General features: G+C 41.2%; 4 protein-coding genes across 5 annotated transcripts in view; 3 read left to right on the top strand and 1 right to left on the bottom strand.

Moving 5' to 3' along the window:
• The first annotated feature begins 16,753 nt into the window (after positions 1–16,753).
• On the top strand, positions 16,754–61,532 carry LOC307265827 (uncharacterized protein). 2 transcript variants are annotated; one of them, XM_080047639.1, is made up of 24 exons: positions 16,754–16,935; positions 17,218–17,292; positions 18,541–18,664; positions 20,167–20,269; positions 26,799–26,912; positions 26,999–27,115; positions 30,514–30,674; positions 36,141–36,287; positions 36,724–36,826; positions 37,526–37,654; positions 38,879–39,061; positions 39,493–39,734; positions 42,198–42,905; positions 43,181–43,426; positions 43,556–43,652; positions 45,043–45,150; positions 48,544–50,016; positions 52,320–52,442; positions 52,555–52,683; positions 57,144–57,336; positions 57,425–57,549; positions 58,379–58,569; positions 59,296–59,429; positions 59,570–61,532. In XM_080047639.1, the coding sequence occupies exons 1-24, from the start codon at positions 16,917–16,919 to the stop codon at positions 59,797–59,799; spliced, it is 5,274 nt and encodes a 1,757-aa protein (XP_079903765.1). In that variant the 5' UTR covers positions 16,754–16,916; the 3' UTR covers positions 59,800–61,532. The 2 variants fall into 2 exon arrangements, with proteins under 2 accessions (XP_079903765.1, XP_079903766.1); XM_080047640.1 differs by lacking the exons at positions 16,754–16,935; positions 17,218–17,292; positions 18,541–18,664; positions 20,167–20,269 and having other exon boundaries at positions 26,891–26,912; positions 36,143–36,287.
• A 2,092-nt stretch (positions 61,533–63,624) lies between these two features.
• Positions 63,625–97,066, top strand: cfap206 (cilia and flagella associated protein 206; the record flags this gene model as incomplete). The annotated part of the gene is made up of 12 exons (XM_080048416.1): positions 63,625–63,732; positions 71,008–71,091; positions 72,534–72,624; positions 72,823–73,011; positions 75,741–75,908; positions 86,149–86,363; positions 89,934–90,053; positions 90,613–90,811; positions 91,108–91,248; positions 94,609–94,802; positions 94,936–95,076; positions 96,845–97,066. The coding sequence occupies 12 exons, from the start codon at positions 63,625–63,627 to the stop codon at positions 97,064–97,066; spliced, it is 1,872 nt and encodes a 623-aa protein (XP_079904542.1).
• Positions 97,067–122,633: 25,567 nt separating this feature from the next.
• Positions 122,634–124,010, top strand: LOC307266246 (SCAN domain-containing protein 3-like; the record flags this gene model as incomplete). The annotated part of the gene is made up of 1 exon (XM_080048222.1): positions 122,634–124,010. The coding sequence occupies one exon, from the start codon at positions 122,634–122,636 to the stop codon at positions 124,008–124,010; it is 1,377 nt and encodes a 458-aa protein (XP_079904348.1).
• Positions 124,011–133,789: 9,779 nt separating this feature from the next.
• The window catches only part of olfcb1 (olfactory receptor C family, b1), an 11,118-nt gene continuing 728 nt past the window's right edge, over positions 133,790–144,179 (bottom strand). The window contains exons 2-6 of the mRNA XM_080048365.1: positions 143,225–143,513; positions 140,607–141,449; positions 140,217–140,432; positions 136,578–136,695; positions 133,790–135,070 (exon numbers count right to left, since the gene is read on the bottom strand). Of these exons, the coding sequence (XP_079904491.1) occupies positions 133,917–135,070; positions 136,578–136,695; positions 140,217–140,432; positions 140,607–141,449; positions 143,225–143,513 (2,620 nt within the window). The 3' untranslated portion in view covers positions 133,790–133,916. The remainder of the gene's footprint in view (positions 135,071–136,577; positions 136,696–140,216; positions 140,433–140,606; positions 141,450–143,224; positions 143,514–144,179) is intronic.

The following is a 144,179-nucleotide window of genomic DNA, read 5'->3' on the forward strand; positions in this document are numbered from 1 at the left end:
AGGCTGGTAAGAGTGTTTGACCCAAGGCAGGCTCCAGCAATGGAAAAGCCAATTGAAGTCTACACCACCACACTGAATCCCATGGCAAGTCCATCATCAGAGCTAAGTGAAGAGTGGGTTGCCTTCCATCACTGTGTATCCAGGGAGCCCTTGCCAGCTGACATGGAGCTGGCTGCTTACTGGAGGGGCATCAGGTCAAGATTCCCAAGAGTTGCAGAAGTGGCACTGCCCTACATCTACTTCCCAGTCAGCTCAGTTGACTGTGAGAGGAGTTTCAGCAAGTACAAGACTCTGCTCACAGACAAGAGAGAGGCCCTCTCTGAGCTCAACACAAAGAGGCTGACAATCATGTACTTCAATGGAGATGTCTGTGACAGATGGAAGACTTAGGAGTTGAGCTCAAAGGGACAGTACTGTTCAATGGTGTTGATTTTCCTAATTCAGGTTTTATTGCAGGTTAAGGTTTCATTTAATGCTGCATTGTTTGTCCCCTGGTTTGATGTATTATTCAAACAGTGCTTTGGTAATTGTTACAAAATGTTTTTATTCACAGTTATGATTTGTTAAAAAAGTACAGCTTATAAGCACTTTTTATTGTTACAAAAACCTCAAGTCCTCAGTTATGCATGTTTTACACTTTAAGGACACTGTGAAAGGACACTGTGAAAAGCACTTTATTATTGATGTAAAAAAAACTGAAATGGTTAACTTGAAGCACAAAATGTCTTATACAAATCTGACTGTTTTTTTCTTTGTTTTACAGTCATGTTATTATTTGAAGCACTAAAAACAGTGCAATGTTTTGATGTTTTAATAAATTCAGTCTTCTATCTGATAAAATTGTAAGAATTGTATTTGTTTGCACTTACTTGACACTTGTTGTGATGATTTAATCAGCTTAAAGTGTAAAAAACGGAATTCATGAAATTAAAACGGAAAAAACGGAATTTGGGGAAAAAATAAAACGGAATTTGGAAAAAAATAAAACGGATTTCATAGGGCCCTAGATAATGGGTTCCTGTAGCTTCACATTTGATTCTTCTCAAATCTTTGGCAGTTAATTTGCGTTTTTTCTTGCGACCCTGTTTTTTCCTGCGACCCTATTGGCTATTTGCAACAAAACGTTTGATGGTCCTGTGGTCACGCCCCAATATCTTAGCAATTTCAAGAGTGCTGCATCCCTCTGAAAGACTTTATCACAAGTTTTGACTTTTCAGAGTCTGTTAAATCTCTTTTTTTGCCCATTTTGCCCGAGGAAGAGAAGCTGCCTAATAATTATGCATACCTTGATATAGAGTATTGATCTCCTTAGGCCACACCCTCACTCATTACGCAAATACACATCACCTGGTATTCTTGAATCCAATAAGCACTCAAGTTTATACAGCTTGAAGTTGGAAAATATGCATAAAAATTATGATATGGCCAAAATACTCACTTGCCTAATAATTGTGCACACAGTGTAATTGCTCCTCACATAATTGTTTAGATTTTGTAATGAATAAGGATTGGAAGGAAGGAATAAGAGATATGAATATTTGGTCAGTGTGATTGACTTTAAAACCTACAGTATTTCAACAAACACACAGTAGGCCTATAGAGGGGATGCTGGTCCCAAATATAGCCTACATTTGATTTGATTATATTTTCATAACATGTGTCTTTTATTTATTTCCTTTCAGCACAAATGACATATTAATGAAAAAGCAGCTTTCTCTTTTTTCACTTGTGAATACTGACTTGTGAAAAAGCTCTAGTATCACTGTATGGGGGGGAGAGGCGAATATAATTCCTGAGAGGCACCTGTTATACCCCTGGCAGGTAAGCCAGGCAGTTTTTCAGGTTAGAAAAGAAAAGACAAGAAAAAAAGAAAGGAAGATAAAAGTTAAGAAGATGGAGCAACACGTTGCTGTTTTGTTATTTTTTATTTTATTTTATGCCATCTCTGAAAAAACGCAATGAATCTTGGGATACGTTGGGCCGCGAAGGATACATCTGTTGGACCCATAGATGTATATAGAACACTAGATACGTCATGGCAATTCTAGGTCATTGATTTTAGAAAACATGCTTCCCCTCACAATGTCACAACAATAAAAACACAACCAGTGCAATATGTGGATTCATATAAATACCTTGGAACAATAATTGATTTTAAACTGAATTTTGAAGAAAATTGTATTGCTAAGTGTAAAAAGGGACTCCAGCGTCTTCACTGTCTGAGGAAACTGTTCTTCTTCCAGGTGGATAAAACCATAATGAATGACCTTGTTTTATCGTGCTTTTATCGAATCAATTGTATCCTTTTCTTTGGTTTCATGGTTTGGAAGTCTCTCTGTCAAGAACAGGAACTCACTTAATCAGGTGGTGAAATGGTCCAGTAAGCTAATTGGAGAAGCTCAGCTGAACCCGGCCTCCCTGTACACTAGACAGGTACAGCGGATAACCAAGTACATTTTAAATGACCGTTTGCACCCTTTGCACAATGAGTTTCAGCTGCTCCCCTCTGGAAGAAGGTTTTTAGTTCCAAGGTTTAAAAACAAGCGTTTTAAAAACAGCTTTGTTCCAGCTGCAATCACGCTGATGAACAAGCTGTAGAAACTGCTAAATTTGCACAACATTAATTTTGTATGTGTTATTTATTTATTTGTTGATTTTTAGATCAATTTATCAGGGTTTTATTATATTTCAATTATGTTGGTCGGTTTTAAGTGTCCAAATTTCGATTAGCACTGGAGCACTTTAATTGTTTTACCTACTGTATGTAACTGTCCCATTTGTGTTTGTGTGTATGTGATGTCCTAACTGTGTAACGGAAGCTCACTTTTAAACTGCGACACAAGTTTACCTACGGGTACAAATAAAGTAACCTGAACCTGAACCTGAACTTATAGAGTACCTGACATATAAACTTCAGGAACAACTTTGATTAGAATCATTTTCTGGAGTTTCACATTGCTGGGGTCAAATTGACCCCAAGGACCACCGGTGTGACCTAAATCTGAGGGTTACAGGAGGCTTAAGAAAAAACTTGCCTCAACTATATCCAGATATATGAATTTAAAAAATTATGCAGTTTTATATCATATTTGATATCACTCTCGAGGATAACTATTCAACAAATTAAATCCTCAACATAATGTGCCACCAACATTTCTTTAGAAAAAGCAAAATACCTGCTAGTCATAGCTTCCTTTTATAAGCATGTTTCCAAAGGCCCTGACAACTGCTATCATAAAGCCTTATTACAAAACAGTCCACAAACAACTTGAAAACCTTTTATACTCTAGTAGCATTATTGACCAATTTAAATCACGTTTTTGGCCTTTTCAGTCCTCAAGTGGGACCCAGTTTCAAAATCATGCCTAAATACCTATTATATTGCTTTTGAATATTGTGTTTACGCTGTGCATATTTGGCAAATTGGGGTGTTACTGAAATACATGTTGAGCAAAATACGTTTGGGGATGTGTATGTGGGGTACCTTACTATAGGCCCACATTTAATTTATGAAACATGGTCCCCTAGTGGCTCAATCTCTACCTGGCTATTATGTTTTTATTCATATTTATGGCATATTGTTCATTTATATTGTGCCATGTTAAGCGAGGAGAAATGCTTGGAAGACTTCATCTCCCATAATGCCTATAGAGTGGCTTGGGAGTGATGCTACACCCTGCCTCCGCTGTGAACCTGACCCAGTTCCACAGGCTTAACAAAGGATGACTCTCTGTTTCTGTGCCAAATGAAACGTGCCAAAAATGTGTCAAACAAATAGAATGCCATTCACAAGGGCAAAGCAGGGCACCTTTTTATTTACAGAGCAATTCAAGTGCTTTACATAGGCAAGGAAACAATTATGACTTACCAAAACAATACACAATAAAAGCTTACATAAAATTAAGAATAAAGTTTAAATACATTTTTGGTGAAATGACAAGACCATAAATAAAAGACATGGAGATTTTTTTTTTAACATACAGTCATGCCCAAAATTATTAAAATTTTGACTTATAGGTTACTTTTATTCAACCAGCAAGTGTTTTCTTGATCGGAAATGACACAGGCTTCTCCCAAAAGATAACTACACTGTGTGCACAATTATTAGGCAAGTGAGGATTTTGGCCATATCATAATTTTTATGCATATTTTCCAACTTCAAGCTGTATAAACCTAAGTGCTTATTGGATTTAAGCATACCAGGTGATGTGTATTTGTGTAATGATGAGTTAAGGTGTGGCCTAAGGAGATCAACACTATCAAGGTCTGCATAATTATTAGGCAGTTTCTCTTTCTCAGGCAAAATGGGCCAAAAAAGAGATTTAACGGACAAAAAATTCAAAAATTGTAAAAAGTCTTTCAGAGGGATACAGCACTCTTGAAATTGCTAAGATATTGGGGCGTGACCACAGAACCATCAAACGTTTTGTTGCAAATAGCCAACAAGGTCGCAAGAAACGTATTGAGAAAAAAAGACGCAAATTAACTGCCAAAGATTTGAGAAGAATCAAACGTGAAGCTACCAGGAACACCATTATCCTCCAGTGCAACCATATTCCAGAACTGCAACCTACCTGGAGTGCTCAGAAGTACAAGATGTTCAGTGCTTAGAGACATGGCCAAGGTAAGGAAGGCTGAAACCTGACCACCACTGAACAAAACACACAAGTTGAAACGTCAAGACTGGGCCAAGAAATATCTGAAGACAGATTTTTCAAAGGTTTTATGGACTGATGAGATGAGAGTGACTCTTGATGGACCAGATGGATGGGCCCGTGGCTGGATCAGCAACGGACACAGAGCTCCACTTCGACTCAGATGCCAGCAAGGTGGAGGTGGGATACTGGTATGGGCTGGTATTATCAAAGATGAGCTAGTTGGACCTTTTCGGGTTGAAGATGGCCTCAAAATCAACTCCCAAACCTACTGCCAGTTTCTAGAAGATGCTTTCTTCAAGCAGTGGTACAGGAAAAAGTCTGCATCTTTCAAGAAGACCATGATTTTTATGCAGGACAATGCTCCATCACATGCATCTAAGTACTCGATTGCATGGCTAGCCAGTAAAGGCCTTAAGGATGAAAAAATAATGACATGACCCCCTTCCTCACCTGACCTAAACCCTATTGAGGACCTGTGGGCCCTGCTTAAACGGGATATTTACAGTGAAGGAAATCAGTACACCTCTCGGAACAGTGTCTGGGAGGCTGTGGTTGCTGCTGCACAAAAAGTTGATCGTCAACAGATCATGAAACTGACAGACTCCATGAATGGAAGGCTTGTGACAGTTATTGAAAAAAAGGGTGGCTATATTGGTCACTGATTTTTTTTTTTGACATGTCGTAATTTTTTTTTTGTAAATTTTGAGTTGTTTTATTATTCTCACTTTAACAGATGAAAATAAACAAGTGAGATGGGATTTTTTTTTTTTTTTTTATTTAGTTCCATAATAATTCTGCATACTAATAGTTGCCTAATAATAGCAAAACATATATATATTCTCGTAAGAAAGACAAAACCTCACTTTTAAACATTCAGGTTTAGGTTCATTAACATTTTGGATTGACCGAGAGCACTGTAGTTGTTCAATAATAAAATGAATCCTCAAAAATACAACTTGCCTAATAATTGTGCACACAGTGTAGACCAGGGGTGGCCAACCAGTCAGAGACAAAGAGCCACATTTTTTACTGTGTTACTGCAAAGAGCCACATCGTACACACGGGTACACACAGTGGCGATTCCAGGAAATTTTGACTGGGGGTGGCCAAGGTGGGCCACAGAGCTAGAGTGGGGTGGCCATCGCACCCCTGAATGAATAGCATGTGATATGCTGTACAACCAATTCAAAGATCATTTATAATCCCAAATGCCCAAATCATGTTAGTATCCATTGTAATGTTTGTCAGAAAACTAAACCCATGAAGGGGGGTCTGGGGGCACCCCCCCCAGAAGATTTTTTTGTGTTTTTAACATGTAATCTAAGCATTCTGGTGCATTCTGGCGAAGATAATAAAGGAAAAAGTCAATATTTATTTCAGCTCAGATGAATAGTAAAATTAGCAAGACAACATAACTTGCTAGCAGCCAGATGCCTAACAACTGCACAGAGGGACGGATGACCACTAGCTTTTGACCAAATATCTTGCTAAAAAAATAAACCTTTATTTATGAAAGTCTGCCCTTGCTAAGAACATGTTACACTCGCTAACTGCAAACTTTAATTTTTTTATTCAGATTTCAAAAATCTGCTGGGACATGTGCCTATACACATGCATGGGTGGCACGCATGTCACAAGCACACTTATGCTGTTTTCAAGACCTTTGCTGACCAGAGACCAGTTCTAGTGGCCACAGTCCTACCATTAATTTAGTAGTTGAAAATTGCAAACTGATCTCATATCAGTGGATTGGAGTGTTTGTGTGATGAACTTGGCAACTACCTATCAAAAAAAGTTAAGAAAGAAAAAAAAATACATATCATCTCTCAGGCATGCAAACTCATAAGCCATGAAAAAGGTGAGAAGTCCGAAAACAAACACCGGTAGGGGGGTCTGGATGTTAATCTGCAGTGACAATCCGCCAACCGCGGCCGTTAACCAGCATGCGCATAAATCAATGCAAATGGCTGTAAAACAACGGTTGGCAAACTCTGTGAATGTATTTAAAAAGTGATTCACATAAACCGAGTAGGCACTAGGGTTGCCACCTTGGATTTAGGAAAAAAAGGGACACTTGATGTTTGGGGCGGAGGGCTCGGCCATTATTAGGCTACCAGTTCAGACTGACCAGTGTAATGACCTATAATAACCATAAACACCTACAGTGCTTTTTACAGTAGGATATATAAGGAGACTGAGGTGGGAACCCTGTACCTTGTAGGGGGGTCCGGGGGAATGCTCCCCCGGAAGAAAAAAATGCAACCTTTTAAAGTAAAATTCATCAATCTGGTGTACTTTGAGAAGAAAATTGCTGGGCCCATTATCTCATAATCCGTATATGAACCAAATGGTTTCCACAATCTTTTTTTCTATTTTCGCAGGGAGCATGCACAAGCATTATTTATTAAAAAAAAAAAAAAAAAAAAAAAAAAAAAGTGGGGGCCCCACACTGGGTCTTGAAACGGGCCCCGAGATCGTTGAGACCGCCCCTGCCCGCTGCACTTTCTCTCTGCCCGGCCCCGCTCGCCCCTCCATTGAGAATGCATTAGTTGGCGCAACAAACGCCTCGGCCCGTGTGAAACGGCCTTAACTAGGCTACTGAACGAAGGAAACAGCTGGTGAAAAAAAGAGAACAATTCTGGGAAAAACGGGACGGGTGGCAACACTAGTAGGCACATTAACACGGTAAAATAATAATACTGCGGCTGCTTGAACGCTCCGATGACTCGGAGAGAATTTTTTTTTAACTTCCCTACAGACGCTCTGACTGACTGATGTCACCGCCCCTCAATGACAAACACTGTTCCTGATTGGCCAAATGACCGTCAAAGCTCATATGATAGGAGTTAACATCCGTCAATCATAGTTTGTCACTATGGTCACTCCATGTCCATGCTCCGCTCCACACACACACAGTGCTGGCCATCAGACCCCCCCCCCCCCCCTCCCCTCCAAAAAATATTTTCTCAACGGATCTCCACGAATCACATAGATGGCCAATTTCGATTCCAAAACGGCGAATTTCGCCGAAAGGTGACGAGTTTGCATGCCTGATCTCTGAACTAGGATACATATCAGGAAAAAAATGTAATTAAAAAAATAAAATTAAAATAAAAAATAACATTTGAACTGGGGGGGGGGGGGGGGGCACTGGGGTGGCCAGTAAGATTTCAGGGGGGGGGGGCGTTTTTATTTTCGCGGGGAGCTTGCACATGCATGCACAAGCATTATTTATTAAAAAAAAAAAAAAAAAAAAAAAAAAATGGGGCCCCACACTAGGACTTGAAACGGGCCCCCAGATCGTTAAGGCCGCCCCTGTGATAATGACAGGACTGGACTCCTACAGTACTAAAGACGACAGGGCAGTCATTTTCAACAATGAACATTGTGTGCACTGCCTCACACACAAACTCTCAGTTCAACCAAGTCCACAAACAAAAATATAACAATTTAAAATAGCGTTTTTCTCTTATATGCATGTTGCTTTGTGGGACTTTTAGCATGGAGAGAGCTAAAGTGGCGCCGAAGTTTTGAAGCCTTGAAATGCGCAAATGACACCTGGCATATAAAGCAGAATGGCCTGCCATAACGCTCAACAAAAAATATGAACTCTCCCACTCTGTTTCGGAGCGAACTCGACACAAATAGTTTACTCACGGAAAACCTCCCTCCAAGCTGAGCGGGCAGTTTTATGTTGCGTCCGCACCAAACGTTTGCGAACGTTATGTTGCGTCCTCAATTAAACATTTGCGAACAGGCATACACATAGGGCCTACACATTAATAAAATAAAAAATGAAATAATAGACAACATGTAAAACGAACGTAAGAGCCGCATGAAACGTTTGCGAACATGCACACACATAGGCCCACACAAAAAAAAAGTATATAAAAAAAAAAAATTATAATCACATAATTTGATATGAACTGAAGAGCCGCACGAAGCTGGGCAAAGAGCCGCATGCGGCTCGCGAGCCGCGGGTTGGCCACCCCTGGTGTAGACGATGTACAAGAGGCATCATTGTGGGGAAAAATATTCAGCTTTTATTTACACTTGAACAAAAAGTGGCATGTCCAAAATTATCAATAGAAAAGCCCTTATTGGCTATTACAGCAATCAAACGCTTCCTATAATTGCTGGCCCGCTTTTTGCATCTCTCCACTGGTATTTTTGCCCTTTCATCTTAAGCAATGAACTCCAACTCTTTCAGTTTGGAGGGTCTCACTGCCATCACCCTGATCTTTAGCTCCCTCCACGGATTCTCAATTGGATTCATGTCAGGACTCTGGCTGGGCCACTGTAAAACGTTAATGTGTTTGTCCGCTAACCATTTCTTCACCATTCTTGCTTTTAAGAAAATGTACACATAGGCCTACAGTAGGTATTACTTGTCACTAGTCATGGGGGAGAAAGAAAGGCAGACATGTAATTAAGAATTAAGAAAAAAATTGGTGCCCAGCATACAATAATGGCCAATATTTAAAAGTAATAGGCCTACATTTTGTTCAAAAATGTCTTAGTCCTGGGGCGCTCCGGTGGCGTAGTGGATAGAGCGCGTACCATATTGGGTCCGGCCTTCGTTGCAGTGGTCGCGGGTTTAAATCCAATACGTGGACCTTTATTGCAGGTCATCCCCCCTCTCTCTCTGTCTCCCCATTTCAACTATGTACTATCTAATAAAACTTGAAAATGCCAAAAAATTATCTTAAAAAAAAAAAAAAATCTTAGTCCAAATCGAACCGGATACATGGAATGACTTACTGACATCTCAACAACATTGTAACTCTAATATGGTGTACACATTGGAATTTTTTTGTAGCAGCATGCTCCCATGATTTATTTATTTCATGTTGATGTAGGCCTACAGTGTACATTACACTAACAATATATATATTTTTTTACCACGGGGCTCTACCCCTGACCCCAGGCCCGCTATCACTCTCCCTGTTTGGGCCACTCTTCCTCCAGGCAGAGCCCCCTGCCTTCTACAACAAATTGCCTTCTAAGTGGGCTCCCGTTAGCTTAAACGCTAGCATTAGCCTCCTTGAGGCTCGGGCTCGAGCGGCACTCGCGCTGCGTTTCAATTGTCGTTCAACATGCCCTCGTTCACTTGCCCTCGGCACTTGCCCTCGGGGGAATCCCCGCCGCTATCTTAAGTGTCGTTCCAATTGTCTGGAAACCAGACATGGGGGACTCGAGTCACATGACTTGACTCGAGTCAGACTCGAGTCGCAAATTTGAGGACTTGAGACTTGCTTGACTAACACTGATTAAAGACTTGACTTGACTTTGACTTGGTCTTCATGACTTGAGACTTGACTTAGACTTGAGACGGATGACTCGAAATGACTTGAATTTTTAAAAGTTAGATTACGTTAGAAATTATGTTTTATTTTGAAACATGATCGGGTGATTTTACAGTGCAATGCACGCAGCGCGCTGCACGGACAAACAGCGTCAGCAGGTCAACACAGGAGCAGCAGTCATGGAGGCGGCTAGACCTTTCTTTATATGTCCATGGGCTAGACCAAGAGTAATTCACGTGAGCCTCCCACACGCTTATCACAGTAAATATGTAGCGCCTTCTTCCCTTCCCTTTTCACGTTGTAACGGCCCCGGGAAGTCTTGTAAAAGAAAACGAAAATAACGAGCGTTTCCTGCAGCGCTGCTGCCTTGATAACGCACGCTTCCTTATCGAGCGCCCTACCTCCATGGACTGTAGGCTTTATATAAGCATCTCTGTGAGACAAAACAGCGGTTATTAATATGATGCAGTTCAACCTTCCACGTTCACCGGCTCCTTCCGACAGCTCACAGCCGCCGCACCCGCACCGACAGCACAGCAAACTGCCCGTTATGACAGTTCGCCCCCCAGTATGAAAAATTAATTAATCGGGATAAATCAAAATGTGATCCTGCCATAAAATAAAAGGTGATATGATATTTTTGCCATAGCGCAGATCCTTGCCCTGTTTTATTCTAAATGCATTATGGGGATTAAAGGTGCAGTGTGTAATATGACATCATCAAGAAAGTTCTAGAAAGTTCTAGAATGCAACGCTCCCTGGGTAACCCCAACCCTTTCGAATAATAACAGAAGCTACAGTGGCCTTCAAGGACAAGAACAATTCTAAATTTTAAACAATGCACCTGATGACATTCCAACTATGACACTTTCAAGATGGCGGCACTAGGCCTTGGTCCAAAATATGCAGAAATATGGACATATATGAGACCCTTTCTAAGAGAAAAATGAATAATTCAAAACATTTTTTTCAGCTATTATGCACTAAATTAAATGTACTTATGGATATTATAATTACTTTCTACAAAATCTGCTAGGAAATAAAACCCAAAATTCTACACACTGCAGGTTTAAGTGTCTGTTTTGTGTAGCCTAAGTAGTAGGCTATCTGTTACTATTTGCCTTTCTTGTTTTCCATGTTAAAAGTAAGCTACTTGAAAATTGAAAGTAGCCTAAATGTGGTTGAAAGAAAAGGAAATGTGCGGTGTTGATCATATGTGATAGATAAGGGGTCGCTATTGGATGCAGACATTATGAGATTCGGACCTTTGCTGTAAGAAAATGTTGTCAACTGGACCCATTTCAATTTTAGTTGAAGACCCCTCGGTCAGACCAAGAATAATTCAATTGTAGTTCAAGGATGATGTTGTCGATGACGGTATGAAGAAGAGAACTGTGAAATGCAGGTCTTTTAAATGTAGAAACTGGGTTAGATAATATGATTTTTGTATGACTTGACTTGTGACTTGCTTGACCTGAGCAATGACTTGACTTGTGACTTGCTTGATTCTCACCACAGTGACTTGGACTTGCTTGAGACTTGCACATTAGTGACTTACCCCCATCTCTGCTGGAAACTGAAGTGAACTTTGTGAGATAGACCCTCGGAGGGCTGAGTGATCGAGTGAACATGGTCACTCCGAGGTGGATATCACCCACAGTGCATTGCAGATCTTCTGCTTCTTCTTCTTCTTTTATTTTTGCGGCCACCCACAGGACATACGCTATATATTTTCCAAAACACCTCAATAAGCCTATCCTATTTCCATAGGAACAATTCAGTGAATGCATTGCAGTTTACACATTGCCGCTATAACGCCGACCAGCTGGCAGTTAGTAGGGCTATTTAAAACAGATGTTTTTGGTTGAAACTAACAGAAACTAAGAAAATATGTCCGATCAAACAATTTACAAGTGTAAGTGACACTATATTGATAATCTGAGTAGGCCTAATCATGTCGAATTTCAATGTTTGTCATGCTGGAAATGGCGTTATGCAATATACTTTAGCAGAATGTTATAATTTTCTATGTAACTGACGGTCCATTGCGACTACCAGGGCAAGTGGGTTCCATTTAAATCCCCCGCTCCTCCCCCGCCCACTCTCCCTCCGCGCTCCAAGTTCCCTCCGTGCGACGTATGCTGTTACGTCATAACAAGGGTTTAGGGTAAGTGAACGAGGGGAAGTGGAACTACTAATGAAACCATGGACATATAAAGAAATGGACACCGAATTGAAACATGGCGCCCATTCATTCCTATGAAAGCTGCTCATTGGCGCAGAGAAGCAACAAGGAAGTGGCTTTGAGGAAGTAGCATGCAATCTTAAAACATGTTTGCTCTATGATTCATAGGACTGCAAAATTCACTTTCAATGGTAACAATATATCTTTTTAGTCTCTTTATGAATGAACACAGTATTGATTGAAGCATTGATTATTCCTTTTGAGCAAATACATGTAGGATTGTCTGTTTCTTTAAGTCTTCTAACTGATTCTGAGTGATATCTTGCATTAGGTCAAAGAAATTTGAATAATGACTTGAGTGAAACAAAGGTTTGGTTTGTGAAGTATAGTCTTATGAGGTTGACAGACAGGTCAGACCAGTCTGTGTATTAACAGAAAACCAGGACTTGGCTGATCAAACAGGAAATGCTTGCAGGCGTAAAATGGCCTGACCAGACTGAAAACTGAAATAGGAATGTTTAAAGGTGTAGCCTATACTACACATATTATCGCTCTCCCATGAGGTTGGGGGACTTGTGAGAGACAGATTAGAAAATACTATAGTAATAATAGGCCTAGTTCCCAAGGCAAGATTATATAAACATGAACTGTTTTGTAGTGATCCTGGTGGAGTGAACCATGGCTGATCAACAGTTCATTAAGTATGCCCTTTTACACACCAGTCCATTTAAAGGAGAAGACAATCGGGCATCGGACATGGTCGGAGAGTCTGGAGGGGGCGGGGACACGAATCTGTTTGGTGCGTTCTGTGAGGTCGGCCGCCGTAGATGTCTTCGGCTTTCTTTACACCCGATTCAATATGTGTAATCTGCGTCGGCTAGTCTTTCAGCCGGAGCAATCTGATTGGTGGAGGGCTAACCCGTCTCTGCTCTGCCACGGCAGCGGAGCAGATATTAGTTTCACTTTTGTCAAACATGATTTAGGAAGCTATCGATAGAATCGGAGAATGTTCGGATTTTCATGTAAGCTAAACAAAATCAGCACACAGCATTAGATTGTCCGTGCATGACGTTTTCACATGTTTTCAGAAATAGTCGAGGTAGTTTGGGAAAGGAGTGGCCACAGGTGTGTGTCTGTGTGTGTCTGCAGCATGCATTCTCTCAGTTATAATGACAGCCTACATTATGACAACACCTGACCATACTTAATGTCATCCCGCGCAGAGCGTACTGCAAGTCTAGTCGGCCCGGTGTGTTCTTTGCACTTTTTAGACCGTGTCGGGGGAGAATGGAGTGGACTGAAATAATTATTACACACTTTTACAAACTCAGTACGAGTTGTGTGAACTGAGAAGCCTACAGACATGTCCCTTTGGTGCTTCCGTGGGCTAAATAGCCCTCCTTGTTAATAAATAGCCTAGTCTACGCGGAAAAACATTGCTTCAATAAATATTTGACCATATCAATAAAATAAAATATTAATGACCCACTTCATGGGCCACTTATGATCCCAATATATATTTTTCTACGGCCCTAGACGGTTGAACCCACAGGTTGAATAATAGGGTAGTCAATGTATTTCCATAGCTTTTAAATGTTCATTTTCGGACAGTGTTTGGAATGTTTTCTGGGGTGATTCAATGTTGAGAAAAATTATGTCTCCATTTTTTCTGACTAAGTTCATATTTAGTACCTAATTAGCACTTTGAAATTTGGATCACTATTTTTTTTAAATAAAGTTCCCAGAATTTCCTCTTTTCAGGTGTGTTTATGTTTATTAGTATTTTACTGATGTAGTACCTCTTTTTATATATTTTCTTCTTACAAACTGTTGAAAATGGACCATAATAGTCATGTCTTGTCTGTGCATGGCAGAAGGTCACTGGTCAGTCACTGTGAAGAAGGCATGTAAACCCGTGCTGGCCTATTGCTTCTTTAAGGTTGATCTCCGGACATGATCGAGCTACGATCAGCATACCAGCAAACAGAGACCTGTCATCTTTCCATTCCTGCTCTGCCAGCTTGTGCTTCAAAACGTGACAAAGGCATTAAAGAAAAACTATATAAAAATAACATTCTTTGCACTGATGGTCTCGTTTGCTGATGAAAAATAAGACTGTTTCAGAAATATTATAATAAATAATACAAGTAGCAACTTTAAACACACCAAATTAAGCTCCAATTGCACTGCAAGAAATAATTGATGTGCTTCAATTGAAACATCTCAGTTAGATGAATGTCCAGGTAGAATAAAAATCAATGTTTTAGCATGCTAGTTCTCAACACCTGTCCATAGGAAGCTATTTGATGATTTTATGGTCAGATTGGATTAGAATCTCGGAGTAGTAGCCTGACATCAAGGCAGTTCTTCAAAACACTTTTGGTGCATGTTCAGTCATTTATTACAATAGGCCTACTTCAAAATACCAGCATCAAATGCATCAAATGCATTTGGGACTTTCTGGTTCAAATACTTTGTAATAGCCTATATCTGTGCTTTTTGGCAAAGATATAGCCATACTACTAGCAGAAATCGTAAGGCAGGATTTGTGACTAATGCTGGGCTTACACTACACAGCTTTTCACGCGATTTGACAGTCGCAGACAATTTTCCAATGACGGACTGAAATCACAGAAGTCGTGCTGGAGTTGTGGCGCGCGCCCGTAATCTCAGTCGTTTGGTGTGAGGTGGTCATACGACCCGATTTCAGCCAGTCTTCTTCCCGTCTTGACGTTCCGACATTATCAAACATGTTTGATATTATCGTTAGTCTTAAGGGACGACGCAGGAGGAGCGGCATTAGTCGCGACCTGTGTCCGCCTGTGCAGGCACTTATTTCGGACACTTTTTCCTTGAAGCCTCGGCGGGAGAACCAGGCTGACAGCCGCGCAAGCTTAACACTTCACCGTCAAATACAGGGTTAGGAGTTAGTTTTTGGGGGACGAGATCAGCAAATAAAGATGGTCAAATAACTAAAGGAAGTCCCCCGCTTAGAATATTGAATTAACCTTTTTTTAATTAAATAATCACTATTGCGTTTGCGGAAATAATATTAATCTCAAAAGGAATCTAGTTGTAGTCTTGTAATATGAGACCCCCTGTCTTTTCAAAATCTCACTGAAAACTAATGACTAGTTGTCTTCAGGTGTGAGTTGATTGTCTTTAGATGTAAGAGGGTGTCAGTCTTCAGTCTTTTCAAAGTCTTTTAAAAGTCCTCTACTGTAAGCCCAGCATTAAACACATACATAGCATAGGCTAGCTGAATTTGACCTATGATTAATTTCACAAAATCCCCCGGAAAAACATGGAGACAGCTTTATTGGACTTCCCAAGAACCACAAGAATATAACAATATTCAATAAGTAGGGTGAATACAGGCATCATGATACCATTCTAAACAGCTTGAGATCTCCACTATACAACAGAGAAGAAAAAAGAAAGAAAAATGTAACACAGGATGAATGACTCTTCATCAAAAACACATTTACCGAAAAACATTTTTTCAAGGCATTACTGTCATCTTGGGACACCTGTTGGCATCTTGGGACAATTAAAACACATCAAATTGAGGTACAAATAGTCTACATGGCAATTATAATAAAAATCACTTTTAATCTCAAAATAAGGGTGCAATTTAATATCTAAATCTTTGTTGCGCTATAATGCCCATGAAAATCAAAACAAATGAACTCAACAAATATTCACTAAAACTAGGCTACCATTGAGCTAGCTGGCAGTGCTAATGATAATTGTGATGCTAATTGCTAGCTAGCCAGTAAACCGAAACAAATAAAAATAGAACTGCAAGCAGTCGTGAACGGGGGCCAAGCCTCCCACGCAACTCGAGAACAGGTGTTGTCGTCCGCGGTGCCGGCCCCTCGCTTCACAGAATCCGGGGATGTAAAGTTTTTGAATGTGGGATGTTCGGTTTGGGAGTTATAGACCAAAAGGCAAAAACATCGCAGAGAAAGATGCTCGGTTTGGGAGTTATAGGCCAAAAGGCAAAAACATTGCAGAGAAAGATGCTCAAGTGGATAAGGAGATGTATAGGCCTACATGTTGTATTTTTGGTGCCCCTTTTTCGAGCAATTTAACAAAACTGTAGAACCAACCTGAGAACCATAGGACAAACACATGTGTGAAGTTTGGTGTTAATAGGATGAATCGTTTTGGATTTAGGAGCCGTTAGGTGCAAGGTAAAAACACACTAAAAACATCCATAGCCTACATTTGGTGTCATTTGACTTTTCATCTAATTCACTGCAATACTGTTGAATATGGCTAGACCACGCCCCCAGAAGTAAAGTCATGACCACATAACCAATATTTTTTCATTCCAAATTCATAAAATTGTATTCATGAAAAGGAAAACAGGATGAAGCTTAACTGTAGTTTAAGATTGTATTCCCCCTAACAATCGAAATTGACGGATACATTGGATTGGATTGGATTGGCTCCTCTAATAGATGCGGCTCAGACCAGGGCCGGCCAGGTCGTGGTGTACGGTTTGTGTCCGTCCCCCTCCGTGTTTTCTCCGCCCTCTCCATAGTTTATAAATGAGCCGAACAAACACCAGCCGGGTTAGCTCAGCCAAGCCAGCCGCTCAATGGACGCAATATGTCGGAGAGAGGCAGCGAGCCGCCGCGGTCCTCCTCCCTGTCCACTTTTCTAGCACCGCAGCAGAAGTGTTCTGTGTTTGGCCAAAGGGTTCACAGGCGAGGATACAGTTTGCTTTGACACTTCGTAAAGAAGAGAAACGGCTTGGAAATGAGCCGACACGCAACAGGTAAGTGAGGAGGAGACCGAGGGACAAGTGCATGCGACCAGCATTTACCCGCACGAGCTAATGTGTGTGAGCCATTTATCAACTTTGAACAGGTTTAGGCGACAAAGTGGGGCGCACCGTCTTCATTAGCATAGGCTGCTTCTCATCATCAGAAGACATTTTCTCAAGCCGGCGAGGAATGTGCTGGACCGGTTCCTCCAGTGGTCACACAGCAAGGAGTGTTAGAGATTCCTCTCGGGCGTGTTTTCCAATAATAATAATCATTTCCCACGAACCTTTCAGACGTCCAGGAGTCGGCCCCCTCCCCGCCGCTGCCTGCGGATCATGTGCTCGGGTCAGGAGCGGTGCTGTTCCCTGGTAGGCTATGCATCCACTCTGCCTCTTCCACATGGGTTACATGCTCAGTGACACTACAATAGACTCCACTCAGGGGCAAACCTGGCTAGGAATAGAAGGTGCTAATTATATTTCCTTGATTGCAGGATTGTAGGCAACATTTTTATTAAAGTTTCTTTATAATTTTTAGTTTGTACAAAGTATCTTTCAAAGGTCTTAATTGTCTATTGAAGGTGGAGTCAGCGATTCTAGAGAAAGCGTCTTGTGAAAATCAATTTTACAAAATCAGTGAATATCTCATCACGATCCGCTACCTGATGTAGGCTACTATGGGCGATGAAAGAAGTGTTGATACACTTAGGCTCTGTAAACGGGCATGTTACTAGCTATGTTGGCCCCCTTTTTGTTTACACTGTAGGCCTACCTGTTTACAGTGCCTAGGCTGTGTATTAACCCAGAAAAATAAGCAGTGCACAGACATTATGCGGATCGTGAAGAGATATTCAATGATTTTGGCGAAGTGATTTTGACAAAAAGCGTTCCCCATAACTGCTGACTTCACCTTTAGTGTGTTAATATGTAGGCTACAAGGATCCACAGTAAAACTCCAGATAATAAGTTTAGAAAACAGAATTTAGGGGGGGAAGACTTGCATAAAGAATTTTTTTAACAATGTTAAGTTTTCCATTTTGACAAATGAAGAAAAGAACAAAAAACAAGCAGACTTAATAATAATAATAATAAGATTAAGATTAAGAATAGAAATAAAATAAAATACATGTATAAAAACATAAATGTATGTGTGTGTGTATGTATATATGTATGTATATACACATGCATACCGACACATAGAAAATAATAAGAACAAGTATGTAAATGTCCACATTCCCAACACAACCACTCATTACTACCGATGATAATCTTGTTGCAATTTATAAATTTATAAAAACATATCCAGCATCCTTTAACAAACTAATTAAATAAACTATATAGATGAATACGCACACATACATACGCACACATCTACACAAAGTAATAATAATTATATCTGCAAAATTAAGTAAATAAAATTAAAGTAAAAAATAACAAAAGAATACTTTGAGAGTCTTTGTGTCGACCTATACACAGGATGATTTTTTGAATGAAATATTTCCAATTATCACTTCATTTTCAGTTGCAATAAAATACCAGTGCATGTGTAGCAGATAGGATAGTTTGCTGGCACGCCTAGAACTCTTGACAACGTTTGTCTTATCTGTCTGTCCACAGGTGCTTTTGATCAACATGGCTGCCCTTTGATCATGTTCCCAGTGGACGGGCAAGACAAACTCTCCTCAGAGCTCAGCAAAGCACAAGTGGTGGACTTCATGAATTACTTTCTGCGCCTGCACAAGTATGTAGTACGTCACATGGACTCACACACACAGACACATACAGTGCTCTCCAAAAGTATTGGAACAGTGAGGCCGATTCCTTTATTTTTGCTGTAGACTGGAAACATTTGGGTTTAACACCAAAATATGAATATGAGACAATAGATCAACATCCGCTTTCATTTCCAGGTATTTACATTTGGATCTGATACACAACTGAGAAGATAGCATTATTTGTAAAGGAACACCACTTTTTTAGGTGAGCAAAAGTATTGGATGGACTTAATATGAATTAAAGTGAATAAGACTTAATATTTTGTTGCAAATACTTTGCTTGCAATAACTGCATCAAGCCTGTGACCCATTGACATTACCAAACCTTTGCATTCTTCTTTCATGATGCTTTTCCAGGCTTTCACCGCAGCCTCTTTCAGTTGCTGTTTGTTTTGGGGGGGTTACTCTCTTCAGTCTCCTCTTTAGCAGGTAAAATGCATGCTCTATAGGGTTTAAGTCTGGAGATTGACTTGGCCAGTCTAAAACCTTCCACTTCTTGCCCCTGATGATTTGTTGTTTTTGCAGTGTGTTTTGTGTCATTATCTTGCTGCACGATGAAGGATCTTCCAATCAGTTTGGTTGCATCTTTCTTTAAATTGGCAGACAAAATGTTTATGTAGACTTCTGAGTTCATTTTGCTAGTGCCATCATTAATGCCCAATGCCCATCCGAGAAGAAGCCATGCAAGCCCAAGCCATGACATTGCCTCCACCGTGTTTCACAGATGAGCTTGTATGTTTGGGATCATGAGCAGATCCTTTCTTTCTCCAAACTTTAGCCTTTCCATCACTTTGATAAAGGTTCATCTTGACAACAACACAGTAACACATGATGGCAGTAGCAACATTAATTTAGAAGTCTACAGAAACATTGTGTCTGCCAATTTAAAGAAAGATGCAACCAAACTGATTGGAAGATCCTTCCTCATGCAGCAAGATAATGACAAAACACACTGCAAAAACAACAAAGGAGTTAATCGGGGGCAAGAAATGGAAGGTTTTCGACTGGCCAAGTCTATCTCCAGACTTAAACCCTATAGAGAGGCTGAGGTCAAAGCCTGGAAAAGCATCACAAAAGAAGAATGCAAAAGCTGTGATGTCAATGGGTCACAGGCTTGATGCAGTTATTGCAAGTGAAGGATTTGCAACAAAATATTAAGTCTTATTTACTTTAATATTTTAAGTGTATCCGTTCCAATATTTATGCTCACCTAAATGTGGTGTTCGTTTTCAAATAATGCTTTCTTCTCAATTGTGTATCAGATCCAGATGTTAATACCTGGAAATGAAAGCTGTTGATCTATTGTCTCATATTCATCTTTTGGTGTCAAACCCAAATGTTTCCAGTCTTCATCAAAAAATAAAGGAAGTGGCCTCACTGTTCCAATACTTCTGGAGGGCACTGAATGTGAGGGAGAATAGCCTACAACATGCACTGATGGTTGGACTGCTCTGCTCTCTGTCCACAGTAAGAAGCAGGCCAAAGAGAGTCTGCTGTCAGTGGTGGCTGATCTGAGACAAGCGTCACCTGCTACAACCAGGTTCATCGCCGACACTCTTCTTCTGCTCGAGGTATTGTGGTTGAGTTTCAATTATTTGTTTTAACTCTAAACCTCTCATATCCTTCCTTTTTACTATTCTACACACTACAGCTGATAATAGAAAATATCTTGTTTGCACATGCAGTAGGCATATAATTAGGACATACTTTAACGTATTTACTTCATCATAACATCGCGCCTTGAACTGGCCTTTGGCTTGCATATCCGTCACATTGCTTGTTGTTTTCATACGGAGGCTTCGTCGATGTCACTCCTCGTGCGCAGTGGATTGTGTGTCAGGATCACCAAAAAAAAGCATACTGGTCTCTCACTAAAAATCACAGTCAGATGTAGTAGGGGAGAACGGGGTAAGTAGGCACACTTTTTACTCTACTGAGAATTGCTCATCACCTAAACATCTTTCGATAGTCATTCCTACATTACATTGAAGCTTAAAGTGTTGGCTTGAAATGTGTACCCCTCACTTTTTCTATCTTATTGTAATAAAGACGAAATTAATCATCAAAGACACCCTTACACATTGTGACAATCAACCCCATCAAGGGGTCGGTTGTCACACACTATGGGGTTGTTTGTCACAATGTTATCTTAATGGGAATAATCTTGAAAAGAAGGAAAGAAAGTAGAACTAAATTTGAAAATGCAATTGCATTGTCAAGTTGACAAATAGGCCTATATAACTTACTGTAGCCTTGGCAGCTTGTCTAGTTTGGGATGCACTGGGTTGTTTTGATTTTGTTGCCCTTTTTTCCTTTGCATGCTAGCTGCCTTTTCCTGCTCTATTCTATCCTTCTCTGGGGTGTCAGTGAGGATACAGCTTGACAATTTATTTCGTTATTGGGTTCCTTTTCTGGTTGTAGCCTTTGGATAACTTGTGACAACCAACCCCCCCAAAAATGTTACGACCAACCCCAACTTGAATTTTTTGCTAGCATCAAGGCCAACAACCATTTGACAACTAATTAGCTTGCTAACCACAATCTAAACTATAGTTTACCCTTCACACTTTTTATGGGTAACAAGTGTTTTGTTATAAACCCATTCTGTAAAAGCCTAGAAGAAAAATACTGAGGAGCTAAATATTTTCAATTTGACATGAAAAACACAAACAGTCCTCTCACCTCAAATTCAGCAGTCTAACTCCAAGGAAGACTATGTGGGTGACCTCTGATCCCAATTCTGGATATTTACATACCAAAATTTCACAGACAGCGCCTTCTGGTTCCGAGATATAATTATTGTGACAACCAACCCGTGTGACAAATTACCCCGTTCTCCCCTAGGGCATCCACGTACTTGTTGTATCCGACCAAATGTATTGGGATTTGGGACATCCTACATTTTTTTTTCTACCATACTAAATAGCAGGGAAGTAAGTTTTTTTTTTTGGAAAGCAGCCTAGGTTTCCACTGCATGCACAAGGTGACAAATAGAGTTTGGCGGTGATGTCTCATACAATGGCTGCTGCTTCTTGTTGTTTCTAGCTTGACGGTAGATGTATTGGGAGAAACTGGATACTATAGGAAATAGTAGCCAGGTTAATTCTGTGCGAGTATCCAGATTTCCTAATGCATAAACATGAAATTGAGTGATCCTAAGCCCTCTGTGAACCTCTGTAATTTTGCTTTCAGTGTGCACAGAGATATTCACTAATGTTGACAAAGTGATTTTTACAACACGCATTCTCTAGAATGGCTGACTCCTCTCCAATGGTTATTAGGTGCACTGCACCAACGAAGCAGGCAAGGAAAAACAAGACAGCTACTGTGGGAAGTACACATGGATGTAAACAATGCCGGATTTTGAAACGTTTTTGGCAAAATGTATCGAGTACATTTCATAAGAGGGCCCCTTAAACAGTTAACATTGATACTTGTAGAACATGAGAACACAGTAGTTCCTCTGTCTGTGGAGATACAAAACGATGCATCCCCTTGAGGCTTTTTAGAAGTAAAAGAACTAATGAAATATCCCATCCTGAAGAGGGCCATTCTCTCTGCTGCAGACAAAAACAAGACCATTGTTTATATTTAATAATATTTCATATATGCAAGTGAAAGTATTGTACAATTTAGTTCAGAAACATGTAGGCACAGAGCTTTTGTGTAAAGTGAAAGGTCTGAATAATGCATGAGCTAGTCTTGGAGTTGGTCCTCTGTATACACCACGCTGTGACGTACTTCACTTGTGATTGCCCTCTCCACTAGCAAAGGGGAGTCTTGAGGCATAAAGTTACACAGCGTTTGTTTTATTGCGTCAAAGAAGTGGAGTCTTCAAGCTTGATCTTCAAGCTATAATACCAAGTGCTACATGTCTGCGCTGATCTCTCTCTGTGTGTGTGTGTGTGTGTGTGTGTGTGTGTGTGTGTGTGTGTGTGTGTGTGTGTGTGTGTGTGTGTGTGTGTGTGTGTGTGTGTGTGTGTGTGTGTGTGTGTGTGTGTGTGTGTGTGTGTGTGTGTGTGTGTGTGTGTGTGTGTGTGTGTGTGTGTGTGTGTGTGTGTGTGTGTGTGTGTGTGTGTGTGTGTGTGTGTGTGTGTGTGTGTGTGTGTGTGTGTGTGTGTGTGTGTGTGTGTGTGTGTGTGTGTGTTAGTAGAGAGGCCATGGTCACATGCATGGCTGGTCACATGCTTGGGTTATTTCATAGAGAAGCCTCAGTAAAATGAGCTCCACTTTGTACTTGGGGATGCTACATTTTTGTCTCCAGATCAACTGATCTCCACTCAAGAAGATTGTATTGTTTCTGTGCTCTTTGCTGCTGGCCTGAGGTCAACATGCATACCGACATGTTTCACATTTTATTTTGTAATTACAATCGGCTGGGATAGGGAAAAACCTAATGCATAATTGTCATACTGTCCACATTTCTGTATGTGCTGTTCCATGCACACTCTTTGCTTCTTAACACTGCTGGCTTTATTTAAAAAATAAAATAAAGTCATTAATTAACAATGATTGATAACAGATCCAAAGCCCTTACAATATTTATCTGGATCATACCCAAGAACAGTGCTGGGCTGTGAATGTGATGCAGAGCGGGCCCCTGACCCTAATTGGCCCCAAAAGTCTCTAAGTGTTGGTGGGTTGTGGTAATTTGATTGACTGCGACTCTGTTAAGGAACTTAAAACACACAGCTCCTGTTATGAGCTACTCAGCCCATTGTAAAAATGTAGATTAAAACCAAGACTGGTTTCTCCAAGGTCAGTTCCAACCACACACATTTATTTGGAGTGACTCACTCAGCATCCCCGTTCTCACCCCTCAATAATAATAAAAAATTGTTTATCAGAATTTGATCCATGAGCTTCCATTCATCGGCAGGGATATCAGCCTAGCGTTCTGACTAGGGTTGCTGAAAACTCCGGAAATGGAGCTTTTCTAAATCCCGGGATTAAAGAGCCACATCCTGGGAATTCCTGTTAAGACCGGAAGTGCCTTTTAATACTTTCCCTGCGTTCCAAATCGCATACTCTTTATTTTTTCTATTCTACATACTAAATCTGACCATAAAAAGAATCTAGTTAGGATGCAGTTGGCATCTATTGTGACATAGTTTTACTTATTTATTTCATCATAACATTGCGCCTTGATCTTGCTTCAGCTTTTATATCCGTTGTTTCCCCGTTAGTTTTCATATGGAGGCTCCGTCGATGTGACGTCACTTCCGGTGAGCACTGGATTGTGGGTCAGAATTGCCCAAATAGGATGCTGTTTTCAACATCTAAAATCTCATCTGGATGTAGTAGACATCCAGATATTTCTAACGGCCTACTTAATGTGGCCACAAGAATCGGGACATCCTAAATCTTTTTTCTACCATACTAAATATTAGATAGTATGGGGACTGGAACGCAGGGATCATTTTGCACCAATGTATTCGTCCAGTGGTTTATTGGGCACATTATAGCCTCATATGCGCAGGGCAGAATGTATGTAAGCACTAGAAGAACTAAGGGCATTAAAAGAAAAGTCATCTCTTGGCCTTTTCAGACGGGAGGAGACGTTCTGTCTCTGTGACCCGGTGGAGATAGGAGGCTCCGCGAGGAAACGCCGTCTGGTAACCATGGAAGCAACTTTTGTTTCCAACCGTATCCCTGCCGGTGTGTGTGTATATAGCTAGTACTGCTCATTTTCAGGCCTACAAGAGAAAGCAGCAAAGGCTGTTCATCAAATCTTGACTTCAAGACAGGAGCATGGTTAATATCACTAGTCATGGAGGAGAGATAAGTAAAAAACCCTTTTCAGCGCTGTGTGTGTGTGTTTCACGGGAGTGCGCCCGCTTGTCACTCCGCCTGTAGAACCCCCGAGCCTCTCGCTCTCTCCAATTGCATGTCATTAAAAATGTATTACCAGACACGCCAATGGCCTGCCGTCTGAACAGGCCATATGGTATATTTTATTAGTAAAGACCACTATGAATGAAAAATACTGGGGGATGACATATTTCCCGGGATTCCCTAAATCCCAGGTCCCGTTCAACAACCCTAGTTCTGACCTACCGTTCATCTGTTGGTGGAAAGCAGCCGTCGTCAGTCTAGCCTGAGACCATCCGTCAACGACTACATACAGGGCCGTTGCTAGGAATTCTGGGCCCCCTGAAAGAATATCGGTGTGGGCCCCTCTACCCCATTCATTGCCACCTTAAATTTTCTAGTTTTTTCAGTGTTCTTGACGGTGCCTGGTACACCCAATTTGTTTATTTTTTTTACAATTAACGACTTAACAAGTCAGAGTATTATTATGTAAATTATGTATTATTAGTAGTCTTATTCTAGGAGTGATAAGTGATTTGCAACTGTTTAAACAGCCACTATGCGGGCACTGCAACGGGTATCAGACATGTGGTGAAGGGAGCAGCAGTGTTTTCTGCTAGTGCCTCCAATGTGCAGCTGGGTTAAAAATAGTGCAGAGATCGTGACCCTCCTAGGAGGATTCGGGGGTATGCCCCCCCGGGAGATTTTTTTTACCTTTTTAAAGTGAAATGCATGAATCTGGTGCACTTTGAGAGGAAAATTATGAGGCAAAATCTGAGGAATTTTGTGTGAACAACTTTTTTCTGTGTACTAGGCCTACTTATTTTCGGAATAATTTGGAGACACTGAGTCAGATGAATGAAATGAAGCTATTGAAGAAAGACACATCTATTTACCATAAAAATATTAATATAAAATAGAATATTAAGCAAATAAACATCTTTCTATATTATTTTCTAAAGAAACCACTTAACTTTACATGAAGAACTCTGTTGTCCAGCTTTCTTTTTGCTCACAGCTGAGGGTGAAATAGGCTATAGAACATACACAGTGCATGGGCAACTGAGGGCATTTTTTCCAAATGTTTTTAAATAAGCTCAATAATGTCCAACTAGATTAAATCATAGTCTGTTTCTTACATCAGAATACTGAGGAAAGTAAAAAAAAAAAAATGAAAAACATGGTTCAGTGACAGTAGGCCTACTTCTCCTCTCTGTCTGTATGTCACTGCTATAGGGAGGAGGAGAGGGGCTGCTACACTAGTCTCAGTCAGCAGCGCTCTATGCATTATTTTATTTTCATTTAACTTTTATTTATCCTCGAGAGACCAATTGAGGGGTGACCCTCATTTTCAATGGTGTCGAGTTATGATTCGTGGCAAACTAAACTGAACGATTAGAAGACAGACAGCTTAATTTGTTTAGCTAGTTAACTGCTGAGTTAGCGTGCTGTGCTTCGCTGGACCGACAGAAAAGATTAAAATATCGCGTGTTCACGCGGAATGCAGGTGGACAGGTGAAGCCTACTCATGGGACAATGTTGGGCTTTATAACTTATGTTTTATTTAACTTACTTGCAGTAACAACCAGCGTCATTCACGTCTATTCTGGTCCGAAAATTATTAGCATATTTAACTGAAACGCTCGTCCGCCGTGAGTGATGCACCGCGGGTACATGCTTGTGTTTGTGTATTTGTGCACCGGCGCTGAGACACACAGACAGACAGCGCAGCGAGGAGCTGCCAGATTCTTCAGAGACGCGAGGGTGGGGGCGGGTGGACCAAACCATTATTTAAGAAGGGGCTAAGGGGGTATTTGAAATTATTGAAATTAGAATATTGTATGACTTGTGGCTTTGTTTTGATTTGGATTCATTCGTATGAATATATAATAGTTCACTGTATGCATAATCATTTTGTCATAGAGGCTACTAGGGGGTTTGTGTGGGCCCTTATAATTGTCATAACTTACCCCCCCTATACGACGGCGCTGACTACATATACCAATCGGGGGCTGTCCACCACAAATGGACGGAAAGTAGGGAGGGTCTGGTCTGACTGGAGACTAGATTGACAACTACATAAACCAATCATGGGCCACCATCCACATACAGATGGAAGTTATGTCTGAGCACACATTAGCCTAGTCACTTTTTGACCAGGCCTCCTCCCCACAGAGATTATAGAAAGGCCAAACTGATCTGCGGGAGAAAAACAAATGTGAAGCAACATACTAAGTTGATCAGTCTCAGTTCATGTTAAATCACAGTTTGGTGCCTTCTCTTTTCCAGCTGCACAAGCGCACAGTCCACAGTGTGTATGTAATCCAGCCCAAGAAGAAGGACATGGTCAAACTGTTGCTGAAACACCTGGTTCCTCCAAAGCCTCACACTGCCTCCTTCAAGGTGAACAACACCACACCTTCTTTTATATGGGGTTGCTTTAGGTCTGACTCCTGTTGCTAACACTGATTAATCTCCTGTTTTTGCAGAAAGTTCTTCTGAAAGAAATCTCTGAGCTCTCCAACCATATCGACCGGAGCCAGCTACCAGCAGAGTTGGGCGGCTACCTCATATACTGTCACCAGAGTTGGGTTGCCTTCATTAAGGTAATGGACATTGTTGATAATTGCAATGACGATATCACTTGTGATAGTTAAATAAATACATAAAGATACTGTGTTTCTGCTTTGGGTTTACTGCCAACAAAGACCCAAGACAATAAGTAGCCCTTGAATATTATTACAAAGCAGATCAGAGAGTTTGGTGGCCTTTACTATATTGGCATCGTTGTCTGTGATGATTCAAAATAGCAGATATTCATGTAAATCCCAGCTGACACTCAATCCAAGAGCTGCTGTATATTTTCACATCCATGCTCTTTACCACCGCAGCCACTATCGTTAACATGGTGGAGGGGGCGGGCATTAGAGGAGTAGGGCTTCATCTCATTGGCCAGATATATTGACTTGCAGAGCGTGAATGCATGGCATATGTGATAGGCTACCAATTGTTGCAGTAACGATATTTAGACCGATAGTCTATATATAATACCGATATCACGGTTTTATTATAATTTTTTTGCATTTCATAAAATACAAAAATGTAATAATGACAAATGAGAGAAAATTGAACTTAAATGAACTATTTTTAAATTAATGTAAAATTAAATAACGTTAAAGCAGCAAGCAGCGATGACCGGGCCCTCGCACTGCCGCGCTGGATGCCGTCCCAGCCGGCCTCGGCCCTCTGAACGACCATGGGAAGACACGCCAAAGAAACGTGCCGCAGTGTTTGGAGAGCACGCCGCTGTAATTCCTGTCACCAGCAGGCGGTGCTGTGACTACGTTTAATATGTGTTAATCTGTGCGTGGATGTCCTCGGGCCTGGGCTCACATCATGCGGGTGAAGTTTGGAGCAGATCGGACTATGCAGAGTGACGTTACAGCGACCTCCTGTTTCGTGGCGAATGACGCCAAGCTACGACAAAGGCGTTTGAGCCAATCGAACGAGCTTCCTGTGTTATCATGGTGGCTGTCTTTAGATCTCCCTGAGCAGCTTTGATGTTGATTTGATCAAGTGTGTAGGACTTGTAGGTAAATAACTAACATGCAATATTTACTTGACCCAGCAGGTGGCGATCTCACTATTTCTGAATATTAGTGTGTGGGTTTCCTCAGGCCTTGAGTTTCATTAAAGAGCACCTATTATGCTTTTTCATCTTTTCTGACCTATGAATGCTGTTATAATGTAATACAGTCATGCTAAATAATACCAAAGTGTCAGATAATGACGTACATGCATTTAGATGTATTCTCTGCTTACTGTCTGGGGTGGCTGTGCACAGCCTCAAAACTAGGATGCCGTTCGCGGCTCCCTAGTGCCTTATATCCTGGTTTGCGTGACGTCTACAACACAGATTTACCATGTATGGTAATGCTGCTCCTCGCTCAGGACCGTCCCTGTCCTGCCCTCCCCTGTCTGCTTTTTGGGCAAATAATGCGCCGCCATTTCGACACCGTTGGTTCAAATCAAACGAGATCCGGGGGATTTAATCTTCCATGTACTAGGACTTTCCCTATCATTTTGCAAATATCATCCTACTAGGAGGTATTCATATTTAAAAATGATTGACTATCTTTCTCTACTATCAACATTTGCGATAATAGCGAGCGAATTATTTTCAATATTTTGTGACGCTTTAGTCAAAATGTACCTGTTGTTGTGAATTCCAAACTGAATACTTAAACTATATGGTATACATTATGTATTAAAGCTGAATGTGCAGAACTTAAAAACATACAAATGACTAAGCACAGACAATAGCCAATGGCAACTGGCGTTCAACAACTACTACATAGAGTACAATGGACCTCTTACAAGTAACCAATATTATGAACAGATTTGTTCCTTATTGGCACTACCAGCCTGTGAACTGGTCACATTCACACATTTCTCATGAGAGAAGTAGTACTTTGGTGGGCATAGTTTAAAATGTTGTTAACCAAGCAGTTTTAATAAGGGTTGTGCAGTTCAGAGGGTTTGCCTAATCTAACCTGGGGAAACTCACTCATACAAGCAAACCTGACAGAACAATATCAATATGACAAGAAGATACAAAATGTTTTTGCATAAGGCCCACCATACATAAAGATCAAAGGGAAATCTGCATCTGTTAATTCGACATTCACCCTTGCAATACTTGACAATAATCATATTCTGAGCACAGGGAGCATATTCATATTAATCAAATGTATGCAGTAAGTGAGCAGCTAACACATCTGAGTGTCCTGTGATCATTCCGAGGGCTTAACACAAAGTAACATTATAACTCAAAAAGGTTAAATTAGTCTAACTTAAATGAACTTGTATGTTCCTGTAAACAGACTAGTGTCTATAACATCAGCTGACACAATGCGCTTCACAGCAACAGCTGACGCTTCTGAAGAAGACTGCAGGAAGTAGTCCAAACATGTCAAGGTACAAACAAATGAATACTAGTCTGTTTACATGAACATACAAGTTAGTTAACAAAGTAACATTGTCCTGCTTGCCTCAGCACACAAATACAAACTTTGTCCTTTTGCTTATGTACGCAAATAAACTAGTACATTAATCTAATGTAAAAGTACACAATGGTGCTATATATAGTTTTACATACAAGAGCCTTAGTATATTTATTCCATGTAAATCTTGCCTCTTTGTCATGGAGAGCGTGCCAGGTTCACTCAGTCAGGAGATAGTCATTTGTTGGATTGATGAGATCCCTTCCCAGCAGCCTGGCTCTGTCTATTGTTGGTTACCTTGGTGAAGCTTGTGCAAATGACTGGCCCCAATCAGCTGACCTTATTAGCAAGTGAAAGGAAGCCCCTCTTCCCATCACATTATATATTCAGTCATGTTCAACTGGGGCATTTGGCCAAAATGATGCTATTCATTAACTATGGCAGCTCTAGAATACAATAGTATTTTTTGTCAAGGGTACATGCACATCGAAATTCAATCTGATTACAAATTGATTTGTTAAGAATTGCATTAGACTATAGAAAAATATATTGAGGCAAGACCTTGCAGGTGAAAAGGGTAACATTTTTAACTTATCCTAATACAACTTGTATTGCCAGTTGATTATTACATTAAAACAATATTTTTTTTATATTACAACTTTTTCTTAAATGTTTGAATAAATATGCAAGTTTTGCAGAGTTAAAATCTACTTCTCTACTTCATTTTAACAACATTAGTGTCCAAAGTTTTTACAGAACAGATTTTGGATACAGGCTTTTCTCATTTTATAAATGAAATTGTTCAGGTCTTGCATTTCTGGGTGTGTTTTTTATGAAGAAAATGTATCATAAATCAGGCAGTTAACAACATGAACAAATCCTTCTGTAATTACCTTCAGAATAGTGTTAAGGGTGATTATGGAAAGTCTAGTTGATGTAAGTGCTAAACTTGAACCATGGTGGTGGTGTTATTGTGATGGTGGTGTTTTTCTTCCTTGCAGGAGATTGATGCGTTTGTCCAGGAGTTCCTGTGTGTGGTGCAGAGGCTGCCTGAGTGTATCTCCACACTGCGTGCTCTGTCCAGGCTGCCCATGCCCTCAGCCTTCACTGAGCTCCAACACTTCTGCTCCAATAACCAAGCCACCTTCCAGCAGCTCAGGAGGTCAGGCTCACTAACTCCTGCTTATAGGCCACCACTGCTTCCTTACATAGCCTGATATCATTTACTGCTTTGTGAAAATCTCGGAATAAAAAAATCAAGGGAGACCAAGCTTATTCAACCTTGTTAGAAGGGATACAGTGTAATTGTTGCCAAATAATCTATTTTGATCATCACCTAGGATTACTAACATAACGTCTTTGTAAAAAGGTAAAAAACTACAAATGACTAATATTTTGCATAGTAAGGTCTGGGACACAAATCCTGCGTCTACTGTAGCCCCTTTTACACAGCCAGTGAAAGCCGGGAATATGCCGGCCTTTCGGCCCTCCGCCCTGCTGTTTAAATGCGACAGTTGCGGAACGAGGGAAGAAAGGTGCGAGAGATTGTTCCGGGAATCTTACTACCCCCCGAGGTAGTAAAATTCGTGAAGGACGTGTGTTTAACATTAATCACGGCGGCCTGATGTCCCGTAAAAATCACCAAATAAAAGGAACGGCGTATAATCCATCTGATCATGAGGTCCGTTGCTCAATCCAAACCCCCACGCTTCATTTTGCAGAGTGTATGAGTCTATTTCTGCCCAGGAGAAGTTGTACAATGGGAAAGCTAGGCTAGGCTAAGTAAGGGATAAAGTATAGCGAACGGGTCACTTGCTAGAAATAAAGACCGACAAGCTGAAGCAGGAGCACGACGCGCAGCGGAGGGCTCTTGTTCAGCTTGACCTAGTAACGGGGGAATAGTCTGCTCGCCCCGCTAGACTGTCTGCTTCAGCTGACTGAAGGCTTCGGCTCAGCTGTTAGCCACAGAGCTACTGTTTTGCTAACACAACTCAAGACGTGAAGAGGTGAAGCGGATTGATTTTGTCAGTTTGGTTAACAGTCCCAGTGATGTTGGACTCAGCGCGTAGCGAGATCAGCTGGCACATCGTGGGGACAGTAAAATACGGCCCTCTTACTGCAAGCTCCAGCACTTCTGCTCTCAATTCACCAGTATAGCCAGTGTTGTTGTTGTAAAGCAGCTGACCGGCGCGGCGCTAAATGTTTACGTCACACCTTACGCTGTTTACAAGCACCTCTTTCATTCCGGAGCGCTGTGTAAAAGGAGCTACTGATGCGCCAGCAGGCCGGCGTTGCTTGGTTCTGTGTAAATAACACAGAAGCAAGCAAAGCCGGCATTTTGGAGTGATGTTGTTCCGTCAATATGCCGCAATCTCTGTGTAAAAGGGGCTTGTGGGTCTGACTTTTTTTCCGGCGACTGTGTTAAAACACAGCGGCCACACAAACGCGCTGCCAACGCACGTTGGAGGAGTCTGCAGTGACGCACCACTTCACCTCAGGAGGCAGAGCCTATTTTTTCGGAGAGACGCGCGTCTCTCTCTCTCTCTCTGCTTTAACTGATTGAGAAAAACTCTGTTGGCAGTCACATTGATTTCATACTAGCAGCTTTCGCTGTAGTTTCACCATTTCCTTGTGTGTCCCTTTTTAAAATAAAACTTCCCACAAGCAACAATGTGGAGTTAAAAACAGGCAATGAGGCACAAACTCGATATTAATCATATGTGGGAATTATCTAAGAAAACTATATGTGGGAATTATCTAAGAAAACTATATGTAGAAAGACAGCATTGTTGGTGTGATTAGCAGCAGCAGCAGAGACATTGCATGTGTGGCCGAAAACAGCGAGAGAGACGGAGCACTAACAGACCACTCCAGAGGTAGACGCAGGATGTGTGTGCCGGGCCTAACTTTTCTAAGGGCAGTTGATGACGCCGGGGCATACAGGCTTTTAAATGCAGCGAACCCTTTCAGCCGTGAGCTCCGCTCGGCCCCGCCCTCATCTGATAGTTAACTTTCAGCTGGTTCAGAGAGTAGGAGGCTGTGTATTTTGAAAAACTTTGGAGGACGGTAATTCAGCCTTTGGTCGAGAGGAAAGGTAAAACTAATTGTGTTTTCTGAAAATACTTCAGACTCACAAGACTAAAATAATGTGCAAGATATGTCACACGGGGACACTCGAGTCACATGACATACAGTACGCGAACAAAAAAACACAGGAGTTTAAAGCTCCTTGACTCCTTGACATAAATAAATGATGCCCTCACATCCCTGTTAGCAAAATACGTGCCCTATCAACACCATTTGCAACGGGTTATTTTTAATTTGACATATTTGTTTTATTAAATTATTAAAAACTAGTGCAGTGCCCGTAGGAAGCAGGTAAACAAAGAAAGATATTAGACAGTACATTTGGCTGCCATCATTGATGGCTAATTTTACACTGTTGAAGGTTATTATCAGTAACTTACTTTGTAGAATTTGGCTATAGAGTAGGGCAACATTCATTAGTGTATTGTGTAAAGATAACCACAAACTAATTCCATGTGTTTTGTTAAGTGAAATGAAACACAAAAAGTGTTAATTAAGTGTTGAAGCCTAAAGAAGAATCAAGCTGTACAGGTGTTACCTATACAATCTGATATTATGGTACCCTGCAAACTGCCATCCATACTGCACAATGCACTCAAACTTACAATCAGTTGCCTATATAGTAAATGGCTGCACTGTGTATAAAAGGAGGCTATGCTGCACGCCATGACAACATTGTCAACCCCTACTTACTTACTTGTGTGCGCGCGCGGGCGTCCACATCCGAGACCGTGCTGTCAATGAACGTTAACGTGTCAGTAGCAGGCAGCTGTGTGTGGGTGGGGGGTGGGGGGAGACTTGTGTGCGCGCTCGGGCTTCTACAAACTTCACAATGAAGGATGAAGGATGCACACCTTCGTGCTGTGCGCAAGCAATACCCGGAAGCTCATGCCGATCTGACTAAAACTCTGAGAGATATGCGAGACACAGACAGACGTTTCTTGCTTTATAGATAGAAGAAGATAGATAGATGGATGCTTTATAGATAGAAGATAGATAGATATGTTTCACTTATTTAGCCTATTTCTATTTTCCTTGTTTTCAGTTCAATTAGGCCTTTGTTTGAAGTCCAAAGTCATGGTGTAAATAGAAACAACCTTGTTAAAAGTTAAATAAATGCATGATGTTCTTAAATCAATGATTAACTGTCTTTAATAATCGTGATTACACAATGTCAATCAAAATAATCATGATTATGATTTTTTCATAATCGAGCAGCCCTACTTCTTGCAATTTCCATGGTTTAGATCAATTAGAAACAGTCATTATTAGTATTTTGACTTCTTATCTACAGATTCTTTATTGTGATGTTATCAGTCAGTAAGCTCCATGGTAACACAGTGATTGACAGGCTAACCTAAATGCTCTGTAGCTGGACATAAACTGCCCTCTCCCAACCCCACACCCCTCTTAAAATATAACGTTTTGCCTTTACTGTTGCACATAGTCGCAAACCCAAAAAAAGTTGGTCCGCGTACTGTCCCCCCAAAGGCCCATTCAGAGCCAGGAAAAACGCTGCGGATATGTTGAGTAAACCAAAGTTTTACTTTTAGAATTGTACAGTATGTGTCCGCAGCAATTCGAAACTGCTGGATGCTAACTTGCATATGTTGGGCAATTCGCATAATAAGCATAATCGCCTAAATAGACAATATTTCAGCAACTGCTTGGCCGATTTGGACAGTGTTGAAGTGCCTTTGGGGGTTATTAACTAATTAAGTACAGACTCTCAATGTATTGAGGGCCTGTAATTATTGCTATCCCCCATACTTATTAAGTACGGGTCTTCAAGTATTGAGGGGCCGTAACTTATTGTTATCCACCATACTTCTTCTTACTTCTTATTTCTTCCGCCACATTTTCTACCTCTATCTCCTCCCACACCGTTGCACGTAGAAACGCAAAAATTTCACAGAACGTCCGTCTCCATTCTACGGGGTGTGCTATTATTCATTTTTTTGATTTTCCACAAGGTGGCGCTGTAATTAAGCCCCAACTGAAGAAACTTTGAGAGGCCAGGCCCCTCACACCGTAAGTCCGATTGACTTGAAATTTCTCACACAGGTGTACTTTATTGTGCTCTACAAAAAAGCCTCTGGGACCATATAAATCCGCCCGGGAATATTTTCCGCTAATTAGCATAAACTGAAAAACAACTTCCTCAAATTACACTGTATTGACACTAAATGTCTCACGAAACCTCGGTGGACTATGACACATGTCACCGAAAAATATTAGTATGATAGCTTGGAAAAACATGGCCGCCATTGACCAAAACGTTTACGCAGGGGCGGGGCTTTTCAGTAAATTGGCCATAACTCATTGACCATAGGTCCTATCATCATAAAAAGTGCTGGATATGTGCAGAAGACATGTGGTAGCATGTCCCTCTAAACTTGTTGAGATTAACCCATAGGGGGCGCCACAAATGAGAACCATAATTAAAAAATGCAATGTTTGACAGGCCACGCCCCTCGCCCCCTGACTCTGATTGACTTGAAATTTCTTACACACATACAGCTCATAGTGCTCTACAATAAAGCCTCTTGGACCATAGGGTTTGTCTTTTCATCCCAAATTTGCAAAATCTGAAAACACATGACATTTCCTTTATGGATTTCCAACCCATCATCACCAAATTGTCTACACAGCCTTAGGGGACCAACATACACGTGTGAATAGTTTTAGCGAGATGGCCGCCGTTCACTAAAACGTATTGGCAAGAGCGGCCTTTTTTCCGCAGATTTGCCACGGCTGCAACCTTCAATTGGCCACAACTTGGGACTCGAGTTTGGAAAGCGCGCAGCGGCGGTTGTAGAAGCGTTTGATCCGGGCCAACGGGTGGGGCGCCACCGCAGGATTTTCTAGTTAATTAATTATACTGCAAATCTCCAGATGTAATGTTTGGGTTGGCTTTTACCTGATAATCACTTTTCTTTTGACGCTTGTAGATACTTTTGAAGGAAGTCCACTTCTAGGCAGATGTTCAGTCACTCTTAAAGTTCTCCATTTGTAGATGATTTGCCTCATGGGTGGCCGATGGAGCTCAAACTTTTTTATTTATTTATTGATAGCTGTCCCCAGACAAATGTGCAGCATCACAACTCTATTCCTGAGATCCTGAGATTTTCTTTCCTCTTTGCATGTCTGACCTGTATGGGTTCACTTTGATGGGCCTAAACTGACCTGGTTTGATCTGTTTTATCTAGTGCCGCCCAATTTCTTCCCTAAAGGTCTCTCATTACATTGGTCCATTTCATCACTCAATTTGGCCAACCTGATTGTGTTTACCTGCTCGATTTAAGCACATACAAAAGTTGGCAAATAATTTTTTTTTTTTTTTTTTAACAATTGATTTCCGGAAAAGAAAAATGTGCAATTGAAAAACATTGAGAAAAAGGGGTTCACATACTTTCAAACAGCACTGTAGCTTTAGAAAGGGCTTTTACTCTTATACGACTGTCTGCTGGACTATATTGATGTGTAATATTTTCTTAAACCCACTAGCCCTTCTTGAAACTAAACATGTGGTGTTATTTAGAGAGCTGGGTCTGGATGAGCTGCTGAGGCACTGTGAGTGTGTGCTGGAGAAGCTGCGTTCCCCTGAGACAGAGCCCTGCTACCTGGATATGGCCGGCACAGCCCTCTACACCCGCACCTCCCACGACATGATGCACAACCACAGCAGGTACTGCAGCCTCCCAGGGTGGAGGGGGGCGGGGGCTACATTACAGAAAACACAGCTGTTCTCAAAGGGCTTTGTCTGAATCCTCTGAGAACACTTCTACACATACCATACTACAAGGTTGCAATGGGGGTGTGTTGAACAACAGCTAATGCACAGTGACAGCATCATACTAGTAAGGTTGTTGTAGGCTGAACATGTTTTGTTACTTTTAGTTTTTTACTAGTTTGATTTTCACTTACTCTTATCTTTTGAACAAGTTAACTCTGGGATGCATCTTTGCAATTAATAAAGGCCAGTCCGAGTAAACTTGAGTCCCCTCATTTTGGTATTTGAAAGTATTTGGGATAAAGCAACCATTTTATGGCTCACAATATGTTAATAATAAATTGACGATACCAGCTATTAAAGGTCTCTTTTGTTTCTTGTTTTCTCACAGGATAACCTCTGCTGTGGAGAAAGTGGAGCTGCTGTGGCAGCAGGCCTTTTCTACGGCCCATCTCCAGCTGCAGGTGCTTCAGCTGAGAGAGGATGCACTGCAGGTTAGTCACAATGAGGTGGGGGGGTTTGTTCATATAGGGGCTTGTGGGAAATCTACAAATCAGCCTAAATAACAGGATGAAGACCACATGCCATTATGCTAAAAGTACTATTTTCTTCTTCAGTTTCCATGTGTTTGTCATTATTACATTTTGAGTTGCAGTCTTGACTAGCAATACTCACAATTGGTTATTTATTAATGAGCCCCTAACAAAATGTGTTTATCTTAATGTTATGTCAGTCACCAGAATTAGATTTCCCCACATGGCTCCACTGAATCGGTAACCTGTCACACTTTGTTTAAAGCTATCTTGAACACAACTAAAAGGGAGCAGTGTGAGATATGGCTGGTCTCACCAGGCTAGATTGACGACTACATGAAGCAGTCACAAACTGCCTTGAACTATAAGGGACTGATGTTAGGTTAGAACGTGGGTCCTGGTTGACCCTGTCAGGTTTTGACCGGTTCCTCCCCGTGGAGATTGGTGAAAGTGAGAGAGAAACAAATTAGAAGCCAGCAGGTTTGGGCTGGTCTTGCCAGGCTATTCTCATTGTTAGTGTGATTAATTATTGTGCTTTTCATTGGATTTTCAAGGATTTTAACACTTCAGTTCTTCCCTTTTTTAAATAATGGTGATGACTACCATGATGAGTAGCTGTGGTTAACATGTCAACAAAGTGAATGTGTTCCTTGTGCTTAGATCACAGAGCAGATCAAAACTCTGTTTCAAGAGAAACTGGAGCCTTACCAAATGGAGATCGCCAAGGATGATGCCAAGGCAGTGATGCTGGAGTCAGAGTTTGAGGCGTCCATATACACTCCTGCAATGGTAATGATTTAGTTGATGTGTTTTTGTTTCTTTAATTTAACACACATTTCAGTTGAACCTAATATTAGTTACATGTCAGCTCCATACTTGCTTCCTATCAGCAGTAGTTATCAGTGGTTAAACATGAATTCCCTTTACCCTCGTTTCCACCCAGTGGTGTGGTTGACCACGCATTTATTTATGTTTCCACTGTCAAAAGTTTGGAAGGGTACCAAAATAAGCGAGCCCTTTCGCTGGGGTACCAAACCGTCCCAAAAGGGTCCCAAAAGGGTGGAGCTACACACTGCAGTCTGTTGATTGGTCGACAGAATCATCATTTCCCTGTGAGAGATAAACAGCTGCGTGGAGTCACATCTAGAAGAGTGAAGACTCTTATTGTCAACGAAACTTTGTTTCATTATATATATTATAACATTTTGATGAAGGTAACACATTACATACTGTCTTGCTATGAACTTTGTCCTACTAAACTTATGGCTCTACTACAATGTAAGAGATGTATGTGTCTTCAATGGTTAAAAGTTCAGCTTTGGGAGAACTCCCTGAATCTACCGGTGCTTTTAATTGCACTGTATGAGTTATTACATCCTGGAGAGAGGAGTATACACTCCTCCACATTCTTTCCTGGACATTGTATGAAATTGTAACATCTGCTGATGGTTAACATTGGACACACACACCTAGTGTGTTTTCGCACACACCATCTTCACTGCATATAATCCCTGTACACTGTTCAGTTCTTTGTCTCAATCATCTGTGCCACACTTGTGACGTATGTTGAATTGGACCCTTGTAGCTGTTTGCAAGTAAAAACTTCACCTGCTTTGAAGATGCTTGACTCAGATATCTTTATTAAAAACACTTGGGTTTTTTGATAAAATAATTCCTTTAACAATTATGTTCAGAGAAAAATGTTGGTGTGCAGCTCTTTGTTATTGTGTGGTGTTTTTCCTCTTCATTGAGTTAATCAGCGGACTACACTGTGTCCTCTGCTATGATGTCACCAAAGTTATGTAACCGCTCAGACCCATAGACTGTATTTACTCTGACCGTTCGGCATAAACCCCAACTACCAAGTAGGGGTGCTATTGGCAGTGGAAACGCAATCCAGATCAAGGGTTACCGTGCCCAGCCGAACCGAACTTCGTTGCTCAGTGGAAACGGGGCAAAGCTTGAGTTGTATCTTCAACTAACTGCTGGTCCTCCTGCCCTGTCCCTCACCAGGCCCTGGTTCGCAGTGCTGAAGATGTGATCCACACGTCAGCGGAGATGCTTCCCTATGACGCTCACACCGGGGAACACTGGGCACTGGATCTAGAGAGGTTGAAAGACAAACTCCATTCAGCTGTTCACTTCATTCTCCAAACCCTAGGAGCAGTGTCCAACTACCACCATTTCTACAACAAGGCAAGTTCTCAGAATACCAGGATATTTGGGTCATGCTCGGTGTCTGAGGTGAAAAGATTGGTTTATTATAGAAAATGAATGGACAGTTTCTTAAATTTATTGATCACTTGTTTTAAATCTGTGAAGGGACACTGAACAAAATAAATGAATAAAATGTTCCTAATAGGAGAACATTGATCGTGTCTATATACAGTATAAGTATTTTCTTCTGGCATCAGGGCTGACAGTCAAAGAGTTATATTGGTTGGTATAAGAGATTGAATTAATATGTATCCCCTCCTTTAAATATAAGCTAATACAAAGTCAAATTCCCATTCTAGGCCAATAAAGCAGATTCTGATCCTTCCACTATACTGTAAACTATTTATTTCCAAGAATGTAGAAAGTGTGTGTGACCCCAGTACAGTACTTGTTTACTGTTTCACTTTCAGGCCAGTGGCTGGTACACTCTGGCCCTCTTTGAGAACTTCCTCCAGGAGCTTCTGTCTGGTCTGAATGCAGAGTCCACACAGAGGAGGAGCGGAGGGGCCGCCCCTGCATGGAAGCACAAGATCTCCACTTTCCTGAAGAAGAACCCCCCTCCAGATACAGAGGAGCTGGTTCATCTGGTCAATCTGTCCAGTGCTATCCCAGTGGAAGAGGTCCAGCAGGCGGGCACACAGATGGCTCAACGGTGAGTGATGGTGGAGCATCATGGCACAAAGAGGTTATGAATTGACCTAATGCTGTATTTGTATTTGTCCTCCACGGAGTCCGCCATGTTGCACTGCCATGTCTCTACCTTACAGAACGGACAAACTTAAAGGGATAGTTCAGGGTGTACAGCGGCAAACTAAAGCTGTGGAAAAAAATCTCAGTTTAGTGTAAAATGGAACGGTAATTTAGGTTTTTAGTCAGCATTTATTATGTGGAGAACATGTTTTTCCTTCTGGCCCCCACTGCAACAGTACAACGCTGACTTCTGCTACAGCAGCATCTCCCCCAAACTCCTTAAAGTGACTGTGCTGACTACCAGCTCCGTAAGGTAACACACTTACTATGCATAAGTAACTCATACAACCCCACTTCAAAAATACTGAACTATCCCTTTAATGGCCTTACAAATTTGTATATACAGTATCTCACAAAAGTGAGTACACCCCTCACATTTCTTCACATTTTTCTTTATATCTTTCCATGGGACAACACTGAATAAATGACACTTTAATACAATGTAAAGTAGTCAGTGCACAGCTTGTATAACAGTGTAAATGTACTGTCCCCTCAAAATAACTCGACACACAGCCATTAATGTCTAAACTGCTGGCAACAAAAGTGAGTACACCCCTTAGAACATTTTTACAAATTGGGCCCAAAGTGTAAATATTTTGTGTGGCCACCATTATTTTCCAACACTGCCTTAACCCTCTTGGGCATGTAGTTCACTAGAGCTTCACAGGTTGCAACTGGAACCCTCTTCCACCCATGTATGACAGCATCACAGAGCTGGTGGATATTAAAGACCTTGCGCTCCTCCACCTTCCGTTTGAGGATGCCCCAAAGATGCTCAATAGGGTTTAAGACTGGAGACATGCTTGGCCAGGCCATAACCTTTACCCTCAGCTTTTTTAGCAAGCCACTGGTCGTCTTGGAGGTGTGTTTGGGGTCGTTATCATGTTGCAATACCACCCTGCGGCCCAGTTTACGAAGGTTGAGTGCACATGGTCAGCGTCGTACACAGAGGTTGGCTTTGGAAAATAGACGTATGAGTGCTGCCAGCATTGCTGAAGGGCTTGAAGGGGTGGGGGGTCAACCTGTCAGTGCTCAGACCATACGCCGCACTCTGCATCATACTGGTCTGCATGGCTGTCATCCCAGAAGGAAGCCTATTCTGAAGATGATGCACAAGAAACCCCACAAAAAGTTTGCTGAAGACAAACAGACTACGGACATGGATTACTGCAACCATGTCCTGTGGTCTGATGAGACCAAAATACATTTATTTGGTTCAGATGGTGTTAAGAGTGTGGAGCGGCAACCAGGTGAGGAGTACAAAGACAAGTGTGTCTTGCCTAGAGTCAAGCATGGTGGTTGGAGTGTCATGGTCTGGGGCTGCATGAGTGCTGCCAGCACTGGGGATCTACAGTTCATTGAATTCTAACATGTACTGTGACATACTGAAGCAGAGCATGATCCCCTCCCTTCATAAACTGGGCTGCAGGGCAGTACTGCAACATGATAACGACCCCAAACACCCCTCCGAACGACCACTGGCTTGCTAAAGAAGCTGAGGGTAAAGGTTATGGACTGGCCAAGCATGTCTCCAGTCTTAAACCCTATTGAGCATCTTTGGGGCATCCTAAAACGGGAGATGGAGGAGCGCAAGGACTCTAATATCCACCAGCTCCTTGATGTCGTCATGAATGGGTAGAAGAGGGTTCCAGTTGCAACCTGTGAAGCTCTAGTGAACTACATGCCCAAGAGGGTTAAGGCAGTGCTAGAAAATAATGATGGCAAAACAAAATATTGACACTTTGGGCCCAATTTGGACATTTTTTCTTAGGTGTGTACTCACTTTTGTTGCCAGCAGTTTAGACATTAATGGCTGTGTGTCGAGTTATTTTGAGGGGACAGTAAATTTACACTGTTATACAAGCTGTACACTGACTACTTGACATTGTATCAAAGTGTCATTTATTCAGTGTTGTCGCATGGAAAGATATAATGAAATATTTGAAGAAATGTTAGGGGTGTACTCACTTTTGTGAGATACTGTATAGTGTCTCCTGGGGAAATGCACCTGTGAGAAGACGAAGTATTACTATAAAAAATAAATGACTAAATACATCTTCTCCTCATCACTTGATATTTTCAAAAGACTTGAGGCAGTGGTGGATGATGCCATCTTTAGTAGCTAGCTTCTTGTCTTGTGCTTAATACTCTGATATTACACATTGTACTTTTTATTTTATTTGATTAAAATCTCCAGACAGTGTACTAAATCATAATATTTAAGGATATTGTGAGACAAAAAAAAACCCATGCCTACAATTTAATATGCATCAACCACTCATCTGTCATCATTGTTCTAACATTGGTAGACACAGAATCCTGCGGTTACTGATGCACTAATCTTTTTCCTTTTCTAATCCATCAGGTGTATGACCTTGAGGAAACTCCTGGTTTCTTCTGGCCCTGTGGCTGTGGCTGAGCTGCAGCTGGCCTTACAGTGGCAATACCAGTTTTTCCGGAGCAGCAATGGAAACGCTTCCCCCGCTGGCAGTGCTACCAACACAAAAGCTGAGGATGTTCCAGAACATTCCTCTAAACATAAAAGTAGGAAGCAGGACGCAGCCCATCCTCGCCCAACATCTACCACTGCTGCTTGTGGCATGCTGTCAGCTGAGGGGAAACCCATCTCCCTAAGCTCATTTGACTCTGGCTTTGATGGAGCAGGTACCAGTCCGCTAGAGGCCTGGGCAGGTAGGGACAAAGTGGATGGACTGTCTAGATTAGCTGAGAATAAAGACTCCATGGGCCCTGACTTGAGCCAGCCCCAGACACACAAAGACAATATCTCCACTCTTTTTGATTGTGAAGATCACAGAGAAGAGTTTGGCTTTTTGGGGGGCTCGTCCAGGGCTAGCGTCCACACGCTCCCCAAACCAACAGCCCAGCCCATCGGCTTTGATGTTCAAGTGAAGCGCTCGGCAGCACTGCCCACTAATCCATGGCTCAGCTTGCCCGTGGACGATTTGGAAAACTCCTACAAGGTTACCGTTACCCAGAACCCAACGCTGCAAAAGAGAGACCCACAATTCCACGATCCCTTAGACCCCTACGCTAATGCTGAGCAGTTCGACAGGTAATACAAATAATGATAATAACTATTTGTTTAGCACCTTCTAAGAAAAACAATAGTTAACTTAGTGCCTTGACAGAGGAAACACATGCGCGCTTAGTAAACAACATTTTGATGGTGAAAAAAGGGAAGCTATAAAGGAGAAATGCAATAAAAAATTAAAATAAATTAAAATGTGCTAGGGTAAAAAGATAGCATCACATACAAGAAAGTCTAGAAAAATTTGTTTTTAAGAAGAAGGCACTGATATCTCAAGCCTTATCTCTGTGGTCCCCCAGGTGTGGAGATGAGCCCAGGCAGACGTCGGTGTTGAGCAGTCCACAGGCCAGAGAGCTGCAGACCAGGGACTGGCTCCTACATTCACACTGCACTCTGGAGGATTCTGAACTGAGTCCCACTGACAACATGCTGTCCAGCACATTGACAGATGGAAGAGACAAGTCTGTCTGCGCCACAGAGGACGACCCCACTCTGCTCTGGGATTCTTATGACCTCCGAGACCACAATCAGGATCCTGTCCATAGGTAATATCTTTCAGAATATAACTTCAGTTTGTAGCCTCCAAACACACATTTAGAATTCCAGAATTCACAAGTAGGATGGTTTTGCTGAAAGAAATGAACAAATTGCACTCTTAATACTCTTAATTTCAGCCTGATTGATATCTCAATGGAGGACTGGGATTTGAAGGAGCAGGAGGGGTTGAGGGAGGTGGAGAAGGTCCTGGAAAGGGCTGATGAAATACTGGAGGTAAGAAAGGCACCATTTGAGTAAAGTCATGTAGGGCTTCAACTGCTGATAATTTTTATTGTCAAATACAATTTTACGGGTGCGCTCATGGTGTAGTGGTTAGAGCGTCCCCCTACAGGCAGGGCTGTACAGTGCGACAGTTTTGATCGTATTTGCTACTGAAATTGATCCCGTGCAATGATGAATACAAGTCCATTCGCACTAGTGCTAGTTGATAATGAGGAGAGGCTGTCTTTGAAACACAGAGGAGAGATGCACAACACTGCTTAGAGGGCTCTACATTAACACTCCAAATGGGGGTAAATGTAGTCTTAGGCAAGTAAGTTATTGAGTCCACCCTTCACTTTGGCTGGTGAAAGATACGTGTCCTCGGGATCTGTGCTCGTGCAGCGATTCTACCGTATAAAAACTTCACCAACGGTAATAACCGGAAGGAGATTACCGCAGTTAAGTTAGCGCGTGTGCAAACAGAACATTTCCTGTGCGCCTTCACGTTAAAAGCCTGTTACTAGCCAAACGTGAGTTGAATTTTATTTTGAAGCCGGTAAGAACAGGAAGTTAGCGCTTCACAACCCTGCAGTGCTCTAGCTAGAAAGGCAACTCATTCAGCTGCAGAGAAAAGTTAACAGTAGTCTAAAAACAAAGTTTGAAATAAGCCACTGAAGAACAACTTCCAACACATTCACAACAACCTATTTAATTGATCCTAAATTGTACCAATATGTATACTTAGTTATTTAATAGGCTATGTTTAATGTTTTAAAGTTTGGTTTTAATTAACAGAAGGACATTTTCTAAAAATGTTTATTATTATTAATACAATAATTATATGTATATACAAAACATATATAGATATAGATATTATTTTTATGGGGAAAAATTATTCTGACTCAGCAAAAAATTGCAATTGGCAGGTTAGATTATTTTGTCTAAATTGCAATCAGTGCACCCCTATTCATTCTTCTACAATTATTACTGCACACACTAGGATATAATATTAATTGAGAATCTCAAAGGAGACCAAGATGACAGGCTCAAAGGTAATTACAGTGAAATGCAAGGGTTAATGCAAATTTCGATCATACTTTGTGTGCTACCAAATTAATTTGTGCTACTGAATTTTTTTGCTTGCTAGCACCAGTGCTACCACCTAAAAAAATAAGCGTACAGCCCTGCCCTACAGGCTCAGTCCTCATTGCAGCAGACACGGTTCGAATCTGACCTGTGGTCAGTGCTCTTCATGTCCTCCCCTCTTTGCCCCATTCCATATCTCTCCAAATCTGTCTTGATAAAGCAAAAAAACGCGAAAAAGATAATCTTAAATAAAGAAAATGTTACGAGTTTAAGGAGCCCAATGCTGTAGCTTTGTTTGTAACTTCCTCCTCTCCAGAAAGAAGAAGATGTAGTGGCCCAGGAGGCAGTGCTGGAGGCCCTGCTTTGCTCTGAGGACAGGCTGCATCAGTGGCCACAGTGGGACAGCGAGCAGCAGCATACTGGGGTATGTTAACTCATCACTCATCTTATGTTACAGATTGGGAAGAGGAAAAAGCTGAACCAAATTAATAAAATCAATTTGCATTCTCCAGGATGTTTGCACTCCTTTTTATAAAGTCAAACATTGCTTAGTGAAGGGGTTTTTTCTCTTGAATTTCGCATTTCTCAAGGTATTGGAGGTCCTGGGAAAGTTTTGTATGCGCTTCATTTAGCAGCGAATGTCTCAACTGTTATAGACTAATATGACCCCAGTGAACAACGTGGGATGTGTGACAAAATCTCTATCCGGGACGAAAGTCCTGAAAATGACCACAACAGGTTACACTAGTATCACTATACGTGGTGAATGGGACTTTTTTTTTCCTTTATAGATATCCTCATACTTTTTTACCAGATTAATCTTCATATTATGAGAAATACTTTTTGTATTACACTTAGTCTAAAACATTTAATAAAATATGCAAATTAGGCAATATCTCATTCAATATGCGTACATACAGTACGTAATAAGTTGACTGTTTTTTAGCCATTTTCATTATAGATCAAATCAGAATATTTACACTCTTCTATGACCTTATAATCATTGTCATTGTGAACATTGTGATCCCCTCAGTAAATCTGTAACTTCAAGGGTTTATATGTACACATATTTAATGAGATATTGTCTAATTTGCATATTTTATTAAATTTTCTTGTTTTTTGTCTAGTTTTCTGACTTTTGTTGCAAGTCTTCCATAATGTGTAAGCATTCTGAGTCTTTAATGTGTACAGTTGCAATGGCTGTAATACAAAAGACTGAATAATGTTAATGTTTTGCTGCCACTTGTTACATTTTCACAGAGATTGTAAAAACATTTAGTTCATGAATGTGTTCCTTATTCCTTCTAAGGACTGGAAATGTTAGCTAACATTACTGGTTGAACCAGTCAAACAGGGAAATGATTTTCCAATAAGGACATTTAAGACTTTTCAAATGACTTTGCTGTTGACTAAGTTGAGGGTTGGGTAGTCTGCTCAGCCAGCGTTTATAGAAACCAACATGACTCTCCATGGAAAAATGTATTTCATTTGAGAACCTGTGCAACTTGTTTTGTCAGCTGCTGTGAGTAGGAAACAAATGGTTACCTTAATTGAACTGCAGTTCATGCACTGAGGCCATGTCCACAGGTACACAGGTATTTTGATAACTGTAGCTTTTTCTTTGCGATTTGGTCTCTTGTCCATATGCAAACATTTCAACCAGACACTAAAACAGGAGCTTTTTGGAAACGTCCCCCGAAAGTGAAGATTTTGGAAAACTCCTGTCAGTGTTTCCCGCAGGATTTTTTTCAGCAGCGGTGGCGTGGTCCCCGAACCTCGTAGGGGGGTCCGGGGGCATGCCCCCCCGGCCAATTTCTTTTGTACCCTTTACATTTGAATGCATTGATCTAGTGCACTTTGAGAGGAGAATATGCACTAATTACTATTCAGATAGATAGGATTATTGGTGTTGCAACTTTGCCTGTTGTGTCTTTATTTACAGATTTTGACATTTTTGTATAGAAATGAATATTTAAACACAAAATGCCACAACGCAGAATTGCACAATTTATTTAAAGTTCTTGCTTAATGCTTAAACCAAACCTGCAAACTCATAAGAGGTGAAAAAGGTGACAAAAACCCGACCCCTCTAGACGACACGGTAAATTGGGGGCGGGGAGGGGTTTCCTTTATTTGATTTTTTGGGGACATGGAACTAGACAGGGACATTGGGTGCTGTAAATGGGAAGAGGTTCAGTAATGTCCAACACAGTAGTAGGCCTACTGGTTATTATGAGCAATTGATAAGCAGGACCTAAGACTTTAATTTAAAATAATGTGATAAAAATTACAAAGTATCCTTATACAAAGGCCTATAGATACAAATAAAACAAAACAATTCATGAATTTCAAGGGTGTAGATTGTGATTAAACCTTGGTTTGGGACACATTTTAATGTGGGGGTCTGGGGGTGTCCCCCCATAAATTTGAGCATTCAACACTTCATTTCCTGCATTCTGGTGAATTTCTATGCACCAAATGTATGTAAAGTAGGCTAATTGACAACATTTAGGTTCCTGGTGACAAAAATAGATTTAAACTGTAAAAAAAAAAAAAAAAGGTAATTATTCATTGAGAATGTAGTGGCTGGTGGCATTTTACTTGCATGCAATCTTCTAATATTTAAAAATAATAAAGTGCAAAATGAGATATATAATCCTCCTTCTGCTTCCTTAAAACTAGTGGTAGTGACTAAGTGTGCGGTGGAGAGAGAAATATAGGCCCTATACAGACAGATAGAGGGAGGAAGAGATAGCTTTATTTTATAATTTAGCTTTTTGATTTGTGAGAGTGATCATCGCTGACTTTAGACTGAGTCGGGCTGTCTGCTCCGTGAGGCTCGAGCCCATCAGCTGAGCCAACAGCTGTCCGACACGAGATGAAAAACTAAACTGAAACTTAACTATCCTGTCCTGCCTGGACTGGTGGAGCAGCCAAATATAAATTAATACATATTGTACTAAACTGTAACACAGGTAATGAGTTGTGGAATTTGCACCAGTAGCCTACAGTAGACCACATTATTCGTTCAGCCACTAACTGTTTCGTTAGTGAATGTTCCGCGATCTGTTTGTATGTCTCGAGCCCGGATACACAGAGCCCTAACGGAAAACTGACAGCGCGACTCTACAGTGAGCCGCTCCCCTCCGTTAGTTTCTGTTTTCCGCCGAGTAAGTTACATTCACCTCCGACGCATGGACAGCGTTTATGTTAGGCATTGCCCCGTTTCTAAAATGAGCTACGTACCAAAAAAAAAAAAAATAAAAAAAGTAGAATAATGAGGAGGAGGAGGACTTTAATAGCAGCGGCGGAGAAAATATAGCAGCGGTGGCGCGCCGCTGCTGTGTGAACGTGGGGGAAACACTGCCTGTTTTGCCCGTATTCGTAGGGACAGGGAAACTTGAGGTTTGGGAAACGCTAGCTTCATGACTTCAATTCATGCATGGCAATTGTTGTTTCCATCTACTGAGCATGCTCCAAGCTGAGGTTATCGGTTTGTTTTCCTCCATTAGGCTTGATTGCACCTAGTTTTTGGTTTTGGATTTTGCTATTTTCAATTTGGTTTTTATTTTGAACATGCTCAATGTGCATGCTCACTTTATTCATTTATGGTGTTTGACTTGACACACATTGGCTTGGCATGAGTTGCATCAGCATTTTCAATCGTTTTTTTTGCGTTGTCATGTGTACAGACTAAATCACTGTCGTGTGTGTATGGGCTATGTTCTGCTAACGGAGGGAGAAAAATGCAATTTGTAAAATATCCTTGTGCCTGTATTTAAACCTGAGATTTATGTGCTTTATGTTCATTTTCCAGATGTCATCTAGTGAGCTGGCCGAAGCTGGTGTCCTTGGCCTGGACGATAACCTCATCCCCGCAGAATCTGACGACCTAAGTGAACCCAGGTCGACTGGATCTCCAATTGAAACTGAGTTTTGGGAATGGCACAATCCCTCTACTGAAGCTACTCCAGAAGCAGAAGATGCAGTATCCTTTCCCAGCAGGCCGGGCCTTGTGACGGAGCTGAGAGAAGTCCAAGTCCTGGACCAGCTGATCATGGAGGAAAACCTAAAGATCCACGAGCTCAGACGCTGTGTAGAAGAAGGCCCCAACGAAGATCATCTCTCCAGGGGGAAAGCTCTGGATCCAAACGGGCTGTTGAAGATGAGCAAAGAGAGGGAGGCTTTTCGGGTACAACTGGAAAAGGAGAAAAGGGAGGTGAAGAAGCTTGAAAAGAGTTTGGACAAAGAGCATGACAAAAAGCATAAGAACAGGGCCAGAAAGGTTGTCAAATGTTCTATAATGGAAAAGACTTCAACTAAGAATGAGGAGGTCTCAGCACAATGTGTTGCGATTGTATCAGGTAGCTGTAACGAATCACAGACGACAAATTCTTATGCTGAAGGTATCTGTGAAACTAAACACATTCAAGCAGTATGGGGTCCCAATGTTGCCCAAGAGGCTACAATACAACAAGACTTGATTCAACTTCCAGATTCCCAATGTCTACAAGATCATTGCTCCGAAGCTAGGCCAACAGTTTTTAATAGAACTACCTTAATAAGTGCCTCGGATTTTACGGAGGCTCTTAAGGAGAAGGTAACGGAACCTCAGGGATATATCTATGGGAGAGAATTGGACGGTTCTGGTGGCGAAAAAAATGCTACTATTTGCAAACCGGAAGCTTCTTTGAGCCCTGAAACGAGGCCGGACGATGGGGCGTTTGACCCAGGTGGCGAGTCCCTCCAAGTTCCTCCTCAGCCTAAGCCAAGAAAGGCCTTATTTCTTGTGAATAAAATTGTCAGCAAACAGGAAACCCCTCATTCGGAACAGCAGAATCCGGCCCTGTCTCCGCTACCCACTTTCGTGCAATTCGATTTACAAAATGAACCTTCTAGTGAACTGCCAGAAAATCTGACTCCAGCCATCAGCACTAACTTGGATCTCAATCCAAATGCAAATGAACACAGCACCAACAACAATAATAACTATGCCCTCTCAGAGTTGTCATTGTCTGAATCCAGTTCTACAGATGAAGAGGATACATGGGTGGCACCTGCATTTTTGCGACAGGCCCATTCCCCACCACCAGAGGAAATCCAGGCTGATATGAGGGCCAATGAGGGCCAAGATCCCCTGCCAGCACCCGAATTGCCTCCTGAGTTTGGAAGAGATGAGCAGAATGAAGAAGACTGGTCTGATGGTGGTGTTCACAGCTCTCTGGCCATGAGGAGATCAGGCTCTGGGGCACCTGGGCCTCAGGCTCAGCTCAATAACAACACAAGAGAGGTACACACTGGCTGTGAAACTGGTTACTGTGAATTTAGCCTTAATTTTTAGGTATTTTCAGTGTATGGCACATGCAAAAAATGAGGCTCAAAGGCTCAATACCTTTTCAGCTCTGTTTAGGAAAAGTAGGGGAGAACGGAGTTGGTAGGCACACTTTTTTTCTCTAGTGTGAATTGCTCCTCACTAAAACATCTTTCAATAGTCATTCCTACATTAAATTGAAGCTTAAGGTGTTGGCTTGAAATCTGTATCCCTCTCTTTTTCCAACTTTTTGTAAAAAATAAGTAATTAACCATCAAAGATAGGTTGGTTGACAACAATGTCACATTGTGACAACAATGTCACATTGTGACAACTAACCCCATCACGGGGATGGTTGTCACACTATGGGGTTGTCACAATGTTATTTCAATGGGAAACATCTTAAAAAGAAGGCAACAAGGCATAACTAAATTTCGAAGTTCAATTGCATTGTCAAGCTGACAAATAGGCCTACATAACTTCATGCATCTTAACACAAAATTAGCAAGGAAGACGAACAGGAAACCAATATTTAGACCGGCCTATGTAACAACATAAAGAACAAAGCAAATAGGTCTAACTATAATAGCCTACTCAACTAGGCTACACACATTCACTATCTGAGTTACAGTGATGGAAAATGTTGGGTCTGCTGCTCACTCTAACTAAGCAGAGCTTGTGTGCCCAATGGTTGCACCTCAAACACTTCTCCCATACCTCCCCTGAACGGGTGCTGGAGACCGTTTCCATAAAAACAAAAACTTATCATCTTCATCTGATGAAGATTCCTCCTCTTCTCTCTTTCTCTTCTGTTTCCTTTTCCCCAGCTGGGGTGGAGTGCACTGGGGTGCCGTAGCCTTGGCAGCTAGATCGGGATTCACTGGGACGTTTTGATTTTGTTGCCCTTTTTTTCTTTTTCATGCTAGCTGCCTTTTCCTGCTTAATTCTCTCCTTCTCTGGGGTGTCAGTGAGGATACAGCTTGAATTTTTTTTTTCATTATTGGGTTCCTTTCCTGGCTGCAGCCTTTGGATAACATGTGACCACCAACCCCAACAGGAATTTCTAGCATTAAGGCTTACAACCATCTTACAGCTAGTTAGCTAGCTAAGAACAATCTAAACTATAGCTTTCCCTTCACATTTGAGTAGCTAAATATTTACAATTTGACATGAAAAACACAAAGTCCTCTCACCTCAAATTCAGGTGTCTTACTCCAAAGAGGACTATGTAGTACCCCTTTCACACCAAAAGGAACCAAGAGCCAGCTCCGGGCTGGTGCTGGGGCCAGTTCAAAACTGGTTACAGCCTTATACCAGTTATGAACCGGTTGGTTTCACACCGACCAGAGCCAGCCATGGAGCCGGCAGGAGAGCAACGTCATGATGTCACTGTAAACGTGTTTACGTTGCCCGACGTCGCTGCTCTCGTGGCTAAAGCTAGCGCTAGCTTTAAGCACATCAGTGGATAATAAGTCTTATTTTTACACGTTTTGCCTCTCGCTTTGCTTTGTTAACCAAACAGGACCCATACAGCGTATTTTCGCCGGTCAATTTGATCGCTACGTTCGGTAATTATGTTGTGTTTACGTCTCGTAGTAGCGGTGTTTTTAAATATGGCGGGCATGAGGTTTGAGTTGGTCTGGTTGGTCAGGATAATCCCTCCCCCGGCCGCCGGTGCAGGCAGTTCTCATCTCTAGCCCAACTCAATCCTGGGTTTTGGATTGAACCGGTTTTTACAGCCCGGAGCCGGCTCTCTGGCGGTGTGAAACCAAAAAACTGGTTCTAGCTCCGAACTAGCTTGGAACTAGCAACGATTTTTCGGCTTTGTGAAAGGGGCATAGGTGACCTCTGATCCCAATTCTGGACATTTCCATTCCAAAATTTCAGAGTCAGCGCCTTCTGGTGGCGAGATATAACGAATGTGACAACCAACCCGTGTGACAACTAACCCCGTTCTCCCCTACTTGAAGTTTTTTCTGAGAGATAATTAAACCCTTTTTAAATACGCTTTTTAACTTTTTCTGAGAATCAGATGTGAAAATGAATATCAATCTCAGGTCTTTGTGAAGGACATGTCCAGTCATAGCTGTTATCCCCGGCTACCTTTTTTTAATGCTAAGCTAGGCTAACCACATCCTGACACATTTATGAGTATGTCCTGCAATGTTCTGATTATAACTACAGTGTAGGTCCAGTATACTATACACTACTAACTTGAAGTGTAATATGACTATTATATTAATTTCAATGCTTAGTCTATACGAAATCTGGTTTTATTGCAGGTGACTGATTTTAAGACCCCAATAGTGCTGGATACAGGATCTGGTTTGATGAAAGCAGGATTTGCAGATCAAGACCTTCCAAACATTATATACCCAACAATTATTGGGATGCCAAAATATGAGGTAAGGGTGTGTACTTAATGTAGTACTAGTTGTTCTTTTCAAGAAGGAAAGACACTCTTATAATACTCTGGCTTTATTTCTGACTGGAAACTTTTTGTATTGTTGTCTGCAGGAAGTAATGAACGGGAGCTTTGAGAGGGAGACCTACATTGGACATGAGGCTCAACACATGAGAGGCGTCTTGGCTCTGAAGCGGCCCATAAAGAACGGGATCATTCGCAACTGGGATGAAATGGAAAAGGTGAATTAGGAATGCATATGCCAATTTAAGATGTGATGTCACTGGGTGCCTAAAACTCTCATACTATACCAGTATAAACCAAAGCAGGGGGGTAGCATTTTGATACATTTTGATTATCTGGGAATTCTTTAAATAAGACAATGATGCTTGTCAATTAGGGATGAGTCCGAATATGTATTCGGATAAGCACGGATAATGAGTTAGATACGGATACGGATAATTTCCGAATAGTCCCGTTATTATTCGGGGATTTTTTTTTTATATATTATGCGCCTAATTGACGCAGCGTGTTCCGCCTCAATGACACAACAGGTAGAATGACACTAACAGCTGTTCTGCGGTGGACATGAGAGGACCGGGCGCGTCCCGTGACCCGCGGTCTCTCTCTTTTTATCCACTGATAAACGCAGCGCGTTCGCCCTTTCCCTTGAATAGAGGGTTCTACCTGTCGCATTCGCTGCCGTTTTTATGTGAGTTTCCTCGTAACCCGGCCGCTGCCGTGGCGGAGAAGAGACGAACCGATGGAATATGCTGCACCTCGAGTCACCGTCAGCCCTTCCCCAATGTATTTACATTCACTAGGCCTACTGCTTAAACTCTTTCTAACACCACAACGTTTCCATCAAACTGATGCTTAGGACCTGTACTTTTTCAGCTGTCAATCAATGCGTATACGGCTAGGCCTACTTCAGGACCTATACAATAAAATCGGAAACTGCAAACTTGACACATTAAAATCACATGTGGCTTTGTGGAAAGGCTAACATATTATTTAGGGTTTATGAGATTGGTACGTTGATACATATATTGTTCCTAAATCTTAGTTTAGTAAAACAAAAGTAAAAAAAGAGGGAGGGGGAGAGATAGAGATAAAAAATAATCATGAAATACAGCTGTATTTCCCCCAGTTAAAGGGATACCTTAATTAAGTTAAAAGTAAAACACGGGCCCTCATTTACTAACAGTGAGTAGCCTATGCACAGATTTGGGCTGTTATTTATCAATATTTTCGTTCCCTGAATTTCTTCGTAGTCTGAGAACAAAGAAGAGAGAGAGAGAGATGAAAAGGTAGAAATATATCTGACTTTTTGACTTATATGTCAACATTACATCAATGTGATGCTTTGAAGGGACAACAATTGCATTGACAATGAATATTAGTTTAGAAAATCAATTTAGGTGTGACTTCCTTTAATGTAGGCTAATGTAAAATAAACTTCCGGTATAAGCCACGCCCACTTCTTGTTGTGTATCCGGATACAGACACAGATAATTTTGTTGGTTGAACAGATACAGATAATTTTGTTGGTTCAACAGATACAGATACAGATAATGACGTCTCCGCACACCCCTATGGTCAATGTAGGTATAGTCCATTAATGGTTCAAAGTACCTATGTTTCCCATGGAGGTACAAGATGACCATAAAAGTATTAACTTTAGCTATGACCAAAAACAATTACTTTTGTATACTACATAGGTTTTGAGTATGTCATGTGTTCAGACAGGAAGAATGACCCATATACAGTGCTGCTTGAAAGTATGTGAACTAGGGCTGGCCCGAATGCCATTTTTCAGGCTTCGACTATTCGTTGGTTTTTCCGAGCGAATATTCGGATATTCGTTCCAGAAAAACACACCATCAAACTAGCATTAATAATGCCAATGTACTCACTGAAACCGAGTGTGTGAGCCGAGACAGCAAGCTCCGTAGTTTGTTGATGCTTTAATAACTTTAGAACGTAGTAAAGTCGTAGTCCTTACTTTTTCCCCTTGGAGGCGAACAGCTGTTTTTCCGTTCCAAATCAGCTGTCCTCTGCGCCATCGTAACCCATACAGGAGCTTATCAATTCATCCAGGAACGTGCATCTTTTCGGCGATTTTATGAATCCCTACAAAGATCCAATATTGATAGTCTTTTGTGTCCATATTATATCCATTACTGACCGCCTATTCCCATGATGCAAGCAAGTCACGGACCGGTTGATGATGGCTGAATAGCAGCGCTGAATGTAAACAAACACCTGAGCTAAGCTAACGTTACTATTACGCCAAGCATTACATTTCCTTCCGGAATCGCGCTAATGTTGTGGTAGCCTATAGAGTTATTAGGAACACAATCTATTCTTCCTCCATCTCTCTCTCCCTCCTGCGCTTGGTGTCGCTTTTAGTTTGCCTCACTCTGGTAACATCACGTTGCCTACTACAGCTGATATCACCGGTTGCGCTTTGAAAGGGCAGCGGTTCAAATAATTCGATAATATATTTTAAATTAATGTCTAATTTGTATTTTACAATTGTTTTATAACTTGTGTATCCAAATATTATTTGCTGACAAAATATACTGCAGTTTGAGTTACCTTTGCAAAAAAAAGTTAAAAAATGTAAAGAAAAAAAATATTCCGATTACTGAATTGAGCTCTCAATACTAATTTAACAAACGAATACTCGGATATTCGATTAATTCGGGCCAGCCTTAATGTGAACCCCTTGAGCCTTTTGGAATTTGAATTTAATTTTAACCATTACCCATAAGAACCCGGACCCAGTTCTACTTATAGGATAAATATGAGGGATGGAACATAGGAAAAATATGAGGGATGGAACACAGACTAAGTAGACCACATAGAACACATTTCTGATGTTTTCTCAATTTCTTTTTTTTCTTCTTCTTTTTTTTTTTGAAATTTAAATTTTTTTTAAATCCAAAATATTATCCAAACTTTTTTTAACCCTAATATTAGAATGTGTTAATGCGTTAAACTGACAGCACTATTTTTAACTCACCTTTAGTAACAAAAAACAAGCTTTTGAAATTTACTAATTTCTCCAATTGTGTGCAGCTGTCACACTGCAATCTTTGGGAAGTCACTTCCTGACACAGTCACATGGCTGTCACATGACAACCACACCAGGATGTTGAGTATATGTCACTAAGGGACTTAATGAGTAAAAATCTAGTATAAACCTGTATGAGGAAAATTTTGGGACATTCAAAGTGTGTGTGACCTGAATGTCACCGTGGGTCCTTATGGGTTAATTAATTTTTATCAATACCAGTATGTTTTATATGAAATAACAGATGTTTGTTTATCAATTCAACATTTTTCTTTTCCAGAAATAAATGGTTAAAACAGACAAAACAAATGATTTGCCAACTCTTGATCGAGCAGGTAAACACAATCAGATGGGCCAAATTGAGTGATGAAATGGACCAATGTAATGAGAGATCTTTAGGGACGAAATTGGGTGGCATTGGATAAAACGGATATAAAACCAGGTCAGTTTAGGCTCACCAAAGTGAACCCATACAGGTCAGTTAGCCAAGAGTAAAGGAAATCTCAAAGGATCTCAGGAATAGAGTTGTGATGTTTCAAATTTGTCTGGGGACAGCTATAAATTAATTAAAAAAAAAAAAGCTCCATCGATCCAACACGAGGCAAATCATCTACAAATGGAGAGCTTTAAGGGTGACTGAACATCCTGGAGTGTTGCTGAAGAAGCCTCTGCTCTCCAGAAATAACAAAACTGCTTGTCACAACTTTGCCAGAGAGCACCTGGAGATACCTGAAGTCTAATTCTGTTGACAGATTAGTCCAAAATTTAACTGTTTAGTCATAACCAAAACCGCCATGTTTGGGCTAAAACGCAACTCTGCCTGCCACAAAGAGAACCATCTCATAAGTGAAGAACGGTGGTGGCAAATGGTCTGCAAATCTCTAGATGTAATGTTTGGGTTGGCCTTTACGAGAAAAATCACTTTTCTTGTTGCACTTGTGGATATTTTCGAAGGAAGTCCACTTCCAGGCAGATGTTCAGTCACTGTTTAAGCTCTCCATTTGTAGATGATTTGCTTCAAGGTGGACCGATGGAGCTCAAACTTTTTTTAAATTAATTTATAGCTGTCCCCGAACAAATGTGCAACATCACAATTCTATTCCTAAGATCCTCTGAGATTTTCTTTCCCTTTTGGCATGTCTGACCTGTATGGGTTCACTTTGGTGAGCCTAAACTGACCTGATTTGATCTCTGTTTTATCTAGTGCCGCCCAATTTCTTCCCTAAAGATCTCTCATTACATTGGTCCATTTCATCACTCTATTTGGCCCACCTGATTGTGTTTACCTGCTCCATTTAAGCAATGCAGCTCAGGGTTCACAAACTGTTGCACATACAAAAGTTGGCAAATCATTTGTTTGATCTGTTTTAACAATTGATTTCCGGAAAAAGAAAAATGTTGAACTGATAAACAAACATCTGTTATGTCATATAAAAATACTGTTATTGATAAAAATGAATGATTAATGGTTAAACTAAATACAATTCCAAAATGCTCAAGGGGTTCACATACTTTCGAGCAGCACTGTAAGTATACAAACACTATAGCCTACACAAAGGTCCAAAGTGAATGGTGGTGTGACCGCTCCAGTTTGACGATCATCAACTGGGGGTTGTGTTTCAGATTTGGACTCACACGTTCCAGCAGCTGCGTGTGGAGCCAGAGGATCACCCTGTCCTGCTGACTGAAGCAGCCATGAACCCACTGGACAACCGCCGGCGCACGGTGGAGATCATGTTTGAGTGTTTCAATGTTCCCTTCACCTACGTGGCCATGCAGGCAGTGCTGGCTCTTTATGCATCAGGGAGAGCCACTGGTAATTTTGCTCAATTTACGTCTATTTGTGCATTTTAATTATGCATTGTGCTGAATATTCGCATGTGTATGTTTTGCTCCCACTGTAGGTGTGGTGTTTGACTCTGGAGACGGAGTGAGCCACAGTGTCCCTGTGTTTGAGGGATACAGTCTACCTCACGCAGTGCAACGCTTCCCTCTGGCTGGTGTGGATGTTACAATGCATCTTAAAAAGGTATTCACTTTGCTTTTTTTAGAACCGTCCATGGATAACACTTTGAAGTGTTCAATCTGGAATCCAGAACAATCTAAACAGAGATCATATAGGTGAATATCGAGCTACTGTTGCACAGAAGGAGCTCAGAGTGTGTTCATTATGATGTTCATTCTTATCTGCTGTTGCACTGGGATTGTACGAGAAAGATATCAGTTTGTTTTGTGAACCTCTTTCAGTGACAAACGGTTAGTCTGTTTGACTTGTAAGAGAGTCAATGATTCTCGAGAACACTTGTTGACAAAATCACTTTTTCTCAAAATCAGTAAATATCTCCTCACGCTTTGCTACCTCTCCGTACTGTGTGTGCACTAAAAAATAGTCCAGTGTTAATACACAGCCTAGGTTGTGTAAACAGGCATGTTGCTAGTCAGCCCTTTTGGTTACGTATCTTTTTTAACTACCAGTTTACAGAGCCTAGGCTGTGTATTCACACTGGATTTTATTTCAGCACACACAGTACGGACAGGTAGCGAAATGTGAGGACATATTCACTGATGTTCACAAAAAGTGATTTTTGACAATAAGTGTTCTCAGAATCGCCAACTCCACTTTTAAGCCCCTTTCAGATATGCACCTTGACATGTCATTCCATAACGTTCATGTCTGTTCACTTTTACATGTGAACAGACATGGCTGGCTACATGTACTTTTACACTTTTGGACTTTTACACTTTTGGACCTATTACGTTTCTGTAAAAAATTCCCTTCTGGTGGCATAGGTCTGAATTAAATGTTTTATACTTGTGATGTAAATGAAGCATTTTGCTGCGGGGCCTTTTGTATGAAGCTTCTGCAGGAATCTGGTGTGAGCATGCGCACCACAGCTGAGCTGGAGATAGTGAGGGAGATGAAGGAGCAGTGCTGCTGTGTGGCTCTGGACTATGAGGCAGAGCTGAGTGGAGGGGCGGCGGCCACCAGAGAGATGTATTACACCATGCCAGACGGACAGATCGTCAACCTCCACACAGAGAGGTTCAGGTAACTGTCAGCACAGCTTTAAAGGGAAAGAGAACTTGAAATGGTTGGTTTTGGCATGTTTTTAAAATAAGTGTAGCTGTTAAAGTGACGAATGGAAGTATGAGAGTAAGCCATACTGCCTTGTACTTCTTGGTCATGGAGTGCAAGGTAATGTCAGGAATGTTAGGCCATTTCCACTTGTACAAGGATTTCTTTTTTAAATACATCAAAATTTAACCGAATGTTGGTTATTCATCATTCATTGGTTTACCCCCTTTTTAACTGGATGAGTCTGGGGCTAAAATGGGGCCTAATCTTTAGTACAGTGTCAGTCCGGCTTCTGTCTTCCGATCCAGTGTACCAGACAGCCTTTTCCTGCAGGTGCAGCACACATGGAGGACTGTTGATACAGCTGCCTCTCTTTAGAGCACACTCTTCAAACTGAGCAACTATAGCCTTGTTTCCACTGAGCCGTGCGTTTCAGTTTGGTGCGGCTCTTCATGTGTTTACACTGTCAGACATTGGAAAGGGTACCAAAATCAGCGTAACATGCCGTACGTATCCTGACCCACGGCTATCACCGCCCAGCTTTAACCCACCTACCAAGTAAGGGTGCTGTCTGCAGTGGAAACACAAGCCAGATCCAGGGTTACTGTGCCCTGCTGAACCAAGCTGTACTGCTCAGTGGAAACGAGGCATATCTCGAGGAGCAGACTATTCAAATAGGTGAACCACTTTCCCCTCCAGGGCCCCTGAGATTCTCTTTAAACCTGAGCTGATTGGACGGGACCATTATGGGATGCACGAGAGCCTCTTCAAGTCCATCCTCTGCTCAGACATTGACCTGCGGCGCTGCCTGCTGGGAAACATCGTGCTGTCAGGTAACAACTTGCTTTGTCTTTAACAGTCTTGTGGCTCATAGCTCCAGCTGACATGCTTTGTACTTTGATTTTTTTTAATGTTTCAATTCATCTGATTACACTTTTACCCTTTTTATTTCTCTCCTTATCTCCTGTTTAAGGGGGAAACACTCAGCTTGCCGGCCTGCCCGAGCGGCTTCAGGATGAGATGGTTGGACTGGCTGGAGAGATGGGGGAGAGTGTCCGTGTCTCCAGCCCCCAGCACAGAGACTTCTCAGTGTGGAGGGGAGGGGCAGCGCTGGCTAACCTGCCCAGCTTCAGCTCTGCTTGGATCAGTCAAGAGGAGTACGACGAGATTGGACCAGATATCGTCTTCAGGAAGTGCTTCTGAGTCAAGACTGCAGGAAGGTGTATTTCAACCTATAGGTGCAATATATGTACAGCTCTTAATCCAGTGCCATGCATTGATACCCTTTTTAAATGTTTGTCCGTCTCGTATGTGTTTGTATGTGGAGCCAAGTTTGACCCTTGTCATCAGTGTGGATCCTGATCTGTAATGCTCTCTATGCACCAACATAGCAAGGATGAAATTGGTGTTTTGGTGTGTGAAATTCCTCAGTTGACGTTATTGTCCCTCAAAAGCCCTTTTAACTTTGTCTTAAGTCTTTCCTTTTTGGGAATGTGTATCTATGTCCTGAGAATTTAAGCTTAAGTATTTTAATATTTGTGGTGAAGGGACAGACATCGAAGCTGGCCCTAAATTGATGTCTGAATAAGCAATTCAGGGTCCTAAATAATGAAATGTGTTGATTATATGTATATAAATGTATCAAATATCAAATAACGCTGCGTATTTATACAACAATTTTAAAGTGAATTTGGTATAACAGATTATTAATGTTGTGATAAACATGGTGAAAGTTGCTTTTATTTAGAAATTTGGATCAGTGCCAGTACGATGGTCTGGTAGGACCAGGCTCACTGTACAGTGTTCACAACTGGAATGTCTTCATAATAGCAGCAGTTTGCTCTTTATGATGCATAGGGCCACTGTTCTGGAGAGATACAAACTTTTTTACATCAAAATATTCTTGACTTTTGTGATGCTATGGCTTACTTGACTCACAATTCTTCCTTTCTTTGTCATAAGCTATTTCTTCTGAAAAATATTTTGAATTGTAATGTTTTTTTCTCCCAGCAGTTGCCCCAATACTCATCATATATGGTTCCGTGATATTGAATGTTTGCTGCTGCTGCACATTGTGTGAATTTGAAAGGAGAAAAGTGCAGATTTGTGGGATATGGAGTTCTTGAAAATGTAGTGGAGTCACGGCTATCTAATGGTCATTTTCTCACATGTTGAGTGGACTGCTGGTCAACGAGGGTTAAGTATGGGGTTGGTAACAAAGAAGTGTGAATCTGTGGTAAAGATTTGAAGCATAGTATTGGTCTGGTCATACCTATCTGTTTATTATAGTCTGATGAATAAATCAGATGATGTGAAATGCTACTGCTGCAGCTACAGTGTATGTCTATTGAAGTTCTCTAATTTATTATAGTGTTGTGTGTGCAGTGTTTTGCCAATTATTGTCTGTGTATTTCTGGAATACCCTCTGATCTGAGACCAGTAGTAGTGTGGAATTTTTTCACCACTTGCGCAGTAGTGTTCATTTTTGTGAAATCGGTTTCAACTGCCAAAACTGTTGCTTTAATGTAATTACCATGGATTCTGATAAAGCCTTTTGCAGCCCTGTATATTTATACTGCGTTTACCTTTAGGAGAGTTCTATATTGATGCATGTCATTTGTTTCACATTTTTGCATGTACTTCTGTGTGTGTGTTTTTTTTTTTGTTGTATTTCTGTGAATTGCCTCTCTAAAGGCATGCGGTTGTCATCAAGTTCAGCTCTTCAGTGGAAATAACCATTAAATGTGACTGTGGGAGCTCCGTTATCTATGGTGTAAGGGCAGAAAGGAACGGCTCAGCCTGCCTTGTGCACTGGCTGAAGAAGCCCCTTTTGTCTGGGTCTCCTCCTCCAAGTGTACTGTATCATTCTGGACTGGGCAATTTTTCACTCGAACCATTCTATTTGTCACGTCTGTATTTTATAATAAATATTTTTATCATTATTTTGTGTTGTCACTTTTATCAGTCACAGGTCTGATTGAAGTTAATCGGGTAAGCACACATATTGTCTGCCTTCTCAGGAAATACATGGATAATACTTCAGTTAGAACAGAACCTAGTGTCAGCGGTTGCTGTTTTCCGTTTTTAATGTCATAGGGCTACAGTGTATTAAGTCGAGGCGCTTCAATTCAATTGCCTCAACATTTGGCTTAAAAAAATCTGTTGGGCTTAAATTTTTCCATTTCCAATTTATATAAAAAATAAAGTCTCACCTACCTCACCATGGTAATGGGCTGGCCTTATGTCACTGTTGACTCTGATGTAAAGAAAAGTTATAGGTAAATTGGAAAGCCTTTTTCAAACAAATCCAAACATGGTTCAAACTCCATAAAAACAGTAGTGTATGCAAAATATTCCATTTACCCTCTCTGTAAAACAGCAAAGGAGTACAACCCCAAAATATGAAAAAGTTGAGACGTTGCACTATATTAAATGTGAATAAAACTGTGATAATTTGCTAATCCTCTTTGACATGTATTCAATAAATAATAGTACAAATACTAAACTGATAAACTTTATTGTTTTTTGTAAATATACGCACATTTTTAAATTGCAACATGTTTCAAAAAAGTTGGGACAGTGGCATTTTTACCGCTGTGTTACATCAGCCTTTCTTTTAACAACACTGAGGAAGTGTTTGGGAACTGAGGACATTAATTGTTGACAGTTTGAAAGGGAAATTATTTCCATTCTTGTTTGAAATACAACTTCAGAAGCTCAACATTCCGGGGTCTCCATTGTGATATTTTGTGCTTCATAATGCACCACATTTTTTCAATAGGAGACAGGTATGGACTGCAGAAAAGCCAGTCTAGCACCTGCACTCTGTTCCTATGAAGCCAAGCTGTATTAAGACATGCATAATGTGGCTCGGTATTATCTTGCTTAAATAAGAAGGGACGTCCCTAAAATAGACGTTGTCTGGATGGTGGCATGTTGCACCAAAGCTTGAATGTACTTTTCAGCATGAATGGTGCCTTCATAGATGTGTTACCCATGCTATGGGCACTAACCCACCCCCATACCATCACAAACGCTGGCTTTACAACTTTGTATTGGTAACAATCTGGATGGTCCTTTTCCTCTGGAGCCCGGAGGACACAACTTCCATGATTTACAACAACTATTTAAAATGTAGACTCCTCAGACCACAGCACACTGTTCCACTTTGAGTCAGTCCATGTCAGATGAGCCCAGGCCCAGAGAAGTCTGCTGCATTTGTGGATGTTGTTGATATATGGCTTTCACTTTGCATGGTAGAGTCTTAACTTGCATTTGTGGGTGTAGCGAGGAACTGTGTTTACTGACAATGGTTTTCTGAAGTGTTCCATGACCCATGTAGTGATATCGTTAATAAAATCAAGTTATTTTTTAATGCAGTGCCACCTGAGGTCATGGGCATTACATTTTAATAATTAACTTGTGTGCAGAGATTTCTCCGGATTTTTAATATATATTATGGATTGTAGATGGTGAAATCCTTCAATTCTCTGCAGTTCTTCACAAAGTGGTGAGCCTCTGCCCCATTATTGCTTGTTAAGACTGAACCTTTACAGGATGCCCCTTTATCAATTCATGAGTCCCAACTTTTTTGAAATGTGTTGCTGGAATCAAATTCAGAATAATCATATATTTAGCCCACGAAAAACAATGAGATAGATAGGGTTAAACATGAAATATATTGCCTTTGTATTGTTTTAACTGTATGTGAAAAAGCATAAACAAATTATCACATTCTGTTTTACATAACGTCCCAACTTTTTCGGATATCTAGCCTACATTTTGAACACTGAATAGCCTACATTTAGCCCTCACACTTTTTGGCATTTTTAAATATAGACTAGTAGACTAGTAGTTGATTTTTAATGCCATTCTGAGTGGAAACGTCACACACCACAGCCCCGGTTAGCACGTTGTGTTACCATGGCGACTAGTTATCAACAGGCTGCTGTGGATGGAAGTAGCTAGCTGTATCAGTGATAAATAATTGCGTGTAGCTAAGATAACGGTTACTTTAAGTCGGTAGAAATGTCTCGAGCTCACGCAGAAAGCGTCATTAAAAACATTATAGGTGAAATAGTGCTACAGTGTGCAGTCAGAGGACATGTGGTGTCGGACACTTTGGTGGCTTTCATGGTCAGTAACCCTGTTAACCTTTTTCAAACTAGCTAGCTAGCTTATTGCCTCATACACACGCACGCTGTAAGGATGTTATGTTTTAATTATAGTTTCATAATAAACGGTGCTATACTCCATTTAACTTTGAGACCATGTGCTACAGCTATGCTATATGATTAAAACAATTGTAGAATATACTGCATGCGGTCCTAGCCTGGACACATTGAACATGGACCAAAGGGAATAAAGATGGAAATTAGCTTCTGGCTCTAATCTTGCATGTTTACATGTACATTCTCATCTACAGTGCTGCTTGAAAGTATGTGAACCCCTTGAGCATTTTGAAATTGTATTCAGTTTAACCATTATAAATTCATTTTTATCAATACCAGTAATTTTTTTATATGAAATAATAGATGTTTGTTTATCAATTCAACATTTTTCTTTTCCGGAAATCAATTGTTAAAACAGATTAAAAAAATTATTTGACAACTTTTGTATGTGCAAAAGTGTGTGAACCCTGAGCTGCATTGGTTAAATCGAGCAGGTAAACACAATCAGGTTGGCCAAATTGAGTGATGAAATGGACCAATGTTATGAGATATCTTTAGGTAAGAAATTGGGCGGCACTAAATAAAACAGAGATCAAACCAGGTCAGTTCAGGCTCACCAAAGTGAACCCATACAGGTCAGACATGCCAAAAGGGAAAGAAAATCTCAGAGGATCTCAGGAAGAGTTGTGATATTGCACATTTGTCTGGGGACAGCTATCAATAATTTAAAAAAAGTTTGAGCTCCATCGGTCCACCGTGAGGCAAATCATCTACAAATGGAGAGCTTTAATAGTGACTGAACATCTGCCTAGAAGTGGACTTCCTTCAAAAATATCCACAGGCGCCACAAGAAAAGTGATTTTTAAGGTAAAGGCCACCCAAACATTACATCTAGAGATTTGCAGACCATTTGCAACCACCGTTCTTCACTTGGGAGAAGGTTCTTTTGGTGGTAGGCAGAGTTGCGTTTTTGCCCAAACATGGCGGTTTTGGTTATGACCAAACAGTTCAATTTTGGACTAATCTGTCCACAAAATAGACCTCCAGAAGACTTCAGGTATCTCCAGGTGCTCTCCGGAGAAGTTGTGACAAGCAGTTTTGTTCTTTTTTGAGAGCAGAGGCTTCTTCAGCAACCCTCCCTTGAAAGCCATGTTGACTGAGTTTTCTTCTTATTGTGGAACCGTGCACATCTGTCCCAGATGTTGCAATGGAGGTCTTCAAAATCACTAGATGTAATATTTGGGTTGGCTTTTAACTGACAAATCACTTTTCTTGTGGATATTTTTGAAGGAAGTCCACTTCTAGGCAGATGTTCAGTCACTCTTAAAGGGAAACCTTTTACCTTTTCATGTGAATGGTATATCAGGGCCGAGTATATTAGTAGTCTAATGAAAAAAGCCCCCAAAAAATTGATCCGAATTGGCAGGGAGCACAATGATTTCGGATTTAAACTGATGACGCGGGGCTGACGTAGCCGTTTTTACAGTTCCTACAGGCCTCAGGATGCATTGCGCGGGGCCTACGCTCTGCAGCCCGCTCAGAGCTGCTCGCGTTACCATGGTGACATACACACAGACACAGCACGCACCCGACCCGTTTCTTTATAGGTCCATGGACCCGTGTAAGCTGTACAGTAATAGCGCGCTTCGTATTATTTCACTGTTGGACTACTACCACAAAGAAAAACATGCTGTCCTGTAATGTGCCTAGATGCGCCAACTTTAGGAAACAGAAAAGAAGCAGGAGTAAGCGTAAGCTGAAGATACTACTTGTTGCCTATTCACCGGCGTGATGCATAGCACCAGCCCCGGGAAAAAGAATCCGAATAAAGGTAAGCTAACGTGAGCTAAATTGCATAGTAGCCTACTGTAGTTAGTATCAGTGTTTCCCCTACATTAATATTGTGCTGCCCACACCGCTGTTGAATATTGTGTCCCGGTGTAAGGCTGATTGATGGGGCAAGGAGGAATTATGGCGCTTTTCCACCGCATGGTATCAGCTCGACTCGACTCAACTCGCATTTTTGGCTTTTCCACCGCAATTTCATGGTACCTGGTACCACGTAGCGGCTGCTTTTTTGGTATCGCCTCGCTCTAGATTCCAAGCGAGCTGAGCCGATGCTAAAAGGTGACGTCGGCAGACGGCCGGCCACTGATTGGCCAGAGACTATTGTCTGGCCAATCAGTGGCCAGAGACTACCGGCTTCATTCTGTTGTTTATTCTCCCCAACTCTCCGGGACTTTTGAGTGTATTTACGCCGCGTGCAGCCTTCTCTGGCTCTCTTTCATTTGATTTGCATCACAGATCTGAATTTATTTTCCATATATTCGCTAAGCTCACCCAGTGTTGGTTGTTGGGGAAGTTACTTATCATACGAGAGGAGACATGTAGGGCAGCTAGCAGCTAGGCTAATAGTAGCCAGCTGGGACAGACATGATAGCGAGCGATTACATTACAAGCCTCGGACTGAACTGATTACCTCAATAAAATATTCAGGCTGAGACACGGCTTGCATTTGAAAACACGTATCCTGAAACAAGCACTAAACAGTCAACTTTATCATGCCCGTGTTTACGTGCATAGGGATGTACGTGACGCATCCCTACAGCTGACTGTGTGGCAGAGTCACACATCGGGACAACAACCATCCCTTTTAATGGCCCGTAGCAATATTCTTCTACTTCTTTTAGCAAACAGATACAAGGGGGGTATTTCTTAAACATTTTTCATCCGTTATTTTGGCGGTTGGTTCAGTTAATAGTGCAACAACTGCTCGCAATTTCTGTTCTGCTACTTTGCTCCTGAGTAGGCTTTCAGCCCCTTACGACGACCCCGCCCACGTTCAGCAGGTACTATTTGCGGTGGAAAACGACCCGTGCTGCTACCAAACCAAGTTGAGTCGAGTCGAGTTGAGTCGAGTCGAGCTACCGGTTGTAGCTGTAGCCAAGTTACCTTAGCCGCTAAGCTACAGTTAGAAGTGAACTCCTGAGGGGAACAGTAGGCCCCTCTGTGTAACCTTGAGGAAGATTTAGTTGCATTTGCAAGACTGTTTGTGTGTGACTGTGTGTTTGTTTTCCATGTGCATGGTTATTAGCGATGTTGTTAAAATTATCAGCTTTCCAAAACCATAAACAATTGCTATGCTGATGGAGATAACTGGGTGATTAGCACTGATGTCCTTGTGTCGTCTTGGCTCTTCCTATACAAATGCATAGCCACACCCTGGCATATGCTTGGCTGCTAATATAAACATGATGTCTTCTTAGACAAAAGACTACTGTTGTGTTAGTGCACTAACTGACTGGCCTATCTGTGGTTACATAGTGGTATGTCTGTTTTATATATTTATTGCAACAGCAACATTATCTTACAGTAAAACACATTGATTTTGCTTTTGTCATCTCTTCAGTGCTGGCCTTGTGATACAATCATAATTTGTCATTTCAGGTGAGGTCCAAAGGAAGATGGTGTATTGTCCGAGGACCACGCAATCGGTTGTGAAGACTGTTTACATCCCACACGCACCACTTCAGAGCATCCCTCGTAGAACTCGTCATCACATAAAGAAGAGACTGCTGCCTGCAAAGTGCTGATATCATCACTACAGCTCCCTCAGCCTGCCCTCCTCACAACATGTCCAAAACCAACTACAGAAGAAGCTGCTGCTAAATATCACTCAATATTTCAACAGTAACTTGACGAAGGAAGCATTATGCTACAATTGTTTTTCCCAACACACTGGAAACTGAAAGCTTTTGAAAATGTTATTTTTCTTTTTTACATTTGTATATGTACATACTTTACAGTTGTGTGTAGAATAATGCACACTGTTTTACTTGCTTGTTATATTAAACTCTATCTATGCCTTATAAAGTGTTTGATTCTCTGAAACTATTTCACTTTTAGTTGATAAGTCAAACCTATTTATTAAAATGGTTACCTATGCAATGACAAAAAACAATCATGTTTATACAAAATTATTTTTATTTGTAAATACAGTCAAGGAGAATTGACACATTTTCACATGATTAAATCTCAATCAGTGTCCATAGTTAGCAGCAGTATTTACAGGTCAAAATATTTGATCATAGCTCATCCGTAGCTTCTACGTAGCGTCTTCTTCAGCCTGTCGTCTCGGCCTCTGCATAGGCTACTGTATTTCCTCGCTGAATTTCTTCAGCAGTGTAGGCTTCTCTGGCCCAACTAAATACCCTGCTGGTTCATTCCAGTCAGCCAGCACACTTTTTAAAGTATCCTCATCCATGATCTCGTCTGTGCTCGTGTGAAAAGATGCAATTTTCAATGCAGGAAATGATACAAGTAAACTGGCACGGACCATGGGCATGGACAGACGGTTTGTTTTGGTTCGCACGTGCTTTTAGAGCCCGCCCCCTGGATTCACAGGGAGGGGGGTTGGTGAGCTGGGCTCCGAGCAGTGTTGCCAACTTAACGATTTTGTCGCTATATTTAGCGACTTTTCAGCCCCCCTGGCGACTTTTTTTTTCAAAACAGCGACAAGCGACAAATCTAGCTTTTTTTCTGGTGTAATTGGTGACTTTTTCGCCGAAGCAAGTATCACTTTTAACGCTTCTCAACAAGCAGCGGGAGCCTCCCGGCCCGTCCCCCGTAACAGAGCACTGACAGACGGCCCGGTCAGAGCAGGAGATACACCTCTCCGCTCGTGTTCCGTTAGCATCACTATTAGCAGTTAGCAGCTTTTCCCACCTCTTCTACAGTCTACGAGTAGTGCAATTCAAAATGTTATGCTGTGCTTTTTTAAACCATGAGCATGTATGATTACTGCTAGACTTAACATTACCACGTTGGTTGTTTATGCGATTGTCACGTTCATAACACTAGAACCTCATTTATTCAAATATTACTGTCTAAAACCCCTGTCTACAAATATGCAAATTAGGCGATGACGTCATCTACACATATGTAAATTAGGTGATGACGTCATCTGGCGACTTTTTGGACAGCCAATAGCTACTTTCCTTACTGAAGAGTTTGCAACACTGGCTCCGAGAGGCTGTAGTCTGCACCATAGACATAGGCCGTGTCTGAACTGCCATACTAGCGTCCTACATCCTACATACTCACCATACTGCATACTCTCTACTCAAAGATCGATTGTGTATGCGAGCTGCGTCTAAAACGTTCTCAGTTGAAGTATACTCAAGCAATGAAGAATTTCTTCTTCTTCTTATAAGATTCAGGCAGTTTAGACACTGTTAAGCTTATAACCGCCCTCTACAGGTTAGATATTGAACTAGATTTTTACAGTCCTGTGTTCATCATCTGTGTTTTAGACCTCTTGTTTTATAATAATGATGTTTTGAGGCGGAGGATCCCTCCGACGCTCTCTGTCCGGCTCATCAGCACTCAGCTGTCTGTGAGTTGAGCTGGACGAGCCGCGGTGTGTGGGACAGCGATCTGTTCTGATCTCTCTCCACTATCAGACTCACAACACTCATTTCACTTAGTGACTCTAATGTTGTTAGGTATTTATCTTCATCTCTTATCTATTGTAAGAGTGTATGAATGACTGCACGTACAGTTGTCAGATCGCGGAACCCCAAACAATGTTGTTGCCTAGCAACTTGCTCGAAAATATTTCATTTTCCTGGGCGGGTAGAATTGACCCAGTGCATTGTGGGGCGGTTGAGTAGGAAAAGTATACGATCGATTCATACCCAAAATCTTCCCGGAAGTTAGTACTCATCCGGGAATTTCTCACATACCCAAACTCGCATACCCAAACCGTCACATACTCAAATTGAAGTCAAAATGAGTATGAGTAGGACGTTAGTATGGCAGTTCAGACACGGCCACAGTAATGTGTCGTGCAGACCATGGCTGTATCTTGATTCAGGGGTTGCGGTCTACGAAGGCTGCATTTGAAGACCGATTGCGTCATAGCGGCGCGCAAAGGTTGTTCCATTTGCAAGGCTCCTTGCAAGGCTCCTCATATGCAGCCGTGAAATGCAGCCTTCGTTTCACGGTTTTGAAGGCTGCATCAGATGTATCCTTCGCAGCCCAACATATCCCATGATTCATTGCGTTTTTTTCAGAGATGGCATACAATAAAATAAAAAATAACAAAACAGCAACGTGTTGCTCCATCTTCTTAACTTTTATCTTAATTTATTTTTTGCTTGTACTTTTTTTTCTTTTCGTCTGGTAGGCAACTCCTTTTTCTTTTTTACTCTGTTGACAAGGCTGTTTCCGTTGGCAGCTATCAGGGTTGCTAGGCAGCACAGGAGCGGCGAGTCGTCACGCAAGGTAACGGCTTGTTACACAAACCGGAAATGCTCGTAAACGGAGACCTGCGGAGACCGTCCCGTTTAACAACGCTCGTTCGGCCCTGGTTCGGTCTTCGAATCGGCCTTCATAGGCTATAGCCTTCATAGACCGCGAGACCGCGTCCTACCAAGGAGGCGGTCTCTGTAACGGGATACAGCCCATGTCTATGGTCTGCACCATGAAGCAGAAACGCCACAGAAACGTCACCGGTGAATGGATTTTTGAAGCTCGGTCCCCGCGAAACGGACCATGTTGAAAAAATACACGGGGATATAATGCGACCCAAAGGATATTATGGTAGATGAGTTAAGGTTGAAAATCGGCGAATTTTCCCTTTAAAGCTCTCCATTTGTAGATGATTTGCCTCACGGTGGACAGATGGAGCTGAAACTTTTTAAATTAATTGATAGCTGTCCCTAGACAAATGTGCAACATCACAACTCTATTCCTTAGATCCTCTGAGATTGTCTTTCCCTTTTAGCATGTCTGACCTGTGTGGGTTCACTTTGGTGAGCCTAAACTGACCTGGTTTGATCTGTAAAATCTAGTGCCGCCCAATTTCTTCCCTAAAGATCTCTCATTAAATTGGTCCATTTCATCACTCAATTTGGCCCATCTGATTGTGTTTACCTGCTCCATTTAAGCAATGCAGCTCAGGGTTCACAGACTTTTGCACATACAAAACATACAATACATTTAATCTGTTTAAACAATTGTTTTCCGGAAAAGAAAAAATTTGAATTGAAAAACAAACATCTGTTATTTAATTAAAAAAATACTGATATTGATAAAATTAATTAATAATGGTTAAAATAAATACAATTCCAATAGGCTCAAGGGGTTCACATACTTTCAAGCAGCACTGTAAAATAAATACATCTGAAATCTGAAATGGACGACTCTCTAAACTGCATTTCCCTGTTCTCATTCTCAGGTGAAAGCTGTTGTGCTGGACCCAAGAAATGGTTTTAATGTTGATCGGACTCTGACCAAACAAGATGTCCAAAAACTTGAAGAGGTGAGGGTGCCATGCCGTAATTCCGACGTCTCAATGGTCCGAAATATTTCCCATTAGATCGACATGCCACTATGCCGACAGTTCAATGTTATGAAAACGGAACGCATTGGTCCGAGGTGCCGTTTGTCCGATTATTCAATAAGGCGGCGCATTAGGCCGAAGGTCCTATATTCCGACTATATAGCCTACACAATCCCTGGAGTTTCTAACTTTCTCTCTCCTCTCTCACGCTCTCTCTTTCTCTCCTCTCTCACACTGAGCACCAAAATACAACCTACTAACCCTCCCTAACCCTTTTTTTTTTAAGTTTTGCGAGGAGCACCTTGAATGTTGCATTTGCCGTCGCACATCTCGCCCCGGCCTTCCTCATAAAGTAGCACAACTGGACTCACAAAACTGCGAGACCAACCCAACAAAACGGATAACGAAACAAACTTGTGATTATGAAACCAAAAACACAAGACGGTGTAAGTTCCAGCAGTGCACATCGTCAAGCCATACAGTTGCTGTGGGCTTGAACTGTTACAAGAGGTGAATTTATATAGCCCACGGTATACAAGGATTCATACTTTCCTCGTAAAGAAGTAAAGTGAGTCAAATGGTGAGTTAAAAACAAATCCAATTTTCATATTTAGTAGCTGTGTGGGCCTGTGTTGTTTTAATGTGTTTGCAGTGTGCTTTACTAGCCTAAATAATTTATACCTTATACCGTCTACATAGCCTAGTGTGTGTGTGTGTGTGTGTGTGTGTTCGTTTGTGTGTGTGTGTGGGCATGCTGACCTCCGCTCACTGTCCATGGTGCTGAAACACCGTTTCTCTCTAGGCCAATAGGTTATATTTTAGTGCTTAGTGTGTGAGTGTGTGAGAGAGAGAGAGAGAGAGAGACGGCACTTCGGACCAATGCGTTCCGTTAGTGGCATGTCGATCTAATGGGAAATATTTCGGACCATTGAGACGTCGGAACAATGAGGCGTCAGAATTACGGGCAGGCCCCGAGGTGAGATCCCTTGTCCCTGTGTTAGATTACTTTCTGAACCCATTCCTTTCATGTCTATAAGTATGTTTAGGACTGAGCAATTATAGGCTATTAAGAAATATGATCCTTGGGACAGGTAACCACTATGTTCTGTAGTTATATTGGTAAAGTTAATATGTACATACATTTTATACTCAGTTGGGTCTACAGTGTAGTTGAATTTGGATGTTGACCCAAATTGTTTGTTTCCTTAATGCAAAAACCTAGTGAGAGGCTTATAATACTGAGGCCATAATATTCAATTCTTCATGTTTTATTACTTCATTAACAAAATTGATGGTAAATGCTTTCCCAACATGAAGTTCTAAGATTTAGTTTATAAACATTATCGACACTGGATATAACATTTTGAAGTACAAAAGCTCTATTCTTAATGTATTATCTCCATCTGAAATATCTCTTACAGCTGTGTCTGGATAAACTCATGGAAAAGAGCAGCCCGTCCCTCGACACAATCAAAATGCAAGTGTATTTTGATATGAATTACACCTCCCGGCGTAAGTGTCCCTATATGAACTGACCTCTGGTTTTAAATTGCTGACTTCTTTACTCAAAACATTATGAGGGAGCAATGTTCTGTTTACTAGGTGAATCTGATGACAAAGCAAGTACACTGTGTGTGTGTGTGTGTGTGTGTGTGTGTGTGTGTGTGTGTGTGTGTGTGTGTGTGTGTGTGTGCGCGTGTGTGCGTGCAGGGGAGTTCCTTGAGGAGATCCACCGTTCGATGGAGTCCAGGCTGAGCCCAGTGAGCAGAGAGATCACGGACAGCAGGGCCAAAAGTCGTGATGAATTAGATGCTTTGTACCGTAAACTCATCACGTACATCCTGCTGCGCTCCAGCATGGGCTCGCCTACAGACATCCACATCGTCAAAGAGGCTACAGGTGTCACACACTAACTTCTTCTTTCACTTTTGGGGGAACTATATTAAAGGTGCTGTAAGCGGAATGGTTCTTTTAGCTAACTTCCTGTCAGTTACTGCAGTTAGCAGTCCCCTCGCTCGTCCCTACGTCACCACATTAATGCACTGCGGTCTTCAAGCAGACATTGGGAAGGATTTTTACCTGCTCCGCCATTGTAGGCGCATAAACATTCACCCATCTGTTGCTCTGGCGTGCACCGGCAGTGAGACCATGAGTGAGACGGGTCTCGGTTTGTAGTGTTCTCTCTTGTGATTGGATAAAAATTTCGGGATCCTCCATTAAGTTTGTTTGCCGATTACATGCAGAGCAGCTGACTGAGAGATGGGCTTTATGAAACGCGCACATTATGTAAGTGATCACTGTATGAATAAAGAGCGATTTAACACCCGCTTACTTCACCTGTAAGCCAAAGTAAATTGAGTGACAGCATTTAACCAGCTGAAATGCAGGGAAAAGATTGCATTTACTTGAAACGCCTAACATTAATCCCTGCACACACATTGTTCATGTAAGCCCCTTTCACACGTGCAGCCTTTCCCAGCAATGTGCCGGCATGTGATCAGTCAGATTAAATGTTTCCGGCAAATCTGCATCTGCAATTTCCATGCTCAAGACCTATACATATTGCTGGGAATATGAAGGGAATGCTTTGGTGTTAATAAGTTGGCAAATGGCCGGGAAGGGCCCGTAGTTACATCCTTACGTCCATGTGACGAAAGAGGACGTATTTAATCTGTAAGTCGTTTACAACAGCAGCAGCGCCTTGAAACCACAACGACCAAACCAACGTCTTTAGTTTGGTAAACTCCATTCTTCATTAATGGCGGAAAATTTGAAAAACACCAGAACAAGAGAGCTGCTCTCTGTACGTGCAGGTGACGAGATTGTCCGTCAGCTGCCTGGACCTATTATAAGAAGGACGGCGTATTAAAACATGGCACCCATTCATTTCTATGAAAGCTGCTCATTGGCGCAGTGCAACATCATGGAAAACATTCCTAATTCTTTCTTCCTCGTCAAGGACATGTGAAGTGGCAGCGGGTGTCCGTGAGTCCGCCCTGGACATATTATAAAAATGACACCATATTAAAACATGGCACCCATTCATTACTATGAAAGCTGCTCATTGGCGCAACATCAAGGATCGAATTTCTTCCGCATCATGGGTTCCTACACGCCCCTAGCGCATGACGCACAGTGTACGTTTCACGACGTTCCGGATGTAGAAATATTCTCGTTCTCTAGAATTGTAAGCTAGAAGTCGTAGGCCCCACCCCTCGGCTAAAACTGAAAATAAAACGGCTAATAAAACACTTGAGGTGGCGTTTTGAAAAGAGAAAACTTTCATTTTATTAGTACACGGTTTAAAGATAATTCTTATTCCTGGGGGCCTGGTCAGCTGCCTCGATCAAGCTTCTTCTTCTTGGTGATGACTTTAGCAGTGTAGGTGTAGATGCTACTAGGCATAGAACTGCCCTCTTCTGGACATCCATCTCCACTGTGGAAGGTGTCATAATCAGAGGCCACGGCCATGATGGGGGAAAACACCACATAGCGTTCTAGTTAGCAGTTTCCCCCATGTTGGGCGTGGCCTATTTCATGCATCGTAGGGGAAACCGCTTCCCAGTGTTCCATTCACTTTGCATTTACATTGCATGAGATTTTTCCCTAGCAAACAAATTTAAGAAGAACATGCTTCTACGTATACGTATAGTGGCTTTCCTTAAATCTACGACTGTCATCTTTTTATACGAGCTGTTTGTGTTTATGAAATATTCAGGAATTTTCAATATCAAGTCTTTTTTGTAACTTCTGAAACTGTTTGTTAACCTAGGAAAAAGCCGTGATCCGTTAAAAAGGAAACGGTGGACAAGAAGAGAAGCGCTAGGATCAGTGACCTACGTGACAAAAGTGGAGGAAAACTTTGAGACCCTGACTCTAAATACACTTCTAGGTGTAGTAGAGGGCTTTAGGGTATGAGGCTTTAGGGTATGAGGCAGGGACTTAGGTCCATTCATGAGAAGTGACTTTGGGGTCGGTACTGTTTGCCGCGGGGATAAACGAATCGTGTTTGTCATCAATCACTGAGACATAAAGTGGAATCTTAAGATGTCACTGGCTGGATTAACTGTTAGCCTGCTGCTGCTTCTATCAGCAATAAGGAAGAGGATTAACGTTGACAGAAAGCCCGGATGGATGTAACTTTAACAAACAAGTATGGATTTTAGGCTACATGAGGAGAACAGAAGAATGCTAACATTAGCATACATTAGGTATGAGTTTTGTCTCGATATTGAAAATTGCTCAATCATTTTTAACACAAACAGCTCGTATCGGCAGACAAGAGTTGCGGCTTTAAAGAAAGTCATGTGTATTTGTGAATCATCCAATACAAAGTGAATGGAACGCTGTGTAGTGTTTTCCCTTACGATGGGCGTGGCCTCTGATTATGACGCGTTCCGCAGTGTCTCTATTACCGGCATTGACATGTCATGTGTGAACAAGCGCAACACTGGAATGTTCCGGGATGGAGCTGCATGTGTGAATAGTGAAAATCCCTAGTGGTATTTTCGCGGTAATTTACTGGGAACGATGTGTGAAAGGTGCTCCCGTCTACATTTAAGATGATGATGATAATTATTATGAGTGAACTGCATGGTGACTCTTGACTTGTCTGTCCCTTTTCCCAGCTGCCCTGCAGAGCATCTTCCCTCAGGCTGAGCTGGGAGCCTTCATGGTGCTGTTAAAGAAGGACAAGGAGCAGCAGCTGATTGAGCTCACCATGATCGTCACAGGGATCCGCCTCTTCAACCAAGCCAACAAGAAGGGAGAAGAGGAGGCCGACCCCCATCAACTAAGTACAGCACACCAGCCTACTGACAAAGCATGTAGTTTCAGAACAGTGTTAAAACAGGCACAAACGCCTTTATTCATACGGCTAATACATAGAAAAAAGTTAAAAAAATACGCAAAATCAGTTTTATTCATGTAGCCCAATATCACAAATCAACATTTGCCTCAGTGGGCTTCACACTCAATACAATACACAATATGACTCCCTCTGCCCTTAGACCTTAAGCTAAGCACATAAGGTTGTTAACAGGTATCTGTTGATAAGAGGGTCTGTAGCAACTAATAATGCAATAATGGCTCATAACGGCTCATAATGTAATTATTTCAATATAATAATAATATAATAAGTTCATAAAGTAATAATCAGCTCATAATGTAATACAATTACGGTTGCATAACGTAACAAGGGCTTTGCGCATAATCATTGTAATAACGTATTACATTAAGAACTTTATTGATACCGCTCATAATGTAATAACAGCTCATAATGTAATAACAGCTCATAATGTAATAATAGCTCATATAGTGTGAAAAGTGTTGCATTATCATAATTTTTACTTCTGCCATCCCTGCAGGAGTGGAAGGAAACACTTTCACCTGTGTCTGTCTGTCAGCAAGATCACACATTTCTGCAAACATGGTGGAGCATTAGCCAACTTAGATGCCATATACAGTGAGTCCAATATGTATTTGATCCCTTGCTGATTTTGCCGGTTTGCCCACTAATAAAGACATGATCAGTCTATAAATTTATGATAATATGTATTCAAACATGGAGAGACAGAATATCAAAAAAAAAATCCAGAAAATGAACCTAAGGAATATATATTAATTGATTTGTATTTCATTGAGGGAAATAAGTATTTGATCCCTTAGTATTCATTAGGAGTTCTGGCTTTTACAGACCAGGTAGACACTCCCAATCGACTTGTTACCTGAACTGAAGCCACCTGTTCTCACTAATCACTCGTGTGAAAAACACCTGTTCACAGAATCAGACAATCAGACAGATTCCAAACTGTTCACCATGGGGAAGACCAAAGAGCTGTCTCAGGACCTCAGAGTCAGGATTGTTGATCTCCACAAAGCTGGAATGGGGTACAAAAAGATTAGCAAGGTGTTGGATTTGAAGGTAACAACCATTGGTGCAATTGTAAGAAAATTTAAAAAGCATAACATGATCATCAACAGACCTCGGTCCGGTGCTCCTAAGAAGATTCCACCTCGTGGGGTAGCAATGATTCTGAGAACGGTCAAAAATCATCCTGCAACCACTCGGCAGGAGTTGGCAAATGACCTGAAGGCAGCTGGGACCACAGTTTGCAAGGAAACAATAGGCAACACTTTGCGCAGCAATGGGTTAACATCCCGCAGTGCCCGAAAGGTACCCCTTCTCAAGAAGGCACATGTGGACGCGCGCCTTAAGTACGCCAATGATCACCTGAAAGATGAACCAAGTTATTGGGAGAAAGTTATGTGGTCGGACGAGACCAAAATTGAGCTTTGTGGCCTCAATTCTACCCGTCATGTGTGGAGGAAAAAAAATGCTGCTTATGACCCCAAGAACACTGTGCCCACCGTCAAGCATGGAGGTGGAAGCATAATGTTTTGGGGGAGTTTCTCCGCCAAGGGTACAGGGCCACTTCACCGCATCACTGGGAAGATGGATGGAGCCATGTACCGTACAATCCTGAAGGACAACCTCCTCCCCTCTGCCAGGAAGCTGAAAATTGGCCGTGGTTGGGTCTTCCAACATGATAATGACCCGAAGCACACAGCAAAGGCAACAAAGGATTGGCTCAAGAAACATCACATCAAGGTCATGGAATGGCCCAGCCAGTCACCGGACCTCAATCCGATCGAAAATCTATGGAGGGAGCTGAAGGTCAGAGTGGCCAGGCGACAGCCCACCAACCTTCATGATTTAGAGAGGATCTGCAAAGAAGAGTGGGCCAAAATTCCACCTGGTGTGTGTGCTAAACTTGTGGTTAACTACAAAAAACGTCTCACTGCTGTGCTTGCAAACAAAGGCTTTGCCACTAAGTATTGAGTGTGTTTGGTCAGAGGGATCAAATACTTATTTCCCTCAATGATATACAAATTAATTAAAATATATTCTTTAAAGTTATTTTCTGGAATTTCTTTTTGATATTTTGTCTCTCCATGTTTGAATACATATTATCATAAATTTATAGACTGATCATGTCTTTATTAGTGGGCAAACCGGCAAAATCAGCAAGGGATCAAATACATATTGGACTCACTGTACGTTACCTCCGCTCCCAAAAAGTGTCAGGGGCCGTATTCACAAAACATTTTAAGGCTAAGAGTAGGTCCTAAAGTGCTGATTTAGGAGTAACTCTCAAAAATAAGGGGCGTTTCACTCCTAATTTTAGGACTCCTAACTTTTTAAGATAAGTGTAATTCACAAAGCATTTTAGCGCTAAAACTAGCTCCTAAATCTATGAAAAGTCACTAAGAGTAAATCACAGACAACCATTTGATGGCATTTTGGAGAGATTTAATGCTAGTGAGCTTCACAAAAGGTACCTTAATAGCTGTAAGGGTTTAATGATCTTAGTAAAACTATATTTAGAAAGTATAGACACATTTATATTTATTATATTTATATAAAAATATATTTATTAAGTTCCTTTTCCAGCAGTTGCTTTGGGTTTACGATGCACTGAAAGTTACTGTTGGTGTCACGTTTGGGTTTAATTTGTTACTAGAGTAGGCCTATATGTGGCGCTTCGCACCATCTCCTCCATTCCACAGGTCCGCTACTGTATAGTTGCGCGTCTCGCCTTTTTCTTTCCGCATGCAATTTACGATTTTGCCGGCTGTTGTTTCTAAATTGTGAATTTCCTGGTGTGTCGCTGTCTGACTATTGCTGCATAGTCCGCCGTTGAGAGAAATACAGTGAGAGTGCATGGCGTGCAGCTGTTCAATGAGGATATTTTTTCCGATTCAAATCATTGTAAAATCTCAAATTAATAGACCTATGTGGCGCTATTGTAGGTTAATTGTGAACGAATGTGTGGGAAACCCCTGCAGTATCTTGGTTACATGTTAAATCAGTGTCACTTGTCATTAATTGCATATAAAAACTCTTTACTTTAATACAGCGACACAATATGGTTATCTCCCACAGTGTTTCTATCATAAATTCACTCTTAGCTCTCATTCCCTCTCAGCCAATCACTGTGGGCATAGAAGGTATGAACATGACATCATCCATAGCAACGGGGTCAACCCCGCCCTCCAGTCTTACCTTAGGAGTCCAGTGGCGTGGCGTGGGTTTTTTTTTTGAGGAAGCCAAGTGAGACAACACCTTTAATCTACATGTTTATTGGAAGGTGGGGGACAGAAAAGAGTAGGCTACGTCGCAGCTTGTATTTAATGTAACTACAAGAGCTATTATAGCGCCTGGTCACTTTACCAGGATTTACACACGCCTGTAATCTGTCCGACACCGCTCGCTCGCTCTCTCTCTTTCTCTCTCTCTCACTCACTCACTCACTCACTCACTCACTCACTCACTCACTCACTCACTCACTCACTCACTCACTCACTCACTCACTCACTCACCTCCTAATCATCTTATTAAAATATACATTTTATTATAAATGCACCCCCCCACCTTGACCGGAATGCACAACTAACCGCTTAATGCCCCATACAGATTCGAATTCATTCACAATATAATTAGGAGACGTTTTACGTAGGCTATTTTAAGTTTCACGTTCACGTGAAACACGACTCACAATCAGTTAGGTGCTTGACATACACACATACTTTCTATACATCCTTTTCGTTTAAGAACTAGGCCAAATGTTCATTATACAACACTACTTAAGACAACCCAGAACAACTTCAGTGGATACCAATGCAACTTAATCCAGGCAATCCAGGCATTCCCTCTCAGCCAATCACTGTGGGCATAGGAGGTATGAACATAACATCATCCATAGCAACAGGGTCAACCCCACCCTCTAGTCTTACCTTAGGAGTTCCTCCCATTCCTTAGTAAAAGTTGGTCTTAGCAGCTTTGTGAATAGGTTTTAAGAAATGACTCCTAACTAAGAACTTTTAGTGCTCCTTAGGAGTACTCTTAGCGCTAAGATAAAATGTTTTGTGAATACGGCCCCAGAACAGCAAGAATCACACAAGTACTATAGTACAATCTAAAGAGTGCAGTTTAAAGAGATATGTTTAAAGCCTGCAGCGGAAGTGTAGGCTTACAGCTGTTCTGATGTCAATGGGGAGCCCATGAGGTTTGCTGTAGCGCCACCACCAGGCAAGACTTTGCATTTACATACATAATTGTCTAGATTTTGGTCAATTCTTACCTTGACGTTGACCTAAATGCATGTACTTGAGCATTTGTGATCTCAAAGGTGTCACTTAATGATTGGGCATATCCACTTTAGTTGAAAATTATACCTTAAATGTTTAATTACATTACATGGTTCTTAAATTATGAGAGTTTTAACATTATACCCAGCGGAATGGAGGCCATTTTGGATTTGGCCTCTCACTGCTGTCCGCAAAGGTAAAATCTGACTTCCCTCAACATCTGAAAATAAACCTTATGGCATGTACTTACCATGGTAGAAATGTCATGCTTTTCTCAAAAACGCAAAATTGTTGTGCTTATCCGCTGTACTATGAGGGGTGTACTCTTTTGTTGCCAGCAGTTTAGTCATTAATGGCTGTGTGTCGAGTTATTTTGAGGGAACAGTAAATGTACACTGTTATACAAGCTGTACACTGACTACTTTACATTGTATCAAAGTGTCATTTCTTCAGTGTTGTCCCATGAAAAGATATAATGAAATATTTGAAGAAATGTGAGGGGTGTACTCACTTTTGTGAGATACTGTAAGTGAACACTCTTTCCTTCAATACAACCTGACGAAGAATATTTTTTAATGCCAATTTATTAAAGGCTTTAATAGGAAACCATCCAAAGGATATGTGTCCAATCACGATCCATGCTGTACTCCTCCTTGCATTTTGGCTGAAGAGCTGCCTGATGTTGGATGCAAGGCCACTATTACATCATCCAGCTGCTTCATATAACCTACAAACACTTATGCAGCAGTCTTCATCCGTCAGCATATTTTTTTAGATTTTCTTTTTTTGGCATTTTTTTATGCTTTTTATTAGGGGTGTAACGGTACACTAAAGTCACGGTTCGGTACGTACCTCGGTTTTGAAGTCACGTTACGGTACAGTACGGTACGGTACGGTTCATAGTTAAGGGAGAATGAACAGCTTTAGCTGTCAGTAACTAGCTGACAGTATGTAACATACAAATACAATGCATAACAAATCTAAAAAGAATACTGCTGCAATTATCCAATAAATAAAATACTTATTAAATACTAGTGAAGGTGCAGCATGAACTAAAATTGCAGTGAAAAAAAAGCCAGTGTTAATGCTCAGCAGGCTCTGTAAGCTGGTATGTAAAAAAAGGGTATGTCATCTTTAAGGGTATTGTTGACTTTAAAAAATATATATATTACTGCAGCTCTCTTAAGCTCTGAAGTGCTCTTATAAATATAACAATTATCAAATAAAAGTGCAACTGCAGCATTAATTAAATGACAGCTTATGTATTTTCAGTATAAAAAAGCAAATACTGTCTGGGTTTGCACAGCTCGATTTTCTTCACAGTAACGGTGACCTGGATGGTGCCTTTTCAAATGCGTATGCATGTTCGACGTGTTGGCTCCCTTTATATGTCCATAGCCTACATACATAGGCGATCGCGGTGAAACAATAACCTGTGTGCCGACATTGTTCCACACGTTTATCACTGTTTTCATAATTCTACTGGAATCCGAAGTTATCCCTCAAAGGGGATTTGAATGACAGGGGTGCGCCTGCGAGCTCCGGTTTCCTGTTGACTTTCGCCATGCAGTTCACTCTCTGTTTGATAGCACTGTATAACATCTTTATTTGCACTACTCATAGACTGTAGAAGAAAAGAGGGGTAGCCTACAACTGCTAGTAGGGATGCAAACGGAACACTTGAGCGGAGAGGTGTGTATCTCCTGCTCTGACCGCAGCTGGGAGGGGCTGCTGCGCAAGTGTGTCAGTGCTCTGGGACGGGGGAGCTTATGGCCTCGTTTGAGATGTCGCCGTCTTGCTAAGACCTGCGCAATTATGACGCTCGTCTTGCTGAGCGCACAGCATTTATGCAGCATTTTTGTTGTGCGCTCAGCAAGACGCGCATCATAGTTGCGCAGGTCTGAGCAAGACGGCTCCAAGTCGAACGAGGCTTATATGTCCATGCGGGGGAGGTGCCTCGGAGGCAGCCGCTGCTCGTTTAGAAGTAAAGAGCGATACATGCTTTAGTCTCCAAAAGTCACCAATAACACCAGAAAAAGTAGCTAGATTTGTCGCTAGTCGCTTTTTTGAAAAAAAGCTGCCAGAGGGGTCTCAAAAGTCGCTAAGTTAGCAACACTGCACCCTCATGCTGTGCTCACCATGGACATAACAGACTCTAAATCGCTGGCTGCTACTGCGCACGTGCGAGCGAGCCGGAGGCTAAATGGTCCGGGGGGAACTCCGACGACAAGTTTTAAGTTCCACACCGCAAAACAAGCCTGTACATTCGCCATATATTAACGCTATGTAGGCTACGCCACAAACGGACCGCGGTCCACCTCTGTAACACCAAATACGTGCCTGTACCGTCACGGTACGGTACAAATACGTGTATCGTTACACCCCTACTTTTTATTGATAGTGTAGAGACAGAGTTGAAATGGGGAGAGAGGGGAGTGACATGCAGAGAACGACCGCGGGCTGGAATCGAACCCGGGTCCGCTGCTGGCCGAGGCCCATGGGGGGGACGCCCTACCAACTGAGCTAAGGGCGCCCCCCTCCGTCAGCATATTTTAACATTCCACCAAAATTCTTGGTAGGAATGGCAGGGATAGCTCTCTGAACAAGTTGGAAGCTCTGTTGAAGGTCCCCAGCATTGTCATATCCATCAACAGGCAATACTGGGTAATGGTTGACAGTACGATCAAAGGCAAATTAGGGCTAGCAATGAAGGGAGTGTCAGGGTCACCATGAAATATATGTTTTGGCACTGTAGGACATGCAAAAGGAACAATATCAGAGTTTCCAACTTGGGTTAGGGTTAGGGTTAGCCAAAATGCCAGGTGGATTACAGCATGGATCGTGATTCGACACATATCCTTTGGATGGTTCCATATTAAATACATTCATTGTAAGAAATAAAGTGATTTGAGGGATCACTGGCACAGTCACTGATCAATGGAGTCCCCTTGACTTTGTTTTTGTTGGCAACTATAATTTATGATCATGTATTATCTATACATATTGTTTAGTTCAATTTATTTGGACTTATATTTTTAATTTGGTGTCCTGACAGGCTGTGTTCACATTTGAAGAGCTTTTGAGCTGGTTCATGTTGTCCATGACCCCCATATGTCTCTATATAGCTGGTAGATATTGGGTTCCCTGCTCAAGCTGCTGCCCCCATGACCCGACTCCCGATAAGTGGTTGAAGATGATGATGTTGATATTGTGAGACTAATTTGATGTTTAGATCTCTAATTTGATTTATTTTGTGTTATTGTTCCAAAGTTCCAAAATAAAATAAGTTTGACTTAACATGTATTTAACGTAAGCAGTTGGAAAATAATGTTTAAAAGCCTTTGTTAAATTGGAATTAAAGACCAACAATAAAAAACGGCAACATTTTGACTGGAAGGTCTTCGTCAGGTTGTATGGAAGGAAAGAGTGTTCACTTACTTATTTTATAAGAACAATTTTAAATGTGTTTTTACTGCAGGAGTTATTTTTAGTTATTGTAGCAAAGAAAATAAAACTACATGAACTACAGTCCCCCTCCTTCTTCCGTAATCCAACCTCTTCTCCTGCCAGCTTTTGAGTTGGTTACTGTAGTGCCACCTATGTACAAATCATAGTCCAACACAAAAACAGATCTGACAGAATCTGCCCAAAAGTGCATTCTAGTTGTCAGTGTGTGCAGTTTTGGCCTTTATACCATGGATTTGACCTGATGAGGCCTTCAACAGTTAGGCTTCTCTTCCTTTTTATGAGGCCTGGCACTTATTGGGAGCAGAGGTAACGTATATGGCATCTAAGTTGGCTAATGCTCCACCATGTTTGCAGGAAATGTGTGATCTTGCTGACAGACAGACACAGGTGAAAGCGTTTCCTTCCACTCCTGCAGGGATGGCAGAAGTAAAAATTATGATAGTGCAACACTTTTCACACTATATGAGCTATTATTACATTATGAGCGGTATCAATAAGGCTCTTAATGTAATATACCTTATTACCTTATGCGCATAGCCCTTATTACGTTATGCAACCGTAATAGTATTACATTATGAGCTGTTATTACATTATTAGTTGCTACAGGGTCTCTTGAGAATGAGTGCCCCCCACTCCATTAGAGTCAGAATGTTATAGGTTGTTGGGCTTGTGACGCTAAGGCAGCAGAGAGATCCTTTTTCTTTCCCATATTGCTTGAAACATGTGGCCTTCTTAATAATGTGGAACGTCCTTCTTAAGTAGTTTTTCCTTTGATTGGGCTCACATGGCAAACTAATTATCACAGGTGTATGAGATTAATTTCAATGATCCAAGGCATCCTGAGACACAATATCATACATGAGTTTAATTGAAAAACAAAAAATTTAAAGTTTATGACACTTCAATCCAATTTGCATAATACTTTGGAACACGGTGTAAATATAAGATACTCATTAAAATGTAACAAGAAAGAAATCATCATGGGCCCCTCAACTAGAAGGGAAGAAATACAAAAGCAAGTGCAACAACAGCATTATTAGCTCTGTCTAAGGCCCCCACACAGATACGGGAATAAGCTTTCTATGTGTAAATTCTATAATGTTCATAAAAAGTAGCTATCCATCCTTTATCTGTTGGAATGGGTCCCCCCCCGGGCCGGGCCCAGCAGCAGACCCGGGTTCGATTCCCGCCCGCGGTCGTACTCTGCACGTCACTCCCCTCTCTGCCCCCAAATCAAATTCTGCTTAGGGCCCCATGAAGGCTTGGGCCAGCTCTGAGGCGAAATGTGTCTGTTTAATTTGCAAGGAAAGTGTTGCCGTGAAGAAGGATTACAATTTACGAAGACACTATGAAACTAAACATCAGAGCAGCTACATGTCCTGATAAATGTGTTATTTTTGCAAAGTGGCCCGGCCCTTCGTAGATTTTTCTGTATGTGGCCCTCAGTCAAAAAAGTTTGGACACCCCTGCTGTAGACAGAAATAAAATGTGGAGATACGCTCAGACTTGAGGATAAAAATAGCGGCGCAGCCTAGTTTAGCGTAGCCTAGCTTTCCCACTTCATTGTACAACTTCCCCCGGGCAGAAATACCCTCATAAACTCTGAGGTTTAAATGAAGCGTGTCGGTTTAGATTGAGCAGCGGACCTTATAACCAGCTACATTAAGAGCCGCCGTTCCTTTTCTTTGGTGATTTACGGGACAACAAGCCGCCGTTGTTAATGTTACCTGAGTAAACACTGCAAGACTAGTTAATTCACGTTAAATTATGCCATGAGCTCCTCGAGGGCTAAAGTGTATGGTGTCTTGACATCCTGGTGAGAAAGCAACAAACTATGTTTATTATTTTTGTCTGTAATAGTTTTTTTGTGGCGTTTGCGGGTGGGATTTAGCCATTTCTCTGACAGCCTTTGAACGTGAAGACGTTCCATCAAAACAATTCCCCCCAGCACTATTTTGCACGGACACCGCTGCTGCTTCCCAGGCTTAGCCCCGCCCTAGATGATTGTGATTGGTTTAAAGAAATAAAAACAGGCCAGCCCAGTTTCCCCCCGGATAGACGGCTCTAAATAGAGTGGATCCAGACTATACTACTTGCTGTAGTTTGGTCTGGCTTTGCGAGACTAGTCTGAATCACAAATTCACCAAATATGGCCCAGGCTGATACAGATGCTGGGTGGAGGGAACATAAAACTACTATAACATGCCACAAGTACTACATTAGCGTATCACATAAACAATACTATAATGTATCAAATAAGACATTTACTATGTTTACATATTTAGAATTTAGTTAATTAAAGTTGGATGCATTTTCAATCCAATGTCAAACTGCTTCATCGGAATAGGTTCTCTTTATCACAAATGATTAATACTGCATTTGGTAAATATGATTCGTCCTTCAACATTCTCTCCACAGTTCCCGCAACTCTTTGTGAAGCTCTTCCAGCCACCATTGAAAGCATAGAACATGAGCTGAGTGTAACTCAGAGTTTGGCATGGAAGTACACAGCTGTGCTGGAGAAGCTAACACAGCCAAACTGTCAGCCTGGACAGTGTGATGTGTCCAGTATCCTGCTCAAACAAGTTCTCTACAATGTCAGGCAGCACGAAGCTTTCCTCAAAATGTTACTGGTGAGCTAATATGCTTTGTGAACATTAGGTATGTTTTAAGGTCACATAATATGTACATTTTCAGGTTCAAAATTGTAATTTGTGTTTCTACTAGATCCTGTCTTCATGTTGTAGTGCCCAAAAAAAGCCTTTATATTTCTCGGAGTGCCATTGCTAAATCTCCTCTTTTCTTTAACTTCTGCCTGAAACGCTCTGTTTTAGAGCCTGTCTCTTTAAGCCCCATCTTCAAGAATGCCCAGTCTGCTCTGATTGGCCCTGTTTGAATGTAACTACCCTTTATATTCAGGGGTATCTGGGGATGTGGCTTATCACAAGTGGAGGAAGTGCTAAGTTAGGTTGGTAATAGGGGGTCGTGGCTTCACCCCTTGTGAAATCATAGGGGGAGGAAAATGTGAATGGGATGTTTTACAGCTTTGATTGATTGATTGATTGAAACCTTTATTTATTCAAACTCGAAAAGGCATTGAGGTTCCCCTCATTTACAACGCCGACGAGCGCACACAACACAACAACAACAATAACAACAGAGTGACAGAATAAAACAGAGAAACACAAAATCCTAGCAAGATAAAAAAGATCAAAAGAAATAAAAAATTACAATAAAAGAGCTTAAAAAATTAATTCAGTTAAAACAAATGCAGTGGTGATGGTGAAAATCAGAAATCATAGATTTAAAAGAAGAAAAAGTGGGGAGAATGGTCATATTGAAGTTGCTCTGAAGGGCATTCCAAGAGGTGGGGGCACTATAGCTAAAAGCAGTTGTTCCCAGCTTAGAGTGAACTCTAGGAACCTTTAAAAGCAGCAGCTCACTGGATCGGGTATTAAAAGACTGAGAGTTCCAGTCGAGCATAGCTGATAAATAAGGTGGCTGTTTACCAATTAAGGATTTAAAAATAAATAAAAACCAATGTAACTCACGTCTTAATGACAGGGATGTCCAGCCGACTTTTTCATACAGGGAACAGTGATGAGTTTTAAAAGGATCACCTGTAATGAATCTAAGGGCTGAATGGTACACCGAGTCAAGGGGTTTTAGGGCAGAAAGGTGGAGCCACTATACCCTTAACCGTATAGATGGAAAACAAAGAGTGCATCCATGAAGTGGTTAGAACCTCTGTGATGCAGTGTTAATTTCGTTGACTAAGACTGACGAAAAATATTCGTCTACGAACCTTTTTCACGGACGTAAACTAAATAAAAACTAAATAAAAAGGCAGATAAGATGACGAAGACTGAGACGAATATAACTGACACTATAGTCTACGAATAGGAATGAGATGAAACTGTTACGGCGGGACGAATGGAGAAGAGATCCAATCAGAACTACTCTTTTTGTGGGACAAGTTGGGAAGAAATCCAATCAGTGCAAAGCAGCGAATGCAACCCTTTGTCGGTGAAAATCGACGGGAGACCTCGTCAGTGTGAGCGGGTGGAGTGAGCAGCTGTGCAGAAAAACTGCGGTTTGATGGACAAAAATGATAGTCAGGGATATCCTGCCCGTTAACGTTGTCTAGGGGAACGGCTAAGTTCCGCGATCTGTTTGTAGTAGGCTATGTCTCGAGCTTGAATACACAGAGCCATGTCCCCAAACTGACTGTGCAACTACACTCAACAAAAATATAAACGCAACACTTTTGTTTTTGCTCCCATTTTTCATGAGATGGACTTAAAGATCTAAAATTCATTCCAGATACACAATTGTACCATTTCTCTCAAACATTGTTCACAAATCTGTCTAAATGTGTGATAGTGAGCACTTCTGCTTTGCTGAGATAATCCATCCCACCTCACAGGTGTGCCACATCAAGATGCTGATCTGACATCATGATTAGTGCACAGGTGTGCCTTAGACTGTCCACAATAAAAGGCCACTCTGAAATGTGCATTTTTTTGCTTTATTGGGGGTCTGGGGACTCAGAACCAGTCAGTATCTGGTGTGACCACCATTTGCCTCATGCGGTGCAACACATCTTCTTCACATAGAGTTTATCAGATTGTCAATTGTGGCCTGTGGAATGTTGGTCCACTCCTCTTCAATGGCTGTGCGAAGTTGCTGGAGACGGCTTATGGTGGAGAAATGAACATTCAATGCACGAGCAACAGATCTGGTTGACATTCCTGCTGTCAGCATGCCAATTGCACGCTCCCTCAATGCTTGTGGCATCTGTGGCATTTTGCTGTGAGACAAAACTGCACATTTCAGTGTGGCCAGTGTGCATAAACATCCCGGAGAGAGAAGAGATAACACCTCCAAGGTCGGTGTGGGGAGCCGAATCGAGAGATTGCGAATTTGTTTTGAGATTGAGACTAGGCGCTGGAATGTGTAGCCGGTTTTAGAGGCACTGGTGGTAGTAAATCCAAAATAGCCGAAATCCAGTGGCCTTTTCACGTGCCTATGGTCTACCCATGTCCACCCAGATTGCATCCACTTTTCTAATAAGTCCGGGAATCACTTCCAGCTTGCGATTCACCTCGCATATTACTTGAGTCTATGCATTGATAGCCCGGCACAAGCCCTCAATGACGGGCAGCTTTTCAATATCCGGATGTGCTGCCATCGCCTTCTTAACATTGCGGTAGAACAGGAATCCGCCAACTCCAAACAGCAGGAACCCTGTTACCATAATCCCAATAACGTAAATATCTTCCACATCCTCGATGGACATTATTGCCAGACACATCGGGTTCCAACTCCCCCACGCGTCCCAGGTGTATCCAGCAGCAAAGGTTCCATCGGGACAGGGGGCTTCTCCTTTGCCCACTTTTCTTGTTGAGAAAATGTTATCCATTGCAGAAAGACCCCAGCTGATCAGATCCATAATTTAGGTTTTATACACAGAGAGGCTCAGAGATTTAGACAGAGACCGCACAAGACAGAGAGCAGAGCAGGGAAGATAAGGTGTCGGGAGGGAACAGAGTATGTGACCGACCGCCCTCGTTGAAGTGCAGAGAAGAAGAGGGATTTTTGCAGCTTATTTAAAGAGGACCTATGATACTTTTCGACTTTTATGACCTATAAACGTTGTTATAATGATTTATAGTCATGTTTAACCATACTAGAGTATCAAATAATTACGTACATGCATTTCGACGTATTCCCTGCTGACCGTCTGGGGTGGCTATGCAGAGCACTAAACACTATGGCAGCCGGTTGAGCCGAACTCGTTCAAATTTCCGGATTGTTTCTGTCACGCTCGGGTCGTTTCTGTCATGTTTCCATGTATGGTAATGCTGCCGCTCAGGCAAGCTCTGGCTGCATGACCCCAGCTTCCTGAAAATTTCCCGCTGCTGGAAGGAAGGTAACCAATCACAACGGAGTGGGGTTTGCAGCAGGGGGGGAGGGGCGGAGAAGCTCAAAGCAGTGTGTAGAGAGAGACTGCTGTGCTCGCTAGGATAAGAGGAAGAGTGTCCCGAAAATCTACATAGTTTTTTGTGATGTGATTCGTGTCAGGTTGCTCTATAGCAGTTTTTAACAATAAATGAAGACCAGAAAAGTGGTATAATAGGAGATCTTTAAGGAATTCAAAGAAGGCAGGTGAAATAGTCAATGTGTTCTGTGTTTACCACCAGGCGGATGCCTGTTTATGTGCCAAGCATGTTGAGATCCTGCAGACTGAGCTCTCGTCCCAGATGAATATGCTGAAAGAAACTGTCAAGTCAAAGACAGCTGTACCCACGGCAAAAGTTTTTGTAAGTATTTTGGTCACTGCAATTATAAAAATGACACATTTTAAGATTAGGATATGTAACTTGATCTAATCTCTGTATTCCAACAGATAAAGGATGGATAGCTACTTTTTATGAACATTATAGAATTTACACATCTACCTTTACCTCTAAAGTTCATTCATCTACATGTATCTCATTTGCATTATCTGTACAGAAAACAGAAATATAGTAATTACATTTTTTGTATTCTAATTTCTTATTACTATACATTTGTTGGGGGTACTTAACACTACTATTTATTGGTGAATCTTGTTTCCATTGGGAAATGTTACTAGTGTGTATTTCTCCACTTTAGAGACAGAGCCTTTAGTGCACATCTACTTGTATGTTTGGCAGAAGTAAGGTGCCTGGTGTTTCACTGCCATTTGCCTCAACTACTTTTTTGTTTTGCTTCTGCGTATGTCGTCTTTTTCATTGTATTTTTTTCATCAATCGCAGCATACTGTACTTCATTTTTCACAGACACGTGCTTTAGTTGTTCTACAGCTTAATTCTCGTCATTCCTGGTATTTTCTTTCAGCCATTGTTTAAGGCCCTGTCAAAGCTTTGGTCAGAACTTCAGGATGAGGCTGAGCTGCTGACCACCCTCCATAACATCACGCTCAATCTGCAGCCCTTCATCTCCTCCCAGACCAACACTATTTCTCAAGCTGATTTGGACGGTCTGTTGGAGGCTTCAGAGGTGAAGACAGATGAACAGAGAATGACTGAATCCTCAGGTATGGCTATATAATATATATATAGGGTATAAAATCACTTTTTGTCAAATCAGTGAATATCTCCTCATGATCTGCTAGCTCTCTGTGCTGTTGGTAAACTGAAAAAGAAATCCAGTGTTGACACAGCCTAGGCTCTGTAAACAGCTATGTTAACAAAGGATATTCAAACAGAGGGGGCCTTTAATTTCCCAAATGTCTTACAGAACTGGACCCCAGAGAGAAAAAACATCTCTCAACTGATCTCATGTAATGTAAGAGTGTAAATGTGTTTGTTTTATCCTCATTGTGCCTTACAGTTGGGCGTATTGTTCCAGCTGAGATGGAGACACAGGAATGGCATCTGCCAGAAACAACTGCCAGCTTTAATGAGCTACCGCTACAGTATAACGGAGTCTGTGCCTACACACTTGTGAACAGAGATGGCTTTATACTTCCAGGTATTGTTCTTATGATAAACCTATGTGCCACAAGAAAAGATACTTCAACGGTCCTTCTTTATCAAATACATGTATATAGATACAGACAAACAAAATAGGTTGCATGGCGTGTCATCTGACCACATGTAAAGGCGAAATGGTTTATGGTCCACTCAAACGTGGGACAAAGTCTGCTGTCAAAGGCCAAATCCTGATTCTCTCTTTTGGCCCTATATACAGCTCTGAAAAAAATTAAGAGACCACTCCAAATGTTTAGTGTATCTCATTTTACTATTTATAGGCAAGGCAAGTTTATTTATATAGCACAATTCAGACTCAAGGCCATTCAAAGTGCTTTACAGGGGCAAGATTAAAATACACAACAGAAAAGTCTTCAGACTTGATTTAAAAGAGCTGAGAGTTGCAGCAGAACTCAAGTTCTCTGGGAGTTTGTTCCAGAGATTTGGTGCATAAAAACAAAAAGCTGCATCTCCTTGTTTAGTCCTAACTCTGGGGACTGTAAGTAGACCTGTCCCAGACGACCTAAGGGCTCTGGACGGCTCATAACGTATCAGCAGATCAGATCATTTAGGGCTTTATAAACCAACATCAATATTTTGATATCAATTCTTTGAGTTACAGGAAGCCAGTGTAAAGACCTCAGAACTGGGGTGATGTGATCCAATCTTTTGGTCCTGGTGAGGACTCGAGCAGCAGCGTTCTGAATTAGCTGAAGCTGTCGCATCAACGCGCAAGTTAAATTTTTTTTACTTTTTACGCTCCAACGCGTGACGCTTAGCCGCGATAGCCAATCAGCTTGGAGAATGACCCGACTTCGCGGACATCGGCACGGTGGGAGGACAGTGTACACAGAGGCTGAGAAACACCGAGGAGGAAATGTATTTGCGGGCGGCTGGTGCTGTAGGAAGCCGCTCGGGGTTAGAAGACGTGGGAAAAGTGAGCCAGGAGAATGGGCTTCCTGGTTAATTCATGTGCGGCTGTGCTTTAGCCGATAAACCAAGTTAGCACCGGTCGGATAGCATTAGTTAACTCACCCGGTTGTGTGCGACCACCACCTCCATATACTGAACCCAAACATAACGGCTAAGTCTGGGGAACTTTCACGACAAGTACAGCAAAGCACCGGTGTTTATATCTACGCCAGCCACGATCCCCTGTCACATCCAGGTAGGGTAATGTAGGCTACTTGTCTTTATTTTGTACTGCCGTGAACACAATGCTGCTGTAAATGTGTTTGGTATGGTGCTGTCTTGCTGTTTGTGTTCATTTCCGAGCGGCGTGAATCTGCAATGTTGTTTTAAGGCTATTTGTTCCGTTCAGTTGCTGTTTATTTGTCTTTTGGCACAATTGTTGGCCGTGTTGTTGTTGTTTTTGTTCGGACATGATCGCTGTTGTGTCGGGTCGGGTCTGATCGCAGCCATGGTTGATTAGGGGAATAAATACAGTCATATGAAAAAGTTTGGGACCCCCTTCTAATTTTGGGGATTTTTGTTCATCATTAGCTGGGATTTCAAAGAAGCAAATTCCTTTTCATATATGACATACCTTATATGTGCAATATGCAATAGGCATCATAACAAAATTTGACTGGTGCATAAATTTGGGCACCCCAAAAGAAACATGACATCAGTACTTAGTTGAGCCTCCTTTTGCAAAAATAACAGCCTCTAGACGCCTCCGGTAGCCTGTGATGAGTGTCTGGATCCTGGATGTAGGTATTTTGAACATACTAAAGCGATCCAGTTCAGTTAAATGTGATGGCTGCCGAGCATGGAAAGCGGCGATTAAAACTTGTCTTGCATGTGCTGTGAGCGTATAAAGCCGGTAAATGCACAGAGACGGCTCGGGGCGAGTCGACAGAGACAGTGAGCGAACAGCACTGGCTGCGGCAGCTACGTGACTATGGTGTCATCGTAGCAGCGAGACAGTGCAGCCCACTGATAAGAGGAAAAGCACTACACAACAGACTCCAGGGAGGGTTATTATCACTGCCCTGAACAATGTCCTTCTGTTTCTTCGTAGCCTTGTCGGTGCTAGTTAGCTGTGTGTTAGCTTGATCTTATCCACTGTTTAAAGTCACTGGTAGGGTGGTGTCGTTCCCACATAGTCCGTTCACTTCCAAGTTCACTTCTAATCGATTAATTTTTGTTTCCAGTGCTGTAATCCTCTGTAGGAGTATTTGATAGTCCTCGTTTGATAAGGGAGGCATCTTGCTGCTAATTAGCTTTAGCCTAGCTTCCAGTCAGCACAGGCTTGTCCTGTTAGGCATCCTCACGTTCTATTGAGAAGGTCGTACAAATGTACAAAAATGCCTGTAGTATCTATAAAAATAAAAGTAAATTACAGTCCCATTTATTTGTATGTATCCAGGAGCTGCTGCAAAATGTATTATCGAGGAAAAATAAGAATGTAAGCAAAATGTGCAAGTAGAGGAGAGAGCAAGCTGAAGAGCGTCTGCACAGTAGTAAAGCAGGAAGCATAGGCATATGTTTGAGTAAAATGAACATTTTGGTTTTATAAAATAAACTTCTGACAACAGATCTACCAAATTCCAATACATTTTTTGTCCTGAAGAGTATTTTCAATAAGTTATGTAGAGATGAAAATTTAAGAAAAATCCAGACTGGTCTCCTAATTTTTCCCGGAGCTGTGTATACTATCTCTTGCCCCTCGAAACAGACTGTCAAGTGGTAGAGGGTTGAAATTGTTCCCCACGTAATCAGCAGCCCCATTAAAATCCCACATTTTGAAAGTTGGCTTTTATACCTAAAGTTTTAAACTTGAATTCCTAGGTTGTTTGAATGACAGAAATATGTTAGGAAAAATCTTAATGAGCGCAACACGTAAGCATGTATTATTTCATAAGTAGCTCGTTTATCACAAAGCAGACCGACCTGCCTTAGGCTTTCTTCTCGTTCGCCATCTTTTTGCTGAAGTTTCACAAAACCTTTTCTGAGATTTCTCCTAGCCCTTTTGTTTGGAGACACACTAACCCTACACCTTGAATGTGCAATCGATCCATCCATCCATCAATCCATTAAAGAAAAAAAATGCTTTTGCCTTGAGCTCCCTGGTCTACAAGGCTTTCCCATGGGGCTGAGTAGTGTCCTACCTCCACCCTTTTTCAAAGAATTAAGATCCCTGATATTTGACAGAATTGTATAATTTTGTGATGTTTGCGTGCACAATACATAGTAGAAATTGGGATATGTATATAATGTGCATGGGACACATTTGCTCATTTGTATCCATATACTGTACACAACCATATTATTTTTTCCCTCAAATACATTTTTTCAATAACATACATTTTGTGTAAATGAATACAACATGATGCGTGTTGTTTGGAATCTTTTTCAGGTAATCCACACATTGGAGTCCTCAAACACAAGGAGAAGCTCTATGTTTTTAGCTCCAAGGAAGCTGCCTTGAAATTTGCCTCTGGTCCAGACGACTTCATAGCAGAGGTGGCAGAGAAAGCCAAGTACGCCCCTGAACTCATTCAACTCCTCAAACTCCACCAACAGTTCACCTGCACCAGTCCTAACACTGAGGTCAGCCCAGCCGCCTCTTTCATGTTCAGTATTCTCAAAGAGCATACTTCAGTTATACAGCCAAACAAGGTCCTTATTTTTGATTTGACAGGGAGTGTGATGTAAACTTAGTTGTTGCCTTGTTCTTTTGCAGATGCAGCCAGCAGATAGTTTACTGGTGCCCGTCACCAAGTGTGACAGCGGCACACAGACCAGCATCCACCCACTGGAGACAAACATTGAAAAGTCATACGAGTGGAATGAGTGGGAGCTGCGAAGAAAAGCTATCAAACTGGTGAGCAAGAATTATTTTTGCTGTGGACTGGAAACATTTGGGTTTGACACCAAGATATGAATATGAGACAATAGATCAACATTTCAGCTTTAATTTCCAGGTATTAACATCTGTATCTGATACACAACTGTGAAGAAAGCATTATTTGTAAAGGAACACCACATTTTTAGGTGAGCAAAACTATTGGAACCGATGGACTTAAAATAAATTAAAGTAAATAATACTTAATGTTTTGTTGCAATCCTTTGCTTGCAATAACTGCATCAAGCCTGTGACCCATTGACATCACCAAACTTTTGCATTCTTCTTTTTTGATGCTTTTCCAGGCTTTCATCGCAGCCTCATTCAGTTGCTGTTTGTTTTGGGGGGTTACTCTCTTCAGTCTCCTCTTTAGCAGGTAAAATGCATGCTCTATAGGGTTTAAGTCTGGAGATTGACTTGGCCAGTCTAAAACCTTCCATTTCTTGCCCCTGATGAACTCCTTTGTTGTTTTTGCAGTTTTTTTGGATCATAATCTTGCTGCACGATGAAGGATCTTCCAATCAGTTTGGTTGCACCTTTCTTTAAAAACAAAATGTTTCTGTAGACTTCTGAGTTCATTTTGCTGTTGCCATCATGTGTTACTGTGTTGTTGTCAAGATGAATCTTTACCAAAGTGATGGAAAGGCTAAAGTTTGGCGAAAGAAAGGATCTGCTTATGATCCCAAACATACAAGCCCATCTGTGAAACACGGTGGAGGCAATGTCATGGCTTGGGCTTGCATGGCTTCTTCTGGGACGGGCTCATTAATCTTCATTGATGATGTAACACATGATGGCAACAGCAAAATGAACTCAGAAGTTTACAGAATGATTTTTTCTGCCATTTTAAAGAAAGATGCAACCAAACTGATTGGAAGATCTTTCATCATGCAGCAAGATAATGATCCAAAAAAACTGCAAAAACAAAAAAAGTAGTTAAGCAGGGGCAAGAAATGGAAGGTTTCAGACTGGCCAAGTCTATCTCCAGAGTTAAACTCTATAGAGAATGCATTTTACCTGCTAAAGAGGAGACTGAAGAGAGTAAATAAACAAACAATTGAAAAGAGGCTGCAGTGAAAGCCTGGAAAAGCATCACAAAAGAAGAATGCAAAAGTTGTGTGATGTCAATGGGTCACAGGCTTGATGCAGTTATTGCAAGGAAGGGATTTGCAACAAAACATTAAGTCTTATTTACTTTAATTTATTTAAAGTGTATCTGTTCCAATACTTTTGCTCACCTAAGAATGTGGTGTTCCTTAAAAAATAATTATATCTTCTCAGTTGTGTATCAGATAAAGATGTAAATACCTGGAAATGAAAGCTGAAATGTTGATCTATTGTCTCATATTCATATTTTGGTGTTAAACCCAAATGTTTCCAGTCTACAGCAAAAATAAAGGAATTGGCCTCACTGTTCCAATACTTTTGGAGGGGACTGTAGATAGATAGATAGATAGATAGATAGATAGATAGATAGATAGATAGATAGATAGATAGATAGATAGATAGATAGATAGATAGATAGATAGATAGATAGATAGATAGATAGATAGATACTTTATTAATTCCCTTTGGGAAATTCATGTATCTAGTAGCACACATAGTCAGTCAACAGACCGTATAATTGTCAAACAAAAAAATGGACAAACCATAAAACTCAGTGTATATACCTAAATTTATTATATTTATGAGCAATATCCAGTTGAGCAATATTGTACATAATTAAGATTGCGGTTGAATATTCTAGGCTGATCTTCTGACCAAAGTGACACACTCAGTGCAGACTGATGTGAGCCACATGAGGCGGGAGAACGTCACTCAGACCTGGCTGCCTAAGGAGGCTGCCTGTCAGAGCAAGACAGACGGAGAGAGCAACGTGCCCCGACCTCTGGTCTACCTGGCTGGGCTGAGGGGACAGAGAGACGGACGCGTGGTCAAAACTAATCTCACCAGATCTGTGGATGAATAATCAAGGTGACGAGGGAAAAAAAACATTTGTTGTGTAAAATAAAGGTAAACATCATTATGTCATGGTTTTTCTCTTGTGCTGTGTGAGGAGAACATTATTTAATCCATTTACTCCTAAGACGCCTGCGAACTGTGAGGGGTTGGGCTTGGTGCTCTTTTTCTTTTACGGGACATTTTTCTCTGTAATATAATGAAAGCATTTAAATGCGGTGAGAGGAACAAAGCAGAAGAACTATTTCGTCCAGGTTGTGAGGCAGGTAGTCAGGCTGGAGGTAGTGGTCCGGAAAACTGCAGGCAGAGGAAACACGAGTACGAGTACACAGTACGAGGACAAAAACACGAGAGCAACGAGAGAACAACAAGATAATAAACTGTAGCCAGGCACGCATAACTACCACGGGAGTGCGAAGTACGATCTCGCTGCAGGGGAACCAGGAGTAGATGTAGGTGGGTTAATTGATGATGCAGACCAGGTGAGCAGAGACAGACAGGGGGAGTGGGAGTGGCAGAAGGAGGAGGAGGAGGAGGAACACACACAGCAGCCAGCTGTGATCACCACACCCCATTTCCAAATGTTTTAAATAAACTCAATACACACTGTGCATGGATGTGAACGTGACGTGATCAGTTAACCTCAGATTACCTCCCAGATGAACTGATTCCGGACCAAAACTTTGTATTCCTTTTTATGTATGATAATTTACACTTGCTTAATATGATGTTAATATCAAACACACAAACTGGGCCAGCTCTGTTCATTTTACACAAACACATTCGTGGGTCAGAGTTTGCGTGGAGGACCACACATCTTCTTGCATACTGGGTGGCATACGCCCTCTAATGTGCGTACGCAGCGTTGATAAATAAGGCCCCAGAGCTGATGCAGAGGTTGAAGTCTGAGGAGGACAGGGCCCTGAGAGGAGAGCACAGAGCAGGCTGCTGATCCTCCCTACTCATTGACTGCACGCTACACTTCTCTTTCTTGTTGTCAAATGCAGCACCAATACATGAAAAAAAGCTATGCTGGTTCTTTGTCCTTATTTTGAACATATTGCGCCCAGCGCTTACAGTCAGATGCGCATTTCTTTTTTACAATGGCTTGGTGAGTGGATGTGTCGCTGCCCGTTCGTTTCGCCATGAGAAGGGGTTAGCATTTGCGTCTCTTAACTCCGCCGCACTAGCTAACCTGCACAGCGCGTATGGGCAGGGCACATATGCAAGCACTGTCAATGCTATGATTGGCTGCGTAGCGTAAGTGCGTAAGTGAACCGTATCGTGTCATTGGCTGCACACCTGTCACTCACTGAGTTACATTGCAAAATGGTCAGAAAATAATATTATTGGTCTAATTAATTAGATCTAATATTAGATATTAATTAATAAGTTTATGTTGAATTTTATTTTATGAGCTGCATAGATTTTCTTGTGCGCTGTGTGAGCAGTGCGCGATTGCGCGCAGCTTAGAGGGAACATTGGTTGTACAGTGTACACACCCATGGAAGAAATGCGTCATAAATTGCTACTAAATTGACCAAGAAAATGGAAATGCTGCTAAATGGCTTTTTGACTAAAATTACACTTTATGTTGGAAAGACTGTTACACTGTACTTTTCAAATAGGTGCAAATGTAGAGATTGTCTTGACATTTATGCTAATGGAAAGGAAAAAAAAAATAATTTAAGTACTTAGGCATCACTCTTGATCCAACCCTAAACTTCAAAACGCATATAGAAAGGTTGGGTAACAAAATCTAATTTAATCTGGCAAACTACCGATTCATAAGAAACTCTCTTACAGTTGAGGCATCAAACACCTATCTGAATGCTATAATTCTTTCCCATTTTTCCTACTGTATGAATTGGTCTCAAGCAGGTAAAACAACCTTGAGACCAATTGGATCATTGAGACCAATTGGATCATTATATAAAAACGCTCTTAAAACTCATGATAAAAAAACACTTCAATATCACCACTGCAAAATCCTGGATAAAGATAATCTCCTTCATTTCAAAAATCGCATTGTGCATGCAAATGTTCGATTCATGTTTAAAATAATACGCATTGCTGCATATCCTCCCCTAAGGAACTTTGTGACACTGGGCTCAGAATTTACAGCACATGCAACCAGGTCAACAATTAGGGGAGAATCCAGAATTCCAAAATGCCAATCCACATTTGGAAAGTCGTCCTTCTCTTTTATAGGGATACAAGAATGGAACAGTCTCCCAACAGTTCTAATAATCAATAATGATTTTCGTAAACTTTTTCATTTTTTATCCTATGTTTATATATTATTGTGTCTTGTTTAGTTTAGTAGTTGTTATTGTTCTTACCTGCCCAGGGACTACAGGTGGAAAATAGCAGTTTGCTTAAACCTGGTACAATGCATCTGTCCTTGCTCTAAACAAGATTAATGTTTTTTTTTGTACATTGTCCCTGTTTAAGGAAGTAACATTACAAAATATGTAGAAAAATGAATCACAATTGAAAGCAAAGTCATTCAAATGAACGGAGACTTCACTTGGAAGAAGCAAGGAACTATAGAAAGATGGAATACAAAGAATACCACAACTCAAGTATGTCCTCTTCGATATTCAAGTCAGTAGATGGCAGCATTTCTACACAAAGATCCATGACAATGCTTCACTCACTCAATGTATACTTATGTTTAAATATGTTATGCTGTGGTGATATGTGATCATTATTCATTTCCCACCTAATTGAGCCGAAACCACTAAACCCTATCAAAAAAGGAGCTATTTGGTAGTTGGCTTCCTAAAGGTACCCTGTGGAACTTTTTTGTGATACTATACATCAATGGTTTGATGACCGTGTTGTGTTTTGTTGTCTTCAGCTCTGATAGCACATGTATTTCATGACAACTGTTCATTTACAGGTGAAGTCCTCAGGTTATATTTTAAAGAAGCATTTAACCAACTGAAGACTCATGCAGAGTACTACTTTTATTGATTGATTTTGATTTTATTGATTTGCACACATTCATTCAAGTACAAAACAATACACCATAAAACCCAACAAATATCTTTCACATGAAAAGAGAAACAAGTTTGGGCTGGAGAGGTCAGAAACCTGTTTGAGAAAGTGAAAGGCTAAAACTCAATTTTATGAAAAAAAAAAAATACAAAATAATAACAATAACGAACCAGAAGTCAATTACTTGAAAATAGCCATGTACACTACTAGATGGCTCTGGTAGAGATGTGTCATGGCTGAACAAAGAACACTAATGATGTCATAATTTGACTTTATAATAAGAAGCACAACTTACAAACTGGGGGCGTATAATTTAAAAGATCTTGGCATTTACCAGGAAAGTAAAGTCAAATGAACACAAGCCGGTTGCATTGGGGAAAATGTAGGATTTAGAATATTTTTTTTCAAGTTCCAGTAACTAAACGTCAGGGTTTTTCTGCCTCTACTTTCTTTTCCTAATGTGTCTCTTCCATGTCCCCCATCTATTTGGAAGTATAAGACTAAAACACTGAATCCCTTAAAAGGTACCCTGTTATATTGTTGACATCCAATGCTCCTTATGACACACAGGACTGTAGCTCCTGGAGTTTTTCATAAACATTTTTTTTTATGTTTAATTTATTTATTGTGTTTTTCATTTTTTGGAACAACAAAAAACACATATACAGGGAACAGGTGTCTCCGGGTTTAAATAAAATCAAAATACATAATACAAAACATAATAAGCTTTCATACAAAATATGTAAAAATACACATGAAAAAAAAAAAGTCGCGACTAAATAAAGTTGGGGGAGGGGGGTTTAGTCCTGGGCCAGGGTTGATAACGAGTTAAAATAAGCTATAAAAGAATCCCTTTTTTTGGCGAATTTATTATTGCAGCCTTTCAATGTTAATTTAATTTTTTCTAATTTTAAAAAGAACATAACATCTTTGAGCCAGATTGGAATTGAAGGGGGATTAGGGGATTTCCACATAAGTAAAATACAGAAGGGAAGTGAAGGCTAATGTTTCATGATTATAAAAAAAAGTCATTCCAGAATCTGTTTAGTTTCAGATAGTTTAGCTTTGGTGAAATGGACTCTATGTAACACTTTAAACTGTATAAGCAACATCCTCAATTTTTTTTTTTTAATTCGCCAAAAGGGTGCGCCAAAAACACAAAAAGTATACATCTCCTTATCCACTTGAGCATCTTTTTCTAAAATCTTTTTGCCATTTGGTCTATAACTTCCAAACATCCCACGTTCAAAAACTTTACATCCCCGGATTCCGTAAAGCGAGGTGCCGGCGCCGCGGATGACGATGCCCGATCCCGAGTCGCGTGGGAGGCTTGGCCCCCGTTCACAACTGCTTGCAGTTCTAGTTTTTTTTATTATTGGGAAACGGTGGAAGTAGAAAAACAATCCATCACAGAATACAATGCATACATAAGTAGGGGAGAACGGGGTAATTTGTCACATGGGTTGGATGTCACATTCGTTATATCTCGCCACCAGAGCGCGCTAGCTCTGAAATGTTGATATAAAAAAGGTCCAGAATTGGGATCAGAGGTCACATACATAGACTTCCTTGGAGTTAGACTGCTGCATTTCAGGTGAGAGGATGTTTTGTGTTTTTCATGTCAAATTCAAAATATTTTGCTTCTCAGTATTTTTCTTCTAGGCTTTTACACAATGGGTTTATAACAAAACACTTGTTACCCTCAGAAAGTGTGAAGGGTAAACTATAGTTTAGATTGTGGTTAGCAAGCTAATTAGTTGTCAGATGGTTGTTGGCCTTGATGCTAGCAAGAAATTCAAGTTGGGGTTGGTCGTCAAATTTTTTGGGGGGTTGGTTGTCACATGTTATCTCAAGGCTGCAGCCAGAAAAGGAACCCAATAACGAAAGAAATTGTCAAGCTGTATCCTCACTGACACCCCAGAGAAGGAAAGAATAGAGCAGGAAAAGGCAGCTAGCAAGCAAAAGAAAAAAGGGCAACAAAATCAAAACAACCCAGTGCATCCCAAACTAGACCAGCTGCCAAGGCTACAGAACGTTATGTAGGCCTATTTGTCAACTTGACAATGCAATTAAACATTCAAATTTGGTTCTGCCTCCTTGCCTTCTTTTTAAGATTTTTCCCATTAAGATAACATTGTGACAAACAACCCCATAGTGTGTGACAACCGACCCCTTGATGGGGTTGGTTGTCACAATGTGTCAGAGTGTCTTTGATGGTAAATTACTTCTTCATTACAATAAGTTGGAAAAAAAGAGAGACACATTTCTAGCCAACACCTTAAGCTTCAATTTAATGTAGGAATGGCTATTGACAGATGTTTTGGTGATGAGCAATTCTCACTAGAGTAAAAAGTGTGCCTACTTACCCCGTTCTCCCCTATTATATGTACTCAAGTGTTTTTTTTTAATTAAAGGTGAACACTTTGATCTTGCTATAACAGCCAATAGTCATATACGTACCCACATTTTCGTCCAGGTCTGAGGATCAACATGGAGCTGGGAGGATATACAGGGAACTTTAAAGGTATTTTTTAATTTACATCATATTCAAAGAAGATTATATATTCAACATTTATTAAAGATTAAGTATGCCCTTTTCAAAACTCAAACTATACAGACAAATGCTGATATGACATAGAAACATTTTCAGAAACAACTTCAACTTTCAATTGATCCAAAACACATTCTTGCAACAACCTTTTGTTATCAAGAAAGAAAAAAAAGAAGAGGAATGGGGCTTAACTTCAGAATCTTGCTAATCCATAATCCCTTTCCTCCAAGCCGTCCCCACCTCGTATTTCATTTTAGAAACCTTGGTAGATTACAAATAGGCTCTACGCTGTTGTCACAGCCTGACTTGGCTGTTGTCTCCTCATATCATCAGAGGGCTTTCCGGCCTATAGACAAACTGGCTGTTGTCTCCTGTCATCAGAGGGCTGACCGGCCTATAGAGGAGCAAGAAAGGAGGGGAAAATAAATTTGAAGTGCATGACTGGATTATGTTATGGGAAGCAGGCCGATGACCTCATCTAACTGCAGCAGGGTTAGCAAAGTGGAGTATGAGAGCTAATCCAATCTGGATTAGGCCAGGTGATTAAGGAGGTGAGCTGGTAATGCTTACTGTAATTTCTTCTTTTCTGTCCCCATTGCCCCTTGTACTGTATGACCCTTTCATTTATATTGAACATATATTCATACATAGAAAGTATGAGGCAAAGCTACTGCTGAACATATAGATACATTCTCATCTAAGCAGTTTTTCATTTTACCTGTTGTTATGAAGCCACATTTCAATAAATAAAGTTAAACTGTTTCTATATTTTAACTTGGACTATGACTATGCAATTGTCTGTTTATGGTTCACATGGTATTTGGAGAATCTTCAGTTTGCTAAAAAATGCTGCGTCATTCTTGTAAAAATGATTCCTTGTTGACAGCAAATCGTTGTTGCCTGATTCTTCTCCTCTGAGGGCTGGATATAATTTGATTTTCTTGTTTTACAACTGTAATTAAATGTGACTCAAAAGACATGTTAGAATGTAAGTTATTGAAAAACTTGAGTGCTGGTTTTGTGTTTTGGGTGGTATCAGAAGTGATTTGTGTCTTCTGCAGATGCAGAGGGTCAGACTTGCAGATGTCATTCATTGATGTCATTGGCAGGCAGCTGATTAGGTCAGGAGCCATCTGTGTAGATTCAAAGTAAACAACCACCAAGGGTCAAACTAATTTAACCTCATATGGGGACTTTAAATACACTATTAAAACCCAATTCACATACCTTTGTTTTCATGTTTTAATATTGAACATTTCTGGTTATGTTACTAAATAGCAAACATTTAACGTCACTGCAGCAGAAGACATTTCTTTTTTAAAATAAATAATGTATGTACTTCATATTTGGCTTATAGTGTCAAATAGCTCTCTCAAAAATCAGTTAACATTGTCAAACACGGACTTGTCAACTAAGAAAGGTGTGACTTATGCCTTGTTTCCAGTGTTTTCCGTTAGTGCCTCCAATGTCCAGCTGGGTGAAAATAGTAGCCACCTGAGATCCCAAACCTCCTAGAGGGGTCAGGGGGTATGCCCCCGTGTGAGATTATTACCTTTTTAAAGTGAAATGCATTAATCTGGTAGCCTGGCTCCGCCCGCCTACCGCTCAATTTTCATTTCCCTTCAGTAGTCAGTCTGGGTCCGCGGTATATTCGCGGGTCTTATCCTGCAGATTTTTTGCCAGTCCAATCAGCGAACAGAGGGAGGACAATGAAGTGCGCCAGTGTCAGTTGCAGAAGCCGGTGCATGACATAGGTGATGGTTATGCGATTGGTTGGCAGATCCAATAGTTTAGCAAACAGACACCCGCCTTCAAGTGAGTTTACGTTTTTCAATTGAGCGATTCCAGACCTTATGTACAAATTAAATCAAGTACAATGGTCTGAAAGATACAGGCTATCTGTTGCACTTTGAGAGGAAAATTAAGAGGCTAAATCTGACAAATAATTTGGAGACACTGGGTCGGATGAATTAGATGCTATTTAAGAAAGACACATGGATTTTCTATAAAAATATTAATATTTAATTAATTTAAATGAATAGAAATACTAATTTTAAATGTACATATCCACCTTCTGTCATTTATCTTTCCGCTCATAAAACAATATACAGAGAAAAATTTGAATTTTTCAGGCATATTTCGAATGGTAAAATTAATCGTGATTAATCCACAGAATCCTGTGATTAATCTGATTAAAATTTTTAATCGTTTGACAGCCCTAGTCTACATAGATTAAATCATAGTCTGTTTCTGACATCAGAATACTGAGGAAAGTTTAAAAGAATGAAAAACATGGTTCAGTATTCCTCCTCTCCTCTCTGTCTGTATGTCACTGCTATAGGGAGGAGGGTCTGCTACACTAGTCTCAGTCAGCAGCCCTATATGCATTATTTTAAGATTGGTGGCAAAGTAAGCTGAACTATTAGATGACAGACAGCTTTATTTTTTTAGCTAGTTAACTGCTGAGCTAGCGTGCTGTGCTTCTCTGGACCGACAGAACAGATTTTGAACTCTCTAAGTTAAACTGACCTTAATGAACAGTATAACACAATAACGCAGTTTAACGTTTATGCGACAGAGCAAGTGGAAAGAGAAATGTTTTTATTTGTGTGGTGGAGGTGAGGTGGAAGAGAAGCCGGCTGGAAATGCATTAATGTACGGCCATTCGACCGGCGCTTACGGAAAACACTGTGTTTCCACCGAGCAGAGCAGCTAGGGTCAGGGCGGCTCAGTCCGCTTAGTTTGGCGTTTCCAATGCTGAAAGTTGGTTAGGGTCCCAAAATAAGTGAGCTGAGCCGCTCACCTTTTTGGTACTCCTCCGTTGGGGTCTGAAAGGGTGCAGAAAAGGTGGAGCTACACACTGCTGTCCGTTAATTAGTCGAAATTATTATTTCCTTGTTAAACAGCCGTGTGTAGTCAACTCGGCAAGAGTGATGAGACTCTTGTGTTTAGCAAGAAATGTCGGCGCAGCACTCTGTTTATTGTGTGGTGTTTTTCCTCATCATTAAATGAATCAGTGGACTACACTGTATCCCGCTGCTACAATGTCACCATAGTTATGTAGCTGCTGCGGCCAGCGCTGTTAACTCACTGTGCCTGTCGGCTTGCCCTGAGCCGTCTCTGTGCATTTACCAGGATAAATACGCTCACAGTACGGGGGAATAAATATAGGAGCGTGGCTAGAGAGCTTTAAGCCGCCCCGCCCCGAGCCGCTCTGCTCGGTGGCAACGAGGCATTAGTACTAGGGGTGTCACGATTTTCCAAAATCCTCAGATGAGTTTGACTTGATTAGATTCTCTTTTTATTTATTTTTAGCATAGATGGATGTGCCATTTTAGGCTAGTCTATTCTAGCATAGGTTTCGTTTATTGTTTTAATGCCATGATAACTAATTTAATTTAAAAAAAATTGTCTACATGGTGTAATGAGTGATCTCCATTATTCGTTATTTGCAATGGCCTTATTGTCAAAACTAAATAATTTATTTACAAAATGAATGAAACAATACCTTTCACCAGTCAATTTGAAACAAAATCTAGACAAAAGTTATAGAGGGTACCTGCCATGTACTGACTCTTTTTTGTAACTGTCCACACGACTCGACCAGTCCGCGGATGCCTTGAGGGTAGGAGGTTACTCACAGCAGCTACAACATGCTGTGTATTTTTTCCTCTCTTTAGGTCTTTTGACCTTGGGTGCAGGACTAAATTGTCGAGTCCACCTTAAATTTCGAAGGTTGATGTCATTTTTGATTGAACTCCGACTTACAATTGAGACTATGACACCCCTAGTAAGTACCATTTCATACGAACAATATTATTTTCTTTAATAGCAATAAAGCAGGAACAAAGCAAACAGGAAACACAATTTTGTTATTTTACTTACCTATATTTTGTGTTAACAGATTCACGCTCCTTGGGTGGATTAGAGGTTAAACAGTCATCTTTGGGAAACTCTGAGTTAGAAGACGAACTAGACCTCTGTTCTGATTGGGTTCGACGGGTAGAGGTGTCAATCCCTCTCATAGGAAGCCTGCCTCTGGATGTTATGGGCAGTTCAGAACTTCCAGAGGAGATGCAGGTGTGAGAGCTGTTTGACTCTTTTAGACAGAAGACTGAACGAGCATCACGGAAGGACACAGATGGAATGATCTCTTCTATGTTGTTATCTGCGGCACGTGTCAACGATCTTGGAGAACCTGGGCGAGAAGAGGACCTAGAGATGATCTGAGGTCTACCCACAGGAGGACTTGGAAACCTTTGGCACACAGAGGGGCAAGAGGGTGGTAGGCGGACTCTGGATACAGGCGGAGCTGTCACAGTGAAGCTGCAAGGAGACATAGCCCGCTCATTAAATTCATCACTTTCAAATCTCTGGCCCATTCTGGCTTGACGGGGTGAAGGTCCTCTGCTGCTTAGTTCTGCAATATTTCTCTTGTCGGGAGATTCTACTGCATTTCGCAGGTGAATGATCTTGCGTGCCTGTTGGTAGAGACAGCTCCTCTTCTCCATTTCTGTATTCAGATCAGTTTCTGGTTGGTTCTGTGCATCTTGTGCCCCCATAACAGCATCCTGCCTGACAGGACTGGCAGGCAGGATACTGATAGATCTTGGCTTCACACTTGCACGGTTTGGCAGCACTTCCACATTCTGAACAGATGCCTTCAGGCGCTGGGAAACTCCTGTGTTTTGATTTGTCATTGGAAGACCACGTACTGAATCTTCCTGCAACCTTTCCTCATTTCCTGCTATGCCCTCAGTACTCTGGAAGGAGTTGTCCATCAGAACCTCTGGGGGTGGAGGTGGTAAATCTGCATCCAGGTCATCCTTGCCATTAGGCCAGCCATTGTTGTTATTGTTGCCGTTAATGACTAAACCCCCCTCATTACCATTTACCGTGTCAGATAACAGAAAAGTACCACTTTTCCTGTGCGTTCTGGCATTAGATGGAATATTAGCAAGGCTCTGCCCTTGTCTACCATCAACCCCATGGCTAAAGCTATTTATCAGCCTTCTAACAGTGTTGCGCTTGGGTGGTTGGGGTACCAAAGCTGGTAAGGAACAAGGTGGTTGATTTGTTCTTAAGGGGGCAGTTTGTGCCCCTGCTGTGCCACCTAATGAATGTGATCTTTGTCCAGTTCCATTCAGTTTGTTATGAGGCCTTGCAAATGGTTTGTATGATTGGATTTCAACCATCTTTGTTATTTTCTGATCCAAGTCACTCTGGCTCTTTTGAAGCTCCAGCATTATGTTTACACAGCTAGTGGATGAGAAGTGTTCAGGTTTGTTTACAGCAGTCAGGGGTCGTTTAACTGAAGGCTGCCAATTCTTAACGTAATTTTCACACATATAGAGAAGAGTTTGACTGGGATCCGGTGGGGAAGAGTTTGACCTCTTCCTTTCAGTCCTAGCATCTTCATTATCCTCATAGTCTTCATCTTCATCATCCTCGTCCTCTTCATCTTTATTATGGTCTACCAATGTAGGTAAATTGCTGGGGAGATTATCGTTTGCACCACGAATGCTGTTTCCAGACCCACAACTTCCAGATCCAGCACTTCCTCTGTGGTTGCGCTGCCTCTCAGACCCTGCCAGACTCTCATTTTCTCCGATACCGCTGTCTTCACTGTGCAATGCTGAATCCTCTGGGTTAGACTTCCTAATTGCAGCCCCTTCTACCTGTGCTAGCACTTGAGCAACTGTGTGCTCTGCCGCTTGCTTAGCCTGCAGCTTATCAGCCAGCAGTTTAGAAAGGGAAGAAAAGTATTCCACTGCCTCCTCAAGCGTGGTATCACCCAGTGCCTGGACCGATCCCCCCACAAGCCTCATTTTCTCTGTTGAATGCTGGAGTAGTTGCTGTAACAGGTCTGGAAGTGCATCATGGGGGCTGGCTGTGGCAGTGATATGTTTAGCTTGCATAACCACTGGGCCCTTCATCCCCGAAGGCATAGCCATGTAGTCCCCATGCTCCTTCAACATTATCTCCCCCTCCTCAGCCATTTCCTCCAGAGCCTGGTTGATCTCCTCGAAGCGCATCACCAAAGCAGACATCATTGGCTGGAGAGACAACTGTGTTTGGGCGGCCTGGTCAAGCAGGCCCAACAGGGTCTCATATTTGGAAATGTTTGGGTTCAGAAAGGCATAGGCTGCCTGGTGAGCTCTAACCATGTGTGGCGGGAAGTTTACCTTGGTTTTATTTTTCTTTCTTTTCCCCTTCTTTTTAATCTGAACTGTTTGTACCACCTCATCGCCTATTTCTGGTGGTGTTACATTCACCTCAGTTTCTATAATGTCTTCTTCGTTTTGTGCAGCAGTTGTGTCGGAAGCCAACTGAGACCACACAATCTCTTCAATAGGAAGTTCTTCAGTGGGCAGTGGAAGTTCATTTTTTTCCTCATTAGTCTCTGAACATTTGCTGTCCTCCTCTTCAAGTGTAGAATCTACTACATCTTTGGGTGGTTCAGCCAGTAAAGCCTTTTCATGTCCAGGGAAATCTGGCTTTGAAAATAACTTTCCTTTGGATGGAGAGCAGCCCATATTGCTTTCACACAAGACACAATAAAAACGTAAAAATTAGCTTACGCTGAAGAAAAATTTGTCGAGTAGAAAAGTTAAAGCCAACAGGTAAATCCATTGGGTAAGGATCACTGTAGTTGGTGTGATGAGGTCTTCTTGAATCCTCCAACAATTGCTTTCCATTTGCTGTTCCACTTCCACATGCTAGTTTTCATATTTCACACAAGTCATGCTTTCCCTAAAGAATATTGTTGTCAAATGGGCAAGAAACTCCCAACCTGTCGAGTAGACTGACTACCTACCAGGGCATGCGATGCGGTGAGGAGCTCAGAGGATAAGATGGATGGGGGGGGGGGGGGGGGGGGAGTCCATTCCTTTCGCTCTTTCAGCATGCACAGATGGTCACGTTAAGTTAATCAACACGCACAGACACACACACACACAAACATGTAAGACTTTAAGCTCATCAGGTTAATCAGTTGAGCCTGTCACGTGATGTTTCAGCCTCATCCACTGTTCTTAAGTGAAGTTTACATGTACTGTTGGGTTCACCTGAGGGAGATAAACAACTCTGTTTATTGAAAAGCCTAATAAGATTGCCAGACATGTCCAGATTCACTTGGTGTAAATAAATAAAAACATGTATTTACTGTAAATATTGTCTAGGAATACTGTATGTATTTTTTGCCCATTACAACATGTCTGTCCTAACATTATTCCCACACAGTTGTAGCCGTTTTAAATGCTTCTTCAAAGTGCAAGGATTTTTAAGGTTTTTTTGAGAAAAGTAAGATAGGAACTAAAGTTAGATAGTGATATTTTCTCTGCTGAGTCTTCAGCAGTGTTGCCACAGTTACTTTCAAAAAGTAACTTAGTTACTTTACTAGTTACTTGGTTTTAAAAGTAACTACATTAGATTACAAGTTACTTTACAGGTTTTGAAAGCCATATATCTCAATTTAAAACATGGACATATTAAGAATCATTGAAAATATAAAAAATAAAGCTTGTACTAGGCTAAAAGTTATGGTTTAAAAAGTATAATAAAAAAATTAATTTCCCCCCATGAAAATAAATGAATTTCTCCTAAGTGCAAAGACAGTAGCAATGTCTTTAAACTTAACGTGCTTGGCCCTTCACTCTCATGCATTCATCTGGCTTTTCTCTGTGCCGTCTCATGTGTTGATAGACTGGGTGTGTGGCCATCGGTCCCCACGTGACTATACGTTTCCAAATTTTAAACACTTCTATCTCTTCAACTTCACCGTACCCGAATCCTAAATATCCCCATAGCAGACGCTGCGTTTGTTTTCCGCCACAGTTCAGCTTAGTCTCGGCCGTAATGCTGCTGCGCAAGCACACACACACACACACACACACACACACACACACACACACACACACACACACACACACACACACACACACACACACACACACAGAAACACACACTGCATGTCAGAGGAGACGAGGGGCGCTACCTAAAAGACGAGAGGAACGGTTGGAGCGTTTAGAGAAACACGCGTGCACATTTATTACATAAAATCGCAGCCATTTGTGCATTTAAGTCAAATGTTTTACTAAGGAAAATGACAGAAATAGTAACACACAGTGACTGATTACTGGTTTGGAGATAGTAACGCGTTAGACTACTCGTTACTGAAAAAAGTGGTCCGATACTGGCATCACTGGTCTGCAGCATACATTAATGCCACGTTTGACCCTTATCAGGGTTTGTTGACATACTTTCATGTCTTCATGACTCTTGATTTAGGAGTAAACAGGACATCTATTTGTCCAAATCTAAAAAACACTTTTGAGTGTACCAATTCAAAACATCACTGGCATCAACTTCAGTGACTCATCTGGAACCTATCCAACCAACCCAGTCTCACAGTGAAATGTAAAATAGGTACATTGGTCCACAGCGCAAAATGTAGAGATTTCACAATACAGGCCTTGAAATTGTGAATTACCTACATTTGTTCCCCCTATTCATTTCTAATGGCCAGCGTACATGTCACGTGACTTTCAAATCCTCCCGGCCGAAACGAAACCCAAGCTGTGACCGCCATTGCCCCAGCTTTTATTCTGCAGATTTTTAAGATGTATAAGCTATTAAATGGGTTTTTGATAACATTGTTAGTGAGAAATGTGTGTCTTACTCTCACAATCTTCACTCAGTGAATGTATACGATGTAGTTTGATGGTTATCACGAATATTATTCTGGACATCGCCAAGAAAATGTAGAAATACAACATTTCTTTCAGTTGATATACTGGTTGCTATGCTGTTGCTATGACGCTCCTGGCGCTGCCTTAACCGGAAACAGGAAGCGTTTGAATTATTATTATTTATTTGCTGTAAATGCTTAATTTGTTGTTCTCTCATTTAAAAAACACATGTTTATTACAGAGGAGGGATGAGGTCTACAGAGTCGCCTGCTTACAGCTCCCGTGACAGTTATGAACGTTTTATATTTTCTTTGTCACGAGGAAAGCCAATCAAGAGAGCAGAGCTCAGTCATCCTCCACGGTCAGACAGGAAGTGAAGCGAAAAATTACAAAGTAAAATCAGTTTGACACTTCCGGTTTCACCATATGTAATGAATTTAGCTTTCTTGATATGTCATTTAGAGCGATCTGATGATTCTGATCACTCGATATTGCGGACTTTACAGTTAAAATAGCAGGAGAGATCACTTTGCTTGCTTTTTAACCTCTGCATAATCTTGTGGATTAAATTACTTTTTATTTTATTCATTATTTTACATGAAATTACCTTTGAGGGATATCCTTGACACCTATTTTTTTTCTCACCTGCACACTTTGTTACCTTTTACCTTTTACGTTGTATCTTATTTTCTATTGTCTATATCTTTTTAGTTTTTTTATTGTGCAAATAAATTAAATCAAATCAAAAGCATTACACCGGAAACAGGAAGCGTTTTGATGACTTTCGTTTTTTATTTTTATTTTATTCTTTGCTGTAAAAGCTTAATGTAACTGCTAAATTGTGTTCTCTAATTTTTAAAAAACATGTTTATTTAAGAGCAGGGATTACGTCTCCAGAGTTGCCCGCTTACACCTCCCGTGACAGTTAGGAACGTTTTTTTTTTCACGAGCAGCTCCCATGAAGCATGGAAGCGATGCCTATGAGTCCGCCGGTGATGGGCCGCAGTCTTTCAGCTTGTGACGTCATCTGAATGGGCGCATTCCATTTTCATGTCTGCACCAAGCTGAATCAAAAGGCCACTATGTTTGTTTTATAGCCTGATATTGATTTTAATGTAATTTCATGTGGCTGATTATATTTATTATGAAATAAAATATATTAAAAACATATATTATATCAGTTAATAGGCCTATTGAACCAAATCATCCACTAAAGCCCTACTGTGTGTGTGTGTGTGTGTGTGTGTGTGTGTGTGTGTGTGTGTGTGTGTGTGTGTGTGTGTGTGTGTGTGTGTGTGTGTTTGAGTGATAGTGTGAGAGAGAGGGAGAGAGAGAGAGAGAGAGAGCATGGTCAATCAGACTGAAGACTATGTTAACAGTGAGTGAGTGAGTGAGTGAGTGAGTGAGTGAGTGAGTGAGTGAGTGAGTGAGTGAGTGAGTGTGAGTGAGAGAGAGAGAGAAAGCATGGCCAAATTGACTAAAGACTGTTAAGAAATGTTTCATTGCATGCCCCTCATTTAATCCCTGCACTCTCTTCATAGGCCTATTTTAATGAGATATTCAGAATATTCAGCAGTTGAGGGTGGTGCATGCATGGCATGCACCATGCATGGCACAGTTTTGTGCCATGCATGTTGTGGGAGGAAGATGATCGAGATGGTTGTGGATTTTTGGATGAAATGGAGCACTAGGCCGAAAACAATAGGATGCCTGGCTACTTGAATCCTGGGGGAAGAGGATGAGATGGTGGAGGGCTACAGAGACCTGCATTTACTTCTACAACAGACTGCAAATGTAACATGGGGGTTGTGCATGGAGGGACAGAGCAGACTGTACTTCATGAGCAAATCATTATTTACCTATTTGGGCCCATAGTTGGTTGTGGAGAGAATGATAATTCACAAGCTGCTGAAGATAATGGACAGCACTGCTCCTTCAGCTATTCAACCACTACAGAAAGTCATTCCTGCCAACTGCAATACAATCCACAATAACTGCTGCTTCAATGCTACAATTTCCCTATGGCAATAAATAAAGTAGGCCTACATTATCCATCTACAAATCCATCCATCCATGCAGGTATATTTGATTTAGGCCTGTATTTTAGATTATGCATAGCGTTCTGCATTATAATCTCTGAAAGTGACATCCTTTGGATTATTATTTCCAAAAGAAAACAAATGAGCAAACAAAAAGCTTCATTTTCATTATTGGGCTTTAAAAGTGATCAGGGGCCTATTTCAGGTAGCTGGTTTTGAGTCAACCCAGAGTTTGTTCGCTCTGAGTTAGTGGAAACTCAGGGTTTTCCGTTTCAGGTAGCAGGTTCAGCGCAACCGAGAGTCAGTTACTGCGGCAACATACGCCGTGGGTCTAACCTGCTGGATAGGTGGTTAGACCTACCCTGAGTTTGTTTTCACTTTACGCTGCAGCTCCGACTGAAGAAAGAGTGTCACTGTCACACGCGTCCCTGTGCAGTTTGAAGCAAAATCACTCCATAGAAATCTCCATCGGGATGTTTTTATCATTTCCTGATGATTTTACGTTTGACCGATCATTTATCTGATCAGTATTGTTCTCAGTCCGTTCATATAGGCGGCCACCTTACACATCGTCACATGCTCTACATTCAGATTAATAAACCTATTTGTATTGTTTTTAACTGGACTTAATTGTCTTTCACTCCCCATTTTAAAGAAGCGACAGTCTGTTTACTGCACAGTGGGCTATTAGGCTATAGCTTCCCAACATATTATACAGCGAATATAAAACACTGTCAGAAATGCTGTGCCGCGCCAGCTTTATTACTTTACTGCTGATATGCGTAACTTTTTAAAATAGACTATGGCTTCTCATACGGAAGCGAAATGATTGCTCTGTTTTTTTCTGAATTGCCGAGGAGATTAGATCAGAGTTATGTGACAATATCCCCGTTAATTCTTCTCCATAGGCTACCATAAACTCATTCGTTAATATTTCTAACTCCAGTGGGAGTGAGAAGTGGAGAAGTGGGAGGATCACGCATTTGTTTCTTCTGTTTCCATGGTGAATCATGTTATCAGCGATCCATTGACGATGGCTTTTACGCACACGCTCCACCCAGAGTGAACACGCTCAGAGTTGATTGACCCAACGCTGATCCACTGTTCTGAAACCCAAAACCCAGAGTTACTCATCAACCCTGCGCTCTGAGTTGACCAACTCAGAGCGCAGGATTAAACTCAGAGTATGTAAAACCAGCTACCTGAAATAGGGCCCAGAAGATCAAAACCTTGCCATAAGAACACCAACTGAATACATCGCTGGAAAGGTCTTAATGTTGTCAGTGTAAAGATTCTACGACTCTACATTTAAACACACCTACAATTCACCATCATGCTTATTATTTGATTTAATTTATTTGCACAATAAAAAAATAGGCCACAGAAAAATAAGATATAAAGTAAAAGGTAAAAGGTAACTTGTGCAGGTGAGAAAAAAAATGGGTGAAGGATATCTCACCTCAAAGGTAATTTAATGTCAAATAATGAATAAAATAAAAATTATACAGAGGTTAAAAAGCAAGGAAAGTGCTTTTTGTTAGCACTTGCTATTTTAAATACTATACATATATTTTGCAGGTTTCATACCCTTCTATTTTAAAACGCTCTATAAGTAGAAGACACCACCACTCAAGGGCATGTCCGTCTAAAGGAAATGCAATGAAGAGAGTAAATCATGATATATATTTCTTCTCTTCTCTCTCTTTATGATGAATGTAAGTTTGATTTAATTTATTTGCGAGATAAAAAAAGGAGGTGTAAGCGGGCAACTCTGGAGACGTAATCCCTGCTCTTAAATAAACATGTTTTTTAAAAATTAGAGAACACAATTTAGCAGTTACATTAAGCTTTTACAGCAAAGAATAAAATAAAAATAAAAAACGAAAGTCATCAAAACGCTTCCTGTTTCCGGTGTAATGCTTTTGATTTGATTTAATTTATTTGCACAATAAAAAAACTAAAAAGATATAGACAATAGAAAATAAGATACAACGTAAAAGGTAAAAGGTAACAAAGTGTGCAGGTGAGAAAAAAAATAGGTGTCAAGGATATCCCTCAAAGGTAATTTCATGTAAAATAATGAATAAAATAAAAAGTAATTTAATCCACAAGATTATGCAGAGGTTAAAAAGCAAGCAAAGTGATCTCTCCTGCTATTTTAACTGTAAAGTCCGCAATATCGAGTGATCAGAATCATCAGATCGCTCTAAATGACATATCAAGAAAGCTAAATTCATTACATATGGTGAAACCGGAAGTGTCAAACTGATTTTACTTTGTAATTTTTCGCTTCACTTCCTGTCTGACCGTGGAGGATGACTGAGCTCTGCTCTCTTTATTGGCTTTCCTCGTGACAACGAAAATATAAAACGTTCATAACTGTCACGGGAGCTGTAAGCAGGCGACTCTGTAGACGTCATCCCTCCTCTGTAATAAACATGTGTTTTTTAAATGAGAGAACAACAAATTAAGCATTTACAGCAAATAAATAATAATAATTCAAACGCTTCCTGTTTCCGGTTAAGGCAGCGCCAGGAGCGTCATAGCAACAGCATAGCAACCAGTATATCAACTGAAAGAAATGTTGTATTTCTACATTTTCTTGGCGATGTCCAGAATAATATTCGTGATAACCATCAAACTACACCGTATACATTCACTGAGTGAAGATTGTGAGAGTAAGACACACATTTCTCACTAACAATGTTATCAAAAACCCATTTAATAGCTTATACATCTTAAAAATCTGCAGAATAAAAGCTGGGGCAATGGCGGTCACAGCTTGGGTTTCGTTTCGGCCGGGAGGATTTGAAAGTCACGTGACATGTACGCTGGCCATTAGAAATGAATAGGGGGAACAAATGTAGGTAATTCACAATTTCAAGGCCTGTATTGTGAAATCTCTACATTTTGCGCTGTGGACCAATGTACCTATTTTACATTTCACTGTGAGACTGGGTTGATCCAACCCCTTAAAGAGACAGCATCTGCCAATTATACTTTGGATTATGCCAGTTACTACGTTGGCTTTGGAAAAGTGGAAAAACAGTGTGGAATTATCTTCAATGTATTATTTTGTAGTTTTTAAGATTGACAGGCTAATGATACAAAAAAGATGCAAGATTTTACAAAAGCAAAGTGTGGTGCTTAGTCAAAATCATCGGCTTGAAATGAATGTAGAAATCGTGGGAGTGCAGAACAAACAAGACGGAGAGGTGAAATCAAGCTGAGTTTGTTTACTCCCACTTTTGAGCAACAGCTTAAACCAGGTAACAAAGGCTAACCACACAGTACAACTTATCAGCTAAGCTAGTTTCCCAGAAAACCCTTCTCTCCCCGGTGAGCTCCCTACTTAAATTAGCCACAGTCTTTAGTGAATGCAATAAAGCTAATAGTACAGAGCGGGTCTATTAAAATGACCACTTTTATACTGCCATTTAGGCAGAATGAGAGACAGACAGATAGATACTTTATGAATCCCAAAGGGATATTAAACACGGCTTGTTGATTAACAATGCACTTTTCTACCTTCTTATCTGATTGAGTGACAGTATTAATTATTACTGTGATATCATTGGTTCAATGGGGGGGGAAGAAACACACTGCAGACCTGTGAAGCTTAAAAAAGGTAGTTTGCCAAACACTGCAAATTATGTCTGTCTTCAGAAAACATTTTAATTTGTGGCTCTTAATGAACCAGTTAAATATGTTGTTGTTCAATTGGACATGTTGATTTCAGGGTGTGGCACCTAAAACGATTTGTATAGCCTTAGCAGATCTCTTCAATGTTCTGAGCTGTGGAGGTTTTGGCCTTTAACTTGGCAAAGCTTGGTTGCCCTGTGCAAACTGTTGCAAATTGGAGTGTAGACACTAAATGTTCCATTATTGTCCTCAATGAGTGTTGGCAGGTCCTGTTTTATGATCCATGTGAAGAAGAACGTTCAAATTTTTTCATAATGCTTTACCTAAATAGACAAAATAGGCAGTTTATTATAGCTTAAAATAGCTACCTGACTGCTGTGCTGCGTATCCCCAGGCATATACAGTTCCATTCAAGTTATTTTAGAATAAAATTAATACAAGTGAGACATCCCTTACATTACCTACTGTATATCAGGGGTGTCATACTCATCTTCACAAAGGGTCACTCTACGATATGATAATCACACTAAGGACCCGACATGTAGTTTACTGACATGCCTTCTTTTTAATCCAAAAAGTAAAAACAACAACTAGGTTTAATTTCAACATTTTGGGGGACAAATTATAGGTGGAGGGTATGGGGGTGCTCCCCCAGAAATTCATTAGCGTCAAGCACAACAATTTCCTGTATTCTGGTTGATTTTTATCCACCAAACTGTGCCTTTTCTGCATACATTTATAGTGGAAATAAAAAAATGATGTGAAGGAAAAGACATCACTCAGGTTCCTGGAGAAACAACTATAATGTAACATAATGCAGTAAGGCTAAGGCATCCTTTCTGCACATTCAGAATACAGTATCACATGTTTTGGGTATCACTTATTTATTTTTTAAATCATGACTCAGCAGACAGCACCAGTGTAAACTATTGATGACACTTAATATTTGTAATGAAATGCAAAGCTGCCATTGGAAACTAAAGGGATGGGCTATCAGCAGCTAGCTAATGTTAGCTAGTTAGCTATGTTGTAACTTAAGGCAAAAGTTAGAAACCAGATAATATTAGCATTCATCCTTAGACCCTTGACACAATCAATCATCAATATTAGCATGCTATCGGCCTATTTACAGCCCTAAAAGAACTGACATCTTTTCTTCGGTGCAAATTCATCATGATCAATTCATGACTTAAAATCCTGAGCGGTGGAACTTTCAGCAGACACATTTTTAACTGGAACCCAGATAGCAAAAATCATTTGGCCATAAAACGGACCCGGGGCGGTGTCCTTTGGCCGGTGTCCTTTGGCCGGTGTACAATGGGCCAATACCGTTTCGGATCCGTTTTCCACAACTGGGCCGGTACTGGGCCAGCTCCGGAATGGATGTGGTGATTTTGTAGTCATTCAGTCCAAAGGTGGGCCAGACCTGCAGGTCCGTAATGGAACTGGCCCAGAGTTTATTTGACTCTGGACCTTATTTGCACTCAGCCAGCTCCAGTTAAATTAATCCACACCCAAAATGTAAACATAAATAGGGAATTTGGTCCATACATTAAAATGAAATTCTTCTTTGGCTATACATTTCTCAAATTATGTTTCTATACACTTCACACATACAGTACACAGTAAAATATTACAAAAGATTAAAATGTAACGCCCTTTTTCTGTCATGGCATGGCTTTAAAAAATTTAAATAAACAATGTTCCTAGTTCTTCTTAAGTTTTTTTTATCTGTGTACAATTCTCTCTATAATTGTAGCCTACTCCGAAGACTGCATTGTTTTTCACACGCATACATTGAATTAATTTTTTTTTATACAACTATTTTTGAAAATCATATTACATTTTATTTTAACATAAACATTTATTCATTGTTAGTCCTGTGTTCTAAAGGTCATTTATTTATTGTTCTCATTAATGTTAAACATTGTCAGAATATAGTGAAAAGTGACGATCACAATCTTCAATGGTATTTATGGTATCCATACAAAAGTCCAATTAACAGTCCAAAACCAAATATTTAAGAAAAGGCAAGGCACATCGGTAACACTTTACAATGAGGTACACAAAATTGTAGTAGTTAATGGGGAGTTGAAGAGCAGTTACTGGTACATCTCATTAACTCAGTAACTACTCATTAACTCCCAAACGTTGATTAAAACGATACACATAAGTCAATAACCATTAACTAATCTAATGTAAGAAAGCAAACAAAGCACAAGCAGTAACAAGAACAGTTTAGATTATAAAACCCATGTATTTCTATCTATGTGTAGTGTGTGTGTGTGTGTGTGACAGGAACATCACTTTAGAATTTAGATGGACTGACGCTAGATTTGGACGTCACGCGAAAGTTTGAGGTGGCTTTTACGCCACGGGTAGATACATTGCTATGAGCAAAATGGTGGATAACTCCTAAAAGTTATATATTCTACCTTTAATCAGTAGGGTAAGTAGCATGCAATCAAACACATAAGAATTATAAAGGATGATGCGGGGAGACTTTGGTTGTCTTCACGCGATCTTAACTTTAAAATGACAGAAACTCATCACTCATGTATTCATTAAGAATACTTGAGGGGAAGTCACGAGTGTCAGTGTGTGTGTGTGTGTGTGTGTGTGTGATGTGCGTAGTTAGAAATTAGAAGGAGAGAGAAAACAAAAGACAGTAGCCGCGGCTCCAGAGCGCAGTGAACCGTTTCCTCCAATTACACAGTGGCCGCAGATGCGCATCTGCGTACACTGAGTTGAATTGATAGAGAGGAAACGATTCACCGGCCTTGAGAGTGACAGCAACAACACATCAACACACTACAACATACAATTAAAATAAATACACTCATATCTGTTAACCAATTTAAAAGTATTATTTTGAATCAACCCCCCTACACTTGTAACTGTTTTAATTAGGCTATTATCTCTTTCATTCAATTGATCTGAATGTTTTAAATTGTTGTTGTCTGTGTGTGTGTGTGTGTGTGTGTAAACTTGTTATGTATTCTCATTGTATATTGTGTATCTGTACAAACTCGACGTCATTGTAAAAGAGGGTCACCCCTCAATTGATCTTTCGAGGTTAAATAAAGGTTACAAACAAACAAACAAACATCAATACATTCCCGGTTAACGGGAGAAAAACACTGTGAGCGAAAAACAGAATTACTTTAAATCAGGAAATAATGAGCTTGTCAGCTCTTACTTTTACTTCAAGTTAATGAATAACATAAAATAACTATCTTAGCCCAGACAATAGCCTCACGTGAATCGCTTGGTCCAGCGATGATTTGTTGAAGGCAGCTGGAGAAGATGAAGATAGAAGGAGGCCGCTCGCCGGGCCTTGTGCTCGGATGGAGCGGGTCTTGTGGAAGACAGTGGTGTGGAAATAGCCCAGCTGATAAGGCCAGCGGGCATCACTATGTCAAGGGAAGGAAAGCAGGGGATCAGCGGCTGTTTTTGGCAAGAGCGGGCTGTCTGCGGTCTGATGGGAAGCGTAGGCAAGGAGGAGAGGAGGAAGCGGAGAACTCCCTCTGCGTTGGGCCTTGCTCTCTGCTGGCGCTGCGTCTGGGGCAGCGTAGTAACGGCCCAGATGATAAGTGATAGGCGGCTTCACTTCTCGGCGGGTCCACTGGCTGGCTCCGGTCTGTGGAATGGGTAGTGCAGGCGTCTTGATGAAGGGATCCTGCGTCTTTGCTCACGCTTTGCGCGCGTCAGAGTTCTGTTTTGAGGAGAGGCTGAGGTGGCTGCTTCAGCTCTGGTTTTCTGTAGGAAAACTCTCTCTAATCCGGGAAAACAGAGGAGGATATTTCAAGCAGTCCATGAACTCGTCCAGCGAGTATAACGACTGGGACTTGGGGTTGCTTATATTCCTAGGCCTCAGGTTTAAGCATTCAGTACCTCCTGACACGGCTAGAAGCCGAGATGGAAAGGCAAAGATGAGAGTATTGCATCCTGTATTAAAACAGTCCAAATGCATCCTCATCCAATCAGCAGTTAGGTGTCTTAACAGCAAGCAGTGTTTACATTCAAACGCCAATACAATGCTTTTCCTTCCTTAGGTAAAGAAAGCTTTGAAGCCTGTGTAACAGAGATGAGATAATGTAAACCTAACAGGGTGCCTGGGCCCTGCAATGCCTGGTTTCAACTTTATAGTGGCTTCAAACAGAGTTTCATCCTATGTAACTTGCAGAGACTCAGTTCCCAAAGGTCTGGTTGGATTAACCAACCTTTCAGAATGGACTATCCCATCTTAAATGAGTTTATGACCTCCACAGGGGTCTGGGATGGTTGACTCTACTGAGAAACTTATGTAAACATGCGTTACTTTAGTCTCTTGGAATGCACTATGGCAGGGGTCACTAACAGGCGGACCGCGGTCCGGGTCCGGACCCAGACGCCGTCCTATACGGACCCGGACCTGTAGTCAATACATTATTTAAGTATTTTAAATTTTGACGGAGCGCTTCTATTTTGACCGGCGCAGCTTTTCTAGACTTTACGGTGCTGGTTTAGCGAATCAGGAAATCCACTGACCAATTGCATTCGAGTTAAGCCATCCCGCCTTTTGCTACTCAGCCAATCGAATCTGTGCATTCCCGGCTCAGGCTGGCTCACTGACAAAGAGACATTGAGCGATCATGTGAGAGATGACAGAGACAATTACGAGAATTACAGCGTCAGATAAGAGTGAGAGAAAGCGAGGAGAGTGAAAGACAGCGAGAGGAGAGTGAGAGAGAGACAGCGACAGGAGAGTGAGAGACAGCGACAGGAGAGAGAGAGAGACAGCGAGAGGAGAGTGAGAGACAGCGAGAGAGAGAGAGAGAGAGAGAGAGAGACAGCGACAGGAGAGTGAGAGACAGCGACAGGAGAGAGAGAGAGACAGCGAGAGGAGAGTGAGAGACAGCGAGAGGAGAGTGAGAGACAGCGAGAGGAGAGTGAGAGACACGAGACAGCGACAGGAGAGAGAGAGAGACAGCGAGAGAAGAGAGAGAGACAGCGACAGGAGAGAGAGAGAGAGAGAGACAGCGAGAGGAGAGAGAGAGACAGCGACAGGAGAGAGAGAGAGAGACAGCGAGAGGAGAGTGAGAGACAGCGGGAGAAGAGTGAGTAGGGAAGGCAGAGAAGAGTGTGAAATACAGCGAGACAGAAAAATAACAAAAAATGGCGCTCTCTAAGAAGAGAAAAGTGGACAGCGAAAATAGAGCTTTCAACCCAGAATGGACAGACTCATTCATGTTCATTCTGCCAACTGGAAACACGAAACCAGTCTGTCTCATATGCTCAGAGACCGTGGCACTCATTAAAAGTGGCAACGTGAAACGCCACTATGAGACAAAGCACAAAGTGTTTGACCAAACATACCCACCCAAATCTGAACTGAGGTCACAGAAAATAAGCAGTCTCAGAGCCCAATATGAAAAATCCACCCGGATCCTGACCCATTCATTCACTGCCCAACAACGTGCTAATGAATGTTCCCTCAGAGTCACTTGGATTTTGGGGCAACACAAAAAGCCATTTACTGATGGAGGGGTTGTCAAGGAGTGCATGAGTGCAGTAGCAGAAACCTTATTTGAGGGGAAACAGAAAGAAGAGCTTTGTGACAAAATAAAACAAATACCCATGTCAGCATCATCAGCCACAAAGAAAAGTGAAATGTTAACCCAGGATGTGCTAGCCCAGCTGGATGAAGCCATTCATAAGGTACCATGTGTAGGCTTAGCTGTGGATGAGTCCACTGATGTGTCTGACAATGCTCAGCTGTTAATTTATGTTAGGTTCTTCAACCAAGACAAAACAGAGTTCTGTGAAGACGTGTTAGGTGTAACTCCCCTTAAGACCAGTACAAGAGGAGACGACATCTACCTGGCCATTAAGGAGTTATTAACAAAGCGAGGAATAGAGCCAAAACAAGTGGTTTCAATCACCACAGATGGAGCCCCTGCCATGATAGGGAGAGAGAAAGGAGCTGTGGCAAGAATGAAAGAGGATAATCCTGAGCTCATCTCTTATCACTGCATCATACATCAATCTGTCCTGTGCTCCAACCTGTCTGATGAGCATGCTGAAGTAATGAATACTATGATGAAGATGATCAATTTTCTCAGGGCATCCTCTTCCTATCAGCATCGCATGCTCAGGGAATTCCTTAGAGAAGTTGATGCAAACGCTGATGATCTGTTGCTGCACAACAACGTGAGATGGCTTAGCAAGGGCAGGGTGTTAGAGCGCTTTTGGTCCATCAGAAGGGAAGTAGCAGCTTTCTTGGAAGAGCTGCCAAGTCAGAAGGCAAAAGAGTTTTCTCTCTTTTTAAAAGATGAGAAAAGGATGGATAACGTGGCCTTTTTAGTTGACATCACTTCACACCTCAATGAGCTTAATTTGAAGCTACAGGGCAAGGACAATACAATTTGTGAACTGATGACAGCTGTCCGCTCCTTCCAGAGGAAACTTGAGGTGTTCAAGGTAGACCTGCAGGGAGACTGTGCACACTTCCCAGCAGTGCAGGAACAGGTTCAGGGACAGAGAGATGTGTCTTCTTTTGGTGACTTTGTCGATAAGCTGATTGTAAACTTCCGCAAACGTTTTGACAGCTTCCACTTTGGACATCAGCTCACCTTGTTCATTCAGACCCCATTTCTTATCACTGATGTCAATGGTTTCTCAAAGGAGGTCACACAGCACTTCAAGTGGGCAAATGCTGGGCCTCTCCAGATGCAACTGATTGATCTTCAAGCAGATGTGGCGCTGAAAGAGCAGTTTGGAATAACTGACCCCACCACTTTCTGGCTCCAAATGGTCCCTGAGACAGCTTTCCCAGGTCTGAGGAAAGTAGCCCTGTACACATTGACCATGTTTGGCTCCACATACAGCTGCGAGGCAGCATTCTCTGCAATGAACATAATTAAAAGTAAATACCGTTCCAGGCTCACCAATGAGCACCTGCACATGTGCATGCGAATGGCCCTGACATCCTTCCAGCCCAGATTTAAACTCCTGGCAGGACAAGCTAGAGCTCAGTTCTCTCACTGAACAACAGAACGTGGGGGAGTGGGATAAAAGAGGGAAAGAAAGAGAAGCTAAAACTGTTCAATTGTAATGGTGTTAAATACATTTTTTTTAAAAATTGGTTGAAACTGTTAATACATTCACAAAGAAAAAGGGGACACTCAAGTTGCTGCTATATTTTATTTTATTTTTCAAAAACAAATTATATATTTTATCTTTATTTTAAGATTATTATTATATTTATTTTCACCATTTTATTTTTAAATGCAGCCCTTCTCTATGAAGAGATTAGTTTCAGTTGAGTCAGTTGAACCTCCCTAAATAATACATATATCTTCAGTATTATATATCTGTATAATTGTTTAAAAGTGAGAATAAATATTGTCGAAATGTTTTTGAATTGTTCTTTCTATATTGATCTGACAGTCAGTTGTTGATTACATGCAGACGTTGATAGAACTACTAGGCTACTTCACTATATATCACACTGAATCATAACGCAAGTTAGACATTATGATGTTCCGGACCTTTGCTTGAGGACATTTTCTCTAACTGGACCTATTCGAATTTTAGTTGAATACCCCTGCACTATGGCATCAGCATTAACCATTTACAACATTTCAAATGAGACACTCTGTGTAGGCACAACAACGGGTTTTGACATACTTGCACAGTAGTTAGAAATACAAACACACATTGTAAGTTCATGAGGTTCTTAATAAAACAAGGTAAGCCCAGTGCTTTAGAAATGAGAAATTATCTCCCAATGTGGATGACCAAATGATTTTTGGAGCATTTCGAAGCGCTTCCGCATCCAGTATGTGTACGGCGTTAGTTCATTAATGATGTCATCATCATTTGTGTGAGGGGCAAAAGTACACCATGATTAGAGTACACAAAGATTTGTGAATGATTAATGTATGTAGTGAAGCTCTACAACAGTTAATATCATGGGTTACAGCCACACAAATCCTAAACAATTTGTCAACAGCCATAAAGAACAGCCCACCTTCGATGAGGTTGTGGTTTCCATCTATAAAGTGCTATCAGTAGTTTACAAGAAAAAAAATAAAAATAACTAGAACTGCAAGCAGTTATGAACGGCCCTCCCACGCAACTCGGGACCCTACCCTTCACAGAATCCGGGGATGTAACATTTTTGAATGTGGTATGTTCGGTTTGGGAGTTATAGACCAAAAAGCAAAAAAATCGCAGAGAAATAGGTGCCACCTTATGGAGAAATTTTCCAAAACTTATGAGAACACTATAGGATAGCACCAATAAAATATTTACATACAAGGTAATACGAGTTAGCTAACTTTCAAATATTCAAAGCACTACCGTTTCGTCAGATGTGGTCGTATCAAAAAAAAATGTAATAACTTTTTTTTGTGTGCAGATGTTCTGTGCAACGGTTATATTTTTATATTTCCATACAGTGATCACTTATATAGTGTGCACGTTTCATAACTCCAATCTCTTAGTCACCCGCTCTGCATAATCGGCAAATGAACTTTTCTGGGATCCCACAACTGATATCCAATCAGAAGAGAGAACGCTACAAACCGGCACGCTTCTCACTGCCGGTGCACTCGCAGAGCGACTGATGGGTGAATGTTTCAAGACCTAGTGTGGGGCCCCCCACTTTTTCTTTTTTTTTATAAATAATGCTTGTACATGCTCCCTGCGAAAATAAAAAAGACTGTGGAATCCAGTTGGTTCATAGACAGATTATGGGATAATAACCCGACTCCTCCCTATCCAGTCAGGTACACTGACTTTTCCGTACAGATACATACAATTAATGGCAAAAACATATTAAGGAAGTCAGTGTTTCCCACAGGCTTTTGGGATACTGTGGGAGGGACCCTGGTCCTTATTGGGGGGTTAGAGGCTAAATCAAGTCTTGAGCTGCAGAAGAAACATTATTTTTCATATTTTTCTTAAGCAGGCAGCACTCTTTACTCTGCAACTGCAAAAACAGCATAGTAGTTTGGTCTGCAGACCGATCTTATATGATGGAGGGGCCCATTTCAACAGATAAAGGATGGATGGTTAATTTTTATGAACAGTATAGAATTAACACATAGAAAGTTTATTCCTGTATGTGTGTGGAGGCCTTAGAGGCCCCTCATGAAGCCCCTCAGACAAAGCTAATAATGCTGTTGTTTTTCACTTGCTTTTGTATTTCTCCCCTACAAGTTGAGGGGCCCATGATGTTTTGTTTCCTTATATTTAGGCTATTTCTTTTTGGACCCTGTTATTAACATGAGTGACCTAGCTCTTTGACAATACGACATGTAAAGTTACTATCAGTATCTCTGGCGTAGGGCCCCCGGGCCTAGTAGCATGCACAAGCATTATTTATTGAAAAAAAGAAGAAAAAAAAGAGGGCGGTCCCGTTTAAATTGAAACGGGTGAAACATAGTTAAGGCCGCTACTGTACACACCCTCTCTTCACATAAACCACCACATACATCACAATTGCATTTTATAAGTTCAACTTGTTGTTTTCCATACCATTGTTTGTTGTGATGTAATTAATTGTTCTGTATTCTGTAAGATATAAATCTGTAAATAAATTGTTCTTAAGCTGTGTCTATTATTTTCACAAAAGGAATAATTCCACAGTTTTATTCAGAACTGTTGCAAAACGAGGGAAAGTTGAGTGTGTTTATTCTTTTGCTGTTTCATCATGGATTAAAGAGGACTAATCAAAGAGACACTGTGGCCACCCGGCAGTTGCAGTATCACTGACAACAAAGGTGAACACAAAGTGTTTGCAAAATGTCTACATATACTGTACATCAAAGCTGATCATTATAATACAATACCAACAACATGCCCCTTTTCTTTTGGAATCTTCCCATACATATCGGTGAAGCTAGCTCAGTCCATACTTTTAAAAACAATTATTTGCATCTGCCTTCCACATCACCTAAATACCTCACTATGGTTAGACAATATGTAATCAGCCTGTGTGAGTATCATTTTTTATGTTCAGTTTTACATGCACTTGCACATGCATGTCATTATATGAAACAAAGTACGTCATGTTCCTTGTTTTGAAGTTTTCATATGAAGTCATTTATATTGTTTATGAATTAAACATTTCTTAAGACTATCTTTAAGTCTTTTGTGAATCAAGTGTGTTTGCTAATTTTATAGAAACAATCTCTTGTTTATGGAATCTTATTGTTTTTTGTTCCATTATAATCAATATAATCCAATTTGTTGTCCATCACTGTCTTCTCAGTTTCACAAATGCTTCCAGTAAGAACCTGAAAGGCAATCAACAGTATTAAATAACTTAGTCTAGCTTGCTGCATAGCAACGCACCTTAACATACTGTATATTGAGGTCTGAAGATTATTAATAGTTTATCTGTTTATTTCAGTACAAAGAAACACACAGTTAAAGTGTTGTCACTGACATATTATATCTTACATTCTTATACAAATACAGGGTTAGCAAAAAAGTTATCTGATTGAGATAGGAAATGCTGTGTGCCAACTTAGTCAAACATATCCTGCATTTTTGCATTGTAATCTCTATTTTACACGTGTTTCGAAAGCAGAAGATCCTGTCAATGACAATAGCTGCATTGTGACGTTGACTGTTGACATACAAAATAAATGATGGCTTCCTGTCATTGCTGTAACAAGGAAGTATTCAACCACTTTTGGTAAGCTGAATCATTGTTTATGAACAGGTAACATTTTGGATGGTTGACAATATGGGCTGAAAGGGAGTAGTGTTCAGAGAGAATGTTTTGTGTCTTGCGGGCGGCAGCTGCTTTCGGAGAAACATTCTGCTCCGTTCATGGGAGGAAACAGACGTCTGCAGTTTTCAGAGGTGTGTGTGCTTAATACTTGACATCATCATAACGTCGGCTTTCTGTTACAAATGAACAGTCCCATAGAACGTGCAAGTGTTAAACGCCAAAGTTATACGCCATAATACACACGCAGTGACACTAGTTTGCCCCAAACAAAAAGACAGTTAGACCACTAGAACAAAAACACATACAGCCCTCCCACCCTCCCCACTTTCCCAAACAAAGCGAGGGATACCCTAAGGATAACCCTCCCACCACCCCTCAAACCCAATGTCCTCGTCCCCAAACGTTGAAGACGGCAGGTTGAATGTAGGTTTAAACTTCCGTTTAAACCTACATTCAACCTACACAGAGGATCAGTGTTCGTCCACAGGGTGATGAGCAAAAATATCAGCAGCCCGCAAAGGATATCTTAATCTGGATGTATATTAGTTTTAAAATAACTAGGCCTATATAATAACATAAATTGATTTAAACAAAATAAAACTCTGGGCGACTGGATGGGGCCGGACAACAGTGATCGACAAAACGATGTGTAATAAACAAGAAAAAAAAAGAAAACAAAGCAAAAACACACGCAACTCAGCTGGGAAACCCTATTAACGTTCAACACTAAAACAGTGTGGTTTATAACAGTATCCTAAGGCCCGTGTGGGGATGGAGTAGCCTAGATAAATGTTAAAAAAACAACAACACCCCACACACATCAGCTGGGAAAACATTCTTTAAGTGGCCAATATCTAGGGTAAAGTCTGTTTTTACCTTACAGGATGAGAAAGTTCAGTAGTCTGAAAATCCTCAGCGAGTAGAAAAGTGCGAATCATAAAATGCCTGGGCTTCTTTTGGGCACTCAAAAAACCTCTTCTCTCCGCGGTGTTCCACGTGCAGACAGGCAGGAAACAGGAGGGAAAACCTGACTTGCTTCTCGTATAGGCCTTTCACACCGCCGCAAAATCGGCGCTAGTTCTGGGCTTGTTCGGAGTTAGAGCCAGTGTTTTGGTTTCACACCGCCAGAGAGCCTGCTCCGGGCCGTAAAAACCGGGGGAACTCATACCCCAGGATTGAGCAGGGTTTGATAAGAACTGCTTGCGCGAACGGTTGGGGGAGGGATTATCCTGACCAACCAGAGCAACTCAAACCTCATGCCCGCCATATTTAAAAACACCGCTACTACGAGACGTAAACATAACATAATTACCGAACGTAGCGATCAAATTGACCGGCGAGAATACGCTGTATGGGTCCTGTTTGCTTAAGAAAGCAAAGCGAGAGCCAACAAGTGTAAAAATAAGACGTATTCGCCGCTGTTGTTGTGCTTAAAGCTAGCGGTAGCTTTAGCGTTAGCCACAAGAGCAGCGGCGTCGGGTGACGTACACACACGTTTACAGTGACGTCATGACGTTGCTCTCTTGCCGGCTCCATGGCTGTCTCCGGTCGATGTGAAACCAACCGGTTCATAACTGGGATAAGGCTGTAACCAGTTTTGAACTGACCCCAACACCAGCCTGGAACTGACTCTTGGTTCATTTTGGTGTGAAAGGCCTAGTAGAGGCAGCGTTTCACACCGGCAAAGGACACCCTCTTCTTAGTGATGTTGGTGGTCATGTCGGGGAAAAAGTAAACATTCTGTCCATGGTACTTGAGCTGCTGCGCGTCCCTCTCTCGTCTCAGAACACGCTCCTTATCGCTGAAGTAGTGGAATCGGACAATGAATACTATCGGTCTGGACCCCCTGCCTTCCTCCGCCGAGCGCGCTGGGCCGATGCGGTGAACTCTATCCAGAACCGGTGGGGAGGAGAAGAAGCCGGCGCCGAGGACCTCCGTGAAAAAGGTAGCCATGAACTTTACTGGGTCTGCTCCCTCTGTCTTCTCTGGGATTCCAATCACGCGTAGGTTATTGCGACGTGAGCGTGATTCCAAATCTTCGGTCTTAGCCATCAGCTGTATATTTTCAGACTGCAAACGAGTACATTTCTCCTCAAGGGCGGTGATCCGGTCGCTGTGGTCGGACAGGGCTGTCTCCATGGCGGCCATCTTCAGGTTGAGCGAGTCTGTGGTCGACTTGACGGCATCTAAGGCAGCGGAAATGGGCCTCAAGACTTCACTCACTACCATTTTCATGGTTGTAGTAAGGGTTGTTGTGAGGTCAGATAGCAACACAGCGCGGAGCTTGTCAAGTTCAGGCGGCAGGGAGTCGACTCCGCCATGACAGTGCGACATCGTGGCTGCCTCTTTTTCCGGCGAGTTCTGCCCTTTCTCTTTCTGCCTGCTGCGACCCATCAACGCCAAACAGTCAGTGGTCGAAATAACCAACCAAAAAAACGTATTTTAAGTAGTGTGTGGTGCTAAAAATATGTCAAATAATAGTGAACGCTTGAGAGCCCCCGTCCTGCACGTCCTTCTCCTTCACATGCTAACCCGGAAGTCATGCTGTGATATTCTTAGCCGGTTTCTTTCCAGGTTTTTCTCTCAGCACGTGTGTTAATGTGTAATGTTTAGGGAATGAGAAGCTGCTCACTTATAGGGAGCAGACTTAAGTCTAAACTGCATTGCCAATGTCAGAAATGTAATATTGTAATCTGATATTATGAATATTGAATATGTTTAAAAGTTTAACAACCATCTGTTAGTGTGAGCATGTGACTGAGCACACCCTTTTCCAGAGGTGTGGACTCGAGTCACATGACATGGACTCGAGTCAGACTCGAGTCATGAATTTGATGACTTGAGACTTGACTTGACAAAATGTAAAGAGACTTGCAACTTGACTTGGACTTTAACATCAGTGACTCGTGACTTGACTTGGACTTGAGCCTTTTGACTTGACAAGACTTGCTACTTTCCCCAAAACCCAAAGATTAAAAAGTATATTTTTAAGTAGGCTTACCGCTCTGTATCTTTCATCATGTAGCCTAGTGTAGCGGAGGAAACTGGTGGATGTACCGGTACCGCGCTGATCTGCTTATCACTGGTTTCACTTCAGAGGTGTCGGCCAGAACACCACTTAAGGCCAAAAACGTCAGACTATAAGCATGAGACTAGGAGAGGAGGAGTAGGGTTTATCCGCTCTTTATTTTCCTTCTTTTACAGGCACAACCGCATATTACCTAGGGGGCAAAACCCCTTTTTTTGGAAAAACAGACATGGAGCGTGGTAAAAGGTTGTTCACCAGAAATGATATCCAGGACCTTCCAGGATCCCAACCTGGGTGGACAACCTGGTCAACTAGCTGCTGGAAAGCTACAGGGGGCCAACATAGAGCAAATCAGAACCACTGTTTAAGCGAATGGGGGTGGGCTAATAGGGAATTATTTAAACTTATAGATATCATAATGAAACTTTGCAAGTTGATTACTGACATTAAAACAACAACTTTTTGTATTACAGTATTTTCCAAAAAGTTTGAATAAATATGAAAAATCATCAATATCTTACTAATGATGCGTAAATTTGCATATCTGCAAAACCCCAAAATCTAGATGTTGGACAAAAGCAGAGTCAATTTGTTTTTAAATTTTTAAAACAAAAGGCTGCCTGAAGCTTTTCCTAATCACAGTTCAAATTTGATCAATAACCCATAGAAAATGAATTTTTTACACAGTTTTTTCCAAGGGAATGTCTAGCCGTTTCCTAAAATACCAGCTGGAGACTCCAAAAGGAGACTTTTGGTCCATAGCACATGAAATGTAACTGTGTAAAAAATGTATTTTCTATGGGTTATTGATCAAATTTGAACTGTGATTAGGAAAGGCTTCAGGCAGTTGGACACTTGTTTTGTTTTCAAAATTTAAAAACAAATTGACTTTGTTTTCTTCCAACATCTAGATTTTGGGGCCTTGCAGAAATGAAAATGTACGCATCATTAGTAAGATATTGATGATTTTTCATATTTATTTAAACATTTTCAAAAATACTGTAATACAACAAGTTTTTGTTTTAATGTCAGTAATCAACTGGCAAAGTTTCATAATGATATCTATAAATTCAAAAAATTCCCCATTAGTCCATCCCCATTAAACCCCATTCGCTTAGTGGTTCTGATTTGCTATGTCGGCCCGCTGTAGCTTTCCAGCAGCTTGTTGACAAGGTTGTCCACCCAGGTTGTGATCGTGGAAGGTCCTAGATGTCATTTTTGGTGAACAACCTTTTACAACGCTCCATGTCCATAAAATCACTTTGCCCCCTGAGTATATACAGTAGATCGCGGGAAAAGAACAAAAGCTTACATTCCGCTCGTGAGGAGACGTTAGAACAGCTGTTGCGACCGGCGAGTCGCGGCCGTTAATAACATGCATAAACTGTAATTTCTAACAGCGATCGGGACTGCATGTACTCACACACGGGTGATTCACATAAACTCAAATAAACACGTTTCAACTGGAATGATCGACTAATGCGGCAACATGCACGTCGCTCACACACCTGACCGAGGGAGAAGAGAAAGGAAACTTACTAAACAGACCCTCCGGCCAACTGACAGCTATAATGTCATCCACACTGAACAAAACACATCTTAACACAAGTATAAGAAATAACAACACTGTAACCTGTAAACATTGGGGCCTTTTCTACATGTAGCCTATGTGTGAGTGTCTGTTTTTGTTCGGGTATAAAAACTATGAGGTGGTCAACATAACACAAATTAATAAATGTGTTTATGAAGAATATTATTGCAAAATATGAGTTAAATGTTAAAAATCACTGGTAAATAGTGCATTTAGGAAGTGCAATGTCCGTAAAAAAAAAATTCCACAAATTCAATTGCACTTGTTTTAATAAATAAAGACAGATTTTAAAAGCGTACATGATGTGGGTAAATATATTATTACTTTTTGGTTAAAAGGACTCGAAATGACTTGAAGCTCAAACTGCAGGACTTGGGACTTACTTGAGACTTGTCAGCATTGACTTGGGACTTGACTCGGGACTTGCCTGTCTTGACTCGAGACTTGACTCGGGACTTGAGTGCAAAGACTTGAGACTTACTTGTGACTTGCTAAACAATGACTTGGTCCCACCTCTGCCCTTTTCTATTTTTAAAACCAAATACACTTGGGCCTCATTTATCAAACTTGCGATGAAACCAATCTCAGCATACGACTAAACAGACCGTTGATAAATGCGGCGGCTGAACAAACTTGTTAATTGAATATCATGTTCTCAGGTTAGAGGCCTCAATGAGATGTGCAATACAGGAAAGAAGAGGAACTTCTCTGAAGTAGAAATTGACACCATATCAGCATAAGTAGAAAAAAAATAAAAAATTATATGGGAGCATTAAAAGCGGCAGAAGGCAGCAGTGTGGAAGGAAACAGCATTGGAGTTGACAATGATCTCCAGCTGAGGTTTGTATATTTTATTTATTCATCAGTGTTATCTTTCAAATAATATAAATGAGCATAATATAAAGGTTTATGCCACAATTTCTTTATACATAATGGGGAAGAAAAAGTGTTCTGACTGAATGACTCGCAGCATGCAGACTGGAGGAAGCCAGCCTGAAACTGACCCCACTGGAGAGCGTGTGGCCGGAGGAAACGCACCAACTGTCTTATAATAAATATTTAATAGACCACAAAACCACCTAGCTTTTCCATTGCCTAAATCCAGCCCTGCATGTGTTCATTTGACATTGCTTTCTTTTGTAATACTACAGTGTAAATGTAATGCTCAAACTTGGACCTCAAGGACACATGAAAGTGTTTTGGTGAAAAGGACTGAAAGTTATCAGAACTGCACCTGTAAGACTTTGATTGTATGATGTATTACTCTAACAGGGCTTCCTGGAAGACATGTTATTGTCTCACTACTACCTGAAGCAATATTCCAACACCACCGCAGCACAATGCCTACTTTAAATATATGGCTCTTTTTGGGTTATTATGAATGAAAAATTGTGCAAACGTCTTTCAAAAGCATTTTTAATATCAGTTGCAGGTGTCTACATTACACATTGGTCTATACAGCAGTTTTTAAGCAGTAAATATATTTTAACTTTACATGAATTCCAGCACAAAATATCTTAAAGAAATAACTTAAAGGGTATAATACAGTATCACATCAGAACATATCAGTATTTTCTGGAACCAGCTTTAGAATGATATACTCCGTCTCCTTTTCAGTTTTGTATGTAGCCTGTTAGAAAGATGATAGGCATGACTCTTTTGAACAGACCATGGCGTTATGTCCAACCCTGAATCAGTAGGGCTAACCTCCCTCATTGTGTCAAAGTCTTTCAATATAGTTGTCGTACTTGATATGGAAAACCTGCTACTCAGTTGAGCGGTAGTGATCTTTGTGGGGATATCTTTGTCTCTCGATATATCTAAATCCTGATTTTGTCTGGCTCGCCATCTTTTCAGAATTCTCTCCAATGTCTCGGCCTTTTGCCCATGAAGGGCTTCGTAGCACTTAGGTAGGAAATGGCAAAAAATGATGCCGTAGCTGGATACCAGAATGGCTGAAGTCTGAGAAGAAATGCGTTTCTCATTGTTGGTGATGTAGACGGGGATAAAACACACCCATACAAACAAGTACATTAGCATGCTAAATATGATGTATCCTGTTTCACTGAACTCCTGGGGAACCTTCCTGCCTTTGAAGGCCAACAGGAAGCCAACCAGTGCTAGCAAAGCGATGTAGCTCAACATAATGCCAAAACCTATGTATCTGGAGCCTTCGATACACTGGAGTATTTTCGTCATGCTCATTGGCGATGGGGGTGTGTCATCAATATTGGGAGAATCAAATACCAGCCATAGAGCACAAATGATTCCTTGTAGAAAAGTTATGACACTCACGATAACAGGCGGTTTGTAAAGTTGGTGAAGTCGCCTGTTTGTTATTTGACCAAAGGGCAGGAAAGCCAGGAAGTAACGATAGGCCTTGACTAGGATGCAGGACACACACAGAGTGAAGCCCATGGCATACATTACCTGGCGGGCCATGCAGAGGTGCACAGTGGGCTTGCCCATGAAGCATATTACACTTCCAAAGCTTACTGCCAGACCAGCCATCATAACACATGAAATCCTCACCTCAGCTCTTTTCATAGGTGGGGATTCCCTGTACACCAGAAAGATAATGAAGATAACTAACAAGAGAAAGACACCAAAGAGTGCTGCTGCAACAATGGTGATGGGATGAGGGTCGCTCCATCGCAGGTAGGACTCCAGTCTAGGCTCGCAATGATTCCAACCCCTCAGAGACCAAGTTCCATTTGGACACTTTTTGCAGGCAGGGAGATCTGTTATGGAAGATGAGGTTGTACATTTTAGGCAAATAAGGCTATTCGGGTTTACTAAGGTACCCAAGATTTACATTGACAGTTTTCTTTAAAGAGGACCTATTATACTACTTTTCTGGTCTTAATTTCTTGTTTTACACTGCTATAGAGCAAACTGACACAATCACATCACCAAAAACTATGTAGATTTTCGTGAAGCTCTTTCTCTTATTTTGGCGATCCAGCACGTCCTGTCAACACTTGAGTGTGTGTGCTTCGGCAATCTCCGCTCCCTCCGCCTGTGCATCGGCCATCTCTGCTACCCTCCCCCCCCTCCTGCAAACCCCACTCCGTTGTGATTGGTTACCTTCCTTCCGGAACACTTTCAGTGGCGGGAAGCGCGAGCATGGACCTATAAGGGCGCGAGGCAGACGCGAACAGGGAAGTGACAGCATTACCATACATGGAAACATCCGCGTGGTCACGTCACAAATTTTTATGCGACGTCACAAATTATGAAAGGGTAGACCGCTTTGAAGACGTGACTTCTCGACTGGCTAGAATAGTGTTTAGTGCTCTGCACAGACACCCCAGACGGTCAGCAGGGAATACGTCGAAATGCATGTAAGTCATTATTTGATAATTTAGTATGGTTAAGCATGACTATGAATCATCATAACAACGTTTATAGGTCATAAAAGTCAAAAAGCATCATAGGTCCTCTTTAATATAGCTGAAAGCTGAGTTCTTTGGCCGTCTCATAGGAATATGCATTTGAACCAGGTGCTTTTCAGTTTCAAGACAGCAAATGTCCAAGAGGAGGAGGGGAAGAGAGAACACTGGTTATTTGGGATCTATCGTTGTACGAGCCGACTAATGTATTGACATGTCTCCGTCTTCACCGCGAACCAAACCTTAAAAAGTAGCTGATGATGAAGGTTGAGTGAGTGACTGTCTTCATCACAGTCAAAATGGACAAGGACATTAGGCAAACACATGAAGCCAACCATTAGACCAGGTGTACTATTGTCATTGGGTCATTTTGTTTTGTGTTGTTCACATATGAAAATCTTTTTTTTTTTTTTTTCATCCAACATAAACCGGACCGCACGGACATTTCATCATGTGCCATTCTACAAGACGAAAAAGTATGTCTCAGTAAAAATAATTTCTGAAGACAATTATTTAATTGTAATGTTTTTGACATCAAAAACCTGATCAACCAACAATCTAATGACTAGGGGTTTACCTTATGCCTTTTTCCATTTTTACTATGAGGAGGAAACTGCATTGTTGAAAGCCTTTTTGCATAATTATAAGTTGCAAATAAATGTTGTGTTGCAGTCTCTTTCCCCCTTGGACACTCTCTTCAATTTACTTTAAAAAGAAACTTCATATGGAAGCAATCAGATCTTTGCATACTCTATGGGCACAGACAATATGAAATCTGTAAGGCACCAGTAGCTCATGTTGGATTACATTTTTAAGCTTAAATTGAATATAAAATCAGTGTGTCAATAATTCTTACCCCATGCATCTGAAAAGGTGCCTTCCGCACAGTGGCTGCAGTTGTAACAGCAGGATACGTTTAAGATCTTCTTTATAAAGCCGGGGGCACAGCGCTCTGAGCATCTAGACTGGGGGATCTGAGAGTACAAAACAAGAGAACATCTGATCAGTCTAAAGAGAGATGGCCTGTCGATGTTTAAGCCAGCCTCTGTTCTACCTTGTCTTTTCTTCTTCAAAAAGCTACACATTTTGGTTTTGGGTATATGATCAATAGAGTAAAATCTGAATAACAGATCCCTCCCAGATTGTTACTAGCATTCAACAGCTGTATTTTAGCCATAGGCATAGACGGATTATGAGATTATGGGCCCCTCGGCACAAACTCTCAAAGGGCCCCCCAATCGTCCCTATCCAGTCAGCACACTGACTTTTCCACACAGATACATACAATTAATGGCATAAACATATCAAGGAAGTCAGTGTTTCCCACATGATGGCATGCCCCCCCGGAATTTTTTTACCGTTTTAAACTAAAATGCATCAATCTGGTAGCCTGGCGCTACCAGACCATCGTACTTCATTTAATTTGTACAGAAGGTCTGGAAGTGCTGTAATTGGCAAACGTTCACTCACTTGGAGGCGGGTGTCTGTTGAAGTTTAAAACTATTGGATCTGCGCAGTGCCACTCTAGATTATCCAACCAATCGCATAACGTTTGGTCGTGAGCCGGCTGTTGACGGTGCGTTCAGGGAACTCGGAAATTTCCGACTTCACTACATATTGTAGTCTATGGATCTACCGGTACCTGGCAACGGTAACTTGCTAGAGCCTAACGTTTAGTTATTTGGATGAGAACGGTTGTAGGCGTCCATACTTTCCCGAGCAGATGCACTGGAACACAGACAGGTCGGAACTCGGAACTAACAAGTCGAAAGTTTCCGAGTTCCGAGCGTAAGGGAACGCAGCATTCAACTGAAACTGGAGCGCGACTTCGACCCTCATCGTTCTCAGCCACTTCCTCTGTTCGCTGATTGGATACTCAGAAATCTGTTCGGAAAAATCTCACTAATACGCCCCACCACCAGACTGACTACTGAAGGGAAAATGAAATTTGGGCGGAAGTAGGTAGGCGGGCGGAGCCAGGCTATCAATCTGGTGCACTTTGAGAGGAAATTTTAGAGGCTATATCAAATCCTGAGATGCAAAGGGAACATTATTTTTCAGATTTTTCTTAAACAGGCAGCACTCCAGTCCTTACTCTGCAACTGTAAAAACAGTACAGTCCCATGCAGACCCATATTCTATAATGGAGGCCCATTTCAACAGATTAAGGCTGGATAGCTACTTTTTATGAACAATTTAGAATTCACACATAGAAAGCTTATTTCCGTATGTGTCAGGGGGCCTTCAAGGCCCCTCATGGAGCCCCTTAGACAGAGCTACTAATGCTGTTGTTTTTAACTTGCTTTTGTATTTCTCCCCTACTAGTTGAGGGGCCCATGATGATTTCTATCTTGTTACATTTCAATGAGTATCCTTATATTTAGGCTATTCCTTTTTGGACCCTGTTATTGACATCAGTGACTGAGCTCTTTGACTATGGGACATGAAGTTACTATCAGTATCTCTGGCTAAGGGCCCCCCTGAGCCCTTGGGCCCCTGGGCCTGTGCGCAGTAATCCACCCCTGGCCATAGGTATTCTCTACAAACCACATGAGAACTGTGAACAACAAATATATAAATACTGTTTAATCAAATGACTCTTTTGTCTAGTATTATAATTTAAAAAAAATCGACAGACTGTAGAGATCTTAAATGCAGTGGGAGAGCATTTCAAAGTCTCCCTTTGTTTTGAGCCTGGTATGTGGAACAACTACCGTAGGCCTACTTTTCGGACTATAAGCCGCGACTTTCCCCCATTTTTCGACCCTGTTATTACACAGCACAGTATATGTTCTGTAGCTACTAGGGATGGGCGTTAGTAATCGAGTACTCGAGTACTCCTCGTTTCAAATGAACCCGATTGGTGGATGAGGAAAATCGCCCCTATTTTCAAATGTTATATACGTGTACAAAACGGCACAAAACGGATAAAATAAAGTTTAACAAAATTAAATATTTTGATGCAAGTGCAATAAACTGAGCGTTGTGTCAAACATCAACTGCAAATAACTGCCACCTCTGTGCCACCGGAGCGCAGCCTGTGTCCTCCACAGCACCGCGGAGCTGAACACGGTCTCTCATTTCTCCAGAACATTTTCAGGAATATAACTGTCCAATTATTTCAAAGCAGATGATAAAGTTACGTTTATAAAAAGGGGAGATGACACCTGTTACTCTCAGTTAGTAATGAGTAGACTCCAGGTGAGCATGCAAGGTGCTCTCCGCTTGGAAAGAAAAGAAGAAGCAAGGCTTACTTCAGACACATTCGCTCCGAGCCAACAACAGTTAAGAAGCCTTCAATAGGGAATATGGGGATAAGATTCAAAAACCGACCAGTGTAACGTTCCGTTAATGAGGAATTAGTCGCGGTAATTATTCACGGACACGGAGTGAGCATTACGTGGTTGGATATAGGCCTACAACTATCTGCTTTGGTGAGTTATTTATATGTATTTAAATTGTAGGACAATCATTTTATATTATCTGCTGCCCTTCTTATTTTAAATGGTGACTTTGGCAATTTTTTTTGTTACAACTACAGCCCATGCTTTTTTTCTCTTTTTTTTCTCCCCATCGCAGACCGACTGGATCGGTTTAAATTGTGGCCTGTCTATTTAATTACTTTCAGTGAGGAAAATGTGTTTTAAACTTGTGGAAAAAAATCCTTAATATCATATGGCAACTGTTTGACATAAGCATTGAGCGCTTTATTGCGGTCAACCGTTGCTCTGTAGACAGATGAGTTGCGTTCTAAAAATAGAAAAAAGTTTAACGAGGAATCGATCGATCCTCGAGGAATGCAAGCGATCACACGAGTAGCGAAAACACTCGTGCCCATCCCTAGTAGCTACTAATGCACTAAATGGTAACACTTACGTACGTTATGCAAATATGTAACTTGTTTGATGAAATGTTAATAAATGGGAGCTTCCTCAAGCAGCCATCTCTTTCCCGACAATCCCCTCTGTGCACGAACTCTTACATATGGTAATTAAACATTATAACACCTGCGGCTTATAGTCCAGTGCGGCTTATAGTGCGGAAAATACGGTATCTAATCCTGCTGGCGTTGTATGGATGAGGTAGATCTGTAATGTAGGGAGTTATCTCATCATGCAAACGCTCTGAAAGTGATCAATAGAACAATGAGCTGGAGTCTGAATGTGATAGGAAAGTCAGTGGAGACTTAAGAATGGGAGTAAAATGGGACTTTTCGGGGACTTAAGTCAGGAATTTGGCAGCGGCATTTTGAACCAACTGTAATCGGTTGGAGATGTTTTTCTGAGACAGGTGAGCAGAGAATAACAAAATTCTAGACAGGAAGAAATTAAAGCGTGTATAATCATCTGTCAGATATTTGAACAACTACAAGCCAGTTTCCAGGATTAAACAGTGACAACCTGACCCTTTGTCTCAATTCAGTTACTGTATTGCTAAAGGACACATAGACAGTGACTACACTGACTGATACTGTCTGAGTACTGTGTTGGCTTACCGTGGTATTGGCTGTTGAAAGCCAGTTAATCGTTTTCACATTAAGTTCTATTTGTTCATCAAGGACACAGTATCTCCCTATTCTCTGAAATCTTCTGTGGTGTCCATCTGTTCCCCACACGATCATATCATAACCACTGACAAAATCACTATTTTTGTCAAAGAAGTGATCCTGGTTGTCAAGCTTGAACTTAACCTTCTTCAGTTCTTGAAGTAGCTGCAAAGCAAAACACCGAATTGACATTAAAATTGTACTTTTGAAGTGATTGATCATTGTAACACATACTTTAGTAACAACTATTTAAGGAAATACATATTACACTATAATTCATAAAAGGTAAGCAAGCTACACTTCAAGATTAAAGTTTGTTCTCAGCTCATCAGTTCTCACCTTCCATGGTGGGAAGTTAGTTTCTCCCGGGCATGAGGAACTGTTGCACTTTAGCAGCATTTTGAGAGCATTTGCTACAGCCCAAACTGCTACTCTGTGAAGGAAGGCTTTCTTTGTGTCCAGAGCTTTTACAAGATAGTCGTCATTTTGCTCTTGGGGGTCAGCTGAATTGCATGCTTGACTAGATTGAATTGTCCGAGACCCAGATGCGTGACAATAGGATGGAGGGTTGTCTGCGATACATTCCGAGGTGCAGTTGAATCTTAGGTTCTTGTATTCTTCAATGTAGTGGTTGAATCCTCCTGGGGTTGTTGTAAGATTCTGTAGAAAATTATCAAATGACTCACTCTTGCGTGCAACAAACGTAAAGCCCACGATGTCCCCAACCTTGTTGATGCCATCCATTTGGGCAAGGGACATGCTCCTGGACCAGGAATCGCTGGCGATCCAGGTCCTTGTTGTGTTGGTTCTGATCATCTCCTTGAAGAGGTCCCTCACCATATATCCCTTCATGATTAGCAGCACCACCTGGGCTGTGGAGGAGCGGATCTGTTGGGCAACCCGCATGATGTGATGCATGCTGTCTGAATGATCCAGGTAATGAGGCATCACCTCCTGGTAGGCCAAACACACGCTATTTGCTTCCGCTTCCACAAGGAAGCTCTGGAAAGCTCCTCTGCCATACTCGTCGTCTACGTACACAACCCCAACCCAGTTCCAGCCATAGTGTTGCATCAATTTTGCCACTGCTTTGGTCTGATGAATATCACTGGGAACAGTACGCATAAAAACGGGATAGCGTGACTTATAACTCAGTTCTGGTGAAGATGATGTGCTGCTCAACTGAAAAAGAAAAAGGAGGAAGGTACACAAAATAATTATTTGAATATAAATTGGAAACATGATGTGTATTTATAACAAAAGTACAGTCTTTTAAGGTACACTCCAATTTGTTACAGCACCCTGTCATCCCCTCAAATCCCCAGTTAGAATTAGAAGACAAAATCCTAACAATTTAACCTGTGGGTTTATAGTCAGAAGATTGATCGAAACATGCACAAAGACTGTACATAGGGGTAAACTGCAGCTTGTATCCCCTTCAAATGTTTCAATTTTGTCTTAAATACATGTTAGAGCAAGCATCAGCACCAATATGGCAAACAACACCTGTTTTTTTATTTATTTTTGAAAAATTAACTAATTTGTAAAGAGTACCACACTCTGCAGACCCGGGTTCGATTCCCGCCCGCGGTCGTTCTCTGCATGTCACTCCCCTCTCTGCCCCATTTCACCTCTGTCTCTCTGCACTATCAATAAAGCATAAAAAAAAATATCTTCTTTCAAAGGTTTTTTTATTCATCAAAAGATTTGCAAAGCAAATGTACAATGATTAAGTTTTTCCCCTTTTTTCTTCCCCTGAACACACCCCGCCCATATCCCACCCCCACACCCAACCACAAACAATCCTGCATCACAAAAAATCAGCACAGAAAAGAAAAAAAAACAATACACAATGTTAAAAACTTACATAAACGAAATACACGCTACAAGAAACAGAGATAAACAATCGCTATGAAAAAAAAAGAACAAAAAAACACATAAGGAAATAAAATTAAATCAAATAAAAGAGGGGAGGGGGTAGCTACTCTTGTATTGTTGTTGTTGGTTTTTTAAAATAATTTAGGAAGGGGCGCCAAATTCTGTCAAATTTATTCTCAGATCCCTGGGTAGTATAACGTACTTTCTCTAAATTCATACATGACATAATGTCTCTAATCCAATGTGAGTGGGAAGGAGGGGCAGGATCTTTCCACTTGAGTAAGATAACCCTATGAGCAAGCAATGAGGTGAAGGCCAGTACCTTCAGCTTCACTTTAGGCAAGCCCGGATTTGGGGCAATGCCAAAAATTGCAGTGAAAGGGTTCGGCTCAATTTGATACTGAAGTACTTCAGAAATTGTTTGAAAAACTGATGTCCAGAACTCAGTCAAGGTGGGACACAACCAGTACATGTGAAAGAGTGATGCCGGTGCGCTCTTACAGCTATCACAGGTCGGGTCTACATCGGGGAACATACGAGCTAATTTAGTTTTAGACATGTGGATACGATGTACTACTTTAAATTGCACAAGAGCATGTCGGGCGCACATGGAGGTAGAGTGTATCCGATCCAGGACTGAATCCCACATGTGATCTGTGAAGGCAGAACCTAGGTCCTGCTCCCACAGGGTTCCCAAAAAATATCTTAAAAAAAAAAAAGAGTACCACACTCTAAGGTACTGTTTGCACAGTATAACAACGTTTTTTTTTGTAGTAAATCAACTTTGGAATTTCTGGAAGGCATGCATGTTGGAGCTATGCTAGCTGTTTGACTTTTCTTCCTTTGGTTGTGCTAATCTCAGATTAATTTATAACCTGTCTTTCCAATATTTTTTTGTATTCATTCAACTAGTGGATCTTAAAATGTCCACAACAAATCCATCATTAAATACCTACAATTTAGTGTAAAAACCAGAGCATGACACATCGTTAGAGGTTCTGATGATAGCTTTAATGTGAATGTACTCAATACTTGGCAGTTAAAATGTATTTGATGATTAGACAGTACTTGTGACTTACCATAGGGACCATGTATATATTCAGCAGTCTGGCAACAGCGATGGACACTTCAGAGTACAATGCTCCTAAAATAACCTTGACTCTGGGCCTGAAGTTAGTGTAGTCACACTTCTCATTATGAGAGTTATTTTCAAGCATGTGCTCCACATTCTGCAATGCTTTGCTTGCAGATGAGCACGTGTCACACATCATGTATCCAAGACGCACTCCGGGAAGGAAGCCAGCTGCATTTATCTTCTCAATCTCGTGGATTGCAGCCAAGGATAGCATAAATGATTCCAGGTGAAAACTGAAAGTGCACAGTGTAAAAGATTTTATAAAACACACAAAATTATTCATGCTTTAGAAAGTAATATTTCAGAAAGCTGTGGCCTTATATTCAATTCATTTACATCTTTGAACTTATAATTGAGAGCTATAGTGGGTAACTTTTGTCCGTCCATGAGGAATTCTGAGCAATAACATTGTTGCGCATCTACATGAGGTAAGCCTTCGGTGTTCGCAAATGGATTTTATTCCTTCTGCTGCACGTCCAGGTTTTTAATTATTTTAAGTAGAATCAACAACTAAAACATTTCATGGGTGCTTCTTGAGCTTCTGTGCCAGTGTCGGGGGGTGACACTAGTTTGTTAACGCTGCCATGAGAAATACAGAGAGTTTAGTGGGCTTAATAAACTTTGTGTCAACTCATTTGGCAATGGCATGAATGTAACTGTCCTTAATTTATATGAAAAAGTTAAGCACCATAGCTTTAATATGATACATTTTATTGATATATTATTCATAACGGTGCATGGAACTCTCTGTTCCACTGGTAAGAAGAATACAACATTTTGTATTTTTCTGTTTTAATAAAATATTTTGTCTGAAATGTCTCATTCCACCTCAATACAATGAGCACTGATACCTTATACAGGATATACATCTTTCAACAGCAAAATCTTGCAAAAACAGG

This window comes from Ammodytes marinus (genome assembly GCF_949987685.1).
Source record: "Ammodytes marinus genome assembly, chromosome: 19".
Lineage (NCBI taxonomy): Eukaryota > Metazoa > Chordata > Actinopteri > Uranoscopiformes > Ammodytidae > Ammodytes > Ammodytes marinus.

Excerpts from the sequence above, each read along its gene's own strand:
- LOC307265827 (XM_080047639.1), top strand. Across the intron at positions 17,293-18,540 it reads AGGAGCGGTGCTGTTCCCTG|GTGCTTTTGATCAACATGGC; the intron begins GTAGGCTATGCA and ends GTCTGTCCACAG. Across the intron at positions 50,017-52,319 it reads TCAATAACAACACAAGAGAG|GTGACTGATTTTAAGACCCC; the intron begins GTACACACTGGC and ends GTTTTATTGCAG.